This window comes from Schistocerca gregaria, chromosome 4, assembly GCF_023897955.1.
Source record: "Schistocerca gregaria isolate iqSchGreg1 chromosome 4, iqSchGreg1.2, whole genome shotgun sequence".
NCBI classification, from domain to species: domain Eukaryota; kingdom Metazoa; phylum Arthropoda; class Insecta; order Orthoptera; family Acrididae; genus Schistocerca; species Schistocerca gregaria.
Genome location: NC_064923.1, coordinates 6396264 through 6540442, shown reverse-complemented (window position 1 = coordinate 6540442; position 144179 = coordinate 6396264). Strand labels below are relative to the sequence as shown.

At 46.3% G+C, this 144179-nt stretch overlaps 1 non-coding gene across 1 annotated transcript; it reads right to left on the bottom strand.

The window, feature by feature from the left end:
- Positions 1-1959: 1959 nt before the first annotated feature.
- Positions 1960-2031, bottom strand: Trnai-aau (transfer RNA isoleucine (anticodon AAU)). The gene has a single exon. It is a non-coding gene; the product is annotated as a tRNA-Ile (tRNA).
- Between the last annotated feature and the right edge of the window lie 142148 nt (positions 2032-144179).

The window sequence follows — 144179 nt, the reverse complement described above, 5'->3', positions numbered from 1 at the left end:
AATTACTGCTTGGCTACACATCTGACACGTAACCGATGTGCTGTCCAAACAACAACACTTGCATTTCAGAACATGTCTTTCACACATGTCTACAAAATCACCTTCACCTTCAAATACAGTTTCCTTGCGACTGACAGAGACGTAGGCAAAGTTTAAAGTTGCTATTTCCATTTAATCTCGTTAATCAGAAAAACGTTAATTTACACCTGCAGCGGAACAAAATTCCGTTCCCACAGCGTCTGGCTCGAACCCACGACCCTGGGATTAAGAGTCTGACGCTCTACCGACTGAGCTAGCCGGCTACCTCGGTGAATACCTCCCGGGTAGCACGTCACACAGTACTCGTTTGGGTTGGGTGGTCCCATACAGAATCTCTCCATGATGCCTAATGTTTTCCTAACGTCACACTCGTCACGTACTTCCCTTTTATGTCATAATCATTTCTGAGAGGTAAAGAAATTGCATGACAACATGCAGAGCTAGTGGCGTCAAAATTCACACACATACTTTATGTGACTCAAAAGCCGAACGAGTTACTTTCCGACGTTGTTTTAGATGTGCAAGTGATAGTCAAAACTCGCTGTGTCGGCACTCTGCCGACCATTTCGCTAGTTAACACCGGTCTTGTTGTGTGTGTTTCAAGCTCAAGAGCATCTGCAAGCAAACAATGTTCAACAGCAACATTCAGACGGTTTCGTACTGCTCAATTGCTACATTAAAACGTTATGTTTCTTTTTCAGAACTGGAGAAACACAAGCGTGACAACATTCGAACCTGTAATCTTCAGATCCGAAGTCCGACGCCTTATCCATTAGGCCACACGGTCACTGACGACCAACGTTTACATGTATACGACTCATCTCGAAACGCTCACACCCCTGAGGATTTGTGTTTTCGTTCTACACAGCCGCTGCCCCTTGCTCTTTCCCACCCATTCGTTACATTCAACCTCTGACGTGACCGACCAAATATAGACTGAGAAACAAGACCACACACTTTGTGCATTCCGAATCGAAGGCAGGGCGTCCCTCGCCGCATTTGCTACGATTGCCATTTGCTACTTCTGCAGAAGCGGCGGCGGCGGCGGCGACGACAAATATCGCGAGAGGCTCTGAGATATGTGAGAAATACATCTATAAAATGTAAATGAACGAGTTACTTTCCGACGTTGTTTTAGATGTGCAAGTGATAGTCAAAACTCGCTGTGTCGGCACTCTGCCGACCATTTCGCTAGTTAACACCGGTCTTGTTGTGTGTGTTTCAAGCTCAAGAGCATCTCCAAGCAAAATATGGTCAACAGCAACATTCAGACGGTTTCGTACTGCTCAATTGCTACATTAAAACGTTATGTTTCTTTTTCAGAACTGGAAAAACACAAGCGTGACAGCATTCGAACCTGTAATCTTCAGATCCGACGTCCGACGCCTTATCCATTAGGCCACACGGTCACTGACGACCAACATTTACATGTATACGACTCATCTCAAACGCTCACACCCCTGAGGATTTGTGTTTTCGTTCTACACAGCCGCTGCCCCTTGCTCTTTCCCACCCATTCGTTACATTCAACCTCTGACGTGACCGACCAAATATAGACTGAGAAACAAGACCACACACTTTGTGCATTCGGAATCGAAGGCAGGGCGTCCCTCGCCGCATTTGCTACGATTGCCATTTGCTACTTCTGAAGAAGCGGCGGCGGCGGCGACGACGACGACGACGACGACGACGAATATCGCGAGAGGCTCTGAGATATGTGAGAAATACATCTATAAAATGTAATTCAGACTGCCTCGTCCCACCTTATGCTGTACCGCTTTGGCAAATGCTTTATCTGCGCCATTCGCCTTAATCGCATCTGAGAGTAATTCTTAAAAAAACGCCTGTCGCTAATTGTTCGTCATCACAGGTACTGTTTGCTATACGGCCACGACGCGCAACTGATTTCCAAAATTCATCTTTCTCCTGTGAGGATGGAACTCACGACCCCTGGTTTATTAGACCAGTGCTCTACCACTGAGCTAAAGAGGCGCGGCCTAGCGGTACTCTTGGGTACTTCGTCCTTACGGTCGTCTGCATCATCAGACTTTAGCTGACAACACTTCATATTACCGGCTAATATTTGCAGCTATGGCGACTAATTACTGCTTGGCTACACATCTGACACGTAACCGATGTGCTGTCCAAACAACAACACTTGCATTTCAGAACATGTCTTTCACACATGTCTACAAAATCACCTTCACCTTCAAATACAGTTTCCTTGCGACTGACAGAGACGTAGGCAAAGTTTAAAGTTGCTATTTCCATTTAATCTCGTTAATCAGAAAAACGTTAATTTACACCTGCAGCGGAACAAAATTCCGTTCCCACAGCGTCTGGCTCGAACCCACGACCCTGGGATTAAGAGTCTGACGCTCTACCGACTGAGCTAGCCGGCTACCTCGGTGAATACCTCCCGGGTAGCACGTCACACAGTACTCGTTTGGGTTGGGTGGTCCCATACAGAATCTCTCCATGATGCCTAATGTTTTCCTAACGTCACACTCGTCACGTACTTCACTTTTATGTCATAATCATTTCTGAGAGGTAAAGAAATTGCATGACAACATGCAGAGCTAGTGGCGTCAAAATTCACACACATACTTTATGTGACTCAAAAGCCGAACGAGTTACTTTCCGACGTTGTTTTAGATGTGCAAGTGATAGTCAAAACTCGCTGTGTCGGCACTCTGCCGACCATTTCGCTAGTTAACACCGGTCTTGTTGTGTGTGTTTCAAGCTCAAGAGCATCTGCAAGCAAAAAATGTTCAACAGCAACATTCAGACGGTTTCGTACTGCTCAATTGCTACATTAAAACGTTATGTTTCTTTTTCAGAACTGGAGAAACACAAGCGTGACAACATTCGAACCTGTCATCTTCAGATCCGAAGTCCGACGCCTTATCCATTAGGCCACACGGTCACTGACGACCAACGTTTACATGTATACGACTCATCTCGAAACGCTCACACCCCTGAGGATTTGTGTTTTCGTTCTACACAGCCGCTGCCCCTTGCTCTTTCCCACCCATTCGTTACATTCAACCTCTGACGTGACCGACCAAATATAGACTGAGAAACAAGACCACACACTTTGTGCATTCCGAATCGAAGGCAGGGCGTCCCTCGCCGCATTTGCTACGATTGCCATTTGCTACTTCTGCAGAAGCGGCGGCGGCGGCGGCGGCGGCGACGACGACGAATATCGCGAGAGGCTCTGAGATATGTGAGAAATACATCTATAAAATGTAATTCAGACTGCCTCGTCCCACCTTATGCTGTACCGCTTTGGCAAATGCTTTATCTGCGCCATTCGCCTTAATCGCATCTGAGAGTAATTCTTAAAAAAACGCCTGTCGCTAATTGTTCGTCATCACGGGTACTGTTTGCTATTCGGCCACGACGAGCAACTGATTTCCAAAATTAATCTTTCTCCTGTGAGAATGGAACTTACGACCCCTGGTTTATTAGACCAGTGCTCTACCACTGAGCTAAAGAGGCGCGGCCTAGCGATATTCTTGGGTACTTCGTCCTTACGGTTGTCTGCATCATCAGACTTTAGCTGACAACACTTCATATTACCGGCTAATATTTGCAGCTATTTCGACAAATTACTGCTTGGCTACACATCTAACACGTAACCGATGTGCTCTCCAAACAACAACACTTGCATTTCAGAACATGTCTTTCACACATGTCTACAAAATCACCTTCACCTTCAAATACAGTTTCCTTGCGACTGACAGAGACGTAGGCAAAGTTTAAAGTTGCTATTTCCATTAAATCTCGTTAATCAGAAAAACGGTAATTTACACCTGCAGCGGAACAAAATTCCGTTCCGCCCAGCGTCTGGCTCGAACCCACGACCCTGGGATTAAGAGTCTGACACTCTACCGACTGAGCTAGCCGGCTACCTCGGTGAATACCTGCCGGGTAGCACGTCACACAGTACTCGTTTGGGTTGGGTGGTCCCATACAGAATCTCTCCATGGTGCCTAATGTTTTCCTAACGTCACACTCGTCACGTACTTCACTTTTATGTCATAATCATTTCTGAGAGGTAAAGAAATTGCATGACAACATGCAGAGCTAGTGGCGTCAAAATTAACACACATACTTTATGTGACTCAAAAGCCGAACGAGTTACTTTACGACCTTGTTTTATATGTGCAAGTGCCAGTCAAAACTCGCGGTGTCGGCACTCTGCCGACCATTTCGCTAGTTAACACCGGTCTTGTTGTGTGTGTTTCAAGCTCAAGAGCATCTGCAAGCAAACAATGTTCAACAGCAACATTCAGACGGTTTCGTACTGCTCAATTGCTACATTAAAACGTTATGTTTCTTTTTCAGAACTGGAGAAACACAAGCGTGACAACATTCGAACCTGTAATCTTCAGATCCGAAGTCCGACGCCTTATCCATTAGGCCACACGGTCACTGACGACCAACGTTTACATGTATACGACTCATCTCGAAACGCTCACACCCCTGAGGATTTGTGTTTTCGTTCTACACAGCCGCTGCCCCTTGCTCTTTCCCACCCATTCGTTACATTCAACCTCTGACGTGACCGACCAAATATAGACTGAGAAACAAGACCACACACTTTGTGCATTCCGAATCGAAGGCAGGGCGTCCCTCGCCGCATTTGCTACGATTGCCATTTGCTACTTCTGCAGAAGCGGCGGCGGCGGCGGCGACGACAAATATCGCGAGAGGCTCTGAGATATGTGAGAAATACATCTATAAAATGTAAATGAACGAGTTACTTTCCGACGTTGTTTTAGATGTGCAAGTGATAGTCAAAACTCGCTGTGTCGGCACTCTGCCGACCATTTCGCTAGTTAACACCGGTCTTGTTGTGTGTGTTTCAAGCTCAAGAGCATCTCCAAGCAAAATATGGTCAACAGCAACATTCAGACGGTTTCGTACTGCTCAATTGCTACATTAAAACGTTATGTTTCTTTTTCAGAACTGGAAAAACACAAGCGTGACAGCATTCGAACCTGTAATCTTCAGATCCGACGTCCGACGCCTTATCCATTAGGCCACACGGTCACTGACGACCAACATTTACATGTATACGACTCATCTCGGAACGCTCACACCCCTGAGGATTTGTGTTTTCGTTCTACACAGCCGCTGCCCCTTGCTCTTTCCCACCCATTCGTTACATTCAACCTCTGACGTGACCGACCAAATATAGACTGAGAAACAAGACCACACACTTTGTGCATTCGGAATCGAAGGCAGGGCGTCCCTCGCCGCATTTGCTACGATTGCCATTTGCTACTTCTGAAGAAGCGGCGGCGGCGACGACGACGACGACGACGACGACGACGAATTTCGCGAGAGGCTCTGAGATATGTGAGAAATACATCTATAAAATGTAATTCAGACTGCCTCGTCCCACCTTATGCTGTACCGCTTTGGCAAATGCTTTATCTGCGCCATTCGCCTTAATCGCATCTGAGAGTAATTCTTAAAAAAACGCCTGTCGCTAATTGTTCGTCATCACAGGTACTGTTTACTATACGGCCACGACGCGCAACTGATTTCCAAAATTCATCTTTCTCCTGTGAGGATGGAACTTACGACCCCTGGTTTATTAGACCAGTGCTCTACCACTGAGCTAAAGAGGCGCGGCCTAGCGGTACTCTTGGGTACTTCGTCCTTACGGTCGTCTGCATCATCAGACTTTAGCTGACAACACTTCATATTACCGGCTAATATTTGCAGCTATGGCGACAAATTACTGCTTGGCTACACATCTAACACGTAACCGATGTGCTCTCCAAACAACAACACTTGCATTTCAGAACATGTGTTTCACACATGTCTACAAAATCACCTTCACCTTCAAATACAGTTTCCTTGCGACTGACAGAGACGTAGGCAAAGTTTAAAGTTGCTATTTCCATTAAATCTCGTTAATCAGAAAAACGTTAATTTACACCTGCAGCGGAACAAAATTCCGTTCCCACAGCGTCTGGCTCGAACCCACGACCCTGGGAATAAGAGTCTGACGCTCTACCGACTGAGCTAGCCGGCTACCTCGGTGAATACCTCCCGGGTAGCACGTCACACAGTACTCGTTTGGGTTGGGTGGTCCCATACAGAATCTCTCCATGATGCCTAATGTTTTCCTAACGTCACACTCGTCACGTACTTCACTTTTATGTCATAATCATTTCTGAGAGGTAAAGAAATTGCATGACAACATGCAGAGCTAGTGGCGTCAAAATTCACACACATACTTTATGTGACTCAAAAGCCGAACGAGTTACTTTCCGACGTTGTTTTAGATGTGCAAGTGATAGTCAAAACTCGCTGTGTCGGCACTCTGCCGACCATTTCGCTAGTTAACACCGGTCTTGTTGTGTGTGTTTCAAGCTCAAGAGCATCTGCAAGCAAAAAATGTTCAACAGCAACATTCAGACGGTTGCGTACTGCTCAATTGCTACATTAAAACGTTATGTTTCTTTTTCAGAACTGGAGAAACACAAGCGTGACAACATTCGAACCTGTCATCTTCAGATCCGAAGTCCGACGCCTTATCCATTAGGCCACACGGTCACTGACGACCAACGTTTACATGTATACGACTCATCTCGAAACGCTCACACCCCTGAGGATTTGTGTTTTCGTTCTACACAGCCGCTGCCCCTTGCTCTTTCCCACCCATTCGTTACATTCAACCTCTGACGTGACCGACCAAATATAGACTGAGAAACAAGACCACACACTTTGTGCATTCCGAATCGAAGGCAGGGCGTCCCTCGCCGCATTTGCTACGATTGCCATTTGCTACTTCTGCAGAAGCGGCGGCGGCGGCGGCGGCGGCGACGACGAATATCGCGAGAGGCTCTGAGATATGTGAGAAATACATCTATAAAATGTAATTCAGACTGCCTCGTCCCACCTTATGCTGTACCGCTTTGGCAAATGCTTTATCTGCGCCATTCGCCTTAATCGCATCTGAGAGTAATTCTTAAAAAAACGCTGTCGCTAATTGTTCGTCATCACGGGTACTGTTTGCTATTCGGCCACGACGAGCAACTGATTTCCAAAATTAATCTTTCTCCTGTGAGAATGGAACTTACGACCCCTGGTTTATTAGACCAGTGCTCTACCACTGAGCTAAAGAGGCGCGGCCTAGCGATGTTCTTGGGTACCTCGTCCTTACGGTTGTCTGCATCATCAGACTTTAGCTGACAACACTTCATATTACCGGCTAATATTTGCAGCTATGGCGACAAATTACTGCTTGGCTACACATCTAACACGTAACCGATGTGCTCTCCAAACAACAACACTTGCATTTCAGAACATGTCTTTCACACATGTCTACAAAATCACCTTCACCTTCAAATACAGTTTCCTTGCGACTGACAGAGACGTAGGCAAAGTTTAAAGTTGCTATTTCCATTAAATCTCGTTAATCAGAAAAACGGTAATTTACACCTGCAGCGGAACAAAATTCCGTTCCGCCCAGCGTCTGGCTCGAACCCACGACCCTGGGATTAAGAGTCTGACACTCTACCGACTGAGCTAGCCGGCTACCTCGGTGAATACCTGCCGGGTAGCACGTCACACAGTACTCGTTTGGGTTGGGTGGTCCCATACAGAATCTCTCCATGGTGCCTAATGTTTTCCTAACGTCACACTCGTCACGTACTTCACTTTTATGTCATAATCATTTCTGAGAGGTAAAGAAATTGCATGAAAACATGCAGAGCTAGTGGCGTCAAAATTAACACACATACTTTATGTGACTCAAAAGCCGAACGAGTTACTTTACGACCTTGTTTTATATGTGCAAGTGCCAGTCAAAACTCGCAGTGTCGGCACTCTGCCGACCATTTCGCTAGTTAACACCGGTCTTGTTGTGTGTGTTTCAAGCTCAAGAGCATCTCCAAGCAAAAAATGGTCAACAGCAACATTCAGACGGTTTCGTACTGCTCAATTGCTACATTAAAACGTTATGTTTCTTTTTCAGAACTGGAAAAACACAAGCGTGACAGCATTCGAACCTGTAATCTTCAGATCCGAAATCCGACGCCTTATCCATTAGGCCACACGGTCACTGACGACCAACATTTACATGTATACGACTCATCTCGAAACGCTCACACCCCTGAGGATTTGTGTTTTCGTTCTTCACAGCCGCTGCCCCTTGCTCTTTCCCACCCATTCGTTACATTCAACCTCTGACGAGACCGACCAAATATAGACTGAGAAACAAGACCACACACTTTGTGCATTCGGAATCGAAGGCAGGGCGTCCCTCGCCGCATTTGCTACGATTGCCATTTGCTACTTCTGCAGAAGCGGCGGCGGCGACGACGACGACGACGACGACGACGACGACGACGAATATCGCGAGAGGCTCTGTGATATGTGAGAAATACATCTATAAAATGTAATACAGACTGTCTCGTCCCACCTTATGCTGTACCGCTTTGGCAAATGCTTTATCTGCGCCATTCGCCTTAATCGCATCTGAGAGTAATTCTTAAAAAAACGCCTGTCATTAATTGTTCGTCATCACAGGTACTGTTTACTATACGGCCACGACGCGCAACTGATTTCCAAAATTCATCTTTCTCCTGTGAGGATGGAACTTACGACCCCTCGTTTATTAGACCAGTGCTCTACCACTGAGCTAAAGAGGCGTGGCCTAGCCGTACTCTTGGGTACTTCGTCCTTACGGTCGTCTGCATCATCAGACTTTAGCTGACAACACTTCGTATTACCAGCTAATATTTGCAGCTATTTCGACAAATTACTGCTTGGCTACACATCTGACACGTAACCGATGTGCTCTCCAAACAACAACACTTGCATTTCAGAACATGTCTTTCACACACATGTCTACAAAATCACCTTCACCTTCAAATACAGTTTCCTTGCGACTGACAGAGACGTAGGCAAAGTTTAAAGTTGCTATTTCCATTAAATCTCGTTAATCAGAAAAACGGTAATTTACACCTGCAGCGGAACAAAATTCCGTTCCGCCCAGCGTCTGGCTCGAACCCACGACCCTGGGATTAAGAGTCTGACACTCTACCGACTGAGCTAGCCGGCTACCTCGGTGAATACCTGCCGGGTAGCACGTCACACAGTACTCGTTTAGGTTGGGTGGTCCCATACAGAATCTCTCCATGGTGCCTAATGTTTTCCTAACGTCACACTCGTCACGTACTTCACTTTTATGTCATAATCATTTCTGAGAGGTAAAGAAATTGCATGACAACATGCAGAGCTAGTGGCGTCAAAATTAACACACATACTTTATGTGACTCAAAAGCCGAACGAGTTACTTTACGACCTTGTTTTATATGTGCAAGTGCCAGTCAAAACTCGCGGTGTCGGCACTCTGCCGACCATTTCGCTAGTTAACACCGGTCTTGTTGTGTGTGTTTCAAGCTCAAGAGCATCTCCAAGCAAAAAATGGTCAACAGCAACATTCAGACGGTTTCGTACTGCTCAATTGCTACATTAAAACGTTATGTTTCTTTTTCAGAACTAGAAAAACACAAGCGTGACAGCATTCGAACCTGTAATCTTCAGATCCGAAATCCGACGCCTTATCCATTAGGCCACACTGTCACTGACGACCAACATTTACATGTATACGACTCATCTCGAAACGCTCACACCCCCTGAGGATTTGTGTTTTCGTTCTACACAGCCGCTGCCCCTTGCTCTTTCCCACCCATTCGTTACATTCAACCTCTGACGAGACCGACCAAATATAGACTGAGAAACAAGACCACACACTTTGTGCATTCGGAATCGAAGGCAGGGCGTCCCTCGCCGCATTTGCTACGATTGCCATTTGCTACTTCTGCAGAAGCGGCGGCGGCGGCGACGACGACGACGCGACGACGACGACGACGAATATCGCGAGAGGCTTTGAGATATGTGAGAAATACATCTATAAAATGTAATTCAGACTGCCTCGTCCCACCTTATGCTGTACCGCTTTGGCAAATGCTTTATCTGCGCCATTCGCCTTAATCGCATCTGAGAGTAATTCTTAAAAAAACGCCTGTCGCTAATTGTTCGTCATCACAGATACTGTTTGCTATATGGCCACGACGCGCAAGTGATTTCCAAAATTCATCTTTCTCCTGTGAGGATGGAACTTACGACCCCTCGTTTATTAGACCAGTGCTCTACCACTGAGCTAAAGACGCGCGGCCTAGCGGTACTCTTGGGTACTTCGTCCTTACGGTCGTCTGCATCATCAGACTTTAGCTGACAACACTTCATATTACCGGCTAATATTTGCAGCTATTTCGACAAATGACTGCTTGGCTACACATCTGACACGAAACCGATGTACTCTCCAAACAACAACACTTGCATTTCAGAACATGTCTTTCACACATGTCTACAAAATCACCTTCACCTTCAAATACAGTTTCCTTGCGACTGACAGAGACGTAGGCAAAGTTTAAAGTTGCTATTTCCATTAAATCTCGTTAATCAGAAAAACGGTAATTTACACCTGCAGCGGAACAAAATTCCGTTCCGCCCAGCGTCTGGCTCGAACCCACGACCCTGGGATTAAGAGTCTGACACTCTACCGACTGAGCTAGCCGGCTACCTCGGTGAATACCTGCCGGGTAGCACGTCACACTGTACTCGTTTGGGGTGGGTGGTCCCATACAGAATCTCTCCATGATGCCTAATGTTTTCCTAACGTCACACTCGTCACGTACTTCACTTTTATGTCATAATCATTTCTGAGAGGTAAAGAAATTGCATGACAACATGCAGAGCTAGTGGCGTCAAAATTAACACACATACTTTATGTGACTCAAAAGCCGAACGAGTTACTTTCCGACGTTGTTTTAGATGTGCAAGTGATAGTCAAAACTCGCTGTGTCGGCACTCTGCCGACCATTTCGCTAGTTAACACCGGTCTTGTTGTGTGTGTTTCAAGCTCAAGAGCATCTCCAAGTAAAAAATGGTCAACAGCAACATTCAGACGGTTTCGTACTGCTCAATTGCTACATTAAAACGTTATGTTTCTTTTTCAGAACTGGAAAAACACAAGCGTGACAGCATTCGAACCTGTAATCTTCAGATCCGAAATCCGACGCCTTATCCATTAGGCCACACGGTCACTGATGACCAACATTTACATGTATACGACTCATCTCGAAACGCTCACACCCCTGAGGATTTGTGTTTTCGTTCTACACAGCCGCTGCCCCTTGCTCTTTCCCACCCATTCGTTACATTCAACCTCTGACGAGACCGACCAAATATAGACTGAGAAACAAGACCACACACTTTGTGCATTCGGAATCGAAGGCAGGGCGTCCCTCGCCGCATTTGCTACGATTGCCATTTGCTACTTCTGCAGAAGCGGCGGCGGCGGCGACGACGACGACGACGAATATCGCGAGAGGCTTTGAGATATGTGAGAAATACATCTATAAAATGTAATTCAGACTGCCTCGTCCCACCTTATGCTGTACCGCTTTGGCAAATGCTTTATCTGCGCCATTCGCCTTAATCGCATCTGAGAGTAATTCTTAAAAAAAACGCCTGTCGCTAATTGTTCGTCATCACAGATACTGTTTGCTATACGGCCACGACGCGCAACTGATTTCCAAAATTCATCTTTCTCCTGTGAGGATGGAACTTACGACCCCTCGTTTATTAGACCAGTGCTCTACTGTTTGCTATACGGCCACGACGCGCAACTGATTTCCAAAATTCATCTTTCTCCTGTGAGGATGGAACTTACGACCCCTCGTTTATTAGACCAGTGCTCTACCACTGAGCTAAAGACGCGCGGCCTAGCGGTACTCTTGGGTACTTCGTCCTTACGGTCGTCTGCATCATCAGACTTTAGCTGACAACACTTCATATTACCGGCTAATATTTGCAGCTATTTCGACAAATTACTGCTTGGCTACACATCTGACACGTAACCGATGTGCTCTCCAAACAACAACACTTGCATTTCAGAACATGTCTTTCACACATGTCTACAAAATCACCTTCACCTTCAAATACAGTTTCCTTGCGACTGACAGAGACGTAGGCAAAGTTTAAAGTTGCTATTTCCATTTAATCTCGTTAATCAGAAAAACGGTAATTTACACCTGCAGCGGAACAAAATTCCGTTCCGCCCAGCGTCTGGCTCGAACCCACGACCCTGGGATTAAAAGTCTGACACTCTACCGACTGAGCTAGCCGGCTACCTCGGTGAATACCTGCCGGGTAGCACGTCACACAGTACTCGTTTGGGTTGGGTGGTCCCATACAGAATATCTCCATGGTGCCTAATGTTTTCCTAACGTCACACTCGTCACGTACTTCACTTTTATGTCATAATCATTTCTGAGAGGTAAAGAAATTGCATGACAACATGCAGAGCTAGTGGCGTCAAAATTAACACACATACTTTATGTGACTCAAAAGCCGAACGAGTTACTTTACGACCTTGTTTTATATGTGCAAGTGCCAGTCAAAACTTGCGGTGTCGGCACTCTGCCGACCATTTCGCTAGTTAACACCGGTCTTGTTGTGTGTGTTTCAAGCTCAAGAGCATCTCCAAGCAAAAAATGGTCAACAGCAACATTCAGACGGTTTCGTACTGCTCAATTGCTACATTAAAACGTTATGTTTCTTTTTCAGAACTAGAAAAACACAAGCGTGACAGCATTCGAACCTGTAATCTTCAGATCCGATATCCGACGCCTTATCCATTAGGCCACACGGTCACTGACGACCAACATTTACATGTATACGACTCATCTCGAAACGCTCACACCCCTGAGGATTTGTGTTTTCGTTCTACACAGCCGCTGCCCCTTGCACTTTCCCACCCATTCGTTACATTCAACCTCTGACGAGACCGACCAAATATAGACTGAGAAACAAGACCACACATTTTGTGCATTCGGAATCGAAGGCAGGGCGTCCCTCGCCGCATTTGCTACGATTGCCATTTGCTACTTCTGCAGAAGCGGCGACGACGACGACGACGACGACGACGACGACGACGACGAATATCGCGAGAGGCTTTGAGATATGTGAGAAATACATCTATAAAATGTAATTCAGACTGCCTCGTCCCACCTTATGCTGTACCGCTTTGGCAAATGCTTTATCTGCGCCATTCGCCTTAATCGCATCTGAGAGTAATTCTTAAAAAAACGCCTGTCGCTAATTGTTCATCATCACAGATACTGTTTGCTATACGGCCACGACGCGGAACTGATTTCCAAAATTCATCTTTCTTCTGTGAGGATGGAACTTACGACCCCTGGTTTGTTAGACCAGTGCTCTACCACTGAGCTAAAGACGCGCGGCCTAGCGGTACTCTTGGGTACTTCGTCCTTACGGTCGTCTGCATCATCAGACTTTAGCTGACAACACTTCATATTACCGGCTAATATTTGCAGCTATTTCGACAAATTACTGCTTGGCTACACATCTGACACGTAACCGATGTGCTCTCCAAACAACAACACTTGCATTTCAGAACACGTCTTTCACACATGTCTACAAAATAACCTTCACCTTCAAATACAGTTTCCTTGCGACTGACAGAGACGTAGGCAAAGTTTAAAGTTGCTATTTCCATTAAATCTCGTTAATCAGAAAAACGGTAATTTACACCTGCAGCGGAACAAAATTCCGTTTCGCCCAGCGTCTGGCTCGAACCCACGACCTGGGATTAAGAGTCTGACACTCTACCGACTGAGCTAGCCGGCTACCTCGGTGAATACCTGCCGGGTAGCACGTCACACAGTACTCGTTTGGGTTGGGTGGTCCCATACAGAAACTTTCCATGATGCCTAATGTTTTCCTAACGTCACACTCGTCACGTACTTCACTTTTATGTCATAATCATTTCTGAGAGGTAAAGAAATTGCATGACAACATGCAGAGCTAGTGGCGTCAAAATTAACACACATACTTTATGTGACTCAAAAGCCGAACGAGTTACTTTCCGACGTTGTTTTAGATGTGCAAGTGATAGTCAAAACTCGCTGTGTCGGCACTCTGCCGACCATTTCGCTAGTTAACACCGGTCTTGTTGTGTGTGTTTCAAGCTCAAGAGCATCTCCAAGCAAAAAATGGTCAACAGCAACATTCAGACGGTTTCGTACTGCTCAATTGCTACATTAAAACGTTATGTTTCTTTTTCAGAACTAGAAAAACACAAGCGTGACAGCATTCAAACCTGTAATCTTCAGATCCGATATCCGACGCCTTATCCATTAGGCCACACGGTCACTGACGACCAACATTTACATGTATACGACTCATCTCGAAACGCTCACACCCCTGAGGATTTGTGTTTTCGTTCTACACAGCCGCTGCCCCTTGCACTTTCCCACCCATTCGTTACATTCAACCTCTGACGAGACCGACCAAATATAGACTGAGAAACAAGACCACACATTTTGTGCATTCGGAATCGAAGGCAGGGCGTCCCTCGCCGCATTTGCTACGATTGCCATTTGCTACTTCTGCAGAAGCGGCGACGACGACGACGACGACGACGACGACGACGACGACGACGAATATCGCGAGAGGCTTTGAGATATGTGAGAAATACATCTATAAAATGTAATTCAGACTGCCTCGTCCCACCTTATGCTGTACCGCTTTGGCAAATGCTTTATCTGCGCCATTCGCCTTAATCGCATCTGAGAGTAATTCTTAAAAAAACGCCTGTCGCTAATTGTTCATCATCACAGATACTGTTTGCTATACGGCCACGACGCGGAACTGATTTCCAAAATTCATCTTTCTCCTGTGAGGATGGAACTTACGACCCCTGGTTTGTTAGACCAGTGCTCTACCACTGAGCTAAAGACGCGCGGCCTAGCGGTACTCTTGGGTACTTCGTCCTTACGGTCGTCTGCATCATCAGACTTTAGCTGACAACACTTCATATTACCGGCTAATATTTGCAGCTATTTCGACAAATTACTGCTTGGCTACACATCTGACACGTAACCGATGTGCTCTCCAAACAACAACACTTGCATTTCAGAACACGTCTTTCACACATGTCTACAAAATAACCTTCACCTTCAAATACAGTTTCCTTGCGACTGACAGAGACGTAGGCAAAGTTTAAAGTTGCTATTTCCATTAAATCTCGTTAATCAGAAAAACGGTAATTTACACCTGCAGCGGAACAAAATTCCGTTCCGCCCAGCGTCTGGCTCGAACCCACGACCCTGGGATTAAAAGTCTGACACTCTACCGACTGAGGTAGCCGGCTACCTCGGTGAATACCTGCCGGGTAGCACGTCACACAGTACTCGTTTGGGTTGGGTGGTCCCATACAGAAACTCTCCATGATGCCTAATGTTTTCCTAACGTCACACTCGTCACGTACTTCACTTTTATGTCATAATCATTTCTGAGAGGTAAAGAAATTGCATGACAACATGCAGAGCTAGTGGCGTCAAAATTAACACACATACTTTATGTGACTCAAAAGCCGAACGAGTTACTTTCCGACGTTGTTTTAGATGTGCAAGTGATAGTCAAAACTCGCTGTGTCGGCACTCTGCCGACCATTTCGCTAGTTAACACCGGTCTTGTTGTGTGTGTTTCAAGCTCAAGAGCATCTCCAAGCAAAAAATGGTCAACAGCAACATTCAGACGGTTTCGTACTGCTCAATTGCTACATTAAAACGTTATGTTTCTTTTTCAGAACTGGAAAAACACAAGCGTGAAGGCATTCAAACCTGTAATCTTCAGATCCGGAATCCGACGCCTTATCCATTAGGCCACACGGTCACTGACGACCAACATTTACATGTATACGACTCATCTCGAAACGCTCACACCCCTGAGGATTTGTGTTTTCGTTCTACACAGCCGCTGCCCCTTGCTCTTTCCCACCCATTCGTTACATTCAACCTCTGACGAGACCGACCAAATATAGACTGAGAAACAAGACCACACACTTTGTGCATTCGGAATCGAAGGCAGGGCGTCCATCGCTGCATTTGCTACGATTGCCATTTGCTACTTCTGCAGAAGCGGCGGCGGCGGCGACGGCGACGACGACGACGACGACGACGACGAATATCGCGAGAGGCTTTGAGATATGTGAGAAATACATCTATAAAATGTAATTCAGACTGCCTCGTCCCACCTTATGCTGTACCGCTTTGGCAAATGCTTTATCTGCGCCATTCGCCTTAATCGCATCTGAGAGTAATTCTTAAAAAAACGCCTGTCGCTAATTGTTCGTCATCACAGATACTGTTTGCTATACGGCCACGACGCGCAACTGATTTCGAAAATTCATCTTTCTCCTGTGAGGATGGAACTTACGACCCCTCGTTTATTAGACCAGTGCTCTACCACTGAGCTAAAGACGCGCGGCCTAGCGGTACTCTTGGGTACTTCGTCCTTACGGTCGTCTGCATCATCAGACTTTAGCTGACAACACTTCATATTACCGGCTAATATTTGCAGCTATTTCGACAAATTACTGCTTGGCTACACATCTGACACGTAACCGATGTGCTCTCCAAACAACAACACTTGCATTTCAGAACATGTCTTTCACACATGTCTACAAAATCACCTTCACCTTCAAATACAGTTTCCTTGCGACTGACAGAGACGTAGGCAAAGTTTAAAGTTGCTATTTCCATTAAATCTCGTTAATCAGAAAAACGGTAATTTACACCTGCAGCGGAACAAAATTCCGTTCCGCCCAGCGTCTGGCTCGAACCCACGACCCTGGGATTAAGAGTCTGACACTCTACCGACTGAGCTAGCCGGCTACCTCGGTGAATACCTGCCGGGTAGCACGTCACACAGTACTCGTTTGGGTTGGGTGGTCCCATACAGAATCTCTCCATGGTGCCTAATGTTTTCCTAACGTCACACTCGTCACGTACTTCACTTTTATGTCATAATCATTTCTGAGAGGTAAAGAAATTGCATGACAACATGCAGAGCTAGTGGCGTCAAAATTAACACACATACTTTATGTGACTCAAAAGCCGAACGAGTTACTTTACGACCTTGTTTTATATGTGCAAGTGCCAGTCAAAACTCGCGGTGTCGGCACTCTGCCGACCATTTCGCTAGTTAACACCGGTCTTGTTGTGTGTGTTTCAAGCTCAAGAGCATCTCCAAGCAAAAAATGGTCAACAGCAACATTCAGACGGTTTCGTACTGCTCAATTGCTACATTAAAACGTTATGTTTCTTTTTCAGAACTGGAAAAACACAAGCGTGACAGCATTCAAACCTGTAATCTTCAGATCCGAAATCCGACGCCTTATCCATTTTTTTTTTTTATTTTTTTTTTCTTTTTTGGGCCTCCCTTCTCCCCACACAGCCCATCCATTCGCTCTCCTTTTATGCCTTCTTCGGCGAGCTTCTATGCTATATCGACTGATTTTCTTTTCAAATTTACTGTGACAGTTAGGGAAATGAAATGATGTTTGGCTTCTTCGCCATGTGAGGCTTCTCCTCCGTAGAACTGAAAATTGAAAAATTTAGGCTTCTTGGGAATTAATAAATTGTCACTCTTGCTTCATACTGAAAAAAATTAAACAAAAATAGAAAGATTGTAACTGAGGAACACTTGCAAGAAGCTTCCACTGCATTGTGTGCAACGAAACCACCTTCCGATATTACCGAGATCCTGGAAAATCATCATAGATGAAAGTAGTTGCTGGAGATATGGGGTTCATCCAGCAGTAAGTGTGAAGCCGCAGTGCCGTTTCGGGGTTCTGTCCGAGGCCTTCACGGCTACCGTAGCGGCCCTGGGGCACACGAAGTCCCCACCGTACTTCACCCTCAACAGCGATCCCCTACTTTGGCCTGTGACTACATTTTTCGTAGACGAGGGCTATTAAGATGTTTATCCAATCCCTTGTCTCTGAAACAGAATGTGTAACATGTTACCAAAAGTTTTTTTGTGGTCCCTGCGCGTACATATCTGATAATATTTTGCTCGTTCGTATAATTCGTATTCTAAAACACGGTCATTGCCGTGTTCAGATATAACGTAATGTACATAATTGCCAAACAACCACAACACAGCATTGGTTTTCTGGACAGGGAAGAAAACACCATCGGGGAAGAGTAATTTTTCAACATTGATCTCAGTACTAACAGTTCTGGTTATAAAGGCTACCCGCCGTTGGATTCCCCTCCATATTTCGGCGTATCCGCCACAGACAAAGCGGTGGATCAATGTGTCAACTGCGTCACATCGGGTGCACACAATCGTGTCACTAAGACCAATGGAGTGCAACTTTTCGTTAGTGGAAACTACGTTATTAACAACTCGGTACCAGGTTGCCTGAATGTCGGAAGACAGTTCACGATTACTAATATTTTTCCAAATTCTTTTCCAGTCTTTGTCGGGATATCTGCACTCCATTTTGTTGACATGTTCTTTCGTTGTTAAGAGTTCCATTAATTTCCTGCAATTCCTTGATTGTGGATTCGTGACAATACTGTCCATGTAGCTAATCTCTAAAAAGAACTGGCGAATATATTTCAATTTATAATTAATTCCGCCTATATTTATGGGTGGACGTAAATTTTCTGGCTGTAGGAGTCGATACAGCCTGGCTGTAATACTATGTGGATGTTTTTCTATAATTTGTAGGGTCCTCTTTATATATAACGCCGTAGTCTTCCGCCATATATCTGTTAAACCTAGGCCACCTTCAGCGGAAGGTAACGTAACTGTACCGACTGCTACTCTAAAAATATTCCCTGTCCATATAAATCGGCAAATGATACTCATTATACGTTTGGCAATGGGTTTCGAAACTGGCAATATTTGACCTATATATATAGCTTTTGATAAAATGGACCAATTAATTATTCTGATTCGTTGTTTAATGTTCAGATGTCTGGTCTGATTGAGTATTGTGGCTCCTCTGATTGTATCCAGTACTTTCTTCCAATTGTAGGTCATGGTCTGAAGCGGACATCGGTAAAAGGTGACACCCAGAGCGGTGTGACGATCGACGGAGCGTGCCCATTCCAAACGGACATCTTGAAGACCTTTAAGATTTAAAAACGAACTCTTCACCTCGTTCACCCTAGCGCCTGTAGCTTCACAAAAGATCTGAATATTCGTAGTTAATTTCTCTAAATCTTCGTTACTACGAATAACCACTCCAACGTCATCAGCATATGCATTGGTGACGTTGTTAACGCCAGATATCGTGATGCCCTCAAGATCGACATCGAGTCTCCTTAGTAAAGGCTCCAGTGCAACAACATACAGGAGCATTGACAAAGGACTTCCCTGCGGGACGCCATTGCGAATTTCAATGGGTGGAGTGAAATGCCCATTTACAGACACTTGTGTTTGGATGCCTTCAACAATGTTAATTAAAACTTGCACAAAATGTTGACTAAAACCCACATAGGTCAACGTTCTGAACAAAAATAAGTGGTTGACCCTGTCAAAAGCCTTTGAGAAGTCGATAAAGGCAAGGCCTCCTGGTGAGGATGACGTTGCAAAAATTGCAGAGACATCCCTATATTCACAAACAGTTTTAAAAATATTCCGCCCCGAGAGACAGGTTTGGTGGTCACCTATGATCTTCTCCATTAGAGGTCTCAGTCTTTCCTTCAGTACACGTGCAATTATTTTATAATCCGAGTTCATCAAACATATTGGTCTCAATTGATTGAGATCTCTAACTGTCGCGTTCCTTCCCTTTGGTATTAGCACAGTTACGCTTTCTTTGAACTCGCGTGGAACAGTAACACCTTGCAACACTTCATTTATCACTTCTGTGAATTGATTACCGATGAGAGGCCAAAATTTACAATAAAACTCTACAGGCAAGCCATCAGGCCCTGGGGACTTACGGGTAGGCGAATATTTAAGTATATCAAACACCTCCTCACATGTGATCGCAGTGGTAAGGGACACATTGTCCTCGTCATTGATAACGTTGTCGATACCTGTAGTTCGTAGCAAATCGTTCGCACAGTCTAGATTATACCGGGTATCAGTATATAACGTACGATAAAATCCATAAACTGCATTTAAAATGTCAGAGTGTTCCGTCAGCACCCGGTTATCGCCCACTCTAAGACAAGCAATAAACGCTCGTCTTCTATTTCTTTCATGTTCGAGTAAGTGGTACAGCGATGCGTGTTCGTCCTCCACCGTTGTCGGGACACGAGATTTAATTTTTAAACCCTCCAGCTGTTGTCGCTTGAGACTTATGAGGTGAGCCTTGATCTTCTTTATTTCAATGAAAACCTCATCAGTCATCTGCTGAGCTGATAGTTCCCTTAAGCATGTATAGTAAAATTCAACGGTATTGCGAGACCACATCGCTCGCTCCCTCCCGTAAGCTATTAGGGATGATCTCAATTTCTTTTTAGCACATGAGGTCCACCACGCAAGGCGAGAGCTGTATTTATGGCGCATACGTAGAGCAGCCTGCCATACCTCCGCAACTGTTCTTGATAGGGCACCCTCGAACAACATATGGGTATTCAGCTTCCATAAGGGGCGACCCCAATACGTTCCTTGCTTCTGAAACCGAATGCTGCATTTCACTGCGAGATGGTCCGAAAAGGTAGTGGGAATTACTTCGATACTACTGATTTTATTTTCCAGGTTTGCTGTGACGTATATTCTGTCTATTCTGCTTTGCGAGCGACTACTGATGTACGTAAATTTGACTAACGTGGGGTATTTGCTTTCCCACACGTCTGTCCACTTCATGTTTGTCACCAAAGCCGCCAGTTCCCTGGAGAAGTTAAAATTTGGTCGCTGATCCTTTTTGTGAAGTACACAATTAAAGTCACCACCGATTAAAGCTTCCGCCGGATTCCCCTTAAGTAAATAGACCATATCGTTCTTAAAAAAATTAGCCCTATCATCTCTAGCGTTGTTACCAGAGGGGACATATACATTTAAAACAGTAGTAGTAAAAATTTTACAACTGATGCCCCTCCCATTTTCTAACAGACAGATATCCTTCACATCAATACCATCTTTGACAAGGATCGCAGTCCCACATGTGGCTTCCGGTGCAATATTTAAAATCTCTTGAAAACCTGGGACATAAAAGTTGTGGACATTAAATTCCTGTAGGAGGGCTATATCAGTATCCGACTGGTAAAGGAAATCTTTTAAAGAAGCGACTTTCGTTTCACTGCGAATCCGATTTATATTGATCGTGGTCACATTATATGTCAGTTCCGTTGGCATAGGTGCAGGTAAAAGAAATTGGCTAATGAAGTATACCCCATGCAGAGTCACGTCTGTACCATTCCATTCTGTCTGTCAGAAAGAAAAATAGACATTAAAAAAAAAAAAAATTTAAATGCCACTAGCATGTGTCAGGTCCATCTCCATTCCGTGGTCGGTGCGATCTTCTTGGGCATCGGCCCAATCAAGTCCTTTTCCTGAGACAGTTCGGTCTAAATCCATAGTAGTGCCGGTCTGCAAACCTGCGACGCCAAGCGGTGCGCGAGGTTGTTGTTGAAAATCATCTGCATCGGCACGACTCATCTCCGCTTCAGTACACTCGTTAACTCGTGCTACTGGGCATTGTTCTCGTAGTCGTTCATTATCCCTTAAATGTTTTAACTTTTCCCGCAATGCAGGAGCTAAACTCTCTGCTGCTTTGTGTGCCAATCTCCTCTTCTTGCCTTTCTTCGAAGATCTCTTCGGCGATCTAGCAGGAGATGAAGTTTGCGACCTGTCAGGAGAAGTACCGGATGATACGTCTGACGTCGCCTGTTCCTTTTTTCGGACAAAAGTCCGCGAATCGCATTCCGCAACGGCAGAAGGAGGCGCATCTTTTTCCATGGCTCCCACTGGTAGCAACCCAGTCTCCAATTCTACACTATCGCTCGTTGTGGTTTCCTTGACGCAAGTGTCTTCTGTGGGCGCCAACGTGAAACCAATGTCCAGATTGCTATCTTCGTTCATAGTTCCCGCAGAGTGGATGCCTGGAGCGTCCACTCCTCGGAAGCTAGTGGCAATATCCTCACGTTGGTGGGAATCCTGACGACGCAAGGAATCCCCCGTTGCGGGTATTTGGGGATCTTCGGCCGAGTCCGCGGAAGAACGAGCAACCACAGTGGGAGAGTTGGAAAAAGTTGGCGTCGGCATAGATTCGAGGGGCGCGGAGCTGATCGGCAGACCATCCGCAAATCTAGAGCTTGAAGCCGGAGTATCATCGACAATCGCCCGCGAGGCAGCAGGCTCCCCGCGCACAGGCGGCACCGACTCGCCTCGGCTGCGGAAGTCAGCAGCGGCAGCGTATGACAACTTCATACCAACAACAGGGCCGGAATTCGGCATCTCGTCACGCGGTAACTGCGGGACACGCCTCCGTGAACATTCTGCACGAATGTGTTCCGTGGAATTGCATAAAGCGCAAGTCCGCGGTTGCCCATCATAGATAATCAAAGCACGATACCCACAAATATTAAGATAAGAGGGGACATGCTTCTGTAATTCAATCTTAATTTGCCTTACGCCGTTCAAGACAGGAAACATATGAGCTTCAGACCACCTTTCTGCCACATTGGAAATAATTCTGCCATAAGGCCGAAGGGCAACATTAAGTTCTTCGGGCGGAATTTCAAAAGGGAGCTCAAACACTCTGATCGTACGAATCCCGTACCCAGCATGACTAACAGCAACGTCACTCACATTCCCATCAGAATGATTAAACTTCACGCTACCTCCGCAACGATCCACAATGGAACTACATAATTATGGACTTTTCATCTTCAGATACACAGCATTTGTCACAAACGAGAGATAAACTCCGACAACATCATCACCGTTAATCAATACTTTTTCGATAAACCATGCTTTAATTTCAAATGCTTTAGGTCGAACGAAATTTCGATCGAAAGTAAACTTGATTGTGTCTTTCCTCAAATAATTCAACCTATTCATTCTAGAACTTCATGAATACAAGTGCAGCACGAATAGCGGCTTAGCAGCACCACTAACCTCAAACGCAGCGACTCAGCCTGTGTTTACTACAGCCAGACGTCCAGCTCCGCCACACGTCCGTCCCGCTCGGCGGCTGACTCGCAACTGATCCATTAGGCCACACGGTCACTGACGACCAACATTTACATGTATACGACTCATCTCGAAACGCTCACACCCCTGAGGATTTGTGTTTTCGTTCTACACAGCCGCTGCCCCTTGCTCTTTCCCACACATTCGTTACATTCAACCTCTGACGAGACCGACCAAATATAGACTGAGAAACAAGACCACACACTTTGTGCATTCGGAATCGAAGGCAGGGCGTCCCTCGCTGCATTTGCTACGATTGCCATTTGCTACTTCTGCAGAAGCGGCGGCGGCGACGACGACGACGACGACGACGACGAAAATCGCGAGAGGCTTTGAGATATGTGAGGAATACATCTATAAAATGTAATTCAGACTGCCTCGTCCCACCTTATGCTGTACCGCTTTGGCAAATGCTTTATCTGCGCCATTCGCCTTAATCGCGTCTGAGAGTAATTCTTAAAAAAACGCCTGTCGCTAATTGTTCGTCATCACAGATACTGTTTGCTATACGGCCACGACGCGCAACTGATTTCCAAAATTCATCTTTCTCCTGTGAGGACGGAACTTACGACCCCTCGTTTATTAGACCAGTGCTCTACCACAGAGCTAAAGACGCGCGGCCTAGCGGTACCCTTGGGTACTTCGTCCTTACGGTCGTCTGCATCATCAGACTTTAGCTGACAACACTTCATATTACCGGCTAATATTTGCAGCTATTTCGACAAATTACTGCTTGGCTACACATCTGACACGTAACCGATGTGCTCTCCAAACAACAACACTTGCATTTCAGAACACGTCTTTCACACATGTCTACAAAATCACCTTCACCTTCAAATACAGTTTCCTTGCGACTGACAGAGACGTAGGCAAAGTTTAAAGTTGCTATTTCCATTAAATCTCGTTAATCAGAAAAACGGTAATTTACACCTGCAGCGGACCAAAATTCCGTTCCGCCCAGCGTCTGGCTCGAACCCACGACCCTGGGATTAAGAGTCTGACACTCTACCGACTGAGCTAGCCGGCTACCTCGCTGAATACCTGCCGGGTAGCACGTCACACAGTACTCGTTTGGGTTGGGTGGTCCCATACAGAATCTCTCCATGGTGCCTAATGTTTTCCTAACGTCACACTCGTCACGTACTTCACTTTTATGTCATAATCATTTCTGAGAGGTAAAGAAATTGCATGAAAACATGCAGAGCTAGTGGCGTCAAAATTAACACACATACTTTATGTGACTCAAAAGCCGAACGAGTTACTTTACGACCTTGTTTTATATGTGCAAGTGCCAGTCAAAACTCGCGGTGTCGGCACTCTGCCGACCATTTCGCTAGTTAACACCGGTCTTGTTGTGTGTGTTTCAAGCTCAAGAGCATCTCCAAGCAAAAAATGGTCAACAGCAACATTCAGACGGTTTCGTACTGCTCAATTGCTACATTAAAACGTTATGTTTCTTTTTCAGAACTGGAAAAACACAAGCGTGACAGCATTCAAACCTGTTATCTTCAGATCCGAAATCCGACGCCTTATCCATTAGGCCACACGGTCACTGACGACCAACATTTACATGTATACGACTCATCTCGAAACGCTCACACCCCTGAGGATTTGTGTTTTCGTTCTACACAGCCGCTGCCCCTTGCTCTTTCCCACCCATTCGTTACATTCAACCTCTGACGAGACCGACCAAATATAGACTGAGAAACAAGACCACACACTTTGTGCATTCGGAATCGAAGGCAGGGCGTCCCTCGCTGCATTTGCTACGATTGCCATTTGCTACTTCTGCAGAAGCGGCGGCGGCGACGACAACGACGACGACCGCGAGAGGCTCTGAGATATGTGAGAAATACATCTGTAAAATGTAATTCAGACTGCCTCGTCCCACCTTATGCTGTACAGCTTTGGCAAATGCTTTATCTGCGCCATTCGCCTTAATCGCATCTGAGAGTAATTCTTAAAAAAACGCCTGTCGCTAATTGTTCGTCATCACAGATACTGTTTGCTATACGGCCACGACGCGCAACTGATTTCCAAAATTCATCTTTCTCCTGTGAGGACGGAACTTACGACCCCTCGTTTATTAGACCAGTGCTCTACCACAGAGCTAAAGACGCGCGGCCTAGCGGTAGCCTTGGGTACTTCGTCCTTACGGTCGTCTGCATCATCAGACTTTAGCTGACAACACTTCATATTACCGGCTAATATTTGCAGCTATTTCGACAAATTACTGCTTGGCTACACATCTGACACGTAACCGATGTGCTCTCCAAACAACAACACTTGCATTTCAGAACACGTCTTTCACACATGTCTACAAAATCACCTTCACCTTCAAATACAGTTTCCTTGCGACTGACAGAGACGTAGGCAAAGTTTAAAGTTGCTATTTCCATTAAATCTCGTTAATCAGAAAAACGGTAATTTACACCTGCAGCGGACCAAAATTCCGTTCCGCCCAGCGTCTGGCTCGAACCCACGACCCTGGGATTAAGAGTCTGACACTCTACCGACTGAGCTAGCCGGCTACCTCGCTGAATACCTGCCGGGTAGCACGTCACACAGTACTCGTTTGGGTTGGGTGGTCCCATACAGAATCTCTCCATGGTGCGTAATGTTTTCCTAACGTCACACTCGTCACGTACTTCACTTTTATGTCATAATCATTTCTGAGAGGTAAAGAAATTGCATGAAAACATGCAGAGCTAGTGGCGTCAAAATTAACACACATACTTTATGTGACTCAAAAGCCGAACGAGTTACTTTACGACCTTGTTTTATATGTGCAAGTGCCAGTCAAAACTCGCGGTGTCGGCACTCTGCCGACCATTTCGCTAGTTAACACCGGTCTTGTTGTGTGTGTTTCAAGCTCAAGAGCATCTCCAAGCAAAAAATGGTCAACAGCAACATTCAGACGGTTTCGTACTGCTCAATTGCTACATTAAAACGTTATGTTTCTTTTTCAGAACTGGAAAAACACAAGCGTGACAGTATTCAAACCTGTAATCTTCAGATCCGAAATCCGACGCCTTATCCATTAGGCCACACGGTCACTGACGACCAACATTTACATGTATCCGACTCATCTCGAAACGCTCACACCCCTGAGGATTTGTGTTTTCGTTCTACACAGCCGCTGCCCCTTGCTCTTTCCCACCCATTCGTTACATTCAACCTCTGACGAGACCGACCAAATATAGACTGAGAGACAAGACCACACACTTTGTGCATTCGGAATCGAAGGCAGGGCGTCCCTCGCTGCATTTGCTACGATTGCCATTTGCTACTTCTGCAGAAGCGGCGGCGGCGGCGGCGGCGGCGGCGACGACGACGACGACGACGACGAATATCGCGAGAGGCTTTGAGATATGTGAGAAATACATCTATAAAATGTAATTCAGACTGCCTCGTCCCACCTTATGCTGTACCGCTTTGGCAAATGCTTTATCTGCGCCATTCGCCTTAATCGCATCTGAGAGTAATTCTTAAAAAAACGCCTGTCGCTAATTGTTCGTCATCACAGATACTGTTTGCTATACGGCCACGACGCGCAACTGATTTCCAAAATTCATCTTTCTCCTGTGAGGACGGAACTTACGACCCCTCGTTTATTAGACCAGTGCTCTACCACAGAGCTAAAGACGCGCGGCCTAGCGGTACCCTTGGGTACTTCGTCCTTACGGTCGTCTGCATCATCAGACTTTAGCTGACAACACTTCATATTACCGGCTAATATTTGCAGCTATTTCGACAAATTACTGCTTGGCTACACATCTGACACGTAACCGATGTGCTCTCCAAACAACAACACTTGCATTTCAGAACACGTCTTTCACACATGTCTACAAAATCACCTTCACCTTCAAATACAGTTTCCTTGCGACTGACAGAGACGTAGGCAAAGTTTAAAGTTGCTATTTCCATTAAATCTCGTTAATCAGAAAAACGGTAATTTACACCTGCAGCGGACCAAAATTCCGTTCCGCCCAGCGTCTGGCTCGAACCCACGACCCTGGGATTAAGAGTCTGACACTCTACCGACTGAGCTAGCCGGCTACCTCGGTGAATACCTGCCGGGTAGCACGTCACACAGTACTCGTTTGGGTTGGGTGGTCCCATACAGAATCTCTCCATGATGCCTAATGTTTTCCTAACGTCACACTCGTCACGTACTTCACTTTTATGTCATAATCATTTCTGAGAGGTAAAGAAATTGCATGAAAACATGCAGAGCTAGTGGCGTCAAAATTAACACACATACTTTATGTGACTCAAAAGCCGAACGAGTTACTTTACGACCTTGTTTTATATGTGCAAGTGCCAGTCAAAACTCGCGGTGTCGGCACTCTGCCGACCATTTCGCTAGTTAACACCGGTCTTGTTGTGTGTGTTTCAAGCTCAAGAGCATCTCCAAGCAAAAAATGGTCAACAGCAACATTCAGACGGTTTCGTACTGCTCAATTGCTACATTAAAACGTTATGTTTCTTTTTCAGAACTGGAAAAACACAAGCGTGACAGCATTCAAACCTGTAATCTTCAGATCCGAAATCCGACGCCTTATCCATTAGGCCACACGGTCACTGACGACCAACATTTACATGTATACGACTCATCTCGAAACGCTCACACCCCTGAGGATTTGTGTTTTCGTTCTACACAGCCGCTGCCCCTTGATCTTTCCCACCCATTCGTTACATTCAACCTCTGACGAGACCGACCAAATATAGACTGAGAAACAAGACCACACACTTTGTGCATTCGGAATCGAAGGCAGGGCGTCCCTCGCTGCATTTGCTACGATTGCCATTTGCTACTTCTGCAGAAGCGGCGGCGGCGGCGGCGGCGGCGGCGACGGCGACGACGACGACGACGAATATCGCGAGAGGCTTTGAGATATGTGAGAAATACATCTATAAAATGTAATTCAGACTGCCTCGTCCCACCTTATGCTGTACCGCTTTGGCAAATGCTTTATCTGCGCCATTCGCCTTAATCGCATCTGAGAGTAATTCTTAAAAAAACGCCTGTCGCTAATTGTTCGTCATCACAGATACTGTTTGCTATACGGCCACGACGCGCAACTGATTTCCAAAATTCATCATTCTCCTGTGAGGATGGAACTTACGACCACTCGTTTATTAGACCAGTGCTCTACCACTGAGCTAAAGACGCGCGGCCTAGCGGTACTCTTAGGGTACTTCGTCCTTACGGTCGTCTGCATCATCAGACTTTAGCTGACAACACTTCATATTACCGGCTAATATTTGCAGCTATTTCGACAAATTACTGCTTGGCTACACATCTGACACGTAACCGATGTGCTCTCCAAACAACAACACTTGCATTTCAGAACACGTCTTTCACACATGTCTACAAAATCACCTTCACCTTCAAATACAGTTTCCTTGCGACTGACAGAGACGTAGGCAAAGTTTAAAGTTGCTATTTCCATTAAATCTCGTTAATCAGAAAAACGGTAATTTACACCTGCAGCGGACCAAAATTCCGTTCCACCCAGCGTCTGGCTCGAACCCACGACCCTGGGATTAAGAGTCTGACACTCTACCGACTGAGCTAGCCGGCTACCTCGCTGAATACCTGCCGGGTAGCACGTCACACAGTACTCGTTTGGGTTGGGTGGTCCCATACAGAATCTCTCCATGGTGCCTAATGTTTTCCTAACGTCACACTCGTCACGTACTTCACTTTTATGTCATAATCATTTCTGAGAGGTAAAGAAATTGCATGAAAACATGCAGAGCTAGTGGCGTCAAAATTAACACACATACTTTATGTGACTCAAAAGCCGAACGAGTTACTTTACGACCTTGTTTTATATGTGCAAGTGCCAGTCAAAACTCGCGGTGTCGGCACTCTGCCGACCATTTCGCTAGCTAACACCGGTCTTGTTGTGTGTGTTTCAAGCTCAAGAGCATCTCCAAGCAAAAAATGGTCAACAGCAACATTCAGACGGTTTCGTACTGCTCAATTGCTACATTAAAACGTTATGTTTTTTTTCAGAACTGGAAAAACACAAGCGTGACAGTATTCAAACCTGTAATCTTCAGATCCGAAATCCGACGCCTTATCCATTAGGCCACACGGTCACTGACGACCAACATTTACATGTATACGAATCATCTCGAAACGCTCACACCCCTGAGGATTTGTGTTTTCGTTCTACACAGCCGCTGCCCCTTGCTCTTTCCCACCCATTCGTTACATTCAACCTCTGACGAGACCGACCAAATATAGACTGAGAAACAAGACCACACACTTTGTGCATTCGGAATCGAAGGCAGGGCGTCCCTCGCTGCATTTGCTACGATTGCCATTTGCTACTTCTGCAGAAGCGGCGGCGGCGGCGGCGGCGGCGGCGACGGCGACGACGACGACGACGAATATCGCGAGAGGCTTTGAGATATGTGAGAAATACATCTATAAAATGTAATTCAGACTGCCTCGTCCCACCTTATGCTGTACCGCTTTGGCAAATGCTTTATCTGCGCCATTCGCCTTAATCGCATCTGAGAGTAATTCTTAAAAAAACGCCTGTCGCTAATTGTTCGTCATCACGGATACTGTTTGCTATACGGCCACGACGCGCAACTGATTTCCAAAATTCATCTTTCTCCTGTGAGGATGGAACTTACGACCCCTCGTTTATTAGACCAGTGCTCTACCACTGAGCTAAAGACGCGCGGCCTAGCGGTACTCTTAGTGTACTTCGTCCTTACGGTCGTCTGCATCATCAGACTTTAGCTGACAACACTTCATATTACCGGCTAATATTTGCAGCTATTTCGACAAATTACTGCTTGGCTACACATCTGACACGTAACCGATGTGCTCTCCAAACAACAACACTTGCATTTCAGAACACGTCTTTCACACATGTCTACAAAATCACCTTCACCTTCAAATACAGTTTCCTTGCGACTGACAGAGACGTAGGCAAAGTTTAAAGTTGCTATTTCCATTAAATCTCGTTAATCAGAAAAACGGTAATTTACACCTGCAGCGGACCAAAATTCCGTTCCGCCCAGCGTCTGGCTCGAACCCACGACCCTGGGATTAAGAGTCTGACACTGTACCGACTGAGCTAGCCGGCTACCTCGCTGAATACCTGCCGGGTAGCACGTCACACAGTACTCGTTTGGGTTGGGTGGTCCCATACAGAATCTCTCCATGGTGCGTAATGTTTTCCTAACGTCACACTCGTCACGTACTTCACTTTTATGTCATAATCATTTCTGAGAGGTAAAGAAATTGCATGAAAACATGCAGAGCTAGTGGCGTCAAAATTAACACACATACTTTATGTGACTCAAAAGCCGAACGAGTTACTTTACGACCTTGTTTTATATGTGCAAGTGCCAGTCAAAACTCGCGGTGTCGGCACTCTGCCGACCATTTCGCTAGTTAACACCGGTCTTGTTGTGTGTGTTTCAAGCTCAAGAGCATCTCCAAGCAAAAAATGGTCAACAGCAACATTCAGACGGTTTCGTACTGCTCAATTGCTACATTAAAACGTTATGTTTCTTTTTCAGAACTGGAAAAACACAAGCGTGACAGCATTCGAACCTGTAATCTTCAGATCCGAAATCCGACGCATTATCCATTAGGCCACACGGTCACTGACGACTAACATTTATATGTATACGACTCATCTCGAAACGCTCACACCCCTGAGGATTTGTGTTTTCGTTCTACACAGCCGCTGCCCCTTGCTCTTTCCCACCCATTCGTTACATTCAACCTCTGACGAGACCGACCAAATATAGACTGAGAAACAAGACCACACACTTTGTGCATTCGGAATCGAAGGCAGGGCGTCCCTCGCTGCATTTGCTACGATTGCCATTTGCTACTTCTGCAGAAGCGGCGGCGGCGGCGGCGACGACGACGACGACGACGACGACGACGAATATCGCGAGAGGCTTTGAGATATGTGAGAAATACATCTATAAAATGTAATTCAGACTGCCTCGTCCCACCTTATGCTGTACCGCTTTGGCAAATGCTTTATCTGCGCCATTCGCCTTAATCGCATCTGAGAGTAATTCTTAAAAAAACGCCTGTCGCTAATTGTTCGTCATCACAGATACTGTTTGCTATACGGCCACGACGCGCAACTGATTTCCAAAATTCATCTTTCTCCTGTGAGGATGGAACTTACGACCCCTCGTTTATTAGATCAGTGCTCTACCACTGAGCTAAAGACGCGCGGCCTAGCGGTACTCTTGGGTACTTCGTCCTTACGGTCGTCTGCATCATCAGACTTTAGCTGACAACACTTCATATTACCGGCTAATATTTGCAGCTATTTCGACAAATTACTGCTTGGCTACACATCTGACACGTAACCGATGTGCTCTCCAAACAACAACACTTGCATTTCAGAACACGTCTTTCACACATGTCTACAAAATCACCTTCACCTTCAAATACAGTTTCCTTGCGACTGACAGAGACGTAGGCAAAGTTTAAAGTTGCTATTTCCATTAAATCTCGTTAATCAGAAAAACGGTAATTTACACCTGCAGCGGAACAAAATTCCGTTCCGCCCAGCGTCTGGCTCGAACCCACGACCCTGGGATTAAGAGTCTGACACTCTACCGACTGAGCTAGCCGGCTACCTCGGTGAATACCTGCCGGGTAGCACGTCACACAGTACTCGTTTGGGTTGGGTGGTCCCATACAGAATCTCTCCATGATGCCTAATGTTTTCCTAACGTCATACTCGTCACGTACTTCACTTTTATGTCATAATCATTTCTGAGAGATAAAGAAATTGCATGACAACATGCAGAGCTAGTGGCGTCAAAATTAACACACATACTTTATGTGACTCAAAAGCCGAACGAGTTACTTTCCGACGTTGTTTTAGATGTGCAAGTGATAGTCAAAACTCGCTGTGTCGGCACTCTGCCGACCATTTCGCTAGTTAACACCGGTCTTGTTGTGTGTGTTTCAAGCTCAAGAGCATCTCCAAGCAAAAAATGGTCAACAGCAACATTCAGACGGTTTCGTACTGCTCAATTGCTACATTAAAACGTTATGTTTCTTTTTCAGAACTGGAAAAACACAAGCGTGACAGCATTCGAACCTGTAATCTTCAGATCCGAAATCCGACGCATTATCCATTAGGCCACACGGTCACTGACGACCAACATTTATATGTATACGACTCATCTCGAAACGCTCACACCCCTGAGGATTTGTGTTTTCGTTCTACACAGCCGCTGCCCCTTGCTCTTTCCCACCCATTCATTACATTCAACCTCTGACGAGACCGACCAAATATAGACTGAGAAACAAGACCACACACTTTGTGCATTCGGAATCGAAGGCAGGGCGTCCCTCGCTGCATTTGCTACGATTGCCATTTGCTACTTCTGCAGAAGCGGCGGCGGCGGCGGCGGCGGCGGCGACGGCGACGACGACGACGACGAATATCCCGAGAGGCTTTGAGATATGTGAGAAATACATCTATAAAATGTAATTCAGACTGCCTCGTCCCACCTTATGCTGTACCGCTTTGGCAAATGCTTTATCTGCGCCATTCGCCTTAATCGCATCTGAGAGTAATTCTTAAAAAAACGCCTGTCGCTAATTGTTCGTCATCACAGATACTGTTTGCTATACGGCCACGACGCGCAACTGATTTCCGAAATTCATCTTTCTCCTGTGAGGATGGAACTTACGACCCCTCGTTTATTAGATCAGTGCTCTACCACTGAGCTAAAGACGCGCGGCCTAGCGGTACTCTTGGGTACTTGGTCCTTACGGTCGTCTGCATCATCAGACTTTAGCTGACAACACTTCATATTACCGGCTAATATTTGCAGCTATTTCGACAAATTACTGCTTGGCTACACATCTGACACGTAACCGATGTGCTCTCCAAACAACAACACTTGCATTTCAGAACACGTCTTTCACACATGTCTACAAAATCACCTTCACCTTCAAATACAGTTTCCTTGCGACTGACAGAGACGTAGGCAAAGTTTAAAGTTGCTATTTCCATTAAATCTCGTTAATCAGAAAAACGGTAATTTACACCTGCAGCGGAACAAAATTCCGTTCCGCCCAGCGTCTGGCTCGAACCCACGACCCTGGGATTAAGAGTCTGACACTCTACCGACTGAGCTAGCCGGCTACCTCGCTGAATACCTGCCGGGTAGCACGTCACACAGTACTCGTTTGGGTTGGGTGGTCCCATACAGAATCTCTCCATGGTGCCTAATGTTTTCCTAACGTCACACTCGTCACGTACTTCACTTTTATGTCATAATCATTTCTGAGAGGTAAAGAAATTGCATGACAACATGCAGAGCTAGTGGCGTCAAAATTAACACACATACTTTATGTGACTCAAAAGCCGAACGAGTTACTTTACGACCTTGTTTTATATGTGCAAGTGCCAGTCAAAACTCGCGGTGTCGGCACTCTGAGGACCATTTCGCTAGTTAACACCGGTCTTGTTGTGTGTGTTTCAAGCTCAAGAGCATCTCCAAGCAAAAAATGGTCAACAGCAACATTCAGACGGTTTCCTACTGCTCAATTGCTACATTAAAACGTTATGTTTCTTTTTCAGAACTGGAAAAACACAAGCGTGACAGCATTCAAACCTGTAATCTTCAGATCCGAAATCCGACGCCTTATCCATTGGGCCACACGGTCACTGACGACCAACATTTACATGTATACGACTCATCTCGAAACGCTCACACCCCTGAGGATTTGTGTTTTCGTTCTACACAGCCGCTGCCCCTTGCTCTTTCCCACCCATTCGTTACATTCAACCTCTGACGAGACCGACCAAATATAGACTGAGAAACAAGACCACACATTTTGTGCATTCGGAATCGAAGGCAGGGCGTCCCTCGCCGCATTTGCTACGATTGCCATTTGCTACTTCTGCAGAAGCGGCGGCGACGACGACGACGACGACGACGACGACGACGACGAATATCGCGAGAGGCTTTGAGATATGTGAGAAATACATCTATAAAATGTAACTCAGACTGCCTCGTCCCACCTTATGCTGTACCGCTTTGGCAAATGCTTTATCTGCGCCATTCGCCTTAATCGCATCTGAGAGTAATTCTTAAAAAAACGCCTGTCGCTAATTGTTCGTCATCACAGATACTGTTTGCTATACGGCCACGACGAGCAACTGATTTCTAAAATTCATCTTCCTCCTGTGAGGATGGAACTTACGACCCTTCGTTTATTAGACCAGTGCTCTACCACTGAGCTAAAGACGCGCGGCCTAGCGGTACTCTTGGGTACTTCGTCCTTACGGTCGTCTGCATCATCAGACTTTAGCTGACAACACTTCATATTACCGGCTAATATTTGCAGCTATTTCGACAAATTACTGCTTGGCTACACATCTGACACGTAACCGATGTGCTCTCCAAACAACAACACTTGCATTTCAGAACACGTCTTTCACACATGTCTACAAAATCACCTTCACCTTCAAATACAGTTTCCTTGCGACTGACAGAGACGTAGGCAAAGTTTAAAGTTGCTATTTCCATTAAATCTCGTTAATCAGAAAAACGGTAATTTACACCTGCAGCGGACCAAAATTCCGTTCCGCCCAGCGTCTGGCTCGAACCCACGACCCTGGGATTAAGAGTCTGACACTCTACCGACTGAGCTAGCCGGCTACCTCGCTGAATACCTGCCGGGTAGCACGTCACACAGTACTCGTTTGGGTTGGGTGGTCCCATACAGAATCTCTCCATGGTGCCTAATGTTTTCCTAACGTCACACTCGTCACGTACTTCACTTTTATGTCATAATCATTTCTGAGAGGTAAAGAAATTGCATGAAAACATGCAGAGCTAGTGGCGTCAAAATTAACACACATACTTTATGTGACTCAAAAGCCGAACGAGTTACTTTACGACCTTGTTTTATATGTGCAAGTGCCAGTCAAAACTCGCGGTGTCGGCACTCTGCCGACCATTTCGCTAGTTAACACCGGTCTTGTTGTGTGTGTTTCAAGCTCAAGAGCATCTCCAAGCAAAAAATGGTCAACAGCAACATTCAGACGGTTTCGTACTGCTCAATTGCTACATTAAAACGTTATGTTTCTTTTTCAGAACTGGAAAAACACAAGCGTGACAGCATTCAAACCTGTAATCTTCAGATCCGAAATCCGACGCCTTATCCATTAGGCCACACGGTCACTGACGACCAACATTTTCATTTATACGACTCATCTCGAAACGCTCACACCCCTGAGGATTTGTGTTTTCGTTCTACACAGCCGCTGCCCCTTGCTCTTTCCCACCCATTCGTTACATTCAACCTCTGACGAGACCGACCAAATATAGACTGAGAAACAAGACCACACACTTTGTGCATTCGGAATCGAAGGCAGGGCGTCCCTCGCTGCATTTGCTACGATTGCCATTTGCTACTTCTGCAGAAGCGGCGGCGGCGGCGGCGACGACGACGACGACGACGACGACGACGAATATCGCGAGAGGCTTTGAGATATGTGAGAAATACATCTATAAAATGTAATTCAGACTGCCTCGTCCCACCTTATGCTGTACCGCTTTGGCAAATGCTTTATCTGCGCCATTCGCCTTAATCGCATCTGAGAGTAATTCTTAAAAAAACGCCTGTCGCTAATTGTTCGTCATCACAGATACTGTTTGCTATACGGCCACGACGCGCAACTGATTTCCAAAATTCATCTTTCTCCTGTGAGGATGGAACTTACGACCCCTCGTTTATTAGATCAGTGCTCTACCACTGAGCTAAAGACGCGCGGCCTAGCGGTACTCTTGGGTACTTCGTCCTTACGGTCGTCTGCATCATCAGACTTTAGCTGACAACACTTCATATTACCGGCTAATATTTGCAGCTATTTCGACAAATTACTGCTTGGCTACACATCTGACACGTAACCGATGTGCTCTCCAAACAACAACACTTGCATTTCAGAACACGTCTTTCACACATGTCTACAAAATCACCTTCACCTTCAAATACAGTTTCCTTGCGACTGACAGAGACGTAGGCAAAGTTTAAAGTTGCTATTTCCATTAAATCTCGTTAATCAGAAAAACGGTAATTTACACCTGCAGCGGAACAAAATTCCGTTCCGCCCAGCGTCTGGCTCGAACCCACGACCCTGGGATTAAGAGTCTGACACTCTACCGACTGAGCTAGCCGGCTACCTCGGTGAATACCTGCCGGGTAGCACGTCACACAGTACTCGTTTGGGTTGGGTGGTCCCATACAGAATCTCTCCATGATGCCTAATGTTTTCCTAACGTCACACTCGTCACGTACTTCACTTTTATGTCATAATCATTTCTGAGAGATAAAGAAATTGCATGACAACATGCAGAGCTAGTGGCGTCAAAATTAACACACATACTTTATGTGACTCAAAAGCCGAACGAGTTACTTTCCGACGTTGTTTTAGATGTGCAAGTGATAGTCAAAACTCGCTGTGTCGGCACTCTGCCGACCATTTCGCTAGTTAACACCGGTCTTGTTGTGTGTGTTTCAAGCTCAAGAGCATCTCCAAGCAAAAAATGGTCAACAGCAACATTCAGACGGTTTCGTACTGCTCAATTGCTACATTAAAACGTTATGTTTCTTTTTCAGAACTGGAAAAACACAAGCGTGACAGCATTCGAACCTGTAATCTTCAGATCCGAAATCCGACGCATTATCCATTAGGCCACACGGTCACTGACGACCAACATTTATATGTATACGACTCATCTCGAAACGCTCACACCCCTGAGGATTTGTGTTTTCGTTCTACACAGCCGCTGCCCCTTGCTCTTTCCCACCCATTCATTACATTCAACCTCTGACGAGACCGACCAAATATAGACTGAGAAACAAGACCACACACTTTGTGCATTCGGAATCGAAGGCAGGGCGTCCCTCGCTGCATTTGCTACGATTGCCATTTGCTACTTCTGCAGAAGCGGCGGCGGCGGCGGCGGCGGCGGCGACGGCGACGACGACGACGACGAATATCCCGAGAGGCTTTGAGATATGTGAGAAATACATCTATAAAATGTAATTCAGACTGCCTCGTCCCACCTTATGCTGTACCGCTTTGGCAAATGCTTTATCTGCGCCATTCGCCTTAATCGCATCTGAGAGTAATTCTTAAAAAAACGCCTGTCGCTAATTGTTCGTCATCACAGATACTGTTTGCTATACGGCCACGACGCGCAACTGATTTCCGAAATTCATCTTTCTCCTGTGAGGATGGAACTTACGACCCCTCGTTTATTAGATCAGTGCTCTACCACTGAGCTAAAGACGCGCGGCCTAGCGGTACTCTTGGGTACTTGGTCCTTACGGTCGTCTGCATCATCAGACTTTAGCTGACAACACTTCATATTACCGGCTAATATTTGCAGCTATTTCGACAAATTACTGCTTGGCTACACATCTGACACGTAACCGATGTGCTCTCCAAACAACAACACTTGCATTTCAGAACACGTCTTTCACACATGTCTACAAAATCACCTTCACCTTCAAATACAGTTTCCTTGCGACTGACAGAGACGTAGGCAAAGTTTAAAGTTGCTATTTCCATTAAATCTCGTTAATCAGAAAAACGGTAATTTACACCTGCAGCGGAACAAAATTCCGTTCCGCCCAGCGTCTGGCTCGAACCCACGACCCTGGGATTAAGAGTCTGACACTCTACCGACTGAGCTAGCCGGCTACCTCGGTGAATACCTGCCGGGTAGCACGTCACACAGTACTCGTTTGGGTTGGGTGGTCCCATACAGAATCTCTCCATGATGCCTAATGTTTTCCTAACGTCACACTCGTCACGTACTTCACTTTTATGTCATAATCATTTCTGAGAGGTAAAGAAATTGCATGACAACATGCAGAGCTAGTGGCGTCAAAATTAACACACATACTTTATGTGACTCAAAAGCCGAACGAGTTACTTTACGACCTTGTTTTATATGTGCAAGTGCCAGTCAAAACTCGCGGTGTCGGCACTCTGAGGACCATTTCGCTAGTTAACACCGGTCTTGTTGTGTGTGTTTCAAGCTCAAGAGCATCTCCAAGCAAAAAATGGTCAACAGCAACATTCAGACGGTTTCGTACTGCTCAATTGCTACATTAAAACGTTATGTTTCTTTTTCAGAACTGGAAAAACACAAGCGTGACAGCATTCAAACCTGTAATCTTCAGATCCGAAATCCGACGCCTTATCCATTGGGCCACACGGTCACTGACGACCAACATTTACATGTATACGACTCATCTCGAAACGCTCACACCCCTGAGGATTTGTGTTTTCGTTCTACACAGCCGCTGCCCCTTGCTCTTTCCCACCCATTCGTTACATTCAACCTCTGACGAGACCGACCAAATATAGACTGAGAAACAAGACCACACATTTTGTGCATTCGGAATCGAAGGCAGGGCGTCCCTCGCCGCATTTGCTACGATTGCCATTTGCTACTTCTGCAGAAGCGGCGGCGACGACGACGACGACGACGACGACGACGACGACGAATATCGCGAGAGGCTTTGAGATATGTGAGAAATACATCTATAAAATGTAACTCAGACTGCCTCGTCCCACCTTATGCTGTACCGCTTTGGCAAATGCTTTATCTGCGCCATTCGCCTTAATCGCATCTGAGAGTAATTCTTAAAAAAACGCCTGTCGCTAATTGTTCGTCATCACAGATACTGTTTGCTATACGGCCACGACGAGCAACTGATTTCTAAAATTCATCTTCCTCCTGTGAGGATGGAACTTACGACCCCTCGTTTATTAGACCAGTGCTCTACCACTGAGCTAAAGACGCGCGGCCTAGCGGTACTCTTGGGTACTTCGTCCTTACGGTCGTCTGCATCATCAGACTTTAGCTGACAACACTTCATATTACCGGCTAATATTTGCAGCTATTTCGACAAATTACTGCTTGGCTACACATCTGACACGTAACCGATGTGCTCTCCAAACAACAACACTTGCATTTCAGAACACGTCTTTCACACATGTCTACAAAATCACCTTCACCTTCAAATACAGTTTCCTTGCGACTGACAGAGACGTAGGCAAAGTTTAAAGTTGCTATTTCCATTAAATCTCGTTAATCAGAAAAACGGTAATTTACACCTGCAGCGGACCAAAATTCCGTTCCGCCCAGCGTCTGGCTCGAACCCACGACCCTGGGATTAAGAGTCTGACACTCTACCGACTGAGCTAGCCGGCTACCTCGCTGAATACCTGCCGGGTAGCACGTCACACAGTACTCGTTTGGGTTGGGTGGTCCCATACAGAATCTCTCCATGGTGCCTAATGTTTTCCTAACGTCACACTCGTCACGTACTTCACTTTTATGTCATAATCATTTCTGAGAGGTAAAGAAATTGCATGAAAACATGCAGAGCTAGTGGCGTCAAAATTAACACACATACTTTATGTGACTCAAAAGCCGAACGAGTTACTTTACGACCTTGTTTTATATGTGCAAGTGCCAGTCAAAACTCGCGGTGTCGGCACTCTGCCGACCATTTCGCTAGTTAACACCGGTCTTGTTGTGTGTGTTTCAAGCTCAAGAGCATCTCCAAGCAAAAAATGGTCAACAGCAACATTCAGACGGTTTCGTACTGCTCAATTGCTACATTAAAACGTTATGTTTCTTTTTCAGAACTGGAAAAACACAAGCGTGACAGCATTCAAACCTGTAATCTTCAGATCCGAAATCCGACGCCTTATCCATTAGGCCACACGGTCACTGACGACCAACATTTTCATTTATACGACTCATCTCGAAACGCTCACACCCCTGAGGATTTGTGTTTTCGTTCTACACAGCCGCTGCCCCTTGCTCTTTCCCACCCATTCGTTACATTCAACCTCTGACGAGACCGACCAAATATAGACTGAGAAACAAGACCACACACTTTGTGCATTCGGAATCGAAGGCAGGGCGTCCCTCGCTGCATTTGCTACGATTGCCATTTGCTACTTCTGCAGAAGCGGCGGCGGCGACGACGACGACGACGACGACGACGAATATCGCGAGAGGCTTTGAGATATGTGAGAAATACATCTATAAAATGTAATTCAGACTGCCTCGTCCCACCTTATGCTGTACCGCTTTGGCAAATGCTTTATCTGCGCCATTCGCCTTAATCGCATCTGAGAGTAATTCTTAAAAAAACGCCTGTCGCTAATTGTTCGTCATCACAGATACTGTTTGCTATACGGCCACGACGCGCAACTGATTTCCAAAATTCATCTTTCTCCTGTGAGGATGGAACTTACGACCCCTCGTTTATTAGACCAGTGCTCTACCACTGAGCTAAAGACGCGCGGCCTAGCGGTACTCTTGGGTACTTCGTCCTTACGGTCGTCTGCATCATCAGACTTTAGCTGACAACACTTCATATTACCGGCTAATATTTGCAGCTATTTCGACAAATTACTGCTTGGCTACACATCTGACACGTAACCGATGTGCTCTCCAAACAACAACACTTGCATTTCAGAACACGTCTTTCACACATGTCTACAAAATCACCTTCACCTTCAAATACAGTTTCCTTGCGACTGACAGAGACGTAGGCAAAGTTTAAAGTTGCTATTTCCATTAAATCTCGTTAATCAGAAAAACGGTAATTTACACCTGCAGCGGAACAAAATTCCGTTCCGCCCAGCGTCTGGCTCGAACCCACGACCCTGGGATTAAGAGTCTGACTCTCTACCGACTGAGCTAGCCGGCTACCTCGGTGAATACCTGCCGGGTAGCACGTCACACAGTACTCGTTTGGGTTGGGTGGTCCCATACAGAATCTCTCCATGATGCCTAATGTTTTCCTAACGTCACACTCGTCACGTACTTCACTTTTATGTCATAATCATTTCTGAGAGATAAAGAAATTGCATGACAACATGCAGAGCTAGTGGCGTCAAAATTAACACACATACTTTATGTGACTCAAAAGCCGAACGAGTTACTTTCCGACGTTGTTTTAGATGTGCAAGTGATAGTCAAAACTCGCTGTGTCGGCACTCTGCCGACCATTTCGCTAGTTAACACCGGTCTTGTTGTGTGTGTTTCAAGCTCAAGAGCATCTCCAAGCAAAAAATGGTCAACAGCAACATTCAGACGGTTTCGTACTGCTCAATTGCTACATTAAAACGTTATGTTTCTTTTTCAGAACTGGAAAAACACAAGCGTGACAGCATTCGAACCTGTAATCTTAAGATCCGAAATCCGATGCATTATCCATTAGGCCACACGGTCACTGACGACCAACATTTACATGTATACGACTCATCTCGAAACGCTCACACCCCTGAGGATTTGTGTTTTCGTTCTACACAGCCGCTGCCCCTTGCTCTTTCCCACCCATTTGTTACATTCAACCTCTGACGAGACCGACCAAATATAGACTGAGAAACAAGACCACACACTTTGTGCATTCGGAATCGAAGGCAGGGCGTCCCTCGCTGCATTTGCTACGATTGCCATTTGCTACTTCTGCAGAAGCGGCGGCGGCGGCGGCGGCGGCGGCGGCGGCGACGACGACGACGACGACGACGACGACGAATATCGCGAGAGGCTTTGAGATATGTGAGAAATACATCTATAAAATGTAACTCAGACTGCCTCGTCCCACCTTATGCTGTACCGCTTTGGCAAATGCTTTATCTGCGCCATTCGCCTTAATCGCATCTGAGAGTAATTCTTAAAAAAACGCCTGTCGCTAATTGTTCGTCATCACAGATACTGTTTGCTATACGGCCACGACGAGCAACTGATTTCTAAAATTCATCTTCCTCCTGTGAGGATGGAACTTACGACCCCTCGTTTATTAGACCAGTGCTCTACCACTGAGCTAAAGACGCGCGGCCTAGCGGTACTCTTGGGTACTTCGTCCTTACGGTCGTCTGCATCATCAGACTTTAGCTGACAACACTTCATATTACCGGCTAATATTTGCAGCTATTTCGACAAATTACTGCTTGGCTACACATCTGACACGTAACCGATGTGCTCTCCAAACAACAACACTTGCATTTCAGAACACGTCTTTCACACATGTCTACAAAATCACCTTCACCTTCAAATACAGTTTCCTTGCGACTGACAGAGACGTAGGCAAAGTTTAAAGTTGCTATTTCCATTAAATCTCGTTAATCAGAAAAACGGTAATTTACACCTGCAGCGGACCAAAATTCCGTTCCGCCCAGCGTCTGGCTCGAACCCACGACCCTGGGATTAAGAGTCTGACACTCTACCGACTGAGCTAGCCGGCTACCTCGCTGAATACCTGCCGGGTAGCACGTCACACAGTACTCGTTTGGGTTGGGTGGTCCCATACAGAATCTCTCCATGGTGCCTAATGTTTTCCTAACGTCACACTCGTCACGTACTTCACTTTTATGTCATAATCATTTCTGAGAGGTAAAGAAATTGCATGAAAACATGCAGAGCTAGTGGCGTCAAAATTAACACACATACTTTATGTGACTCAAAAGCCGAACGAGTTACTTTACGACCTTGTTTTATATGTGCAAGTGCCAGTCAAAACTCGCGGTGTCGGCACTCTGCCGACCATTTCGCTAGTTAACACCGGTCTTGTTGTGTGTGTTTCAAGCTCAAGAGCATCTCCAAGCAAAAAATGGTCAACAGCAACATTCAGACGGTTTCGTACTGCTCAATTGCTACATTAAAACGTTATGTTTCTTTTTCAGAACTGGAAAAACACAAGCGTGACAGCATTCAAACCTGTAATCTTCAGATCCGAAATCCGACGCCTTATCCATTAGGCCACACGGTCACTGACGACCAACATTTTCATTTATACGACTCATCTCGAAACGCTCACACCCCTGAGGATTTGTGTTTTCGTTCTACACAGCCGCTGCCCCTTGCTCTTTCCCACCCATTCGTTACATTCAACCTCTGACGAGACCGACCAAATATAGACTGAGAAACAAGACCACACACTTTGTGCATTCGGAATCGAAGGCAGGGCGTCCCTCGCTGCATTTGCTACGATTGCCATTTGCTACTTCTGCAGAAGCGGCGGCGGCGACGACGACGACGACGACGACGACGAATATCGCGAGAGGCTTTGAGATATGTGAGAAATACATCTATAAAATGTAATTCAGACTGCCTCGTCCCACCTTATGCTGTACCGCTTTGGCAAATGCTTTATCTGCGCCATTCGCCTTAATCGCATCTGAGAGTAATTCTTAAAAAAACGCCTGTCGCTAATTGTTCGTCATCACAGATACTGTTTGCTATACGGCCACGACGCGCAACTGATTTCCAAAATTCATCTTTCTCCTGTGAGGATGGAACTTACGACCCCTCGTTTATTAGACCAGTGCTCTACCACTGAGCTAAAGACGCGCGGCCTAGCGGTACTCTTGGGTACTTCGTCCTTACGGTCGTCTGCATCATCAGACTTTAGCTGACAACACTTCATATTACCGGCTAATATTTGCAGCTATTTCGACAAATTACTGCTTGGCTACACATCTGACACGTAACCGATGTGCTCTCCAAACAACAACACTTGCATTTCAGAACACGTCTTTCACACATGTCTACAAAATCACCTTCACCTTCAAATACAGTTTCCTTGCGACTGACAGAGACGTAGGCAAAGTTTAAAGTTGCTATTTCCATTAAATCTCGTTAATCAGAAAAACGGTAATTTACACCTGCAGCGGAACAAAATTCCGTTCCGCCCAGCGTCTGGCTCGAACCCACGACCCTGGGATTAAGAGTCTGACTCTCTACCGACTGAGCTAGCCGGCTACCTCGGTGAATACCTGCCGGGTAGCACGTCACACAGTACTCGTTTGGGTTGGGTGGTCCCATACAGAATCTCTCCATGATGCCTAATGTTTTCCTAACGTCACACTCGTCACGTACTTCACTTTTATGTCATAATCATTTCTGAGAGATAAAGAAATTGCATGACAACATGCAGAGCTAGTGGCGTCAAAATTAACACACATACTTTATGTGACTCAAAAGCCGAACGAGTTACTTTCCGACGTTGTTTTAGATGTGCAAGTGATAGTCAAAACTCGCTGTGTCGGCACTCTGCCGACCATTTCGCTAGTTAACACCGGTCTTGTTGTGTGTGTTTCAAGCTCAAGAGCATCTCCAAGCAAAAAATGGTCAACAGCAACATTCAGACGGTTTCGTACTGCTCAATTGCTACATTAAAACGTTATGTTTCTTTTTCAGAACTGGAAAAACACAAGCGTGACAGCATTCGAACCTGTAATCTTAAGATCCGAAATCCGATGCATTATCCATTAGGCCACACGGTCACTGACGACCAACATTTACATGTATACGACTCATCTCGAAACGCTCACACCCCTGAGGATTTGTGTTTTCGTTCTACACAGCCGCTGCCCCTTGCTCTTTCCCACCCATTTGTTACATTCAACCTCTGACGAGACCGACCAAATATAGACTGAGAAACAAGACCACACACTTTGTGCATTCGGAATCGAAGGCAGGGCGTCCCTCGCTGCATTTGCTACGATTGCCATTTGCTACTTCTGCAGAAGCGGCGGCGGCGGCGGCGGCGGCGGCGGCGGCGACGACGACGACGACGACGACGACGACGACGAATATCGCGAGAGGCTTTGAGATATGTGAGAAATACATCTATAAAATGTAATTCAGACTGCCTCGTCCCACCTTATGCTGTACCGCTTTGGCAAATGCTTTATCTGCGCCATTCGCCTTAATCGCATCTGAGAGTAATTCTTAAAAAAACGCCTGTCGCTAATTGTTCGTCATCACAGATACTGTTTGCTATACGGCCACGACGCGCAACTGATTTCCAAAATTCATCTTTCTCCTGTGAGGATGGAACTTACGACCCCTCGTTTATTAGACCAGTGCTCTACCACTGAGCTAAAGACGCGCGGCCTAGCGGTACTCTTGGGTACTTCGTCCTTACGGTCGTCTGCATCATCAGACTTTAGCTGACAACACTTCATATTACCGGCTAATATTTGCAGCTATTTCGACAAATTACTGCTTGGCTACACATCTGACACGTAACCGATGTGCTCTCCAAACAACAACACTTGCATTTCAGAACACGTCTTTCACACATGTCTACAAAATCACCTTCACCTTCAAATACAGTTTCCTTGCGACTGACAGAGACGTAGGCAAAGTTTAAAGTTGCTATTTCCATTAAATCTCGTTAATCAGAAAAACGGTAATTTACACCTGCAGCGGAACAAAATTCCGTTCCGCCCAGCGTCTGGCTCGAACCCACGACCCTGGGATTAAGAGTCTGACACTCTACCGACTGAGCTAGCCGGCTACCTCGGTGAATACCTGCCGGGTAGCACGTCACACAGTACTCGTTTGGGTTGGGTGGTCCCATACAGAATCTCTCCATGATGCCTAATGTTTTCCTAACGTCACACTCGTCACGTACTTCACTTTTATGTCATAATCATTTCTGAGAGATAAAGAAATTGCATGACAACATGCAGAGCTAGTGGCGTCAAAATTAACACACATACTTTATGTGACTCAAAAGCCGAACGAGTTACTTTCCGACGTTGTTTTAGATGTGCAAGTGATAGTCAAAACTCGCTGTGTCGGCACTCTGCCGACCATTTCGCTAGTTAACACCGGTCTTGTTGTGTGTGTTTCAAGCTCAAGAGCATCTCCAAGCAAAAAATGGTCAACAGCAACATTCAGACGGTTTCGTACTGCTCAATTGCTACATTAAAACGTTATGTTTCTTTTTCAGAACTGGAAAAACACAAGCGTGACAGCATTGGAACCTGTAATCTTCAGATCCGAAATTCGACGCATTATCCATTAGGCCACACGGTCACTGACGACCAACATTTATATGTATACGACTCATCTCGAAACGCTCACACCCCTGAGGATTTGTGTTTTCGTTCTACACAGCCGCTGCCCCTTGCTCTTTCCCACCCATTCGTTACATTCAACCTCTGACGAGACCGACCAAATATAGACTGAGAAACAAGACCACACACTTTGTGCATTCGGAATCGAAGGCAGGGCGTCCCTCGCTGCATTTGCTACGATTGCCATTTGCTACTTCTGCAGAAGCGGCGGCGGCGACGACGACGACGAATATCGCGAGAGGCTTTGAGATATGTGAGAAATACATCTATAAAATGTAATTCAGACTGCCTCGTCCCACCTTATGCTGTACCGCTTTGGCAAATGCTTTATCTGCGCCATTCGCCTTAATCGCATCTGAGAGTAATTCTTAAAAAAACGCCTGTCGCTAATTGTTCGTCATCACAGATACTGTTTGCTATACGGCCACGACGAGCAACTGATTTCTAAAATTCATCTTCCTCCTGTGAGGATGGAACTTACGACCCCTCGTTTATTAGACCAGTGCTCTACCACTGAGCTAAAGACGCGCGGCCTAGCGGTATTCTTGGGTACTTCGTCTTTACGGTCGTCTGCATCATCAGACTTTAGCTGACAACACTTCATATTACCGGCTAATATTTGCAGCTATTTCGACAAATTACTGCTTGGCTACACATCTGACACGTAACCGATGTGCTCTCCAAACAACAACACTTGCATTTCAGAACACGTCTTTCACACATGTCTACAAAATCACCTTCACCTTCAAATACAGTTTCCTTGCGACTGACAGAGACGTAGGCAAAGTTTAAAGTTGCTATTTCCATTAAATCTCGTTAATCAGAAAAACGGTAATTTACACCTGCAGCGGAACAAAATTCCGTTCCGCCCAGCGTCTGGCTCGAACCCACGACCCTGGGATTAAGAGTCTGACACTCTACCGACTGAGCTAGCCGGCTACCTCGGTGAATACCTGCCGGGTAGCACGTCACGCAGTACTCGTTTGGGTTGGGTGGTCCCATACAGAATCTCTCCATGGTGCCTAATGTTTTCCTAACGTCACACTCGTCACGTACTTCACTTTTATGTCATAATCATTTCTGAGAGGTAAAGAAATTGCATGACAACATGCAGAGCTAGTGGCGTCAAAATTAACACACATACTTTATGTGACTCAAAAGCCGAACGAGTTACTTTACGACCTTGTTTTATATGTGCAAGTGCCAGTCAAAACTCGCGGTGTCGGCACTCTGAGGACCATTTCGCTAGTTAACACCGGTCTTGTTGTGTGTGTTTCAAGCTCAAGAGCATCTCCAAGCAAAAAATGGTCAACAGCAACATTCAGACGGTTTCGTACTGCTCAATTGCTACATTAAAACGTTATGTTTCTTTTTCAGAACTGGAAAAACACAAGCGTGACAGCATTCAAACCTGTAATCTTCAGATCCGAAATCCGACGCCTTATCCATTGGGCCACACGGTCACTGACGACCAACATTTACATGTATACGACTCATCTCGAAACGCTCACACCCCTGAGGATTTGTGTTTTCGTTCTACACAGCCGCTGCCCCTTGCTCTTTCCCACCCATTCGTTACATTCAACCTCTGACGAGACCGACCAAATATAGACTGAGAAACAAGACCACACACTTTGTGCATTCGGAATCGAAGGCAGGGCGTCCCTCGCTGCATTTGCTACGATTGCCATTTGCTACTTCTGCAGAAGCGGCGGCGGCGGCGGCGGCGGCGGCGGCGACGACGACGACGACGACGACGACGACGAATATCGCGAGAGGCTTTGAGATATGTGAGAAATACATCTATAAAATGTAATTCAGACTGCCTCGTCCCACCTTATGCTGTACCGCTTTGGCAAATGCTTTATCTGCGCCATTCGCCTTAATCGCATCTGAGAGTAATTCTTAAAAAAACGCCTGTCGCTAATTGTTCGTCATCACAGATACTGTTTGCTATACGGCCACGACGCGCAACTGATTTCTAAAATTCATCTTTCTCCTGTGAGGATGGAACTTACGACCCCTCGTTTATTAGACCAGTGCTCTACCACTGAGCTAAAGACGCGCGGCCTAGCGGTACTCTTAGGGTACTTCGTCCTTACGGTCGTCTGCATCATCAGACTTTAGCTGACAACACTTCATATTACCGGCTAATATTTGCAGCTATTTCGACAAATTACTGCTTGGCTACACATCTGACACGTAACCGATGTGCTCTCCAAACAACAACACTTGCATTTCAGAACACGTCTTTCACACATGTCTACAAAATCACCTTCACCTTCAAATACAGTTTCCTTGCGACTGACAGAGACGTAGGCAAAGTTTAAAGTTGCTATTTCCATTAAATCTCGTTAATCAGAAAAACGGTAATTTACACCTGCAGCGGAACAAAATTCCGTTCCGCCCAGCGTCTGGCTCGAACCCACGACCCTGGGATTAAGAGTCTGACACTCTACCGACTGAGCTAGCCGGCTACCTCGGTGAATACCTGCCGGGTAGCACGTCACACAGTACTCGTTTGGGTTGGGTGGTCCCATACAGAATCTTTCCATGATGCCTAATGTTTTCCTAACGTCACACTCGTCACGTACTTCACTTTTATGTCATAATCATTTCTGAGAGATAAAGAAATTGCATGACAACATGCAGAGCTAGTGGCGTCAAAATTAATACACATACTTTATGTGACTCAAAAGCCGAACGAGTTACTTTCCGACGTTGTTTTAGATGTGCAAGTGATAGTCAAAACTCGCTGTGTCGGCACTCTGCCGACCATTTCGCTAGTTAACACCGGTCTTGTTGTGTGTGTTTCAAGCTCAAGAGCATCTCCAAGCAAAAAATGGTCAACAGCAACATTCAGACGGTTTCGTACTGCTCAATTGCTACATTAAAACGTTATGTTTCTTTTTCAGAACTGGAAAAACACAAGCGTGACAGCATTCGAACCTGTAATCTTCAGATCCGAAATCCGATGCATTATCCATTAGGCCACACAGTCACTGACGACCAACATTTACATGTATACGACTCATCTCGAAACGCTCACACCCCTGAGGATTTGTGTTTTCGTTCTACACAGCCGCTGCCCCTTGCTCTTTCCCACCCATTCGTTACATTCAACCTCTGACGAGACCGACCAAATATAGACTGAGAAACAAGACCACACACTTTGTGCATTCGGAATCGAAGGCAGGGCGTCCCTCGCCGCATTTGCTACGATTGCCATTTGCTACTTCTGCAGAAGCGGCGGCGACGACGACGACGACGACGACGACGACGACGACGACGAATATCGCGAGAGGCTTTGAGATATGTGAGAAATACATCTATAAAATGTAACTCAGACTGCCTCGTCCCACCTTATGCTGTACCGCTTTGGCAAATGCTTTATCTGCGCCATTCGCCTTAATCGCATCTGAGAGTAATTCTTAAAAAAACGCCTGTCGCTAATTGTTCGTCATCACAGATACTGTTTGCTATACGGCCACGACGAGCAACTGATTTCTAAAATTCATCTTCCTCCTGGGAGGATGGAACTTACGACCCCTCGTTTATTAGACCAGTGCTCTACCACTGAGCTAAAGACGCGCGGCCTAGCGGCACTCTTGGGTACTTCGTCCTTACGGTCGTCTGCATCATCAGACTTTAGCTGACAACACTTCATATTACCGGCTAATATTTGCAGCTATTTCGACAAATTACTGCTTGGCTACACATCTGACACGTAACCGATGTGCTCTCCAAACAACAACACTTGCATTTCAGAACACGTCTTTCACACATGTCTACAAAATCACCTTCACCTTCAAATACAGTTTCCTTGCGACTGACAGAGACGTAGGCAAAGTTTAAAGTTGCTATTTCCATTAAATCTCGTTAATCAGAAAAACGGTAATTTACACCTGCAGCGGACCAAAATTCCGTTCCGCCCAGCGTCTGGCTCGAACCCACGACCCTGGGATTAAGAGTCTGACACTCTACCGACTGAGCTAGCCGGCTACCTCGCTGAATACCTGCCGGGTAGCACGTCACACAGTACTCGTTTGGGTTGGGTGGTCCCATACAGAATCTCTCCATGGTGCCTAATGTTTTCCTAACGTCACACTCGTCACGTACTTCACTTTTATGTCATAATCATTTCTGAGAGGTAAAGAAATTGCATGAAAACATGCAGAGCTAGTGGCGTCAAAATTAACACACATACTTTATGTGACTCAAAAGCCGAACGAGTTACTTTACGACCTTGTTTTATATGTGCAAGTGCCAGTCAAAACTCGCGGTGTCGGCACTCTGCCGACCATTTCGCTAGTTAACACCGGTCTTGTTGTGTGTGTTTCAAGCTCAAGAGCATCTCCAAGCAAAAAATGGTCAACAGCAACATTCAGACGGTTTCGTACTGCTCAATTGCTACATTAAAACGTTATGTTTCTTTTTCAGAACTGGAAAAACACAAGCGTGACAGTATTCAAACCTGTAATCTTCAGATCCGAAATCCGACGCCTTATCCATTAGGCCACACGGTCACTGACGACCAACATTTACATGTATACGACTCATCTCGAAACGCTCACACCCCTGAGGATTTGTGTTTTCGTTCTACACAGCCGCTGCCCCTTGCTCTTTCCCACCCATTCGTTACATTCAACCTCTGACGAGACCGACCAAATATAGACTGAGAAACAAGACCACACACTTTGTGCATTCGGAATCGAAGGCAGGGCGTCCCTCGCTGCATTTGCTACGATTGCCATTTGCTACTTCTGCAGAAGCGGCGGCGGCGGCGGCGGCGACGACGACGACGACGACGACGACGAATATCGCGAGAGGCTTTGAGATATGTGAGAAATACATCTATAAAATGTAATTCAGACTGCCTCGTCCCACCTTATGCTGTACCGCTTTGGCAAATGCTTTATCTGCGCCATTCGCCTTAATCGCATCTGAGAGTAATTCTTAAAAAAACGCCTGTCGCTAATTGTTCGTCATCACAGATTCTGTTTGCTATACGGCCACGACGCGCAACTGATTTCCAAAATTCATCTTTCTCCTGTGAGGATGGAACTTACGACCCCTCGTTTATTAGACCAGTGCTCTACCACTGAGCTAAAGACGCGCGGCCTAGCGGTACTCTTGGGTACTTCGTCCTTACGGTCGTCTGCATCATCAGACTTTAGCTGACAACACTTCATATTACCGGCTAATATTTGCAGCTATTTCGACAAATTACTGCTTGGCTACACATCTGACACGTAACCGATGTGCTCTCCAAACAACAACACTTGCATTTCAGAACACGTCTTTCACACATGTCTACAAAATCACCTTCACCTTCAAATACAGTTTCCTTGCGACTGACAGAGACGTAGGCAAAGTTTAAAGTTGCTATTTCCATTAAATCTCGTTAATCAGAAAAACGGTAATTTACACCTGCAGCGGAACAAAATTCCGTTCCGCCCAGCGTCTGGCTCGAACCCACGACCCTGGGATTAAGAGTCTGACTCTCTACCGACTGAGCTAGCCGGCTACCTCGGTGAATACCTGCCGGGTAGCACGTCACACAGTACTCGTTTGGGTTGGGTGGTCCCATACAGAATCTCTCCATGATGCCTAATGTTTTCCTAACGTCACACTCGTCACGTACTTCACTTTTATGTCATAATCATTTCTGAGAGATAAAGAAATTGCATGACAACATGCAGAGCTAGTGGCGTCAAAATTAACACACATACTTTATGTGACTCAAAAGCCGAACGAGTTACTTTCCGACGTTGTTTTAGATGTGCAAGTGATAGTCAAAACTCGCTGTGTCGGCACTCTGCCGACCATTTCGCTAGTTAACACCGGTCTTGTTGTGTGTGTTTCAAGCTCAAGAGCATCTCCAAGCAAAAAATGGTCAACAGCAACATTCAGACGGTTTCGTACTGCTCAATTGCTACATTAAAACGTTATGTTTCTTTTTCAGAACTGGAAAAACACAAGCGTGACAGCATTCGAACCTGTAATCTTAAGATCCGAAACCCGATGCATTATCCATTAGGCCACACGGTCACTGACGACCAACATTTACATGTATACGACTCATCTCGAAACGCTCACACCCCTGAGGATTTGTGTTTTCGTTCTACACAGCCGCTGCCCCTTGCTCTTTCCCACCCATTCGTTACATTCAACCTCTGACGAGACCGACCAAATATAGACTGAGAAACAAGACCACACACTTTGTGCATTCGGAATCGAAGGCAGGGCGTCCCTCGCTGCATTTGCTACGATTGCCATTTGCTACTTCTGCAGAAGCGGCGGCGGCGGCGACGACGACGACGACGACGACGACGAATATCGCGAGAGGCTTTGAGATATGTGAGAAATACATCTATAAAATGTAATTCAGACTGCCTCGTCCCACCTTATGCTGTACCGCTTTGGCAAATGCTTTATCTGCGCCATTCGCCTTAATCGCATCTGAGAGTAATTCTTAAAAAAACGCCTGTCGCTAATTGTTCGTCATCACAGATACTGTTTGCTATACGGCCACGACGCGCAACTGATTTCCAAAATTCATCTTTCTCCTGTGAGGATGGAACTTACGACCCCTCGTTTATTAGACCAGTGCTCTACCACTGAGCTAAAGACGCGCGGCCTAGCGGTACTCTTGGGTACTTCGTCCTTACGGTCGTCTGCATCATCAGACTTTAGCTGACAACACTTCATATTACCGGCTAATATTTGCAGCTATTTCGACAAATTACTGCTTGGCTACACATCTGACACGTAACCGATGTGCTCTCCAAACAACAACACTTGCATTTCAGAACACGTCTTTCACACATGTCTACAAAATCACCTTCACCTTCAAATACAGTTTCCTTGCGACTGACAGAGACGTAGGCAAAGTTTAAAGTTGCTATTTCCATTAAATCTCGTTAATCAGAAAAACGGTAATTTACACCTGCAGCGGACCAAAATTCCGTTCCGCCCAGCGTCTGGCTCGAACCCACGACCCTGGGATTAAGAGTCTGACACTCTACCGACTGAGCTAGCCGGCTACCTCGCTGAATACCTGCCGGGTAGCACGTCACACAGTACTCGTTTGGGTTGGGTGGTCCCATACAGAATCTCTCCATGGTGCCTAATGTTTTCCTAACGTCACACTCGTCACGTACTTCACTTTTATGTCATAATCATTTCTGAGAGGTAAAGAAATTGCATGAAAACATGCAGAGCTAGTGGCGTCAAAATTAACACACATACTTTATGTGACTCAAAAGCCGAACGAGTTACTTTACGACCTTGTTTTATATGTGCAAGTGCCAGTCAAAACTCGCGGTGTCGGCACTCTGCCGACCATTTCGCTAGTTAACACCGGTCTTGTTGTGTGTGTTTCAAGCTCAAGAGCATCTCCAAGCAAAAAATGGTCAACAGCAACATTCAGACGGTTTCGTACTGCTCAATTGCTACATTAAAACGTTATGTTTCTTTTTCAGAACTGGAAAAACACAAGCGTGACAGCATTCAAACCTGTAATCTTCAGATCCGAAATCCGACGCATTATCCATTAGGCCACACGGTCACTGACGACCAACATTTACATGTATACGACTCATCTCGAAACGCTCACACCCCTGAGGATTTGTGTTTTCGTTCTACACAGCCGCTGCCCCTTGCTCTTTCCCACCCATTCGTTACATTCAACCTCTGACGAGACCGACCAAATATAGACTGAGAAACAAGACCACACACTTTGTGCATTCGGAATCGAAGGCAGGGCGTCCCTCGCCGCATTTGCTACGATTGCCATTTGCTACTTCTGCAGAAGCGGCGGCGGCGGCGGCGACGACGACGACGAATATCGCGAGAGGCTTTGAGATATGTGAGAAATACATCTATAAAATGTAATTCAGACTGCCTCGTCCCACCTTATGCTGTACCGCTTTGGCAAATGCTTTATCTGCGCCATTCGCCTTAATCGCATCTGAGAGTAATTCTTAAAAAAACGCCTGTCGCTAATTGTTCGTCATCACAGATACTGTTTGCTATACGGCCACGACGAGCAACTGATTTCTAAAATTCATCTTCCTCCTGTGAGGATGGAACTTACGACCCCTCGTTTATTAGACCACTGCTCTACCACTGAGCTAAAGACGCGCGGCCTAGCGGTACTCTTGGGTACTTCGTCCTTACGGTCGTCTGCATCATCAGACTTTAGCTGACAACACTTCATATTACCGGCTAATATTTGCAGCTATTTCGACAAATTACTGCTTGGCTACACATCTGACACGTAACCGATGTGCTCTCCAAACAACAACACTTGCATTTCAGAACACGTCTTTCACACATGTCTACAAAATCACCTTCACCTTCAAATACAGTTTCCTTGCGACTGACAGAGACGTAGGCAAAGTTTAAAGTTGCTATTTCCATTAAATCTCGTTAATCAGAAAAACGGTAATTTACACCTGCAGCGGAACAAAATTCCGTTCCGCCCAGCGTCTGGCTCGAACCCACGACCCTGGGATTAAGAGTCTGACACTCTACCGACTGAGCTAGCCGGCTACCTCGGTGAATACCTGCCAGGTAGCACGTCACACAGTACTCGTTTGGGTTGGGTGGTCCCATACAGAATCTCTCCATGATGCCTAATGTTTTCCTAACGTCACACTCGTCACGTACTTCACTTTTATGTCATAATCATTTCTGAGAGATAAAGAAATTGCATGACAACATGCAGAGCTAGTGGCGTCAAAATTAACACACATACTTTATGTGACTCAAAAGCCGAACGAGTTACTTTCCGACGTTGTTTTAGATGTGCAAGTGATAGTCAAAACTCGCTGTGTCGGCACTCTGCCGACCATTTCGCTAGTTAACACCGGTCTTGTTGTGTGTGTTTCAAGCTCAAGAGCATCTCCAAGCAAAATATGGTCAACAGCAACATTCAGACGGTTTCGTACTGCTCAATTGCTACATTAAAACGTTATGTTTCTTTTTCAGAACTGGAAAAACACAAGCGTGACAGCATTCGAACCTGTAATCTTCAGATCCGAAATCCGACGCCTTATCCATTAGGCCACACGGTCACTGACGACCAACATTTACATGTATACGACTCATCTCGAAACGCTCACACCCCTGAGGATTTGTGTTTTCGTTCTACACAGCCGCTGCCCCTTGCTCTTTCCCACCCATTCGTTACATTCAACCTCTGACGAGACCGACCAAATATAGACTGAGAAACAAGACCACACACTTTGTGCATTCGGAATCGAAGGCAGGGCGTCCCTCGCCGCATTTGCTACGATTGCCATTTGCTACTTCTGCAGAAGCGGCGGCGGCGACGACGACGACGACGACGACGACGACGACGACGACGAATATCGCGAGAGGCTTTGAGATATGTGAGAAATACATCTATAAAATGTAATTCAGACTGCCTCGTCCCACCTTATGCTGTACCGCTTTGGCAAATGCTTTATCTGCGCCATTCGCCTTAATCGCATCTGAGAGTAATTCTTAAAAAAACGCCTGTCGCTAATTGTTCGTCATCACAGATACTGTTTGCTATACGGCCACGACGAGCAACTGATTTCTAAAATTCATCTTCCTCCTGTGAGGATGGAACTTACGACCCCTCGTTTATTAGACCAGTGCTCTACCACTGAGCTAAAGACGCGCGGCCTAGCGGTACTCTTGGGTACTTCGTCCTTACGGTCGTCTGCATCATCAGACTTTAGCTGACAACACTTCATATTACCGGCTAATATTTGCAGCTATTTCGACAAATTACTGCTTGGCTACACATCTGACACGTAACCGATGTGCTCTCCAAACAACAACACTTGCATTTCAGAACACGTCTTTCACACATGTCTACAAAATCACCTTCACCTTCAAATACAGTTTCCTTGCGACTGACAGAGACGTAGGCAAAGTTTAAAGTTGCTATTTCCATTAAATCTCGTTAATCAGAAAAACGGTAATTTACACCTGCAGCGGAACAAAATTCCGTTCCGCCCAGCGTCTGGCTCGAACCCACGACCCTGGGATTAAGAGTCTGACACTCTACCGACTGAGCTAGCCGGCTACCTCGGTGAATACCTGCCAGGTAGCACGTCACACAGTACTCGTTTGGGTTGGGTGGTCCCATACAGAATCTCTCCATGATGCCTAATGTTTTCCTAACGTCACACTCGTCACGTACTTCACTTTTATGTCATAATCATTTCTGAGAGATAAAGAAATTGCATGAAAACATGCAGAGCTAGTGGCATCAAAATTAACACACATACTTTATGTGACTCAAAAGCCGAACGAGTTACTTTCCGACGTTGTTTTAGATGTGCAAGTGATAGTGAAAACTCGCTGTGTCGGCACTCTGCCGACCATTTCGCTAGTTAACACCGGTCTTGTTGTGTGTGTTTCAAGCTCAAGAGCATCTCCAAGCAAAATATGGTCAACAGCAACATTCAGACGGTTTCGTACTGCTCAATTGCTACATTAAAACGTTATGTTTCTTTTTCAGAACTGGAAAAACACAAGCGTGACAGCATTCGAACCTGTAATCTTCAGATCCGAAATCCGACGCATTATCCATTAGGCCACACGGTCACTGACGACCAACATTTACATGTATACGACTCATCTCGAAACGCTCACACCCCTGAGGATTTGTGTTTTCGTTCTACACAGCCGCTGCCCCTTGCTCTTTCCCACCCATTCGTTACATTCAACCTCTGACGAGACCGACCAAATATAGACTGAGAAACAAGACCACACACTTTGTGCATTCGGAATCGAAGGCAGGGCGTCCCTCGCCGCATTTGCTACGATTGCCATTTGCTACTTCTGCAGAAGCGGCGGCGGCGACGACGACGACGACGACGACGACGACGACGACGAATATCGCGAGAGGCTTTGAGATATGTGAGAAATACATCTATAAAATGTAATTCAGACTGCCTCGTCCCACCTTATGCTGTACCGCTTTGGCAAATGCTTTATCTGCGCCATTCGCCTTAATCGCATCTGAGAGTAATTCTTAAAAAAACGCCTGTCGCTAATTGTTCGTCAACACAGATACTGTTTGCTATACGGCCACGACGAGCAACTGGTTTCTAAAATTCATCTTCCTCCTGTGAGGTTGGAACTTACGACCCCTCGTTTATTAGACCAGTGCTCTACCACTGAGCTAAAGACGCGCGGCCTAGCGGTACTCTTGGGTACTTCGTCCTTACGGTCGTCTGCATCATCAGACTTTAGCTGACAACACTTCATATTACCGGCTAATATTTGCAGCTATTTCGACAAATTACTGCTTGGCTACACATCTGACACGTAACCGATGTGCTCTCCAAACAACAACACTTGCATTTCAGAACACGTCTTTCACACATGTCTACAAAATCACCTTCACCTTCAAATACAGTTTCCTTGCGACTGACAGAGACGTAGGCAAAGTTTAAAGTTGCTATTTCCATTAAATCTCGTTAATCAGAAAAACGGTAATTTACACCTGCAGCGGAACAAAATTCCGTTCCGCCCAGCGTCTGGCTCGAACCCACGACCCTGGGATTAAGAGTCTGACACTCTACCGACTGAGCTAGCCGGCTACCTCGGTGAATACCTGCCGGGTAGCACGTCACACAGTACTCGTTTGGGTTGGGTGGTCCCATACAGAATCTCTCCATGATGCCTAATGTTTTCCTAACGTCACACTCGTCACGTACTTCACTTTTATGTCATAATCATTTCTGAGAGATAAAGAAATTGCATGACAACATGCAGAGCTAGTGGCGTCAAAATTAACACACATACTTTATGTGACTCAAAAGCCGAACGAGTTACTTTCCGACGTTGTTTTAGATGTGCAAGTGATAGTCAAAACTCGCTGTGTCGGCACTCTGCCGACCATTTCGCTAGTTAACACCGGTCTTGTTGTGTGTGTTTCAAGCTCAAGAGCATCTCCAAGCAAAATATGGTCAACAGCAACATTCAGACGGTTTCGTACTGCTCAATTGCTACATTAAAACGTTATGTTTCTTTTTCAGAACTGGAAAAACACAAGCGGGACAGCATTCGAACCTGTAATCTTCAGATCCGAAATCCGACGCATTATCCATTAGGCCACACGGTCACTGACGACCAACATTTACATGTATACGACTCATCTCGAAACGCTCACACCCCTGAGGATTTGTGTTTTCGTTCTACACAGCCGCTGCCCCTTGCTCTTTCCCACCCATTCGTTACATTCAACCTCTGACGAGACCGACCAAATATAGACTGAGAAACAAGACCACACACTTTGTGCATTCGGAATCGAAGGCAGGGCGTCCCTCGCCGCATTTGCTACGATTGCCATTTGCTACTTCTGCAGAAGCGGCGGCGGCGACGACGACGACGACGACGACGACGACGACGACGACGACGACGACGAATATCGCGAGAGGCTTTGAGATATGTGAGAAATACATCTATAAAATGTAATTCAGACTGCCTCGTCCCACCTTATGCTGTACCGCTTTGGCAAATGCTTTATCTGCGCCATTCGCCTTAATCGCATCTGAGAGTAATTCTTAAAAAAACGCCTGTCGCTAATTGTTCGTCAACACAGATACTGTTTGCTATACGGCCACGACGAGCAACTGGTTTCTAAAATTCATCTTCCTCCTGTGAGGATGGAACTTACGACCCCTCGTTTATTAGACCAGTGCTCTACCACTGAGCTAAAGACGCGCGGCCTAGCGGTACTCTTGGGTACTTCGTCCTTACGGTCGTCTGCATCATCAGACTTTAGCTGACAACACTTCATATTACCGGCTAATATTTGCAGCTATTTCGACAAATTACTGCTTGGCTACACATCTGACACGTAACCGATGTGCTCTCCAAACAACAACACTTGCATTTCAGAACACGTCTTTCACACATGTCTACAAAATCACCTTCACCTTCAAATACAGTTTCCTTGCGACTGACAGAGACGTAGGCAAAGTTTAAAGTTGCTATTTCCATTAAATCTCGTTAATCAGAAAAACGGTAATTTACACCTGCAGCGGAACAAAATTCCGTTCCGCCCAGCGTCTGGCTCGAACCCACGACCCTGGGATTAAGAGTCTGACACTCTACCGACTGAGCTAGCCGGCTACCTCGGTGAATACCTGCCGGGTAGCACGTCACACAGTACTCGTTTGGGTTGGGTGGTCCCATACAGAATCTCTCCATGATGCCTAATGTTTTCCTAACGTCACACTCGTCACGTACTTCACTTTTATGTCATAATCATTTCTGAGAGATAAAGAAATTGCATGACAACATGCAGAGCTAGTGGCGTCAAAATTAACACACATACTTTATGTGACTCAAAAGCCGAACGAGTTACTTTCCGACGTTGTTTTAGATGTGCAAGTGATAGTCAAAACTCGCTGTGTCAGCACTCTGCCGACCATTTCGCTAGTTAACACCGGTCTTGTTGTGTGTGTTTCAAGCTCAAGAGCATCTCCAAGCAAAAAATGGTCAACAGCAACATTCAGACGGTTTCGTACTGCTCAATTGCTACATTAAAACGTTATGTTTCTTTTTCAGAACTGGAAAAACACAAGCGTGACAGCATTCGAACCTGTAATCTTCAGATCCGAAATCCGACGCCTTATCCATTAGGCCACACGGTCACTGACGACCAACATTTACATGTATACGACTCATCTCGAAACGCTCACACCCCTGAGAATTTGTGTTTTCGTTCTACACAGCCGCTGCCCCTTGCTCTTTCCCACCCATTCGTTACATTCAACCTCTGACGAGACCGACCAAATATAGACTGAGAAACAAGACCACACACTTTGTGCATTCGGAATCGAAGGCAGGGCGTCCCTCGCTGCATTTGCTACGATTGCCATTTGCTACTTCTGCAGAAGCGGCGGCGGCGGCGGCGGCGGCGGCGGCGACGACGACGACGACGACGACGAATTTCGCGAGAGGCTTTGAGATATGTGAGAAATACATCTATAAAATGTAATTCAGACTGCCTCGTCCCACCTTATGCTGTACCGCTTTGGCAAATGCTTTATCTGCGCCATTCGCCTTAATCGCATCTGAGAGTAATTCTTAAAAAAACGCCTGTCGCTAATTGTTCGTCAACACAGATACTGTTTGCTATACGGCCGCGACGAGCAACTGGTTTCTAAAATTCATCTTCCTCCTGTGAGGATGGAACTTACGACCCCTCGTTTATTAGACCAGTGCTCTACCACTGAGCTAAAGACGCGCGGCCTAGCGGTACTCTTGGGTACTTCGTCCTTACGGTCGTCTGCATCATCAGACTTTAGCTGACAACACTTCATATTACCGGCTAATATTTGCAGCTATTTCGACAAATTACTGCTTGGCTACACATCTGACACGTAACCGATGTGCTCTCCAAACAACAACACTTGCATTTCAGAACACGTCTTTCACACATGTCTACAAAATCACCTTCACCTTCAAATACAGTTTCCTTGCGACTGACAGAGACGTAGGCAAAGTTTAAAGTTGCTATTTCCATTAAATCTCGTTAATCAGAAAAACGGTAATTTACACCTGCAGCGGAACAAAATTCCGTTCCGCCCAGCGTCTGGCTCGAACCCACGACCCTGGGATTAAGAGTCTGACACTCTACCGACTGAGCTAGCCGGCTACCTCGGTGAATACCTGCCGGGTAGCACGTCACACAGTACTCGTTTGGGTTGGGTGGTCCCATACAGAATCTCTCCATGATGCCTAATGTTTTCCTAACGTCACACTCGTCACGTACTTCACTTTTATGTCATAATCATTTCTGAGAGATAAAGAAATTGCATGACAACATGCAGAGCTAGTGGCGTCAAAATTAACACACATACTTTATGTGACTCAAAAGCCGAACGAGTTACTTTCCGACGTTGTTTTAGATGTGCAAGTGATAGTCAAAACTCGCTGTGTCGGCACTCTGCCGACCATTTCGCTAGTAAACACCGGTCTTGTTGTGTGTGTTTCAAGCTCAAGAGCATCTCCAAGCAAAATATGGTCAACAGCAACATTCAGACGGTTTCGTACTGCTCAATTGCTACATTAAAACGTTATGTTTCTTTTTCAGAACTGGAAAAACACAAGCGTGACAGCATTCGAACCTGTAATCTTCAGATCCGAAATCCGACGCATTATCCATTAGGCCACACGGTCACTGACGACCAACATTTACATGTATACGACTCATCTCGAAACGCTCACACCCCTGAGGATTTGTGTTTTCGTTCTACACAGCCGCTGCCCCTTGCTCTTTCCCACCCATTCGTTACATTCAACCTCTGACGAGACCGACCAAATATAGACTGAGAAACAAGACCACACACTTTGTGCATTCGGAATCGAAGGCAGGGCGTCCCTCGCCGCATTTGCTACGATTGCCATTTGCTACTTCTGCAGAAGCGGCGGCGGCGACGACGACGACGACGACGACGACGACGACGACGACGACGACGACGACGACGAATATCGCGAGAGGCTTTGAGATATGTGAGAAATACATCTATAAAATGTAATTCAGACTGCCTCGTCCCACCTTATGCTGTACCGCTTTGGCAAATGCTTTATCTGCGCCATTCGCCTTAATCGCATCTGAGAGTAATTCTTAAAAAAACGCCTGTCGCTAATTGTTCGTCAACACAGATACTGTTTGCTATACGGCCACGACGAGCAACTGGTTTCTAAAATTCATCTTCCTCCTGTGAGGATGGAACTTACGACCCCTCGTTTATTAGACCAGTGCTCTACCACTGAGCTAAAGACGCGCGGCCTAGCGGTACTCTTGGGTACTTCGTCCTTACGGTCGTCTGCATCATCAGACTTTAGCTGACAACACTTCATATTACCGGCTAATATTTGCAGCTATTTCGACAAATTACTGCTTGGCTACACATCTGACACGTAACCGATGTGCTCTCCAAACAACAACACTTGCATTTCAGAACACGTCTTTCACACATGTCTACAAAATCACCTTCACCTTCAAATACAGTTTCCTTGCGACTGACAGAGACGTAGGCAAAGTTTAAAGTTGCTATTTCCATTAAATCTCGTTAATCAGAAAAACGGTAATTTACACCTGCAGCGGAACAAAATTCCGTTCCGCCCAGCGTCTGGCTCGAACCCACGACCCTGGGATTAAGAGTCTGACACTCTACCGACTGAGCTAGCCGGCTACCTCGGTGAATACCTGCCGGGTAGCACGTCACACAGTACTCGTTTGGGTTGGGTGGTCCCATACAGAATCTCTCCATGATGCCTAATGTTTTCCTAACGTCACACTCGTCACGTACTTCACTTTTATGTCATAATCATTTCTGAGAGATAAAGAAATTGCATGACAACATGCAGAGCTAGTGGCGTCAAAATTAACACACATACTTTATGTGACTCAAAAGCCGAACGAGTTACTTTCCGACGTTGTTTTAGATGTGCAAGTGATAGTCAAAACTCGCTGTGTCGGCACTCTGCCGACCATTTCGCTAGTTAACACCGGTCTTGTTGTGCGTGTTTCAAGCTCAAGAGCATCTCCAAGCAAAAAATGGTCAACAGCAACATTCAGACGGTTTCGTACTGCTCAATTGCTACATTAAAACGTTATGTTTCTTTTTCAGAACTGGAAAAACACAAGCGTGACAGCATTCGAACCTGTAATCTTCAGATCCGAAATCCGACGCCTTATCCATTAGGCCACACGGTCACTGACGACCAACATTTACATGTATACGACTCATCTCGAAACGCTCACACCCCTGAGGATTTGTGTTTTCGTTCTACACAGCCGCTGCCCCTTGCTCTTTCCCACCCATTCGTTACATTCAACCTCTGACGAGACCGACCAAATATAGACTGAGAAACAAGACCACACACTTTGTGCATTCGGAATCGAAGGCAGGGCGTCCCTCGCTGCATTTGCTACGATTGCCATTTGCTACTTCTGCAGAAGCGGCGGCGGCGGCGGCGGCGGCGGCGGCGGCGACGACGACGACGACGACGACGAATTTCGCGAGAGGCTTTGAGATATGTGAGAAATACATCTATAAAATGTAATTCAGACTGCCTCGCCCCACCTTATGCTGTACCGCTTTGGCAAATGCTTTATCTGCGCCATTCGCCTTAATCGCATCTGAGAGTAATTCTTAAAAAAACGCCTGTCGCTAATTGTTCGTCATCACAGATACTGTTTGCTATACGGCCACGACGCGCAACTGATTTCCAAAATTCATCTTCCTCCTGTGAGGATGGAACTTACGACCCCTAGTTTATTAGACCACTGCTCTACCACTGAGCTAAAGACGCGCGGCCTAGCGGTACTCTTGGGTACTTCGTCCTTACGGTCGTCTGCATCATCAGACTTTAGCTGACAACACTTCATATTACCGGCTAATATTTGCAGCTATTTCGACAAATTACTGCTTGGCTACACATCTGACACGTAACCGATGTGCTCTCCAAACAACAACACTTGCATTTCAGAACACGTCTTTCACACATGTCTACAAAATCATCTTCACCTTCAAATACAGTTTCCTTGCGACTGACAGAGACGTAGGCAAAGTTTAAAGTTGCTATTTCCATTAAATCTCGTTAATCAGAAAAACGGTAATTTACACCTGCAGCGGAACAAAATTCCGTTCCGCCCAGCGTCTGGCTCGAACCCACGACCCTGGGATTAAGAGTCTGACACTCTACCGACTGAGCTAGCCGGCTACCTCGGTGAATACCTGCCGGGTAGCACGTCACACAGTACTCGTTTGGGTTGGGTGGTCCCATACAGAATCTCTCCATGATGCCTAATGTTTTCCTAACGTCACACTCGTCACGTACTTCACTTTTATGTCATAATCATTTCTGAGAGATAAAGAAATTGCATGACAACATGCAGAGCTAGTGGCGTCAAAATTAACACACATACTTTATGTGACTCAAAAGCCGAACGAGTTACTTTCCGACGTTGCTTTAGATGTGCAAGTGATAGTCAAAACTCGCTGTGTCGGCACTCTGCCGACCATTTCGCTAGTTAACACCGGTCTTGTTGTGTGTGTTTCAAGCTCAAGAGCATCTCCAAGCAAAAAATGGTCAACAGCAACATTCAGACGGTTTCGTACTGCTCAATTGCTACATTAAAACGTTATGTTTCTTTTTCAGAACTGGAAAAACACAAGCGTGACAGCATTCGAACCTGTAATCTTCAGATCCGAAATCCGACGCATTATCCATTAGGCCACACGGTCACTGACGACCAACATTTACATGTATACGACTCATCTCGAAACGCTCACACCCCTGAGGATTTGTGTTTTCGTTCTACACAGCCGCTGCCCCTTGCTCTTTCCCACCCATTCGTTACATTCAACCTCTGACGAGACCGACCAAATATAGACTGAGAAACAAGACCACACAATTTGTGCATTCGGAATCGAAGGCAGGGCTTCCCTCGCCGCATTTGCTACGATTGCCATTTGCTACTTCTGCAGAAGCGGCGGCGGCGGCGACGACGACGACGACGACGACGACGACGAATATCGCGAGAGGCTTTGAGATATGTGAGAAATACATCTATAAAATGTAATTCAGACTGCCTCGTCCCACCTTATGCTGTACCGCTTTGGCAAATGCTTTATCTGCGCCATTCGCCTTAATCGCATCTGAGAGTAATTCTTAAAAAAACGCCTGTCGCTAATTGTTCGTCAACACAGATACTGTTTGCTATACGGCCACGACGAGCAACTGGTTTCTAAAATTCATCTTCCTCCTGTGAGGATGGAACTTACGACCCCTCGTTTATTAGACCAGTGCTCTACCACTGAGCTAAAGACGCGCGGCCTAGCGGTACTCTTGGGTACTTCGTCCTTACGGTCGTCTGCATCATCAGACTTTAGCTGACAACACTTCATATTACCGGCTAATATTTGCAGCTATTTCGACAAATTACTGCTTGGCTACACATCTGACACGTAACCGATGTGCTCTCCAAACAACAACACTTGCATTTCAGAACACGTCTTTCACACATGTCTACAAAATCACCTTCACCTTCAAATACAGTTTCCTTGCGACTGACAGAGACGTAGGCAAAGTTTAAAGTTGCTATTTCCATTAAATCTCGTTAATCAGAAAAACGGTAATTTACACCTGCAGCGGAACAAAATTCCGTTCCGCCCAGCGTCTGGCTCGAACCCACGACCCTGGGATTAAGAGTCTGACACTCTACCGACTGAGCTAGCCGGCTACCTCGGTGAATACCTGCCGGGTAGCACGTCACACAGTACTCGTTTGGGTTGGGTGGTCCCATACAGAATCTCTCCATGATGCCTAATGTTTTCCTAACGTCACACTCGTCACGTACTTCACTTTTATGTCATAATCATTTCTGAGAGATAAAGAAATTGCATGACAACATGCAGAGCTAGTGGCGTCAAAATTAACACACATACTTTATGTGACTCAAAAGCCGAACGAGTTACTTTCCGACGTTGTTTTAGATGTGCAAGTGATAGTCAAAACTCGCTGTGTCGGCACTCTGCCGACCATTTCGCTAGTTAACACCGGTCTTGTTGTGCGTGTTTCAAGCTCAAGAGCATCTCCAAGCAAAAAATGGTCAACAGCAACATTCAGACGGTTTCGTACTGCTCAATTGCTACATTAAAACGTTATGTTTCTTTTTCAGAACTGGAAAAACACAAGCGTGACAGCATTCGAACCTGTAATCTTCAGATCCGAAATCCGACGCCTTATCCATTAGGCCACACGGTCACTGACGACCAACATTTACATGTATACGACTCATCTCGAAACGCTCACACCCCTGAGGATTTGTGTTTTCGTTCTACACAGCCGCTGCCCCTTGCTCTTTCCCACCCATTCGTTACATTCAACCTCTGACGAGACCGACCAAATATAGACTGAGAAACAAGACCACACACTTTGTGCATTCGGAATCGAAGGCAGGGCGTCCCTCGCTGCATTTGCTACGATTGCCATTTGCTACTTCTGCAGAAGCGGCGGCGGCGGCGGCGGCGGCGGCGGCGGCGACGACGACGACGACGACGACGAATTTCGCGAGAGGCTTTGAGATATGTGAGAAATACATCTATAAAATGTAATTCAGACTGCCTCGCCCCACCTTATGCTGTACCGCTTTGGCAAATGCTTTATCTGCGCCATTCGCCTTAATCGCATCTGAGAGTAATTCTTAAAAAAACGCCTGTCGCTAATTGTTCGTCATCACAGATACTGTTTGCTATACGGCCACGACGCGCAACTGATTTCCAAAATTCATCTTCCTCCTGTGAGGATGGAACTTACGACCCCTAGTTTATTAGACCACTGCTCTACCACTGAGCTAAAGACGCGCGGCCTAGCGGTACTCTTGGGTACTTCGTCCTTACGGTCGTCTGCATCATCAGACTTTAGCTGACAACACTTCATATTACCGGCTAATATTTGCAGCTATTTCGACAAATTACTGCTTGGCTACACATCTGACACGTAACCGATGTGCTCTCCAAACAACAACACTTGCATTTCAGAACACGTCTTTCACACATGTCTACAAAATCATCTTCACCTTCAAATACAGTTTCCTTGCGACTGACAGAGACGTAGGCAAAGTTTAAAGTTGCTATTTCCATTAAATCTCGTTAATCAGAAAAACGGTAATTTACACCTGCAGCGGAACAAAATTCCGTTCCGCCCAGCGTCTGGCTCGAACCCACGACCCTGGGATTAAGAGTCTGACACTCTACCGACTGAGCTAGCCGGCTACCTCGGTGAATACCTGCCGGGTAGCACGTCACACAGTACTCGTTTGGGTTGGGTGGTCCCATACAGAATCTCTCCATGATGCGTAATGTTTTCCTAACGTCACACTCGTCACGTACTTCACTTTTATGTCATAATCATTTCTGAGAGATAAAGAAATTGCATGACAACATGCAGAGCTAGTGGCGTCAAAATTAACACACATACTTTATGTGACTCAAAAGCCGAACGAGTTACTTTCCGACGTTGCTTTAGATGTGCAAGTGATAGTCAAAACTCGCTGTGTCGGCACTCTGCCGACCATTTCGCTAGTTAACACCGGTCTTGTTGTGTGTGTTTCAAGCTCAAGAGCATCTCCAAGCAAAAAATGGTCAACAGCAACATTCAGACGGTTTCGTACTGCTCAATTGCTACATTAAAACGTTATGTTTCTTTTTCAGAACTGGAAAAACACAAGCGTGACAGCATTCGAACCTGTAATCTTCAGATCCGAAATCCGACGCATTATCCATTAGGCCACACGGTCACTGACGACCAACATTTACATGTATACGACTCATCTCGAAACGCTCACACCCCTGAGGATTTGTGTTTTCGTTCTACACAGCCGCTGCCCCTTGCTCTTTCCCACCCATTCGTTACATTCAACCTCTGACGAGACCGACCAAATATAGACTGAGAAACAAGACCACACAATTTGTGCATTCGGAATCGAAGGCAGGGCGTCCCTCGCCGCATTTGCTACGATTGCCATTTGCTACTTCTGCAGAAGCGGCGGCGGCGACGACGACGACGACGACGACGACGACGACGAATATCGCGAGAGGCTTTGAGATATGTGAGAAATACATCTATAAAATGTAATTCAGACTGCCTCGTCCCACCTTATGCTGTACCGCTTTGGCAAATGCTTTATCTGCGCCATTCGCCTTAATCGCATCTGAGAGTAATTCTTAAAAAAACGGCTGTCGCTAATTGTTCGTCATCACAGATACTGTTTGCTATACGGCCACGACGCGCAACTGATTTCCAAAATTCATCTTTCTCCTGTGAGGATGGAACTTACGACCCCTCGTTTATTAGACCAGTGCTCTACGACTGAGCTAAAGACGCGCGGCCTAGCGGTACTCTTGGGTGCTTCGTCCTTACGGTCGTCTGCATCATCAGACTTTAGCTGACAACACTTCATATTACCGGCTAATATTTGCAGCTATTTCGACAAATTACTGCTTGGCTACACATCTGACACGTAACCGATGTGCTCTCCAAACAACAACACTTGCATTTCAGAACATGTGTTTCACACATGTCTACAAAATCACCTTCACCTTCAAATACAGTTTCCTTGCGACTGACAGAGACGTAGGCAAAGTTTAAAGTTGCTATTTCCATTAAATCTCGTTAATCAGAAAAACGGTAATTTACACCTGCAGCGGAACAAAATTCCGTTCCGCCCAGCGTCTGGCTCGAACCCACGACCCTGGGATTAAGAGTCTGACACTCTACCGACTGAGCTAGCCGGCTACCTCAGTGAATACCTGCCGGGTAGCACGTCACACAGTACTCGTTTGGGTTGGGTGGTCCCATACAGAATCTCTCCATGGTGCCTAATGTTTTCCTAACATCACACTCGTCACGTACTTCACTTTTATGTCATAATCATTTCTGAGAGGTAAAGAAATTGCATGACAACATGCAGAGCTAGTGGCGTCAAAATTAACACACATACTTTATGTGACTCAAAAGCCGAACGAGTTACTTTACGACCTTGTTTTATATGTGCAAGTGCCAGTCAAAACTCGCGGTGTCGGCACTCTGCCGACCATTTCGCTAGTTAACACCGGTCTTGTTGTGTGTGTTTCAAGCTCAAGAGCATCTCCAAGCAAAAAATGGTCAACAGCAACATTCAGACGGTTTCGTACTGCTCAATTGCTACATTAAAACGTTATGTTTCTTTTTCAGAACTGGAAAAACCCAAGCGTGACAGCATTCAAACCTGTAATCTTCAGATCCGAAATCCGACGCCTTATCCATTAGGCCACACGGTCACTGACGACCAACATTTACATGTATACGACTCATCTCGAAACGCTCACACCCCTGAGGATTTGTGTTTTCGTTCTACACAGCCGCTGCCCCTTGCTCTTTCCCACCCATTCGTTACATTCAACCTCTGACGAGACCGACCAAATATAGACTGAGAAACAAGACCACACACTTTGTGCATTCGGAATCGAAGGCAGGGCGTCCCTCGCTGCATTTGCTACGATTGCCATTTGCTACTTCTGCAGAAGCGGCGGCGGCGGCGACGACGACGACGACGACGACGACGACGACGAATTTCGCGAGAGGCTTTGAGATATGTGAGAAATACATCTATAAAATGTAATTCAGACTGCCTCGTCCCACCTTATGCTGTACCGCTTTGGCAAATGCTTTATCTGCGCCATTCGCCTTAATCGCATCTGAGAGTAATTCTTAAAAAAACGCCTGTCGCTAATTGTTCGTCATCACAGATACTGTTTGCTATACGGCCACGACGAGCAACTGATTTCTAAAATTCATCTTCCTCCTGTGAGGATGGAACTTACGACACCTCGTTTATTAGACCAGTGCTCTACCACTGAGCTAAAGACGCGCGGCCTAGCGGTACTCTTGGGTACTTCGTCCTTACGGTCGTCTGCATCATCAGACTTTAGCTGACAACACTTCATATTACCGGCTAATATTTGCAGCTATTTCGACAAATTACTGCTTGGCTACACATCTGACACGTAACCGATGTGCTCTCCAAACAACAACACTTGCATTTCAGAACACGTCTTTCACACATGTCTACAAAATCACCTTCACCTTCAAATACAGTTTCCTTGCGACTGACAGAGACGTAGGCAAAGTTTAAAGTTGCTATTTCCATTAAATCTCGTTAATCAGAAAAACGGTAATTTACACCTGCAGCGGAACAAAATTCCGTTCCGCCCAGCGTCTGGCTCGAACCCACGACCCTGGGATTAAGAGTCTGACACTCTACCGACTGAGCTAGCCGGCTACCTCGGTGAATACCTGCCGGGTAGCACGTCACACAGTACTCGTTTGGGTTGGGTGGTCCCATACAGAATCTCTCCATGATGCCTAATGTTTTCCTAACGTCACACTCGTCACGTACTTCACTTTTATGTCATAATCATTTCTGAGAGATAAAGAAATTGCATGACAACATGCAGAGCTAGTGGCGTCAAAATTAACACACATACTTTATGTGACTCAAAAGCCGAACGAGTTACTTTCCGACGTTGCTTTAGATGTGCAAGTGATAGTCAAAACTCGCTGTGTCGGCACTCTGCCGACCATTTCGCTAGTTAACACCGGTCTTGTTGTGTGTGTTTCAAGCTCAAGAGCATCTCCAAGCAAAAAATGGTCAACAGCAACATTCAGACGGTTTCGTACTGCTCAATTGCTACATTAAAACGTTATGTTTCTTTTTCAGAACTGGAAAAACACAAGCGTGACAGCATTCGAACCTGTAATCTTCAGATCCGAAATCCGACGCATTATCCATTAGGCCACACGGTCACTGACGACCAACATTTACATGTATACGACTCATCTCGAAACGCTCACACCCCTGAGGATTTGTGTTTTCGTTCTACACAGCCGCTGCCCCTTGCTCTTTCCCACCCATTCGTTACATTCAACCTCTGACGAGACCGACCAAATATAGACTGAGAAACAAGACCACACACTTTGTGCATTCGGAATCGAAGGCAGGGCGTCCCTCGCCGCATTTGCTACGATTGCCATTTGCTACTTCTGCAGAAGCGGCGGCGGCGGCGACGACGACGACGACGACGACGACGACGAATATCGCGAGAGGCTTTGAGATATGTGAGAAATACATCTATAAAATGTAATTCAGACTGCCTCGTCCCACCTTATGCTGTACCGCTTTGGCAAATGCTTTATCTGCGCCATTCGCCTTAATCGCATCTGAGAGTAATTCTTAAAAAAACGCCTGTCGCTAATTGTTCGTCATCACAGATACTGTTTGCTATACGGCCACGACGCGCAACTGATTTCCAAAATTCATCTTTCTCCTGTGAGGATGGAACTTACGACCCCTCGTTTATTAGACCAGTGCTCTACCACTGAGCTAAAGACGCGCGGCCTAGCGGTACTCTTGGGTGCTTCGTCCTTACGGTCGTCTGCATCATCAGACTTCAGCTGACAACACTTCATATTACCGGCTAATATTTGCAGCTATTTCGACAAATTACTGCTTGGCTACACATCTGACACGTAACCGATGTGCTCTCCAAACAACAACACTTGCATTTCAGAACATGTGTTTCACACATGTCTACAAAATCACCTTCACCTTCAAATACAGTTTCCTTGCGACTGACAGAGACGTAGGCAAAGTTTAAAGTTGCTATTTCCATTAAATCTCGTTAATCAGAAAAACGGTAATTTACACCTGCAGCGGAACAAAATTCCGTTCCGCCCAGCGTCTGGCTCGAACCCACGACCCTGGGATTAAGAGTCTGACACTCTACCGACTGAGCTAGCCGGCTACCTCGGTGAATACCTGCCGGGTAGCACGTCACACAGTACTCGTTTGGGTTGGGTGGTCCCATACAGAATCTCTCCATGGTGCCTAATGTTTTCCTAACATCACACTCGTCACGTACTTCACTTTTATGTCATAATCATTTCTGAGAGGTAAAGAAATTGCATGACAACATGCAGAGCTAGTGGCGTCAAAATTAACACACATACTTTATGTGACTCAAAAGCCGAACGAGTTACTTTACGACCTTGTTTTATATGTGCAAGTGCCAGTCAAAACTCGCGGTGTCGGCACTCTGCCGACCATTTCGCTAGTTAACACCGGTCTTGTTGTGTGTGTTTCAAGCTCAAGAGCATCTCCAAGCAAAAAATGGTCAACAGCAACATTCAGACGGTTTCGTACTGCTCAATTGCTACATTAAAACGTTATGTTTCTTTTTCAGAACTGGAAAAACCCAAGCGTGACAGCATTCAAACCTGTAATCTTCACATCCGAAATCCGACGCCTTATCCATTAGGCCACACGGTCACTGACGACCAACATTTACATGTATACGACTCATCTCGAAACGCTCACACCCCTGAGGATTTGTGTTTTCGTTCTACACAGCCGCTGCCCCTTGCTCTTTCCCACCCATTCGTTACATTCAACCTCTGACGAGACCGACCAAATATAGACTGAGAAACAAGACCACACACTTTGTGCATTCGGAATCGAAGGCAGGGCGTCCCTCGCTGCATTTGCTACGATTGCCATTTGCTACTTCTGCAGAAGCGGCGGCGGCGGCGGCGACGACGACGACGACGACGACGACGAATTTCGCGAGAGGCTTTGAGATATGTGAGAAATACATCTATAAAATGTAATTCAGACTGCCTCGTCCCACCTTATGCTGTACCGCTTTGGCAAATGCTTTATCTGCGCCATTCGCCTTAATCGCATCTGAGAGTAATTCTTAAAAAAACGCCTGTCGCTAATTGTTCGTCATCACAGATACTGTTTGCTATACGGCCACGACGAGCAACTGATTTCTAAAATTCATCTTCCTCCTGTGAGGATGGAACTTACGACACCTCGTTTATTAGACCAGTGCTCTACCACTGAGCTAAAGACGCGCGGCCTAGCGGTACTCTTGGGTACTTCGTCCTTACGGTCGTCTGCATCATCAGACTTTAGCTGACAACACTTCATATTACCGGCTAATATTTGCAGCTATTTCGACAAATTACTGCTTGGCTACACATCTGACACGTAACCGATGTGCTCTCCAAACAACAACACTTGCATTTCAGAACACGTCTTTCACACATGTCTACAAAATCACCTTCACCTTCAAATACAGTTTCCTTGCGGCTGACAGAGACGTAGGCAAAGTTTAAAGTTGCTATTTCCATTAAATCTCGTTAATCAGAAAAACGGTAATTTACACCTGCAGCGGAACAAAATTCCGTTCCGCCCAGCGTCTGGCTCGAACCCACGACCCTGGGATTAAGAGTCTGACACTCTACCGACTGAGCTAGCCGGCTACCTCGGTGAATACCTGCCGGGTAGCACGTCACACAGTACTCGTTTGGGTTGGGTGGTCCCATACAGAATCTCTCCATGATGCGTAATGTTTTCCTAACGTCACACTCGTCACGTACTTCACTTTTATGTCATAATCATTTCTGAGAGATAAAGAAATTGCATGACAACATGCAGAGCTAGTGGCGTCAAAATTAACACACATACTTTATGTGACTCAAAAGCCGAACGAGTTACTTTCCGACGTTGCTTTAGATGTGCAAGTGATAGTCAAAACTCGCTGTGTCGGCACTCTGCCGACCATTTCGCTAGTTAACACCGGTCTTGTTGTGTGTGTTTCAAGCTCAAGAGCATCTCCAAGCAAAAAATGGTCAACAGCAACATTCAGACGGTTTCGTACTGCTCAATTGCTACATTAAAACGTTATGTTTCTTTTTCAGAACTGGAAAAACACAAGCGTGACAGCATTCGAACCTGTAATCTTCAGATCCGAAATCCGACGCATTATCCATTAGGCCACACGGTCACTGACGACCAACATTTACATGTATACGACTCATCTCGAAACGCTCACACCCCTGAGGATTTGTGTTTTCGTTCTACACAGCCGCTGCCCCTTGCTCTTTCCCACCCATTCGTTACATTCAACCTCTGACGAGACCGACCAAATATAGACTGAGAAACAAGACCACACAATTTGTGCATTCGGAATCGAAGGCAGGGCGTCCCTCGCCGCATTTGCTACGATTGCCATTTGCTACTTCTGCAGAAGCGGCGGCGGCGACGACGACGACGACGACGACGACGACGACGAATATCGCGAGAGGCTTTGAGATATGTGAGAAATACATCTATAAAATGTAATTCAGACTGCCTCGTCCCACCTTATGCTGTACCGCTTTGGCAAATGCTTTATCTCGCTGGGAAAGCGGTCTGCGTGGCGTCACCTGGGGGAGGTGTGTTGCCTTCCGAAACTGGGTTAAAACCGCCAGGAGACCCTCTGATTCCTGGAAATCCTCAGACACGTCTGAAGTGCTCTTGGCTCAGAGGAACCTGAGTGGGGCGGGGACCGCAATGTCCTATCCCGTGGCCTTGACGTGGCCCTGGCGCTCAGTAGCTCCGTCGAAAGGAGTGAAGCTAACACGGGAAGGGCCGTCCATGCATGACGTTAAAAGGCTAGCCCTTAACTGGGTGCAATCCTCACGGTCTGCACTGGCCCACCGTGAACTAGCAAAAGCGGTGGGTGAGACGTGGTCGGTCATGATCCCCCGGTACGTGTGGAGACCCCCATGGGGAACGTAACTCGGGCTTGAGTGCCGCACCGTCTCGATGATGTCGAACTCCACAATATAAGACCCAGTCATGTCTATCTCTGGGCTGTGGATTCGTGAGGGTTGTCGTGTGTCAAGGAAGGACGTTAAACTCCCGTCATGGTAGGACGTAAAACGCCCCCAACCCAGTCGAAAGCAAAGGGTGCATGGCGCAGGGGTAGCTGCGTTACGGGAGACACTCCACCTGTCTCCCTTGAGTTGAGCCCGGTGGTCGGGCGAGGGTATGAGGGTGAGCCTCACGGCTTTCCTGGGGCCCTGCAGTCCGGCTGCCGACGTTCCTCACGTCCTGGACGACGTTAAATGTCTCCCAACCCAAGGCGAAAGCAAAGGGTGCATGGCGCAGGGGAAGCTGCGCAAGAGGGACACAACATCTGTCCCTGGGGAGGGGAGGGTCGAGTGGAGCTGCTCGGGGGTGGGTGATGGCGCCTTGGCGACTCCCCACCACTGGGTAGCTTCTGCTCCCCTCCCCTCCCCTATTTTTACGCAGGGCACAGACCATCAGGTGCCCCGCATGCTGGGGACCTCTTTTGTCGGCGTGGGACCTCGGCGCGATTCGGCAAGGGTGCTTCGCCGCGCCTCTGGGTAACCGAGGCGTGGTCCGCCAAACCCAGATGGTGGTGACATCGTCTGGGCCAGGTTAGCTGGGTCCAGACCGCCGAAAGACTGGGTGACCGGCCCGCCACCTGAGTAGGAGCGGGTCCTTGGCCGAAAGGTGGAAGCTCGGGCGAGTAGGCGGCGAAGGGCGAGAAGTGCATCCGCTTCTCCGGAGTGCGGGGTGCACTTGCCGGTGATCGCTGGGTGAAATCGTCGATGAGGAGGCCGCTGAAGAGGACCAGTGCGTTGGAAACGGTGCGCTGAACCTGACAGCTCAGGAATGCTCTTGACCTAGGGGCGAGGTTGGTGAGCGAGCTGCAATCTTAGTCCCCCCCCATGCCAGAGGAACCGGTCCGGGGAAAGAGACGGGTTCCCAACCCCTTTTTTTTTTTTCGCTTGTCAAATAATGATGATGGCTACAAACGAGACAAGCGATTTGAGTGCGCCTGCGAGGCTTTCGACGCTAGCTGATCCCTCGCCACAGGAAGGCCTGGGTCAGGCAATGGTAGAATGCAGCATGGAAAGGCATCTAAGATTAAGCCAGTTCCTGGACCATAACGTAAAGAACGGTAAAATTAGTCAAACCGCGGTACAGGCATTGAAAAACGAGTTGGCGGCATGGGCAATAGCCAACGCCAAACTCGAAGGACGACTAGAGGAGCTCGAAAGAGAGAATGAAAGGCTCCGGAAACAGCCTGCTAGGACATGGGCTGGGGTCGCGGCGCAAGCTGCACCCAAGGCTCCCACAACTAGAGAAACTATCGTCAAAGTGTCCAAGCGGCCGGAAACAGCGGTCTTTTTGAGACCAATGCCTGGCCAGAACATAAAGAAGGTCCAAGAAGTCTTCGCGACTTCAGTCAACCCAGTTAAGGACAAAATTAAAATTAACAGGATTAAGGCTACAAAGAATGTAGTGATTGTCGACGTTGCCACTGAGGAGGACAAGAACAAGCTTTTGGCGAATCAACAGCTATGTAAGGCAGTCAGATGTGAACCCCCCCGTAAGAAGAACCCCTTGGTCATTCTTTATGATGTGCCAAAGTCCATAACGGACGAGGACCTGTGTAAGACGATCTATGAGCAAAACTTTGACTCAGAAGGCAACATGGAAACTTTCCTAAAAGACTTTAAACTTAGGTTTAAAACTGGGCCTAAGGATAAAGATACAGTCCACCACGTAGCAGAAGTCACAGGATCCCTATGGAGGAAATTGACAGCTATGGGCAGGGTATACATAGGTTTTCACTCTGTTAATGTCAAGGACTACCTTGTTGTCCCCCGGTGTCAGAACTGTGGGGATATTGATCACATACACAAATACTGTAGTAGGAAACCTGCTTGCTCCAGATGCGGAGAGGAGGAACATATGAGGAAGGAATGTAAGAAGTCCGTGGTGTGCATTCCCTGCACACGGAGAGGAAAGAAAACCTGTGGTATGGCAGGAAGAAACTGCCCGACCTACAAACTGCTAGAGCAGAGACTCATATCCCGAATTGACTATGGCTGATGCTGGTAACATAAGAAGGACGAACATCAAAAGGAAGTCTCCCAGCAAAAGAAAAAGGGACGCTGAAAGGGCAGAAAGGTTTAATAAATTTTTGAAGTCTCTAAAACAAATGCAAGAACGAAAAGCAACGATGATTGACTTCAGTACACAAACTGACTCTGATCCGAGATTCGAAGAGATAAGAGAAATAATGCACGAAATAAAAGAAATTGAGGTAATTGTAGACGACTTCTGGGCTGCTAGTGAGTCTCCACCCTCAACATCTCCAGCTCCTCACTCAAAATTAAACCCTGAAGCTGAAACTTTCGTCTCAAAGCTTGAATTAAAAGGGACACAGGAAGTAAAAATGGTTGATCTTTGTATTCAAACAGAACCTGAAGAAGAAAATGAGGAGCATGACGGAAAAGCAGTTAACCCAGGCTCACAGCCTCAATCTTTACCCAGAAGGAACAGCTCTGCTCCTGTCCCAGGGAGTCTTCCAACTTTTACCCTGCAAGACAGCACAGTCACAAGCACCACTACGAGCACAAGTGTGGCACAGCTGCAAGACGATAAACCGGCTGTAGGAGCGGACCCAAGACGGATCTATCCCAACTTGGAGTTCGCGATGCAGCTATCGCGTCTGGAGCAACCAGCGATCCTCACTACAGCTTTGAGGCACGTCGTACGCGTAGGTCATGAACATGGCAGAATGGTCACCTTCACGGCGATGGAGGCTGTAGATAGAATACAGCTGAAGTCAGTGAATCTTCCCACTGATTTCGGAGCCCTGCGTGACCTGGTGATGAAAGTATTTGAGAGAAGAGGTGAAGAATTCAAGCTGGACGAAATTTATGCACAGGCTGTCCTAGCTAATGGTAGAGTAGCATTCGACTTTAACAAATCATGGCCTGAATGTTACTTCCACACTTATTTTCCTTAATGACAACCCTAAATTCAATCACGGTAGGGCAGCTAAACACTCATAATAGTCGGTTGGTCATGCAGGAACTCCGAAAAGTAGTGGAGGAGAGGAGACTAGATGTACTCTGTCTACAGGAGCCATACTACTGGGCCGGGCAAATATCATTCATGTCGAAAACATGGCAAACCATCTTTACAGGAGAGGAGCCAAGGGCGTTAATAGTAATAACAAATAAGGCCCTCAGAGCCACAAAAATAGCGCAACTCTCTGATTGCCACTGTAACGTCATCGAGTTGCAGTCACCCGCCGGGATATTATATATTGTTAATATGTACTTTCAGTACGGGGGAAACTTCGAACATTTCATAGAACATCTCTCTAGGGTAATGATGGCGTTACGTGGGCGTAAGGTAATAGTCACAGCAGACATGAACGCGAAATCCCCCCTATGGCACAGCGGCACCAGGGACGAAAATGGTGAAAGGGCAGAGGAAGCAATAATGGCGTCACAGCTGGTGGTAGTAAATAAAGCAGGGAACCCCCCCACCTATGCGGGAGGAGGGGGACAAGGCACCAACATCGATGTGACGTTAGCATCACCGAATGCTATAAACCTCATCCACAGCTGGAATGTGATAGAGCACGCTACCACAAGCGATCACAACTTGATTACTTTTTGCATAGGAGATGAAGAGTGCCGCTGGGACCTGGGGTGGGAGATTCAATATAACTTTCACAAGACAAATTGGGAATGCCTGGCTCAGGAGTGTGACGTTCCTCCGTTGCCTGAGGGTGGCCTGGATGTCGACAGGTACGCCGAAGAACTGGTAGGCTCCATCGTTAGGGCGGTAAAGGTCGCCGTGCCAACCAGGAGGAGGGCCGTGGCGGCCTCACCATCACCATGGACTGCCGAACTGGAAGGTATGCGTCGGTCTGTTAGACAGGCGAGGAGGTACTACCAGCGAAGTGCCGTCTGGCAAGAGAAGCAATACTGGCTGCAGCGCTACAGAGATGAGAAAGAAAATTTTCAAAGGGAATTAAAGGAAGTAAGAACAAGGAGTTGGGAGAAGTATGTGCTAAATCAGCTCGATACCGATCCCTGGGGAATACCCTACAAACTCGTAAGGGAAAAGGTTAAATCCCCCGCGGTTCTCTCGACCATCCGAGATGGAGACCGAGTGACAGAGTCGTGGAAGGAAACTGCTGAAGTTCTCCTGCGCACTCTGCTACCGGACGATGATGAACATGATGATGATGACTCTCAAAGGCAAATCCGCAGGGAGGATTCTCTAGAATATACCAATAATACTAGAGTGTACCCTTTCTCTGAAGCAGAAGTCGCAGCACATATCAAATCATTAAAGAAGGGGAAGGCGCCAGGACCGGACGGCATTGTAGCAGAGGTGGTACAGTTCCTCGCCCCACAGCTGGTGGCTCCTCTAACGCGGCTCTTCAATGAGTGTCTCACAGCTGGGAAATTTCCGAGAGTATGGAAGACTGCAAATGTAGTAATCATACAAAAAGGAAAGGACAAGGACCCTATGGATCCCAAATCCTATAGACCTATATGCCTGTTAGACACCATGGGGAAGCTGCTGGAGAGGCTGCTGGCGGACAGACTGACCGCACATAGGATGCTGCGTGGAATGAGTGACAGGCAGTTCGGCTTTAGGCCGGGGCGATCAGCGTCTGACGCAATCGCCCTGGCGGCTGAGGTCTGTGGCTCATCCACGCACAAGTATGTCGTAGGCATCATGGTGGACATCAGTGGCGCCTTTGACAACCTCTGGTGGCCCTCGCTCTTCTCACGTTTGCGTGAGATGGAGTGTCCAGGGCCCCTGTATGGCTGTCTGAGGAGCTATTGCATGGACAGGGAGGTCTGGCTATCATCGCCTAGCGAGAGAGTAAGTGAGACCTGTACGAAGGGGTGCCCCCAGGGATCGGTCCTGGGGCCACTCTTTTGGGACGTAAACATAGAGCCCCTGTTAGTCAGGTTACAACAATGTAGAGATGTGCTAGACGTGATAGCCTACGCTGACGACCTCCTCCTGCTGGTAGGTGGCCGTAGCCGAGAAGACTTAGAGCCAAAAGTGGAACGGTCAATGCAAATTCTCCAGGAATGGTGCCGAGAGGCAAAAATGAGAATTGCACCACACAAATCAACATATCTTCTACTAAAAGGCAGTCTGATAAGAAATCCAACTGTCAGGATTGCGGGAGCCCCAGTTCTCCGGCGACGCGAAGCTAGGTATCTTGGAGTAATAATAGACGAAAAATGGAATTACGCGACGCACATAGAAATGATTGCACAGCGCGCGATAGAAATCCTTAATAACTTAATAAACATAGGACACAAAAGATTTCACTTACCCCCCCACCTAATAAAATTATATCATAATAGCATTCTGACTTCCTTAGTAGGGTATGCCAGCGGGGTCTGGGCACACAGGCTCACGAGGGTGGCGCCTGCCATGGCCGTGAGGAGGGTGCAGCGAAGTATGCTACTAAGATCTGCTGGGGCATACAGAACTACTCCTGGGGGGGCGTTGCTAGTTATTATGGGATTATGTCCCCTTGATATAAAAATTAGGGAGCAGGCAGCGTGGTATTGGGTAACAAAGGGGAAAGTTGAAAAGACTAGGGAAATCATGGGTGTGCAAGTAGGGGACAAATACGCAATCAAGAGAAGGGGGGAGGAACTATGGCAGAGTCAGTGGGAAGGGGAAGGAACTGGGAGACGAGTTTTTGAGCTACTTCCAGATGTTGCAGAAAGATTAAAAATGGGATACTTTCAGCCAAGTAGGGGTCTGCTGCACTTCCTGACAGGACATGGGCCATATCCGGCATACCTTTGCCGATTTGGTAAACAGGCGACACCAGCGTGTGACTGTGGTGCTCCGGAAGGAACTCCCGAACACGTCATCTACAACTGCACGTTGTATGATGGAGTGGCAAGTGAACTTAGAGCGCAACTTCCTAGCCAAGATACATATACCTTGCTGCGGCGTGCCGACACTTTCAGAGTCCTCAACAGTCTGGCAAATGAGATCTCGATGAAAGTCATGAGGGACTTTATTAGGGCAAGGAACTAATCAAGTACCAAACCGAACTTGACCGAGTTGCACCTGCACTACCGCCAGGCGCGGATCTGGCCAGCCATTTCATGGCTGGAATCCGCCGCGTCTTCGGACAAGGATGGCAGGTGCACTACCCGGAATTGGAATTATCGCACAACTATTTTTTGAGTAGAAAGTAGCTTAAGTAAGAACTAGAAATACTAACATACTAACAAGGTAGGGACTGCAGTGAAGTAAAAGTCATAGCCAGCCCAGTGCCAGGGGCACGCCCACTGGGGTTAGCTCGGTGGGCAGGCTAAATAACAGTAGGTTTGTATGCATAACTTCTGGCACATACTGTAACACTGCAGATCACACTAGAATAGTCATGTAAGGTAGTCTAACAAGTAACTTATTAATCATGCCCGTAGTTAGTGCCACACAAGTAAAACACTGCCAATTAGTAGTTTGTAATAAGGACCCACTAATTATTTGAGGTGGTGGGTTAATAGTATGGGAATAGTTTCTTGTATTTGACTTCTGTATCATACTTAGTTATATATTAAGATGTTGTATAATTAAATTAATGTTGTATTATTAATAAAGTTTTTTTTTTTTTTTTTTTTTTTTTTTTTTTTTTTTAAAAATGCTTTATCTGCGCCATTCGACTTAATCGCATCTGAGAGTAATTCTTAAAAAAACGCCTGTCGCTAATTGTTCGTCATCACAGATACTGTTTGCTATACGGCCACGACGCGCAACTGATTTCCAAAATTCATCTGTCTCCTGTGAGGATGGAACTTACGACCCCTCGTTTATTAGACCCGTGCTCTACCACTGAGCTAAAGACGCGCGGCCTAGCGGTACTCTTGGGTACTTCGTCCTTACGGTCGTCTGCATCATCAGACTTTAGCTGACAACACTTCATATTACCGGCTAATATTTGCAGCTATTTCGACAAATTACTGCTTGGCTACACATCTGACACGTAACCGATGTGCTCTCCAAACAACAACACTTGCATTTCAGAACACGTCTTTCACACATGTCTACAAAATCACCTTCACCTTCAAATACAGTTTCCTTGCGACTGACAGAGACGTAGGCAAAGTTTAAAGTTGCTATTTCCATTAAATCTCGTTAATCAGAAAAACGGTAATTTACACCTGCAGCGGAACAAAATTCCGTTCCGCCCAGCGTCTGGCTCGAACCCACGACCCTGGGATTAAGAGTCTGACACTCTACCGACTGAGCTAGCCGGCTACCTCGGTGAATACCTGCCGGGTAGCACGTCACACAGTACTCGTTTGGGTTGGGTGGTCCCATACAGAATCTCTCCATGATGCCTAATGTTTTCCTAACGTCACACTCGTCACGTACTTCACTTTTATGTCATAATCATTTCTGAGAGATAAAGAAATTGCATGACAACATGCAGAGCTAGTGGCGTCAAAATTAACACACATACTTTATGTGACTCAAAAGCCGAACCAGTTACTTTCCGACGTTGCTTTAGATGTGCAAGTGATAGTCAAAACTCGCTGTGTCGGCACTCTGCCGACCATTTCGCTAGTTAACACCGGTCTTGTTGTGTGTGTTTCAAGCTCAAGAGCATCTCCAAGCAAAAAATGGTCAACAGCAACATTCAGACGGTTTCGTACTGCTCAATTGCTACATTAAAACGTTATGTTTCTTTTTCAGAACTGGAAAAACACAAGCGTGACAGCATTCGAACCTGTAATCTTCAGATCCGAAATCCGACGCATTATCCATTAGGCCACACGGTCACTGACGACCAACATTTACATGTATACGACTCATCTCGAAACGCTCACACCCCTGAGGATTTGTGTTTTCGTTCTACACAGCCGCTGCCCCTTGCTCTTCCCCACCCATTCGTTACATTCAACCTCTGACGAGACCGACCAAATATAGACTGAGAAACAAGACCACACAATTTGTGCATTCGGAATCGAAGGCAGGGCGTCCCTCGCCGCATTTGCTACGATTGCCATTTGCTACTTCTGCAGAAGCGGCGGCGGCGACGACGACGACGACGACGACGACGACGACGAATATCGCGAGAGGCTTTGAGATATGTGAGAAAAACATCTATAAAATGTAATTCAGACTGCCTCGTCCCACCTTATGCTGTACCGCTTTGGCAAATGCTTTATCTGCGCCATTCGCCTTAATCGCATCTGAGAGTAATTCTTAAAAAAACGCCTGTCGCTAATTGTTCGTCATCACAGGTACTGTTTGCTATACGGCCACGACGCGCAACTGATTTCTAAAATTCATCTTTCTCCTGTGAGGACGGAACTTACGACCCCTCGTTTATTAGACCAGTGCTGTACCACTGAGCTAAAGACGCGCGGCCTAGCGGTACTCTTGGGTACTTCGTCCTTACGGTCGTCTGCATCATCAGACTTTAGCTGACAACACTTCATATTACCGGCTAATATTTGCAGCTATTTCGACAAATTACTGCTTGGCTACACATCTGACATGTAACCGATGTGCTCTCCAAACAACAACACTTGCATTTCAGAACATGTCTTTCACACATGTCTACAAAATCACCTTCACCTTCAAATACAGTTTCCTTGCGACGGACAGAGACGTAGGCAAAGTTTAAAGTTGCTATTTCCATTAAATCTCGTTAATCAGAAAAACGGTAATTTACACCTGCAGCGGAACAAAATTCCGTTCCGCCCAGCGTCTGGCTCGAACCCACGACCCTGGGATTAAGAGTCTGACACTCTACCGACTGAGCTAGCCGGCTACCTCGGTGAATACCTGCCGGGTAGCACGTCACACAGTACTCGTTTGGGTTGGGTGGTCCCATACAGAATCTCTCCATGGTGCCTAATGTTTTCCTAACGTCACACTCGTCACGTACTTCACTTTTATGTCATAATCATTTCTGAGAGGTAAAGAAATTGCATGACAACATGCAGAGCTAGTGGCGTCAAAATTAACACACATACTTTATGTGACTCAAAAGCCGAACGAATTACTTTACGACCTTGTTTTATATGTGCAAGTGCCAGTCAAAACTCGCGGTGTCGGCACTCTGCCGACCATTTCGCTAGTTAACACCGGTCTTGTTGTGTGTGTTTCAAGCTCAAGAGCATCTCCAAGCAAAAAATGGTCAACAGCAACATTCAGACGGTTTCGTACTGCTCAATTGCTACATTAAAACGTTATGTTTCTTTTTCAGAACTGGAAAAACCCAAGCGTGACAGCATTCAAACCTGTAATCTTCAGATCCGAAATCCGACGCCTTATCCATTAGGCCACACGGTCACTGACGACCAACATTTACATGTATACGACTCATCTCGAAACGCTCACACCCCTGAGGATTTGTGTTTTCGTTCTACACAGCCGCTGCCCCTTGCTCTTTCCCACCCATTCGTTACATTCAACCTCTGACGAGACCGACCAAATATAGACTGAGAAACAAGACCACACACTTTGTGCATTCGGAATCGAAGGCAGGGCGTCCCTCGCTGCATTTGCTACGATTGCCATTTGCTACTTCTGCAGAAGCGGCGGCGGCGGCGACGACGACGACGACGACGACGACGACGACGAATATCGCGAGAGGCTTTGAGATATGTGAGAAATACATCTATAAAATGTAACGCAGACTGCCTCGTCCCACCTTATGCTGTACCGCTTTGGCAAATGCTTTATCTGCGCCATTCGCCTTAATCGCATCTGAGAGTAATTCTTAAAAAAACGCCTGTCGCTAATTGTTCGTCATCACAGGTACTGTTTGCTATACGGCCACGACGCGCAACTGATTTCTAAAATTCATCTTTCTCCTGTGAGGACGGAACTTACGACCCCTCGTTTATTAGACCAGTGCTGTACCACTGAGCTAAAGACGCGCGGCCTAGCGGTACTCTTGGGTACTTCGTCCTTACGGTCGTCTGCATCATCAGACTTTAGCTGACAACACTTCATATTACCGGCTAATATTTGCAGCTATTTCGACAAATTACTGCTTGGCTACACATCTGACACGTAACCGATGTGCTCTCCAAACAACAACACTTGCATTTCAGAACATGTCTTTCACACATGTCTACAAAATCACCTTCACCTTCAAATACAGTTTCCTTGCGACGGACAGAGACGTAGGCAAAGTTTAAAGTTGCTATTTCCATTAAATCTCGTTAATCAGAAAAACGGTAATTTACACCTGCAGCGGAACAAAATTCCGTTCCGCCCAGCGTCTGGCTCGAACCCACGACCCTGGGATTAAGAGTCTGACACTCTACCGACTGAGCTAGCCGGCTACCTCGGTGAATACCTGCCGGGTAGCACGTCACACAGTACTCGTTTGGGTTGGGTGGTCCCATACAGAATCTCTCCATGGTGCCTAATGTTTTCCTAACGTCACACTCGTCACGTACTTCACTTTTATGTCATAATCATTTCTGAGAGGTAAAGAAATTGCATGACAACATGCAGAGCTAGTGGCGTCAAAATTAACACACATACTTTATGTGACTCAAAAGCCGAACGAGTTACTTTACGACCTTGTTTTATATGTGCAAGTGCCAGTCAAAACTCGCGGTGTCGGCACTCTGCCGACCATTTCGCTAGTTAACACCGGTCTTGTTGTGTGTGTTTCAAGCTCAAGAGCATCTCCAAGCAAAAAATGGTCAACAGCAACATTCAGACGGTTTCGTACTGCTCAATTGCTACATTAAAACGTTATGTTTCTTTTTCAGAACTGGAAAAACCCAAGCGTGACAGCATTCAAACCTGTAATCTTCAGATCCGAAATCCGACGCCTTATCCATTAGGCCACACGGTCACTGACGACCAACATTTACATGTATACGACTCATCTCGAAACGCTCACACCCCTGAGGATTTGTGTTTTCGTTCTACACAGCCGCTGCCCCTTGCTCTTTCCCACCCATTCGTTACATTCAACCTCTGACGAGACCGACCAAATATAGACTGAGAAACAAGACCACACACTTTGTGCATTCGGAATCGAAGGCAGGGCGTCCCTCGCTGCATTTGCTACGATTGCCATTTGCTACTTCTGCAGAAGCGGCGGCGGCGGCGACGACGACGACGACGACGACGACGACGACGACGAATATCGCGAGAGGCTTTGAGATATGTGAGAAATACATCTATAAAATGTAACGCAGACTGCCTCGTCCCACCTTATGCTGTACCGCTTTGGCAAATGCTTTATCTGCGCCATTCGCCTTAATCGCATCTGAGAGTAATTCTTAAAAAAACGCCTGTCGCTAATTGTTCGTCATCACAGGTACTGTTTGCTATACGGCCACGACGCGCAACTGATTTCTAAAATTCATCTTTCTCCTGTGAGGACGGAACTTACGACCCCTCGTTTATTAGACCAGTGCTGTACCACTGAGCTAAAGACGCGCGGCCTAGCGGTACTCTTGGGTACTTCGTCCTTACGGTCGTCTGCATAATCAGACTTTAGCTGACAACACTTCATATTACCGGCTAATATTTGCAGCTATTTCGACAAATTACTGCTTGGCTACACATCTGACACGTAACCGATGTGCTCTCCAAACAACAACACTTGCATTTCAGAACATGTCTTTCACACATGTCTACAAAATCACCTTCACCTTCAAATACAGTTTCCTTGCGACGGACAGAGACGTAGGCAAAGTTTAAAGTTGCTATTTCCATTAAATCTCGTTAATCAGAAAAACGGTAATTAACACCTGCAGCGGAACAAAATTCCGTTCCGCCCAGCGTCTGGCTCGAACCCACGACCCTGGGATTAAGAGTCTGACACTCTACCGACTGAGCTAGCCGGCTACCTCGGTGAATACCTGCCGGGTAGCACGTCACACAGTACTCGTTTGGGTTGGGTGGTCCCATACAGAATCTCTCCATGGTGCCTAATGTTTTCCTAACGTCACACTCGTCACGTACTTCACTTTTATGTCATAATCATTTCTGAGAGGTAAAGAAATTGCATGACAACATGCAGAGCTAGTGGCGTCAAAATTAACACACATACTTTATGTGACTCAAAAGCCGAACGAGTTACTTTACGACCTTGTTTTATATGTGCAAGTGCCAGTCAAAACTCGCGGTGTCGGCACTCTGCCGACCATTTCGCTAGTTAACACCGGTCTTGTTGTGTGTGTTTCAAGCTCAAGAGCATCTCCAAGCAAAAAATGGTCAACAGCAACATTCAGACGGTTTCGTACTGCTCAATTGCTACATTAAAACGTTATGTTTCTTTTTCAGAACTGGAAAAACCCAAGCGTGACAGCATTCAAACCTGTAATCTTCAGATCCGAAATCCGACGCCTTATCCATTAGGCCACACGGTCACTGACGACCAACATTTACATGTATACGACTCATCTCGAAACGCTCACACCCCTGAGGATTTGTGTTTTCGTTCTACACAGCCGCTGCCCCTTGCTCTTTCCCACCCATTCGTTACATTCAACCTCTGACGAGACCGACCAAATATAGACTGAGAAACAAGACCACACACTTTGTGCATTCGGAATCGAAGGCAGGGCGTCCCTCGCTGCATTTGCTACGATTGCCATTTGCTACTTCTGCAGAAGCGGCGGCGGCGGCGACGACGACGACGACGACGACGACGACGACGAATATCGCGAGAGGCTTTGAGATATGTGAGAAATACATCTATAAAATGTAACGCAGACTGCCTCGTCCCACCTTATGCTGTACCGCTTTGGCAAATGCTTTATCTGCGCCATTCGCCTTAATCGCATCTGAGAGTAATTCTTAAAAAAACGCCTGTCGCTAATTGTTCGTCATCACAGGTACTGTTTGCTATACGGCCACGACGCGCAACTGATTTCTAAAATTCATCTTTCTCCTGTGAGGACGGAACTTACGACCCCTCGTTTATTAGACCAGTGCTGTACCACTGAGCTAAAGACGCGCGGCCTAGCGGTACTCTTGGGTACTTCGTCCTTACGGTCGTCTGCATCATCAGACTTTAGCTGACAACACTTCATATTACCGGCTAATATTTGCAGCTATTTCGACAAATTACTGCTTGGCTACACATCTGACACGTAACCGATGTGCTCTCCAAACAACAACACTTGCATTTCAGAACATGTCTTTCACACATGTCTACAAAATCACCTTCACCTTCAAATACAGTTTCCTTGCGACGGACAGAGACGTAGGCAAAGTTTAAAGTTGCTATTTCCATTAAATCTCGTTAATCAGAAAAACGGTAATTTACACCTGCAGCGGAACAAAATTCCGTTCCGCCCAGCGTCTGGCTCGAACCCACGACCCTGGGATTAAGAGTCTGACACTCTACCGACTGAGCTAGCCGGCTACCTCGGTGAATACCTGCCGGGTAGCACGTCACACAGTACTCGTTTGGGTTGGGTGGTCCCATACAGAATCTCTCCATGGTGCCTAATGTTTTCCTAACGTCACACTCGTCACGTACTTCACTTTTATGTCATAATCATTTCTGAGAGGTAAAGAAATTGCATGACAACATGCAGAGCTAGTGGCGTCAAAATTAACACACATACTTTATGTGACTCAAAAGCCGAACGAATTACTTTACGACCTTGTTTTATATGTGCAAGTGCCAGTCAAAACTCGCGGTGTCGGCACTCTGCCGACCATTTCGCTAGTTAACACCGGTCTTGTTGTGTGTGTTTCAAGCTCAAGAGCATCTCCAAGCAAAAAATGGTCAACAGCAACATTCAGACGGTTTCGTACTGCTCAATTGCTACATTAAAACGTTATGTTTCTTTTTCAGAACTGTAAAAACACAAGCGTGACAGCATTCAAACCTGTAATCTTCAGATCCGAAATCCGACGCCTTATCCATTAGGCCACACGGTCACTGACGACCAACATTTACATGTATACGACTCATCTCGAAACGCTCACACCCCTGAGGATTTGTGTTTTCGTTCTACACAGCCGCTGCCCCTTGCTCTTTCCCACCCATTCGTTACATTCAACCTCTGACGAGACCGACCAAATATAGACTGAGAAACAAGACCACACACTTTGTGCATTCGGAATCGAAGGCAGGGCGTCCCTCGCTGCATTTGCTACGATTGCCATTTGCTACTTCTGCAGAAGCGGCGGCGGCGGCGGCGGCGGCGGCGGCGGCGGCGGCGGCGACGACGACGACGACGACGACGACGACGAATATCGCGAGAGGCTTTGAGATATGTGAGAAATACATCTATAAAATGTAACTCAGACTGCCTCGTCCCACCTTATGCTGTACCGCTTTGGCAAATGCTTTATCTGCGCCATTCGCCTTAATCGCATCTGAGAGTAATTCTTAAAAAAACGCCTGTCGCTAATTGTTCGTCATCACAGGTACTGTTTGCTATACGGCCACGACGCGCAACTGATTTCTAAAATTCATCTTTCTCCTGTGAGGACGGAACTTACGACCCCTCGTTTATTAGACCAGTGCTGTACCACTGAGCTAAAGACGCGCGGCCTAGCGGTACTCTTGGGTACTTCGTCCTTACGGTCGTCTGCATCATCAGACTTTAGCTGACAACACTTCATATTACCGGCTAATATTTGCAGCTATTTCGACAAATTACTGCTTGGCTACACATCTGACACGTAACCGATGTGCTCTCCAAACAACAACACTTGCATTTCAGAACATGTCTTTCACACATGTCTACAAAATCACCTTCACCTTCAAATACAGTTTCCTTGCGACGGACAGAGACGTAGGCAAAGTTTAAAGTTGCTATTTCCATTAAATCTCGTTAATCAGAAAAACGGTAATTTACACCTGCAGCGGAACAAAATTCCGTTCCGCCCAGCGTCTAGCTCGAACCCACGACCCTGGGATTAAGAGTCTGACACTCTACCGACTGAGCTAGCCGGCTACCTCGGTGAATACCTGCCGGGTAGCACGTCACACAGTACTCGTTTGGGTTGGGTGGTCCCATACAGAATCTCTCCATGGTGCCTAATGTTTTCCTAACGTCACACTCGTCACGTACTTCACTTTTATGTCATAATCATTTCTGAGAGGTAAAGAAATTGCATGACAACATGTAGAGTTAGTGGCGTCAAAATTAACACACATACTTTATGTGACTCAAAAGCCGAACGAGTTACTTTACGACCTTGTTTTATATGTGCAAGTGCCAGTCAAAACTCGCGGTGTCGGCACTCTGCCGACCATTTCGCTAGTTAACACCGGTCTTGTTGTGTGTGTTTCAAGCTCAAGAGCATCTCCAAGCAAAAAATGGTCAACAGCAACATTCAGACGGTTTCGTACTGCTCAATTGCTACATTAAAACGTTATGTTTCTTTTTCAGAACTGTAAAAACACAAGCGTGACAGCATTCAAACCTGTAATCTTCAGATCCGAAATCCGACGCCTTATCCATTAGGCCACACGGTCACTGACGACCAACATTTACATGTATACGACTCATCTCGAAACGCTCACACCCCTGAGGATTTGTGTTTTCGTTCTACACAGCCGCTGCCCCTTGCTCTTTCCCACCCATTCGTTACATTCAACCTCTGACGAGACCGACCAAATATAGACTGAGAAACAAGACCACACACTTTGTGCATTCGGAATCGAAGGCAGGGCGTCCCTCGCCGCATTTGCTACGAGAACACGTCTTTCACACATGTCTACAAAATCACCTTCACCTTCAAATACAGTTTCCTTGCGACTGACAGAGACGTAGGCAAAGTTTAAAGTTGCTATTTCCATTAAATCTCGTTAATCAGAAAAACGGTAATTTACACCTGCAGCGGAACAAAATTCCGTTCCGCCCAGCGTCTGGCTCGAACCCACGACCCTGGGATTAAGAGTCTGACACTCTACCGACTGAGCTAGCCGGCTACCTCGGTGAATACCTGCCGGGTAGCGCGTCACACAGTACTCGTTTGGGTTGGGTGGTCCCATACAGAATCTCTCCATGGTGCCTAATGTTTTCTTAACGTCACACTCGTCACGTACTTCACTTTTATGTCATAATCATTTCTGAGAGGTAAAGAAATTGCATGACAACATGCAGAGCTAGTGGCGTCAAAATTAACACACATACTTTATGTGACTCAAAAGCCGAACGAGTTACTTTACGACCTTGTTTTATATGTGCAAGTGCCAGTCAAAACTCGCGGTGTCGGCACTCTGCCGACCATTTCGCTAGTTAACACCGGTCTTGTTGTGTGTGTTTCAAGCTCAAGAGCATCTCCAAGCAAAAAATGGTCAACAGCAACATTCAGACGGTTTCGTACTGCTCAATTGCTACATTAAAACGTTATGTTTCTTTTTCAGAACTGGAAAAACACAAGCGTGACAGCATTCGAACCTGTAATCTTCAGATCCGAAATCCGACGCATTATCCATTAGGCCACACGGTCACTGACGACCAACATTTACATGTATACGACTCATCTCGAAACGCTCACACCCCTGAGGATTTGTGTTTTCGTTCTACACAGCCGCTGCCCCTTGCTCTTTCCCACCCATTCGTTACATTCAACCTCTGACGAGACCGACCAAATATAGACTGAGAAACAAGACCACACACTTTGTGCATTCGGAATCGAAGGCAGGGCGTCCCTCGCTGCATTTGCTACGATTGCCATTTGCTACTTCTGCAGAAGCGGCGGCGGCGGCGGCGGCGGCGGCGGCGGCGGCGGCGACGACGACGACGACGACGACGACGAATATCGCGAGAGGCTTTGAGATATGTGAGAAATACATCTATAAAATGTAACTCAGACTGCCTCGTCCCACCTTATGCTGTACCGCTTTGGCAAATGCTTTATCTGCGCCATTCGCCTTAATCGCATCTGAGAGTAATTCTTAAAAAAACGCCTGTCGCTAATTGTTCGTCATCACAGGTACTGTTTGCTATACGGCCACGACGCGCAACTGATTTCTAAAATTCATCTTTCTCCTGTGAGGACGGAACTTACGACCCCTCGTTTATTAGACCAGTGCTCTACCACTGAGCTAAAGACGCGCGGCCTAGCGGTACTCTTGGGTACTTCGTCCTTACGGTCGTCTGCATCATCAGACTTTAGCTGACAACACTTCATATTACCGGCTAATATTTGCAGCTATTTCGACAAATTACTGCTTGGCTACACATCTGACACGTAACCGATGTGCTCTCCAAACAACAACACTTGCATTTCAGAACATGTCTTTCACACATGTCTACAAAATCACCTTCACCTTCAAATACAGTTTCCTTGCGACGGACAGAGACGTAGGCAAAGTTTAAAGTTTCTATTTCCATTAAATCTCGTTAATCAGAAAAACGGTAATTTACACCTGCAGCGGAACAAAATTCCGTTCCGCCCAGCGTCTGGCTCGAACCCACGACCCTGGGATTAAGAGTCTGACACTCTACCGACTGAGCTAGCCGGCTACCTCGGTGAATACCTGCCGGGTAGCACGTCACACAGTACTCGTTTGGGTTGGGTGGTCCCATACAGAATCTCTCCATGGTGCCTAATGTTTTCCTAACGTCACACTCGTCACGTACTTCACTTTTATGTCATAATCATTTCTGAGAGGTAAAGAAATTGCATGACAACATGCAGAGCTAGTGGCGTCAAAATTAACACACATACTTTATGTGACTCAAAAGCCGAACGAGTTACTTTACGACGTTGTTTTAGATGTGCAAGTGATAGTCAAAACTCGCTGTGTCGGCACTCTGCCGACCATTTCGCTAGTTAACACCGGTCTTGTTGTGTGTGTTTCAAGCTCAAGAGCATCTCCAAGCAAAAAATGGTCAACAGCAACATTCAGACGGTTTCGTACTGCTCAATTGCTACATTAAAACGTTATGTTTCTTTTTCAGAACTGGAAAAACACAAGCGTGACAGCATTCGAACCTGTAATCTTCAGATCCGAAATCCGACGCATTATCCATTAGGCCACACGGTCACTGACGACCAACATTTACATGTATACGACTCATCCCGAAACGCTCACACCCCTGAGGATTTGTGTTTTCGTTCTACACAGCCGCTGCCCCTTGCTCTTTCCCACCCATTCGTTACATTCAACCTCTGACGAGACCGACCAAATATAGACTGAGAAACAAGACCACACACTTTGTGCATTCGGAATCGAAGGCAGGGCGTCCCTCGCCGCATTTGCTACGAGAACACGTCTTTCACACATGTCTACAAAATCACCTTCACCTTCAAATACAGTTTCCTTGCGACAGACAGAGACGTAGGCAAAGTTTAAAGTTGCTATTTCCATTAAATCTCGTTAATCAGAAAAACGGTAATTTACACCTGCAGCGGAACAAAATTCCGTTCCGCCCAGCGTCTGGCTCGAACCCACGACCCTGGGATTAAGAGTCTGACACTCTACCGACTGAGCTAGCCGGCTACCTCGGTGAATACCTGCCGGGTAGCACGTCACTCAGTACTCGTTTGGGTTGGGTGGTCCCATACAGAATCTCTCCATGGTGCCTAATGTTTTCCTAACGTCACACTCGTCACGTACTTCACTTTTATGTCATAATCATTTCTGAGAGGTAAAGAAATTGCATGACAACATGCAGAGCTAGTGGCGTCAAAATTAACACACATACTTTATGTGACTCAAAAGCCGAACGAGTTACTTTACGACCTTGTTTTATATGTGCAAGTGCCAGTCAAAACTCGCAGTGTCGGCACTCTGCCGACCATTTCGCTAGTTAACACCGGTCTTGTTGTGTGTGTTTCAAGCTCAAGAGCATCTCCAAGCAAAAAATGGTCAACAGCAACATTCAGACGGTTTCGTACTGCTCAATTGCTACATTAAAACGTTATGTTTCTTTTTCAGAACTGGAAAAACACAAGCGTGACAGCATTCAAACCTGTAATCTTCAGATCCGAAATCCGACGCCTTATCCATTAGGCCACACGGTCACTGACGACCAACATTTACATGTATACGACTCATCTCGAAACGCTCACACCCCTGAGGATTTGTGTTTTCGTTCTACACAGCCGCTGCCCCTTGCTCTTTCCCACCCATTCGTTACATTCAACCTCTGACGAGACCGACCAAATATAGACTGAGAAACAAGACCACACACTTTGTGCATTCGGAATCGAAGGCAGGGCGTCCCTCGCCGCATTTGCTACGATTGCCATTTGCTACTTCTGCAGAAGCGGCGGCGGCGGCGGCGGCGGCGGCGGCGGCGGCGGCGGCGACGACGACGACGACGACGACGACGAATATCGCGAGAGGCTTTGAGATATGTTAGAAATACATCTATAAAATGTAACTCAGACTGCCTCGTCCCACCTTATGCTGTACCGCTTTGGCAAATGCTTTATCTGCGCCATTCGCCTTAATCGCATCTGAGAGTAATTCTTAAAAAAACGCCTGTCGCTAATTGTTCGTCATCACAGGTACTGTTTGCTATACGGCCACGACGCGCAACTGATTTCTAAAATTGATCTTTCTCCTGTGAGGACGGAACTTACGACCCCTCGTTTATTAGACCAGTGCTGTACCACTGAGCTAAAGACGCGCGGCCTAGCGGTACTCTTGGGTACTTCGTCCTTACGGTCGTCTGCATCATCAGACTTTAGCTGACAACACTTCATATTACAGGCTAATATTTGCAGCTATTTCGACAAATTACTGCTTGGCTACACATCTGACACGTAACCGATGTGCTCTCCAAACAACAACACTTGCATTTCAGAACATGTCTTTCACACATGTCTACAAAATCACCTTCACCTTCAAATACAGTTTCCTTGCGACGGACAGAGACGTAGGCAAAGTTTAAAGTTGCTATTTCCATTAAATCTCGTTAATCAGAAAAACGGTAATTTACACCTGCAGCGGAACAAAATTCCGTTCCGCCCAGCGTCTGGCTCGAACCCACGACCCTGGGATTAAGAGTCTGACACTCTACCGACTGAGCTAGCCGGCTACCTCGATGAATACCTGCCGGGTAGCACGTCACACAGTACTCGTTTGGGTTGGGTGGTCCCATACAGAATCTCTCCATGGTGCCTAATGTTTTCCTAACGTCACACTCGTCACGTACTTCACTTTTATGTCATAATCATTTCTGAGAGGTAAAGAAATTGCATGACAACATGCAGAGCTAGTGGCGTCAAAATTAACACACATACTTTATGTGACTCAAAAGCCGAACGAGTTACTTTACGACCTTGTTTTATATGTGCAAGTGCCAGTCAAAACTCGCGGTGTCGGCACTCTGCCGACCATTTCGCTAGTTAACACCGGTCTTGTTGTGTGTGTTTCAAGCTCAAGAGCATCTCCAAGCAAAAAATGGTCAACAGCAACATTCAGACGGTTTCGTACTGCTCAATTGCTACATTAAAACGTTATGTTTCTTTTTCAGAACTGTAAAAACACAAGCGTGACAGCATTCAAACCTGTAATCTTCAGATCCGAAATCCGACGCCTTATCCATTAGGCCACACGGTCACTGACGACCAACATTTACATGTATACGACTCATCTCGAAACGCTCACACCCCTGAGGATTTGTGTTTTCGTTCTACACAGCCGCTGCCCCTTGCTCTTTCCCACCCATTCGTTACATTCAACCTCTGACGAGACCGACCAAATATAGACTGAGAAACAAGACCACACACTTTGTGCATTCGGAATCGAAGGCAGGGCGTCCCTCGCCGCATTTGCTACGATTGCCATTTGCTACTTCTGCAGAAGCGGCGGCGGCGACGACGACGACGACGACGACGACGACGACGACGACGACGACGACGACGAATATCGCGAGAGGCTTTGAGATATGTGAGAAATACATCTATGAAATGTAATTCAGACTGCCTCGTCCCACCTTATGCTGTACCGCTTTGGCAAATGCTTTATCTGCGCCATTCGCCTTAATCGCATCTGAGAGTAATTCTTAAAAAAACGCCTGTCGCTAATTGTTCGTCATCACAGATACTGTTTGCTATACGGCAACGACGCGCAACTGATTTCCAAAATTCATCTTTCTCCTGTGAGGATGGAACTTACGACCCCTCGTTTATTAGACCAGTGCTCTACCACTGAGCTAAAGACGCGCGGCCTAGCGGTACTCTTGGGTACTTCGTCCTTACGGTCGTCTGCATCATCAGACTTTAGCTGACAACACTTCATATTACCGGCTAATATTTGCAGCTATTTCGACAAATTACTGCTTGGCTACACATCTGACACGTAACCGATGTGCTCTCCAAACAACAACACTTGCATTTCAGAACACGTCTTTCACACATGTCTACAAAATCACCTTCACCTTCAAATACAGTTTCCTTGCGACTGACAGAGACGTAGGCAAAGTTTAAAGTTGCTATTTCCATTAAATCTCGTTAATCAGAAAAACGGTAATTTACACCTGCAGCGGAACAAAATTCCGTTCCGCCCAGCGTCTGGCTCGAACCCACGACCCTGGGATTAAGAGTCTGACACTCTACCGACTGAGCTAGCCGGCTACCTCGGTGAATACCTGCCGGGTAGCACGTCACACAGTACTCGTTTGGGTTGGGTGGTCCCATACAGAATCTCTCCATGGTGCCTAATGTTTTCTTAACGTCACACTCGTCACGTACTTCACTTTTATGTCATAATCATTTCTGAGAGGTAAAGAAATTGCATGACAACATGCAGAGCTAGTGGCGTCAAAATTAACACACATACTTTATGTGACTCAAAAGCCGAACGAGTTACTTTACGACGTTGTTTTAGATGTGCAAGTGATAGTCAAAACTCGCTGTGTCGGCACTCTGCCGACCATTTCGCTAGTTAACACCGGTCTTGTTGTGTGTGTTTCAAGCTCAAGAGCATCTCCAAGCAAAAAATGGTCAACAGCAACATTCAGACGGTTTCGTACTGCTCAATTGCTACATTAAAACGTTATGTTTCTTTTTCAGAACTGGAAAAACACAAGCGTGACAGCATTCGAACCTGTAATCTTCAGATCCGAAATCCGACGCATTATCCATTAGGCCACACGGTCACTGACGACCAACATTTACATGTATACGACTCATCTCGAAACGCTCACACCCCTGAGGATTTGTGTTTTCGTTCTACACAGCCGCTGCCCCTTGCTCTTTCCCACCCATTCGTTACATTCAACCTCTGACGAGACCGACCAAATATAGACTGAGAAACAAGACCACACACTTTGTGCATTCGGAATCGAAGGCAGGGCGTCCCTCGCCGCATTTGCTACGAGAACACGTCTTTCACACATGTCTACAAAATCACCTTCACCTTCAAATACAGTTTCCTTGCGACTGACAGAGACGTAGGCAAAGTTTAAAGTTGCTATTTCCATTAAATCTCGTTAATCAGAAAAACGGTAATTTACACCTGCAGCGGAACAAAATTCCGTTCCGCCCAGCGTCTGGCTCGAACCCACGACCCTGGGATTAAGAGTCTGACACTCTACCGACTGAGCTAGCCGGCTACCTCGGTGAATACCTGCCGGGTAGCACGTCACACAGTACTCGTTTGGGTTGGGTGGTCCCATACAGAATCTCTCCACGGTGCCTAATGTTTTCCTAACGTCACACTCGTCACGTACTTCACTTTTATGTCATAATCATTTCTGAGAGGTAAAGAAATTGCATGACAACATGCAGAGCTAGTGGCGTCAAAATTAACACACATACTTTATGTGACTCAAAAGCCGAACGAGTTACTTTACGACCTTGTTTTATATGTGCAAGTGCCAGTCAAAACTCGCGGTGTCGGCACTCTGCCGACCATTTCGCTAGTTAACACCGGTCTTGTTGTGTGTGTTTCAAGCTCAAGAGCATCTCCAAGCAAAAAATGGTCAACAGCAACATTCAGACGGTTTCGTACTGCTCAATTGCTACATTAAAACGTTATGTTTCTTTTTCAGAACTGGAAAAACACAAGCGTGACAGCATTCAAACCTGTAATCTTCAGATCCGAAATCCGACGCCTTATCCATTAGGCCACACGGTCACTGACGACCAACATTTACATGTATGCGACTCATCTCGAAACGCTCACACCCCTGAGGATTTGTGTTTTCGTTCTACACAGCCGCTGCCCCTTGCTCTTTCCCACCCATTCGTTACATTCAACCTCTGACGAGACCGACCAAATATAGACTGAGAAACAAGACCACACACTTTGTGCATTCGGAATCGAAGGCAGGGCGTCCCTCGCCGCATTTGCTACGATTGCCATTTGCTACTTCTGCAGAAGCGGCGGCGGCGGCGGCGACGACGACGACGACGACGACGACGAATATCGCGAGAGGCTTTGAGATATGTGAGAAATACATCTATAAAATGTAACTCAGACTGCCTCGTCCCACCTTATGCTGTACCGCTTTGGCAAATGCTTTATCTGCGCCATTCGCCTTAATCGCATCTGAGAGTAATTCTTAAAAAAACGCCTGTCGCTAATTGTTCGTCATCACAGGTACTGTTTGCTATACGGCCACGACGCGCAACTGATTTCTAAAATTCATCTTTCTCCTGTGAGGACGGAACTTACGACCCCTCGTTTATTAGACCAGTGCTGTACCACTGAGCTAAAGACGCGCGGCCTAGCGGTACTCTTGGGTACTTCGTCCTTACGGTCGTCTGCATCATCAGACTTTAGCTGACAACACTTCATATTACCGGCTAATATTTGCAGCTATTTCGACAAATTACTGCTTGGCTACACATCTGACACGTAACCGATGTGCTCTCCAAACAACAACACTTGCATTTCAGAACATGTCTTTCACACATGTCTACAAAATCACCTTCACCTTCAAATACAGTTTCCTTGCGACGGACAGAGACGTAGGCAAAGTTTAAAGTTGCTATTTCCATTAAATCTCGTTAATCAGAAAAACGGTAATTTACACCTGCAGCGGAACAAAATTCCGTTCCGCCCAGCGTCTGGCTCGAACCCACGACCCTGGGATTAAGAGTCTGACACTCTACCGACTGAGCTAGCCGGCTACCTCGGTGAATACCTTGCGACGGACAGAGACGTAGGCAAAGTTTAAAGTTGCTATTTCCATTAAATCTCGTTAATCAGAAAAACGGTAATTTACACCTGCAGCGGAACAAAATTCCGTTCCGCCCAGCGTCTGGCTCGAACCCACGACCCTGGGATTAAGAGTCTGACACTCTACCGACTGAGCTAGCCGGCTACCTCGGTGAATACCTGCCGGGTAGCACGTCACACAGTACTCGTTTGGGTTGGGTGGTCCCATACAGAATCTCTCCATGGTGCCTAATGTTTTCCTAACGTCACACTCGTCACGTACTTCACTTTTATGTCATAATCATTTCTGAGAGGTAAAGAAATTGCATGACAACATGCAGAGCTAGTGGCGTCAAAATTAACACACATACTTTATGTGACTCAAAAGCCGAACGAGTTACTTTACGACCTTGTTTTATATGTGCAAGTGCCAGTCAAAACTCGCGGTGTCGGCACTCTGCCGACCATTTCGCTAGTTAACACCGGTCTTGTTGTGTGTGTTTCAAGCTCAAGAGCATCTCCAAGCAAAAAATGGTCAACAGCAACATTCAGACGGTTTCGTACTGCTCAATTGCTACATTAAAACGTTATGTTTCTTTTTCAGAACTGTAAAAACACAAGCGTGACAGCATTCAAACCTGTAATCTTCAGATCCGAAATCCGACGCCTTATCCATTAGGCCACACGGTCACTGACGACCAACATTTACATGTATACGACTCATCTCGAAACGCTCACACCCCTGAGGATTTGTGTTTTCGTTCTACACAGCCGCTGCCCCTTGCTCTTTCCCACCCATTCGTTACATTCAACCTCTGACGAGACCGACCAAATATAGACTGAGAAACAAGACCACACACTTTGTGCATTCGGAATCGAAGGCAGGGCGTCCCTCGCCGCATTTGCTACGATTGCCATTTGCTACTTCTGCAGAAGCGGCGGCGGCGACGACGACGACGACGACGACGACGACGACGACGACGAATATCGCGAGAGGCTTTGAGATATGTGAGAAATACATCTATAAAATGTAATTCAGACTGCCTCGTCCCACCTTATGCTGTACCGCTTTGGCAAATGCTTTATCTGCGCCATTCGCCTTAATCGCATCTGAGAGTAATTCTTAAAAAAACGCCTGTCGCTAATTGTTCGTCATCACAGATACTGTTTGCTATACGGCCACGACGCGCAACTGATTTCCAAAATTCATCTTTCTCCTGTGAGGATGGAACTTACGACCCCTCGTTTATTAGAGCAGTGCTCTACCACTGAGCTAAAGACGCGCGGCCTAGCGGTACTCTTGGGTACTTCGTCCTTACGGTCGTCTGCATCATCAGACTTTAGCTGACAACACTTCATATTACCGGCTAATATTTGCAGCTATTTCGACAAATTACTGCTTGGCTACACATCTGACACGTAACCGATGTGCTCTCCAAACAACAACACTTGCATTTCAGAACACGTCTTTCACACATGTCTACAAAATCACCTTCACCTTCAAATACAGTTTCCTTGCGACTGACAGAGACGTAGGCAAAGTTTAAAGTTGCTATTTCCATTAAATCTCGTTAATCAGAAAAACGGTAATTTACACCTGCAGCGGAACAAAATTCCGTTCCGCCCAGCGTCTGGCTCGAACCCACGACCCTGGGATTAAGAGTCTGACACTCTACCGACTGAGCTAGCCGGCTACCTCGGTGAATACCTGCCGGGTAGCACGTCACACAGTACTCGTTTGGGTTGGGTGGTCCCATACAGAATCTCTCCATGGTGCCTAATGTTTTCTTAACGTCACACTCGTCACGTACTTCACTTTTATGTCATAATCATTTCTGAGAGGTAAAGAAATTGCATGACAACATGCAGAGCTAGTGGCGTCAAAATTAACACACATACTTTATGTGACTCAAAAGCCGAACGAGTTACTTTACGACGTTGTTTTAGATGTGCAAGTGATAGTCAAAACTCGCTGTGTCGGCACTCTGCCGACCATTTCGCTAGTTAACACCGGTCTTGTTGTGTGTGTTTCAAGCTCAAGAGCATCTCCAAGCAAAAAATGGTCAACAGCAACATTCAGACGGTTTCGTACTGCTCAATTGCTACATTAAAACGTTATGTTTCTTTTTCAGAACTGGAAAAACACAAGCGTGACAGCATTCGAACCTGTAATCTTCAGATCCGAAATCCGACGCATTATCCATTAGGCCACACGGTCACTGACGACCAACATTTACATGTATACGACTCATCTCGAAACGCTCACACCCCTGAGGATTTGTGTTTTCGTTCTACACAGCCGCTGCCCCTTGCTCTTTCCCACCCATTCGTTACATTCAACCTCTGACGAGACCGACCGAATATAGACTGAGAAACAAGACCACACACTTTGTGCATTCGGAATCGAAGGCAGGGCGTCCCTCGCCGCATTTGCTACGAGAACACGTCTTTCACACATGTCTACAAAATCACCTTCACCTTCAAATACAGTTTCCTTGCGACTGACAGAGACGTAGGCAAAGTTTAAAGTTGCTATTTCCATTAAATCTCGTTAATCAGAAAAACGGTAATTTACACCTGCAGCGGAACAAAATTCCGTTCCGCCCAGCGTCTGGCTCGAACCCACGACCCTGGGATTAAGAGTCTGACACTCTACCGACTGAGCTAGCCGGCTACCTCGGTGAATACCTGCCGGGTAGCACGTCACACAGTACTCGTTTGGGTTGGGTGGTCCCATACAGAATCTCTCCATGGTGCCTAATGTTTTCCTAACGTCACACTCGTCACGTACTTCACTTTTATGTCATAATCATTTCTGAGAGGTAAAGAAATTGCATGACAACATGCAGAGCTAGTGGCGTCAAAATTAACACACATACTTTATGTGACTCAAAAGCCGAACGAGTTACTTTACGACCTTGTTTTATATGTGCAAGTGCCAGTCAAAACTCGCGGTGTCGGCACTCTGCCGACCATTTCGCTAGTTAACACCGGTCTTGTTGTGTGTGTTTCAAGCTCAAGAGCATCTCCAAGCAAAAAATGGTCAACAGCAACATTCAGACGGTTTCGTACTGCTCAATTGCTACATTAAAACGTTATGTTTCTTTTTCAGAACTGTAAAAACACAAGCGTGACAGCATTCAAACCTGTAATCTTCAGATCCGAAATCCGACGCCTTATCCATTAGGCCACACGGTCACTGACGACCAACATTTACATGTATACGACTCATCTCGAAACGCTCACACCCCTGAGGATTTGTGTTTTCGTTCTACACAGCCGCTGCCCCTTGCTCTTTCCCACCCATTCGTTACATTCAACCTCTGACGAGACCGACCAAATATAGACTGAGAAACAAGACCACACACTATGTGCATTCGGAATCGAAGGCAGGGCGTCCCTCGCCGCATATGCTACGATTGCCATTTGCTACTTCTGCAGAAGCGGCGGCGGCGGCGGCGGCGGCGGCGGCGGCGGCGACGACGACGACGACGACGACGAATATCGCGGAGGCTTTGAGATATGTGAGAAATACATCTATAAAATGTAACTCAGACTGCCTCGTCCCACCTTATGCTGTACCGCTTTGGCAAATGCTTTATCTGCGCCATTCGCCTTAATCGCATCTGAGAGTAATTCTTAAAAAAACGCCTGTCGCTAATTGTTCGTCATCACAGGTACTGTTTGCTATACGGCCACGACGCGCAACTGATTTCTAAAATTCATCTTTCTCCTGTGAGGACGGAACTTACGACCCCTCGTTTATTAGACCAGTGCTGTACCACTGAGCTAAAGACGCGCGGCCTAGCGGTACTCTTGGGTACTTCGTCCTTACGGTCGTCTGCATCATCAGACTTTAGCTGACAACACTTCATATTACCGGCTAATATTTGCAGCTATTTCGACAAATTACTGCTTGGCTACACATCTGACACGTAACCGATGTGCTCTCCAAACAACAACACTTGCATTTCAGAACATGTCTTTCACACATGTCTACAAAATCACCTTCACCTTCAAATACAGTTTCCTTGCGACGGACAGAGACGTAGGCAAAGTTTAAAGTTGCTATTTCCATTAAATCTCGTTAATCAGAAAAACGGTAATTTACACCTGCAGCGGAACAAAATTCCGTTCCGCCCAGCGTCTGGCTCGAACCCACGACCCTGGGATTAAGAGTCTGACACTCTACCGACTGAGCTAGCCGGCTACCTCGGTGAATACCTGCCGGGTAGCACGTCACACAGTACTCGTTTGGGTTGGGTGGTCCCATACAGAATCTCTCCATGGTGCCTAATGTTTTCCTAACGTCACACTCGTCACGTACTTCACTTTTATGTCATAATCATTTCTGAGAGGTAAAGAAATTGCATGACAACATGCAGAGCTAGTGGCGTCAAAATTAACACACATACTTTATGTGACTCAAAAGCCGAACGAGTTACTTTACGACCTTGTTTTATATGTGCAAGTGCCAGTCAAAACTCGCGGTGTCGGCACTCTGCCGACCATTTCGCTAGTTAACACCGGTCTTGTTGTGTGTGTTTCAAGCTCAAGAGCATCTCCAAGCAAAAAATGGTCAACAGCAACATTCAGACGGTTTCGTACTGCTCAATTGCTACATTAAAACGTTATGTTTCTTTTTCAGAACTGTAAAAACACAAGCGTGACAGCATTCAAACCTGTAATCTTCAGATCCGAAATCCGACGCCTTATCCATTAGGCCACACGGTCACTGACGACCAACATTTACATGTATACGACTCATCTCGAAACGCTCACACCCCTGAGGATTTGTGTTTTCGTTCTACACAGCCGCTGCCCCTTGCTCTTTCCCACCCATTCGTTACATTCAACCTCTGACGAGACCGACCAAATATAGACTGAGAAACAAGACCACACACTTTGTGCATTCGGAATCGAAGGCAGGGCGTCCCTCGCCGCATTTGCTACGATTGCCATTTGCTACTTCTGCAGAAGCGGCGGCGGCGACGACGACGACGACGACGACGACGACGACGACGACGACGACGACGAATATCGCGAGAGGCTTTGAGATATGTGAGAAATACATCTATAAAATGTAATTCAGACTGCCTCGTCCCACCTTATGCTGTACCGCTTTGGCAAATGCTTTATCTGCGCCATTCGCCTTAATCGCATCTGAGAGTAATTCTTAAAAAAACGCCTGTCGCTAATTGTTCGTCATCACAGATACTGTTTGCTATACGGCCACGACGCGCAACTGATTTCCAAAATTCATCTTTCTCCTGTGAGGATGGAACTTACGACCCCTCGTTTATTAGACCAGTGCTCTACCACTGAGCTAAAGACGCGCGGCCTAGCGGTACTCTTGGGTACTTCGTCCTTACGGTCGTCTGCATCATCAGACTTTAGCTGACAACACTTCATATTACCGGCTAATATTTGCAGCTATTTCGACAAATTACTGCTTGGCTACACATCTGACACGTAACCGATGTGCTCTCCAAACAACAACACTTGCATTTCAGAACACGTCTTTCACACATGTCTACAAAATCACCTTCACCTTCAAATACAGTTTCCTTGCGACTGACAGAGACGTAGGCAAAGTTTAAAGTTGCTATTTCCATTAAATCTCGTTAATCAGAAAAACGGTAATTTACACCTGCAGCGGAACAAAATTCCGTTCCGCCCAGCGTCTGGCTCGAACCCACGACCCTGGGATTAAGAGTCTGACACTCTACCGACTGAGCTAGCCGGCTACCTCGGTGAATACCTGCCGGGTAGCACGTCACACAGTACTCGTTTGGGTTGGGTGGTCCCATACAGAATCTCTCCATGGTGCCTAATGTTTTCTTAACGTCACACTCGTCACGTACTTCACTTTTATGTCATAATCATTTCTGAGAGGTAAAGAAATTGCATGACAACATGCAGAGCTAGTGGCGTCAAAATTAACACACATACTTTATGTGACTCAAAAGCCGAACGAGTTACTTTACGACGTTGTTTTAGATGTGCAAGTGATAGTCAAAACTCGCTGTGTCGGCACTCTGCCGACCATTTCGCTAGTTAACACCGGTCTTGTTGTGTGTGTTTCAAGCTCAAGAGCATCTCCAAGCAAAAAATGGTCAACAGCAACATTCAGACGGTTTCGTACTGCTCAATTGCTACATTAAAACGTTATGTTTCTTTTTCAGAACTGGAAAAACACAAGCGTGACAGCATTCGAACCTGTAATCTTCAGATCCGAAATCCGACGCATTATCCATTAGGCCACACGGTCACTGACGACCAACATTTACATGTATACGACTCATCTCGAAACGCTCACACCCCTGAGGATTTGTGTTTTCGTTCTACACAGCCGCTGCCCCTTGCTCTTTCCCACCCATTCGTTACATTCAACCTCTGACGAGACCGACCAAATATAGACTGAGAAACAAGACCACACACTTTGTGCATTCGGAATCGAAGGCAGGGCGTCCCTCGCCGCATTTGCTACGAGAACACGTCTTTCACACATGTCTACAAAATCACCTTCACCTTCAAATACAGTTTCCTTGCGACTGACAGAGACGTAGGCAAAGTTTAAAGTTGCTATTTCCATTAAATCTCGTTAATCAGAAAAACGGTAATTTACACCTGCAGCGGAACAAAATTCCGTTCCGCCCAGCGTCTGGCTCGAACCCACGACCCTGGGATTAAGAGTCTGACACTCTACCGACTGAGCTAGCCGGCTACCTCGGTGAATACCTGCCGGGTAGCACGTCACACAGTACTCGTTTGGGTTGGGTGGTCCCATACAGAATCTCTCCACGGTGCCTAATGTTTTCCTAACGTCACACTCGTCACGTACTTCACTTTTATGTCATAATCATTTCTGAGAGGTAAAGAAATTGCATGACAACATGCAGAGCTAGTGGCGTCAAAATTAACACACATACTTTATGTGACTCAAAAGCCGAACGAGTTACTTTACGACCTTGTTTTATATGTGCAAGTGCCAGTCAAAACTCGCGGTGTCGGCACTCTGCCGACCATTTCGCTAGTTAACACCGGTCTTGTTGTGTGTGTTTCAAGCTCAAGAGCATCTCCAAGCAAAAAATGGTCAACAGCAACATTCAGACGGTTTCGTACTGCTCAATTGCTACATTAAAACGTTATGTTTCTTTTTCAGAACTGGAAAAACACAAGCGTGACAGCATTCAAACCTGTAATCTTCAGATCCGAAATCCGACGCCTTATCCATTAGGCCACACGGTCACTGACGACCAACATTTACATGTATGCGACTCATCTCGAAACGCTCACACCCCTGAGGATTTGTGTTTTCGTTCTACACAGCCGCTGCCCCTTGCTCTTTCCCACCCATTCGTTACATTCAACCTCTGACGAGACCGACCAAATATAGACTGAGAAACAAGACCACACACTTTGTGCATTCGGAATCGAAGGCAGGGCGTCCCTCGCCGCATTTGCTACGATTGCCATTTGCTACTTCTGCAGAAGCGGCGGCGGCGGCGGCGACGACGACGACGACGACGACGACGAATATCGCGAGAGGCTTTGAGATATGTGAGAAATACATCTATAAAATGTAACTCAGACTGCCTCGTCCCACCTTATGCTGTACCGCTTTGGCAAATGCTTTATCTGCGCCATTCGCCTTAATCGCATCTGAGAGTAATTCTTAAAAAAACGCCTGTCGCTAATTGTTCGTCATCACAGGTACTGTTTGCTATACGGCCACGACGCGCAACTGATTTCTAAAATTCATCTTTCTCCTGTGAGGACGGAACTTACGACCCCTCGTTTATTAGACCAGTGCTGTACCACTGAGCTAAAGACGCGCGGCCTAGCGGTACTCTTGGGTACTTCGTCCTTACGGTCGTCTGCATCATCAGACTTTAGCTGACAACACTTCATATTACCGGCTAATATTTGCAGCTATTTCGACAAATTACTGCTTGGCTACACATCTGACACGTAACCGATGTGCTCTCCAAACAACAACACTTGCATTTCAGAACATGTCTTTCACACATGTCTACAAAATCACCTTCACCTTCAAATACAGTTTCCTTGCGACGGACAGAGACGTAGGCAAAGTTTAAAGTTGCTATTTCCATTAAATCTCGTTAATCAGAAAAACGGTAATTTACACCTGCAGCGGAACAAAATTCCGTTCCGCCCAGCGTCTGGCTCGAACCCACGACCCTGGGATTAAGAGTCTGACACTCTACCGACTGAGCTAGCCGGCTACCTCGGTGAATACCTGCCGGGTAGCACGTCACACAGTACTCGTTTGGGTTGGGTGGTCCCATACAGAATCTCTCCATGGTGCCTAATGTTTTCCTAACGTCACACTCGTCACGTACTTCACTTTTATGTCATAATCATTTCTGAGAGGTAAAGAAATTGCATGACAACATGCAGAGCTAGTGGCGTCAAAATTAACACACATACTTTATGTGACTCAAAAGCCGAACGAGTTACTTTACGACCTTGTTTTATATGTGCAAGTGCCAGTCAAAACTCGCGGTGTCGGCACTCTGCCGACCATTTCGCTAGTTAACACCGGTCTTGTTGTGTGTGTTTCAAGCTCAAGAGCATCTCCAAGCAAAAAATGGTCAACAGCAACATTCAGACGGTTTCGTACTGCTCAATTGCTACATTAAAACGTTATGTTTCTTTTTCAGAACTGTAAAAACACAAGCGTGACAGCATTCAAACCTGTAATCTTCAGATCCGAAATCCGACGCCTTATCCATTAGGCCACACGGTCACTGACGACCAACATTTACATGTATACGACTCATCTCGAAACGCTCACACCCCTGAGGATTTGTGTTTTCGTTCTACACAGCCGCTGCCCCTTGCTCTTTCCCACCCATTCGTTACATTCAACCTCTGACGAGACCGACCAAATATAGACTGAGAAACAAGACCACACACTATGTGCATTCGGAATCGAAGGCAGGGCGTCCCTCGCCGCATTTGCTACGATTGCCATTTGCTACTTCTGCAGAAGCGGCGGCGGCGGCGGCGGCGGCGGCGGCGGCGGCGACGACGACGACGACGACGACGAATATCGCGGAGGCTTTGAGATATGTGAGAAATACATCTATAAAATGTAACTCAGACTGCCTCGTCCCACCTTATGCTGTACCGCTTTGGCAAATGCTTTATCTGCGCCATTCGCCTTAATCGCATCTGAGAGTAATTCTTAAAAAAACGCCTGTCGCTAATTGTTCGTCATCACAGGTACTGTTTGCTATACGGCCACGACGCGCAACTGATTTCTAAAATTCATCTTTCTCCTGTGAGGACGGAACTTACGACCCCTCGTTTATTAGACCAGTGCTGTACCACTGAGCTAAAGACGCGCGGCCTAGCGGTACTCTTGGGTACTTCGTCCTTACGGTCGTCTGCATCATCAGACTTTAGCTGACAACACTTCATATTACCGGCTAATATTTGCAGCTATTTCGACAAATTACTGCTTGGCTACACATCTGACACGTAACCGATGTGCTCTCCAAACAACAACACTTGCATTTCAGAACATGTCTTTCACACATGTCTACAAAATCACCTTCACCTTCAAATACAGTTTCCTTGCGACGGACAGAGACGTAGGCAAAGTTTAAAGTTGCTATTTCCATTAAATCTCGTTAATCAGAAAAACGGTAATTTACACCTGCAGCGGAACAAAATTCCGTTCCGCCCAGCGTCTGGCTCGAACCCACGACCCTGGGATTAAGAGTCTGACACTCTACCGACTGAGCTAGCCGGCTACCTCGGTGAATACCTGCCGGGTAGCACGTCACACAGTACTCGTTTGGGTTGGGTGGTCCCATACAGAATCTCTCCATGGTGCCTAATGTTTTCCTAACGTCACACTCGTCACGTACTTCACTTTTATGTCATAATCATTTCTGAGAGGTAAAGAAATTGCATGACAACATGCAGAGCTAGTGGCGTCAAAATTAACACACATACTTTATGTGACTCAAAAGCCGAACGAGTTACTTTACGACCTTGTTTTATATGTGCAAGTGCCAGTCAAAACTCGCGGTGTCGGCACTCTGCCGACCATTTCGCTAGTTAACACCGGTCTTGTTGTGTGTGTTTCAAGCTCAAGAGCATCTCCAAGCAAAAAATGGTCAACAGCAACATTCAGACGGTTTCGTACTGCTCAATTGCTACATTAAAACGTTATGTTTCTTTTTCAGAACTGTAAAAACACAAGCGTGACAGCATTCAAACCTGTAATCTTCAGATCCGAAATCCGACGCCTTATCCATTAGGCCACACGGTCACTGACGACCAACATTTACATGTATACGACTCATCTCGAAACGCTCACACCCCTGAGGATTTGTGTTTTCGTTCTACACAGCCGCTGCCCCTTGCTCTTTCCCACCCATTCGTTACATTCAACCTCTGACGAGACCGACCAAATATAGACTGAGAAACAAGACCACACACTTTGTGCATTCGGAATCGAAGGCAGGGCGTCCCTCGCCGCATTTGCTACGATTGCCATTTGCTACTTCTGCAGAAGCGGCGGCGGCGACGACGACGACGACGACGACGACGACGACGACGACGACGACGACGAATATCGCGAGAGGCTTTGAGATATGTGAGAAATACATCTATAAAATGTAATTCAGACTGCCTCGTCCCACCTTATGCTGTACCGCTTTGGCAAATGCTTTATCTGCGCCATTCGCCTTAATCGCATCTGAGAGTAATTCTTAAAAAAACGCCTGTCGCTAATTGTTCGTCATCACAGATACTGTTTGCTATACGGCCACGACGCGCAACTGATTTCCAAAATTCATCTTTCTCCTGTGAGGATGGAACTTACGACCCCTCGTTTATTAGACCAGTGCTCTACCACTGAGCTAAAGACGCGCGGCCTAGCGGTACTCTTGGGTACTTCGTCCTTACGGTCGTCTGCATCATCAGACTTTAGCTGACAACACTTCATATTACCGGCTAATATTTGCAGCTATTTCGACAAATTACTGCTTGGCTACACATCTGACACGTAACCGATGTGCTCTCCAAACAACAACACTTGCATTTCAGAACACGTCTTTCACACATGTCTACAAAATCACCTTCACCTTCAAATACAGTTTCCTTGCGACTGACAGAGACGTAGGCAAAGTTTAAAGTTGCTATTTCCATTAAATCTCGTTAATCAGAAAAACGGTAATTTACACCTGCAGCGGAACAAAATTCCGTTCCGCCCAGCGTCTGGCTCGAACCCACGACCCTGGGATTAAGAGTCTGACACTCTACCGACTGAGCTAGCCGGCTACCTCGGTGAATACCTGCCGGGTAGCACGTCACACAGTACTCGTTTGGGTTGGGTGGTCCCATACAGAATCTCTCCATGGTGCCTAATGTTTTCTTAACGTCACACTCGTCACGTACTTCACTTTTATGTCATAATCATTTCTGAGAGGTAAAGAAATTGCATGACAACATGCAGAGCTAGTGGCGTCAAAATTAACACACATACTTTATGTGACTCAAAAGCCGAACGAGTTACTTTACGACGTTGTTTTAGATGTGCAAGTGATAGTCAAAACTCGCTGTGTCGGCACTCTGCCGACCATTTCGCTAGTTAACACCGGTCTTGTTGTGTGTGTTTCAAGCTCAAGAGCATCTCCAAGCAAAATATGGTCAACAGCAACATTCAGACGGTTTCGTACTGCTCAATTGCTACATTAAAACGTTATGTTTCTTTTTCAGAACTGGAAAAACACAAGCGTGACAGCATTCGAACCTGTAATCTTCAGATCCGAAATCCGACGCATTATCCATTAGGCCACACGGTCACTGACGACCAACATTTACATGTATACGACTCATCTCGAAACGCTCACACCCCTGAGGATTTGTGTTTTCGTTCTACACAGCCGCTGCCCCTTGCTCTTTCCCACCCATTCGTTACATTCAACCTCTGACGAGACCGACCAAATATAGACTGAGAAACAAGACCACACACTTTGTGCATTCGGAATCGAAGGCAGGGCGTCCCTCGCCGCATTTGCTACGATTGCCATTTGCTACTTCTGCAGAAGCGGCGGCGGCGGCGGCGGCGGCGGCGGCGGCGACGACGACGACGACGACGACGAATATCGCGAGAGGCTTTGAGATATGTGAGAAATACATCTATAAAATGTAATTCAGACTGCCTCGTCCCACCTTATGCTGTACCGCTTTGGCAAATGCTTTATCTGCGCCATTCGCCTTAATCGCATCTGAGAGTAATTCTTAAAAAAACGCCTGTCGCTAATTGTTCGTCATCAGAGATACTGTTTGCTATACGGCCACGACGCGCAACTGATTTCCAAAATTCATCTTTCTCCTGTGAGGATGGAACTTACGACCCCTCGTTTATTAGACCAGTGCTCTCCCACTGAGCTAAAGACGCGCGGCCTAGCGGTACTCTTGGGTACTTCGTCCTTACGGTCGTCTGCATCATCAGACTTTAGCTGACAACACTTCATATTACCGGCTAATATTTGCAGCTATTTCGACAAATTACTGCTTGGCTACACATCTGACACGTAACCGATGTGCTCTCCAAACAACAACACTTGCATTTCAGAACACGTCTTTCACACATGTCTACAAAATCACCTTCACCTTCAAATACAGTTTCCTTGCGACTGACAGAGACGTAGGCAAAGTTTAAAGTTGCTATTTCCATTAAATCTCGTTAATCAGAAAAACGGTAATTTACACCTGCAGCGGAACAAAATTCCGTTCCGCCCAGCGTCTGGCTCGAACCCACGACCCTGGGATTAAGAGTCTGACACTCTACCGACTGAGCTAGCCGGCTACCTCGGTGAATACCTGCCGGGTAGCACGTCACACAGTACTCGTTTGGGTTGGGTGGTCCCATACAGAATCTCTCCATGATGCCTAATGTTTTCCTAACGTCACACTCGTCACGTACTTCACTTTTATGTCATAATCATTTCTGAGAGGTAAAGAAATTGCATGACAACATGCAGAGCTAGTGGCGTCAAAATTAACACACATACTTTATGTGACTCAAAAGCCGAACGAGTTACTTTACGACCTTGTTTTATATGTGCAAGTGCCAGTCAAAACTCGCGGTGTCGGCACTCTGCCGACCATTTCGCTAGTTAACACCGGTCTTGTTGTGTGTGTTTCAAGCTCAAGAGCATCTCCAAGCAAAAAATGGTCAACAGCAACATTCAGACGGTTTCGTACTGCTCAATTGCTACATTAAAACGTTATGTTTCTTTTTCAGAACTGGAAAAACACAAGCGTGACAGCATTCAAACCTGTAATCTTCAGATCCGAAATCCGACGCCTTATCCATTAGGCCACACGGTCACTGACGACCAACATTTACATGTATACGACTCATCTCGAAACGCTCACACCCCTGAGGATTTGTGTTTTCGTTCTACACAGCCGCTGCCCCTTGCTCTTTCCCACCCATTCGTTACATTCAACCTCTGACGTGACCGACCAAATATAGACTGAGAAACAAGACCACACACTTTGTGCATTCGGAATCGAAGGCAGGGCGTCCCTCGCCGCATTTGCTACGATTGCCATTTGCTACTTCTGCAGAAGCGGCGGCGGCGGCGACGACGACGACGACGACGACGACGACGACGACGACGACGAATATCGCGAGAGGCTTTGAGATATGTGAGAAATACATCTATAAAATGTAACGCAGACTGCCTCGTCCCACCTTATGCTGTACCGCTTTGGCAAATGCTTTATCTGCGCCATTCGCCTTAATCGCATCTGAGAGTAATTCTTAAAAAAACGCCTGTCGCTAATTGTTCGTCATCACAGGTACTGTTTGCTATACGGCCACGACGCGCAACTGATTTCTAAAATTCATCTTTCTCCTGTGAGGACGGAACTTACGACCCCTCGTTTATTAGACCAGTGCTGTACCACTGAGCTAAAGACGCGCGGCCTAGCGGTACTCTTGGGTACTTCGTCCTTACGGTCGTCTGCATCATCAGACTTTAGCTGACAACACTTCATATTACCGGCTAATATTTGCAGCTATTTCGACAAATTACTGCTTGGCTACACATCTGACACGTAACCGATGTGCTCTCCAAACAACAACACTTGCATTTCAGAACACGTCTTTCACACATGTCTACAAAATCACCTTCACCTTCAAATACAGTTTCCTTGCGACTGACAGAGACGTAGGCAAAGTTTAAAGTTGCTATTTCCATTAAATCTCGTTAATCAGAAAAACGGTAATTTACACCTGCAGCGGAACGAAATTCCGTTCCGCCCAGCGTCTGGCTCGAACCCACGACCCTGGGATTAAGAGTCTGACACTCTACCGACTGAGCTAGCCGGCTACCTCGGTGAATACCTGCCGGGTAGCACGTCACACAGTACTCGTTTGGGTTGGGTGGTCCCATACAGAATCTCTCCATGGTGCCTAATGTTTTCTTAACGTCACACTCGTCACGTACTTCACTTTTATGTCATAATCATTTCTGAGAGGTAAAGAAATTGCATGACAACATGCAGAGCTAGTGGCGTCAAAATTAACACACATACTTTATGTGACTCAAAAGCCGAACGAGTTACTTTACGACCTTGTTTTATATGTGCAAGTGCCAGTCAAAACTCGCTGTGTCGGCACTCTGCCGACCATTTCGCTAGTTAACACCGGTCTTGTTGTGTGTGTTTCAAGCTCAAGAGCATCTCCAAGCAAAAAATGGTCAACAGCAACATTCAGACGGTTTCGTACTGCTCAATTGCTACATTAAAACGTTATGTTTCTTTTTCAGAACTGGAAAAACCCAAGCGTGACAGCATTCAAACCTGTAATCTTCAGATATGAAATCCGACGCCTTATCCATTAGGCCACACGGTCACTGACGACCAACATTTACATGTATACGACTCATCTCGAAACGCTCACACCCCTGAGGATTTGTGTTTTCGTTCTACACAGCCGCTGCCCCTTGCTCTTTCCCACCCATTCGTTACATTCAACCTCTGACGAGACCGACCAAATATAGACTGAGAAACAAGACCACACACTTTGTGCATTCGGAATCGAAGGCAGGGCGTCCCTCGCCGCATTTGCTACGATTGCCATTTGCTACTTCTGCAGAAGCGGCGGCGGCGACGACGACGACGACGACGACGACGACGACGAATATCGCGAGAGGCTTTGAGATATGTGAGAAATACATCTATAAAATGTAATTCAGACTGCCTCGTCCCACCTTATGCTGTACCGCTTTGGCAAATGCTTTATCTGCGCCATTCGCCTTAATCGCATCTGAGAGTAATTCTTAAAAAAACGCCTGTCGCTAATTGTTCGTCATCACAGATACTGTTTGCTATACGGCCACGACGCGCAACTGATTTCCAAAATTCATCTTTCTCCTGTGAGGATGGAACTTACGACCCCTCGTTTATTAGACCAGTGCTCTACCACTGAGCTAAAGACGCGCGGCCTAGCGGTACTCTTGGGTACTTCGTCCTTACGGTCGTCTGCATCATCAGACTTTAGCTGACAACACTTCATATTACCGGCTAATATTTGCAGCTATTTCGACAAATTACTGCTTGGCTACACATCTGACACGTAACCGATGTGCTCTCCAAACAACAACACTTGCATTTCAGAACACGTCTTTCACACATGTCTACAAAATCACCTTCACCTTCAAATACAGTTTCCTTGCGACTGACAGAGACGTAGGCAAAGTTTAAAGTTGCTATTTCCATTAAATCTCGTTAATCAGAAAAACGGTAATTTACACCTGCAGCGGACCAAAATTCCGTTCCGCCCAGCGTCTGGCTCGAACCCACGACCCTGGGATTAAGAGTCTGACACTCTACCGACTGAGCTAGCCGGCTACCTCGGTGAATACCTGCCGGGTAGCACGTCACACAGTACTCGTTTGGGTTGGGTGGTCCCATACAGAATCTCTCCATGGTGCCTAATGTTTTCTTAACGTCACACTCGTCACGTACTTCACTTTCATGTCATAATCATTTCTGAGAGGTAAAGAAATTGCATGACAACATGCAGAGCTAGTGGCGTCAAAATTAACACACATACTTTATGTGACTCAAAAGCCGAACGAGTTACTTTACGACGTTGTTTTAGATGTGCAAGTGATAGTCAAAACTCGCTGTGTCGGCACTCTGCCGACCATTTCGCTAGTTAACACCGGTCTTGTTGTGTGTGTTTCAAGCTCAAGAGCATCTCCAAGCAAAAAATGGTCAACAGCAACATTCAGACGGTTTCGTACTGCTCAATTGCTACATTAAAACGTTATGTTTCTTTTTCAGAACTGGAAAAACACAAGCGTGACAGCATTCGAACCTGTAATCTTCAGATCCGAAATCCGACGCATTATCCATTAGGCCACACGGTCACTGACGACCAACATTTACATGTATACGACTCATCTCGAAACGCTCACACCCCTGAGGATTTGTGTTTTCGTTCTACACAGCCGCTGCCCCTTGCTCTTTCCCACCCATTCGTTACATTCAACCTCTGACGAGACCGACCAAATATAGACTGAGAAACAAGACCACACACTTTGTGCATTCGGAATCGAAGGCAGGGCGTCCCTCGCCGCATTTGCTACGATTGCCATTTGCTACTTCTGCAGAAGCGGCGGCGGCGACGACGACGACGACGACGACGACGACGAATATCGCGAGAGGCTTTGAGATATGTGAGAAATACATCTATAAAATGTAATTCAGACTGCCTCGTCCCACCTTATGCTGTACCGCTTTGGCAAATGCTTTATCTGCGCCATTCGCCTTAATCGCATCTGAGAGTAATTCTTAAAAAAACGCCTGTCGCTAATTGTTCGTCATCACAGATACTGTTTGCTATACGGCCACGACGCGCAACTGATTTCCAAAATTCATCTTTCTCCTGTGAGGATGGAACTTACGACCCCTCGTTTATTAGACCAGTGCTCTACCACTGAGCTAAAGACGCGCGGCCTAGCGGTACTCTTGGGTACTTCGTCCTTACGGTCGTCTGCATCATCAGACTTTAGCTGACAACACTTCATATTACCGGCTAATATTTGCAGCTATTTCGACAAATTACTGCTTGGCTACACATCTGACACGTAACCGATGTGCTCTCCAAACAACAACACTTGCATTTCAGAACACGTCTTTCACACATGTCTACAAAATCACCTTCACCTTCAAATACAGTTTCCTTGCGACTGACAGAGACGTAGGCAAAGTTTAAAGTTGCTATTTCCATTAAATCTCGTTAATCAGAAAAACGGTAATTTACACCTGCAGCGGAACGAAATTCCGTTCCGCCCAGCGTCTGGCTCGAACCCACGACCCTGGGATTAAGAGTCTGACACTCTACCGACTGAGCTAGCCGGCTACCTCGGTGAATACCTGCCGGGTAGCACGTCACACAGTACTCGTTTGGGTTGGGTGGTCCCATACAGAATCTCTCCATGGTGCCTAATGTTTTCTTAACGTCACACTCGTCACGTACTTCACTTTTATGTCATAATCATTTCTGAGAGGTAAAGAAATTGCATGACAACATGCAGAGCTAGTGGCGTCAAAATTAACACACATACTTTATGTGACTCAAAAGCCGAACGAGTTACTTTACGACCTTGTTTTATATGTGCAAGTGCCAGTCAAAACTCGCGGTGTCGGCACTCTGCCGACCATTTCGCTAGTTAACACCGGTCTTGTTGTGTGTGTTTCAAGCTCAAGAGCATCTCCAAGCAAAAAATGGTCAACAGCAACATTCAGACGGTTTCGTACTGCTCAATTGCTACATTAAAACGTTATGTTTCTTTTTCAGAACTGGAAAAACACAAGCGTGACAGCATTCAAACCTGTAATCTTCAGATCCGAAATCTGACGCCTTATCCATTAGGCCACACGGTCACTGACGACCAACATTTACATGTATACGACTCATCTCGAAACGCTCACACCCCTGAGGATTTGTGTTTTCGTTCTACACAGCCGCTGCCCCTTGCTCTTTCCCACCCATTCGTTACATTCAACCTCTGACGTGACCGACCAAATATAGACTGAGAAACAAGACCACACACTTTGTGCATTCGGAATCGAAGGCAGGGCGTCCCTCGCCGCATTTGCTACGATTGCCATTTGCTACTTCTGCAGAAGCGGCGGCGGCGACGACGACGACGACGACGACGACGACGACGACGACGACGAATATCGCGAGAGGCTTTGAGATATGTGAGAAATACATCTATAAAATGTAATTCAGACTGCCTCGTCCCACCTTATGCTGTACCGCTTTGGCAAATGCTTTATCTGCGCCATTCGCCTTAATCGCATCTGAGAGTAATTCTTAAAAAAACGCCTGTCGCTAATTGTTCGTCATCACAGATACTGTTTGCTATACGGCCACGACGCGCAACTGATTTCCAAAATTCATCTTTCTCCTGTGAGGATGGAACTTACGACCCCTCGTTTATTAGACCAGTGCTCTACCACTGAGCTAAAGACGCGCGGCCTAGCGGTACTCTTGGGTACTTCGTCCTTACGGTCGTCTGCATCATCAGACTTTAGCTGACAACACTTCATATTACCGGCTAATATTTGCAGCTATTTCGACAAATTACTGCTTGGCTACACATCTGACACGTAACCGATGTGCTCTCCAAACAACAACACTTGCATTTCAGAACACGTCTTTCACACATGTCTACAAAATCACCTTCACCTTCAAATACAGTTTCCTTGCGACTGACAGAGACGTAGGCAAAGTTTAAAGTTGCTATTTCCATTAAATCTCGTTAATCAGAAAAACGGTAATTTACACCTGCAGCGGAACAAAATTCCGTTCCGCCCAGCGTCTGGCTCGAACCCACGACCCTGGGATTAAGAGTCTGACACTCTACCGACTGAGCTAGCCGGCTACCTCGGTGAATACCTGCCGGGTAGCACGTCACACAGTACTCGTTTGGGTTGGGTGGTCCCATACAGAATCTCTCCATGGTGCCTAATGTTTTCTTAACGTCACACTCGTCACGTACTTCACTTTTATGTCATAATCATTTCTGAGAGGTAAAGAAATTGCATGACAACATGCAGAGCTAGTGGCGTCAAAATTAACACACATACTTTATGTGACTCAAAAGCCGAACGAGTTACTTTACGACCTTGTTTTATATGTGCAAGTGCCAGTCAAAACTCGCGGTGTCGGCACTCTGCCGACCATTTCGCTAGTTAACACCGGTCTTGTTGTGTGTGTTTCAAGCTCAAGAGCATCTCCAAGCAAAAAATGGTCAACAGCAACATTCATACGGTTTCGTACTGCTCAATTGCTACATTAAAACGTTATGTTTCTTTTTCAGAACTGGAAAAACACAAGCGTGACAGCATTCAAACCTGTAATCTTCAGATCCGAAATCCGACGCCTTATCCATTAGGCCACACGGTCTCTGACGACCAACATTTACATGTATACGACTCATCTCGAAACGCTCACACCCCTGAGGATTTGTGTTTTCGTTCTACACAGCCGCTGCCCCTTGCTCTTTCCCACCCATTCGTTACATTCAACCTCTGACGTGACCGACCAAATATAGACTGAGAAACAAGACCACACACTTTGTGCATTCGGAATCGAAGGCAGGGCGTCCCTCGCCGCATTTGCTACGATTGCCATTTGCTACTTCTGCAGAAGCGGCGGCGGCGACGACGACGACGACGACTGTGAGAGGCTCTGAGATATGTGAGAAATACATCTATAAAATGTAATTCAGACTGCCTCGTCCCACCTTATGCTGTACCGCTTTGGCAAATGCTTTATCTGCGCCATTCGCCTTAATCGCATCTGAGAGTAATTCTTAAAAAAACGCCTGTCGCTAATTGTTCGTCATCACAGATACTGTTTGCTATACGGCCACGACGCGCAACTGATTTCCAAAATTCATCTTTCTCCTGTGAGGATGGAACTTACGACCCCTCGTTTATTAGACCAGTGCTCTACCACTGAGCTAAAGACGCGCGGCCTAGCGGTACTCTTGGGTACTTCGTCCTTACGGTCGTCTGCATCATCAGACTTTAGCTGACAACACTTCATATTACCGGCTAATATTTGCAGCTATTTCGACAAATTACTGCTTGGCTACACATCTGACACGTAACCGATGTGCTCTCCAAACAACAACACTTGCATTTCAGAACACGTCTTTCACACATGTCTACAAAATCACCTTCACCTTCAAATACAGTTTCCTTGCGACTGACAGAGACGTAGGCAAAGTTTAAAGTTGCTATTTCCATTAAATCTCGTTAATCAGAAAAACGGTAATTTACACCTGCAGCGGAACAAAATTCCGTTCCGCCCAGCGTCTGGCTCGAACCCACGACCCTGGGATTAAGAGTCTGACACTCTACCGACTGAGCTAGCCGGCTACCTCGGTGAATACCTGCCGGGTAGCACGTCACACAGTACTCGTTTGGGTTGGGTGGTCCCATACAGAATCTCTCCATGGTGCCTAATGTTTTCTTAACGTCACACTCGTCACGTACTTCACTTTTATGTCATAATCATTTCTGAGAGGTAAAGAAATTGCATGACAACATGCAGAGCTAGTGGCGTCAAAATTAACACACATACTTTATGTGACTCAAAAGCCGAACGAGTTACTTTACGACCTTGTTTTATATGTGCAAGTGCCAGTCAAAACTCGCGGTGTCGGCACTCTGCCGACCATTTCGCTAGTTAACACCGGTCTTGTTGTGTGTGTTTCAAGCTCAAGAGCATCTCCAAGCAAAAAATGGTCAACAGCAACATTCAGACGGTTTCGTACTGCTCAATTGCTACATTAAAACGTTATGTTTCTTTTTCAGAACTGGAAAAACACAAGCGTGACAGCATTCAAACCTGTAATCTTCAGATCCGAAATCCGACGCCTTATCCATTAGGCCACACGGTCACTGACGACCAACATTTACATGTATACGACTCATCTCGAAACGCTCACACCCCTGAGGATTTGTGTTTTCGTTCTACACAGCCGCTGCCCCTTGCTCTTTCCCACCCATTCGTTACATTCAACCTCTGACGTGACCGACCAAATATAGACTGAGAAACAAGACCACACACTTTGTGCATTCGGAATCGAAGGCAGGGCGTCCCTCGCCGCATTTGCTACGATTGCCATTTGCTACTTCTGCAGAAGCGGCGGCGGCGACGACGACGACGACGACGACGACGACGACGACGACGACGAATATCGCGAGAGGCTTTGAGATATGTGAGAAATACATCTATAAAATGTAATTCAGACTGCCTCGTCCCACCTTATGCTGTACCGCTTTGGCAAATGCTTTATCTGCGCCATTCGCCTTAATCGCATCTGAGAGTAATTCTTAAAAAAACGCCTGTCGCTAATTGTTCGTCATCACAGATACTGTTTGCTATACGGCCACGACGCGCAACTGATTTCCAAAATTCATCTTTCTCCTGTGAGGATGGAACTTACGACCCCTCGTTTATTAGACCAGTGCTCTACCACTGAGCTAAAGACGCGCGTCCTAGCGGTACTCTTGGGTACTTCGTCCTTACGGTCGTCTGCATCATCAGACTTTAGCTGACAACACTTCATATTACCGGCTAATATTTGCAGCTATTTCGACAAATTACTGCTTGGCTACACATCTGACACGTAACCGATGTGCTCTCCAAACAACAACACTTGCATTTCAGAACACGTCTTTCACACATGTCTACAAAATCACCTTCACCTTCAAATACAGTTTCCTTGCGACTGACAGAGACGTAGGCAAAGTTTAAAGTTGCTATTTCCATTAAATCTCGTTAATCAGAAAAACGGTAATTTACACCTGCAGCGGACCAAAATTCCGTTCCGCCCAGCGTCTGGCTCGAACCCACGACCCTGGGATTAAGAGTCTGACACTCTACCGACTGAGCTAGCCGGCTACCTCGGTGAATACCTGCCGGGTAGCACGTCACACAGTACTCGTTTGGGTTGGGTGGTCCCATACAGAATCTCTCCATGGTGCCTAATGTTTTCTTAACGTCACACTCGTCACGTACTTCACTTTTATGTCATAATCATTTCTGAGAGGTAAAGAAATTGCATGACAACATGCAGAGCTAGTGGCGTCAAAATTAACACACATACTTTATGTGACTCAAAAGCCGAACGAGTTACTTTACGACGTTGTTTTAGATGTGCAAGTGATAGTCAAAACTCGCTGTGTCGGCACTCTGCCGACCATTTCGCTAGTTAACACCGGTCTTGTTGTGTGTGTTTCAAGCTCAAGAGCATCTCCAAGCAAAAAATGGTCAACAGCAACATTCAGACGGTTTCGTACTGCTCAATTGCTACATTAAAACGTTATGTTTCTTTTTCAGAACTGGAAAAACACAAGCGTGACAGCATTCGAACCTGTAATCTTCAGATCCGAAATCCGACGCATTATCCATTAGGCCACACGGTCACTGACGACCAACATTTACATGTATACGACTCATCTCGAAACGCTCACACCCCTGAGGATTTGTGTTTTCGTTCTACACAGCCGCTGCCCCTTGCTCTTTCCCACCCATTCGTTACATTCAACCTCTGACGAGACCGACCAAATATAGACTGAGAAACAAGACCACACACTTTGTGCATTCGGAATCGAAGGCAGGGCGTCCCTCGCCGCATTTGCTACGATTGCCATTTGCTACTTCTGCAGAAGCGGCGGCGGCGACGACGACGACGACGACGACGACGACGACGACGACGACGACGACGAATATCGCGAGAGGCTTTGAGATATGTGAGAAATACATCTATAAAATGTAATTCAGACTGCCTCGTCCCACCTTATGCTGTACCGCTTTGGCAAATGCTTTATCTGCGCCATTCGCCTTAATCGCATCTGAGAGTAATTCTTAAAAAAACGCCTGTCGCTAATTGTTCGTCATCACAGATACTGTTTGCTATACGGCCACGACGCGCAACTGATTTCCAAAATTCATCTTTCTCCTGTGAGGATGGAACTTACGACCCCTCGTTTATTAGACCAGTGCTCTACCACTGAGCTAAAGACGCGCGGCCTAGCGGTACTCTTGGGTACTTCGTCCTTACGGTCGTCTGCATCATCAGACTTTAGCTGACAACACTTCATATTACCGGCTAATATTTGCAGCTATTTCGACAAATTACTGCTTGGCTACACATCTGACACGTAACCGATGTGCTCTCCAAACAACAACACTTGCATTTCAGAACACGTCTTTCACACATGTCTACAAAATCACCTTCACCTTCAAATACAGTTTCCTTGCGACTGACAGAGACGTAGGCAAAGTTTAAAGTTGCTATTTCCATTAAATCTCGTTAATCAGAAAAACGGTAATTTACACCTGCAGCGGAACGAAATTCCGTTCCGCCCAGCGTCTGGCTCGAACCCACGACCCTGGGATTAAGAGTCTGACACTCTACCGACTGAGCTAGCCGGCTACGTCGGTGAATACCTGCCGGGTAGCACGTCACACAGTACTCGTTTGGGTTGGGTGGTCCCATACAGAATCTCTCCATGGTGCCTAATGTTTTCTTAACATCACACTCGTCACGTACTTCACTTTTATGTCATAATCATTTCTGAGAGGTAAAGAAATTGCATGACAACATGCAGAGCTAGTGGCGTCAAAATTAACACACATACTTTATGTGACTCAAAAGCCGAACGAGTTACTTTACGACCTTGTTTTATATGTGCAAGTGCCAGTCAAAACTCGCGGTGTCGGCACTCTGCCGACCATTTCGCTAGTTAACACCGGTCTTGTTGTGTGTGTTTCAAGCTCAAGAGCATCTCCAAGCAAAAAATGGTCAACAGCAACATTCAGACGGTTTCGTACTGCTCAATTGCTACATTAAAACGTTATGTTTCTTTTTCAGAACTGGAAAAACACAAGCGTGACAGCATTCAAACCTGTAATCTTCAGATCCGAAATCTGACGCCTTATCCATTAGGCCACACGGTCACTGACGACCAACATTTACATGTATACGACTCATCTCGAAACGCTCACACCCCTGAGGATTTGTGTTTTCGTTCTACACAGCCGCTGCCCCTTGCTCTTTCCCACCCATTCGTTACATTCAACCTCTGACGTGACCGACCAAATATAGACTGAGAAACAAGACCACACACTTTGTGCATTCGGAATCGAAGGCAGGGCGTCCCTCGCCGCATTTGCTACGATTGCCATTTGCTACTTCTGCAGAAGCGGCGGCGGCGGCGACGACGACGACGACGACGACGACGACGACGACGACGACGACGACGAATATCGCGAGAGGCTTTGAGATATGTGAGAAATACATCTATAAAATGTAATTCAGACTGCCTCGTCCCACCTTATGCTGTACCGCTTTGGCAAATGCTTTATCTGCGCCATTCGCCTTAATCGCATCTGAGAGTAATTCTTAAAAAAACGCCTGTCGCTAATTGTTCGTCATCACAGATACTGTTTGCTATACGGCCACGACGCGCAACTGATTTCCAAAATTCATCTTTCTCCTGTGAGGATGGAACTTACGACCCCTCGTTTATTAGAGCAGTGCTCTACCACTGAGCTAAAGACGCGCGGCCTAGCGGTACTCTTGGGTACTTCGTCCTTACGGTCGTCTGCATCATCAGACTTTAGCTGACAACACTTCATATTACCGGCTAATATTTGCAGCTATTTCGACAAATTACTGCTTGGCTACACATCTGACACGTAACCGATGTGCTCTCCAAACAACAACACTTGCATTTCAGAACACGTCTTTCACACATGTCTACAAAATCACCTTCACCTTCAAATACAGTTTCCTTGCGACTGACAGAGACGTAGGCAAAGTTTAAAGTTGCTATTTCCATTAAATCTCGTTAATCAGAAAAACGGTAATTTACACCTGCAGCGGAACAAAATTCCGTTCCGCCCAGCGTCTGGCTCGAACCCACGACCCTGGGATTAAGAGTCTGACACTCTACCGACTGAGCTAGCCGGCTACCTCGGTGAATACCTGCCGGGTAGCACGTCACACAGTACTCGTTTGGGTTGGGTGGTCCCATACAGAATCTCTCCATGGTGCCTAATGTTTTCTTAACGTCACACTCGTCACGTACTTCACTTTTATGTCATAATCATTTCTGAGAGGTAAAGAAATTGCATGACAACATGCAGAGCTAGTGGCGTCAAAATTAACACACATACTTTATGTGACTCAAAAGCCGAACGAGTTACTTTACGACCTTGTTTTATATGTGCAAGTGCCAGTCAAAACTCGCGGTGTCGGCACTCTGCCGACCATTTCGCTAGTTAACACCGGTCTTGTTGTGTGTGTTTCAAGCTCAAGAGCATCTCCAAGCAAAAAATGGTCAACAGCAACATTCATACGGTTTCGTACTGCTCAATTGCTACATTAAAACGTTATGTTTCTTTTTCAGAACTGGAAAAACACAAGCGTGACAGCATTCAAACCTGTAATCTTCAGATCCGAAATCCGACGCCTTATCCATTAGGCCACACGTTCACTGACGACCAACATTTACATGTATACGACTCATCTCGAAACGCTCACACCCCTGAGGATTTGTGTTTTCGTTCTACACAGCCGCTGCCCCTTGCTCTTTCCCACCCATTCGTTACATTCAACCTCTGACGTGACCGACCAAATATAGACTGAGAAACAAGACCACACACTTTGTGCATTCGGAATCGAAGGCAGGGCGTCCCTCGCCGCATTTGCTACGATTGCCATTTGCTACTTCTGCAGAAGCGGCGGCGGCGACGACGACGACGACGACTGTGAGAGGCTCTGAGATATGTGAGAAATACATCTATAAAATGTAATTCAGACTGCCTCGTCCCACCTTATGCTGTACCGCTTTGGCAAATGCTTTATCTGCGCCATTCGCCTTAATCGCATCTGAGAGTAATTCTTAAAAAAACGCCTGTCGCTAATTGTTCGTCATCACAGATACTGTTTGCTATACGGCCACGACGCGCAACTGATTTCCAAAATTCATCTTTCTCCTGTGAGGATGGAACTTACGACCCCTCGTTTATTAGACCAGTGCTCTACCACTGAGCTAAAGACGCGCGGCCTAGCGGTACTCTTGGGTACTTCGTCCTTACGGTCGTCTGCATCATCAGACTTTAGCTGACAACACTTCATATTACCGGCTAATATTTGCAGCTATTTCGACAAATTACTGCTTGGCTACACATCTGACACGTAACCGATGTGCTCTCCAAACAACAACACTTGCATTTCAGAACACGTCTTTCACACATGTCTACAAAATCACCTTCACCTTCAAATACAGTTTCCTTGCGACTGACAGAGACGTAGGCAAAGTTTAAAGTTGCTATTTCCATTAAATCTCGTTAATCAGAAAAACGGTAATTTACACCTGCAGCGGAACAAAATTCCGTTCCGCCCAGCGTCTGGCTCGAACCCACGACCCTGGGATTAAGAGTCTGACACTCTACCGACTGAGCTAGCCGGCTACCTCGGTGAATACCTGCCGGGTAGCACGTCACACAGTACTCGTTTGGGTTGGGTGGTCCCATACAGAATCTCTCCATGGTGCCTAATGTTTTCTTAACGTCACACTCGTCACGTACTTCACTTTTATGTCATAATCATTTCTGAGAGGTAAAGAAATTGCATGACAACATGCAGAGCTAGTGGCGTCAAAATTAACACACATACTTTATGTGACTCAAAAGCCGAACGAGTTACTTTACGACCTTGTTTTATATGTGCAAGTGCCAGTCAAAACTCGCGGTGTCGGCACTCTGCCGACCATTTCGCTAGTTAACACCGGTCTTGTTGTGTGTGTTTCAAGCTCAAGAGCATCTCCAAGCAAAAAATGGTCAACAGCAACATTCAGACGGTTTCGTACTGCTCAATTGCTACATTAAAACGTTATGTTTCTTTTTCAGAACTGGAAAAACACAAGCGTGACAGCATTCAAACCTGTAATCTTCAGATCCGAAATCCGACGCCTTATCCATTAGGCCACACGGTCACTGACGACCAACATTTACATGTATACGACTCATCTCGAAACGCTCACACCCCTGAGGATTTGTGTTTTCGTTCTACACAGCCGCTGCCCCTTGCTCTTTCCCACCCATTCGTTACATTCAACCTCTGACGTGACCGACCAAATATAGACTGAGAAACAAGACCACACACTTTGTGCATTCGGAATCGAAGGCAGGGCGTCCCTCGCCGCATTTGCTACGATTGCCATTTGCTACTTCTGCAGAAGCGGCGGCGGCGACGACGACGACGACGACGACGACGACGACGACGACGACGACGACGAATATCGCGAGAGGCTTTGAGATATGTGAGAAATACATCTATAAAATGTAATTCAGACTGCCTCGTCCCACCTTATGCTGTACCGCTTTGGCAAATGCTTTATCTGCGCCATTCGCCTTAATCGCATCTGAGAGTAATTCTTAAAAAAACGCCTGTCGCTAATTGTTCGTCATCACAGATACTGTTTGCTATACGGCCACGACGCGCAACTGATTTCCAAAATTCATCTTTCTCCTGTGAGGATGGAACTTACGACCCCTCGTTTATTAGACCAGTGCTCTACCACTGAGCTAAAGACGCGCGGCCTAGCGGTACTCTTGGGTACTTCGTCCTTACGGTCGTCTGCATCATCAGACTTTAGCTGACAACACTTCATATTACCGGCTAATATTTGCAGCTATTTCGACAAATTACTGCTTGGCTACACATCTGACACGTAACCGATGTGCTCTCCAAACAACAACACTTGCATTTCAGAACACGTCTTTCACACATGTCTACAAAATCACCTTCACCTTCAAATACAGTTTCCTTGCGACTGACAGAGACGTAGGCAAAGTTTAAAGTTGCTATTTCCATTAAATCTCGTTAATCAGAAAAACGGTAATTTACACCTGCAGCGGAACAAAATTCCGTTCCGCCCAGCGTCTGGCTCGAACCCACGACCCTGGGATTAAGAGTCTGACACTCTACCGACTGAGCTAGCCGGCTACCTCGGTGAATACCTGCCGGGTAGCACGTCACACAGTACTCGTTTGGGTTGGGTGGTCCCATACAGAATCTCTCCATGGTGCCTAATGTTTTCTTAACGTCACACTCGTCACGTACTTCACTTTTATGTCATAATCATTTCTGAGAGGTAAAGAAATTGCATGACAACATGCAGAGCTAGTGGCGTCAAAATTAACACACATACTTTATGTGACTCAAAAGCCGAACGAGTTACTTTACGACGTTGTTTTAGATGTGCAAGTGATAGTCAAAACTCGCTGTGTCGGCACTCTGCCGACCATTTCGCTAGTTAACACCGGTCTTGTTGTGTGTGTTTCAAGCTCAAGAGCATCTCCAAGCAAAAAATGGTCAACAGCAACATTCAGACGGTTTCGTACTGCTCAATTGCTACATTAAAACGTTATGTTTCTTTTTCAGAACTGGAAAAACACAAGCGTGACAGCATTCGAACCTGTAATCTTCAGATCCGAAATCCGACGCATTATCCATTAGGCCACACGGTCACTGACGACCAACATTTACATGTATACGACTCATCTCGAAACGCTCACACCCCTGAGGATTTGTGTTTTCGTTCTACACAGCCGCTGCCCCTTGCTCTTTCCCACCCATTCGTTACATTCAACCTCTGACGAGACCGACCAAATATAGACTGAGAAACAAGACCACACACTTTGTGCATTCGGAATCGAAGGCAGGGCGTCCCTCGCCGCATTTGCTACGATTGCCATTTGCTACTTCTGCAGAAGCGGCGGCGGCGACGACGACGACGACGACGACGACGACGACGACGACGACGACGACGAATATCGCGAGAGGCTTTGAGATATGTGAGAAATACATCTATAAAATGTAATTCAGACTGCCTCGTCCCACCTTATGCTGTACCGCTTTGGCAAATGCTTTATCTGCGCCATTCGCCTTAATCGCATCTGAGAGTAATTCTTAAAAAAACGCCTGTCGCTAATTGTTCGTCATCACAGATACTGTTTGCTATACGGCCACGACGCGCAACTGATTTCCAAAATTCATCTTTCTCCTGTGAGGATGGAACTTACGACCCCTCGTTTATTAGACCAGTGCTCTACCACTGAGCTAAAGACGCGCGGCCTAGCGGTACTCTTGGGTACTTCGTCCTTACGGTCGTCTGCATCATCAGACTTTAGCTGACAACACTTCATATTACCGGCTAATATTTGCAGCTATTTCGACAAATTACTGCTTGGCTACACATCTGACACGTAACCGATGTGCTCTCCAAACAACAACACTTGCATTTCAGAACACGTCTTTCACACATGTCTACAAAATCACCTTCACCTTCAAATACAGTTTCCTTGCGACTGACAGAGACGTAGGCAAAGTTTAAAGTTGCTATTTCCATTAAATCTCGTTAATCAGAAAAACGGTAATTTACACCTGCAGCGGAACAAAATTCCGTTCCGCCCAGCGTCTGGCTCGAACCCACGACCCTGGGATTAAGAGTCTGACACTCTACCGACTGAGCTAGTCGGCTACCTCGGTGAATGCCTGCCGGGTAGCACGTCACACAGTACTCGTTTGGGTTGGGTGGTCCCATACAGAATCTCTCCATGGTGCCTAATGTTTTCTTAACGTCACACTCGTCACGTACTTCACTTTTATGTCATAATCATTTCTGAGAGGTAAAGAAATTGCATGACAACATGCAGAGCTAGTGGCGTCAAAATTAACACACATACTTTATGTGACTCAAAAGCCGAACGAGTTACTTTACGACCTTGTTTTATATGTGCAAGTGCCAGTCAAAACTCGCGGTGTCGGCACTCTGCCGACCATTTCGCTAGTTAACACCGGTCTTGTTGTGTGTGTTTCAAGCTCAAGAGCATCTCCAAGCAAAAAATGGTCAACAGCAACATTCATACGGTTTCGTACTGCTCAATTGCTACATTAAAACGTTATGTTTCTTTTTCAGAACTGGAAAAACACAAGCGTGACAGCATTCAAACCTGTAATCTTCAGATCCGAAATCCGACGCCTTATCCATTAGGCCACACGGTCACTGACGACCAACATTTACATGTATACGACTCATCTCGAAACGCTCACACCCCTGAGGATTTGTGTTTTCGTTCTACACAGCCGCTGCCCCTTGCTCTTTCCCACCCATTCGTTACATTCAACCTCTGACGTGACCGACCAAATATAGACTGAGAAACAAGACCACACACTTTGTGCATTCGGAATCGAAGGCAGGGCGTCCCTCGCCGCATTTGCTACGATTGCCATTTGCTACTTCTGCAGAAGCGGCGGCGGCGACGACGACGACGACGACGACGACGACGACGACGACGACGAATATCGCGAGAGGCTTTGAGATATGTGAGAAATACATCTATAAAATGTAATTCAGACTGCCTCGTCCCACCTTATGCTGTACCGCTTTGGCAAATGCTTTATCTGCGCCATTCGCCTTAATCGCATCTGAGAGTAATTCTTAAAAAAACGCCTGTCGCTAATTGTTCGTCATCACAGATACTGTTTGCTATACGGCCACGACGCGCAACTGATTTCCAAAATTCATCTTTCTCCTGTGAGGATGGAACTTACGACCCCTCGTTTATTAGACCAGTGCTCTACCACTGAGCTAAAGACGCGCGGCCTAGCGGTACTCTTGGGTACTTCGTCCTTACGGTCGTCTGCATCATCAGACTTTAGCTGACAACACTTCATATTACCGGCTAATATTTGCAGCTATTTCGACAAATTACTGCTTGGCTACACATCTGACACGTAACCGATGTGCTCTCCAAACAACAACACTTGCATTTCAGAACACGTCTTTCACACATGTCTACAAAATCACCTTCACCTTCAAATACAGTTTCCTTGCGACTGACAGAGACGTAGGCAAAGTTTAAAGTTGCTATTTCCATTAAATCTCGTTAATCAGAAAAACGGTAATTTACACCTGCAGCGGAACAAAATTCCGTTCCGCCCAGCGTCTGGCTCGAACCCACGACCCTGGGATTAAGAGTCTGACACTCTACCGAATGAGCTAGTCGGCTACCTCGGTGAATGCCTGCCGGGTAGCACGTCACACAGTACTCGTTTGGGTTGGGTGGTCCCATACAGAATCTCTCCATGGTGCCTAATGTTTTCTTAACGTCACACTCGTCACGTACTTCACTTTTATGTCATAATCATTTCTGAGAGGTAAAGAAATTGCATGACAACATGCAGAGCTAGTGGCGTCAAAATTAACACACATACTTTATGTGACTCAAAAGCCGAACGAGTTACTTTACGACCTTGTTTTATATGTGCAAGTGCCAGTCAAAACTCGCGGTGTCGGCACTCTGCCGACCATTTCGCTAGTTAACACCGGTCTTGTTGTGTGTGTTTCAAGCTCAAGAGCATCTCCAAGCAAAAAATGGTCAACAGCAACATTCAGACGGTTTCGTACTGCTCAATTGCTACATTAAAACGTTATGTTTCTTTTTCAGAACTGGAAAAACACAAGCGTGACAGCATTCAAACCTGTAATCTTCAGATCCGAAATCCGACGCCTTATCCATTAGGCCACACGGTCACTGACGACCAACATTTACATGTATACGACTCATCTCGAAACGCTCACACCCCTGAGGATTTGTGTTTTCGTTCTACACAGCCGCTGCCCCTTGCTCTTTCCCACCCATTCGTTACATTCAACCTCTGACGTGACCGACCAAATATAGACTGAGAAACAAGACCACACACTTTGTGCATTCGGAATCGAAGGCAGGGCGTCCCTCGCCGCATTTGCTACGATTGCCATTTGCTACTTCTGCAGAAGCGGCGGCGGCGACGACGACGACGACGACGACGACGACGACGACGACGAATATCGCGAGAGGCTTTGAGATATGTGAGAAATACATCTATAAAATGTAATTCAGACTGCCTCGTCCCACCTTATGCTGTACCGCTTTGGCAAATGCTTTATCTGCACCATTCGCCTTAATCGCATCTGAGAGTAATTCTTAAAAAAACGCCTGTCGCTAATTGTTCGTCATCACAGATACTGTTTGCTATACGGCCACGACGCGCAACTGATTTCCAAAATTCATCTTTCTCCTGTGAGGATGGAACTTACGACCCCTCGTTTATTAGAGCAGTGCTCTACCACTGAGCTAAAGACGCGCGGCCTAGCGGTACTCTTGGGTACTTCGTCCTTACGGTCGTCTGCATCATCAGACTTTAGCTGACAACACTTCATATTACCGGCTAATATTTGCAGCTATTTCGACAAATTACTGCTTGGCTACACATCTGACACGTAACCGATGTGCTCTCCAAACAACAACACTTGCATTTCAGAACACGTCTTTCACACATGTCTACAAAATCACCTTCACCTTCAAATACAGTTTCCTTGCGACTGACAGAGACGTAGGCAAAGTTTAAAGTTGCTATTTCCATTAAATCTCGTTAATCAGAAAAACGGTAATTTACACCTGCAGCGGAACAAAATTCCGTTCCGCCCAGCGTCTGGCTCGAACCCACGACCCTGGGATTAAGAGTCTGACACTCTACCGACTGAGCTAGCCGGCTACCTCGGTGAATACCTGCCGGGTAGCACGTCACACAGTACTCGTTTGGGTTGGGTGGTCCCATACAGAATCTCTCCATGGTGCCTAATGTTTTCTTAACGTCACACTCGTCACGTACTTCACTTTTATGTCATAATCATTTCTGAGAGGTAAAGAAATTGCATGACAACATGCAGAGCTAGTGGCGTCAAAATTAACACACATACTTTATGTGACTCAAAAGCCGAACGAGTTACTTTACGACGTTGTTTTAGATGTGCAAGTGATAGTCAAAACTCGCTGTGTCGGCACTCTGCCGACCATTTCGCTAGTTAACACCGGTCTTGTTGTGTGTGTTTCAAGCTCAAGAGCATCTCCAAGCAAAAAATGGTCAACAGCAACATTCAGACGGTTTCGTACTGCTCAATTGCTACATTAAAACGTTATGTTTCTTTTTCAGAACTGGAAAAACACAAGCGTGACAGCATTCGAACCTGTAATCTTCAGATCCGAAATCCGACGCATTATCCATCAGGCCACACGGTCACTGATGACCAACATTTACATGTATACGACTCATCTCGAAACGCTCACACCCCTGAGGATTTGTGTTTTCGTTCTACACAGCCGCTGCCCCTTGCTCTTTCCCACCCATTCGTTACATTCAACCTCTGACGAGACCGACCAAATATAGACTGAGAAACAAGACCACACACTTTGTGCATTCGGAATCGAAGGCAGGGCGTCCCTCGCCGCATTTGCTACGATTGCCATTTGCTACTTCTGCAGAAGCGGCGGCGGCGACGACGACGACGACGACGACGACGACGACGACGAATATCGCGAGAGGCTTTGAGATATGTGAGAAATACATCTATAAAATGTAATTCAGACTGCCTCGTCCCACCTTATGCTGTACCGCTTTGGCAAATGCTTTATCTGCGCCATTCGCCTTAATCGCATCTGAGAGTAATTCTTAAAAAAACGCCTGTCGCTAATTGTTCGTCATCACAGATACTGTTTGCTATACGGCCACGACGCGCAACTGATTTCCAAAATTCATCTTTCTCCTGTGAGGATGGAACTTACGACCCCTCGTTTATTAGACCAGTGCTCTACCACTGAGCTAAAGACGCGCGGCCTAGCGGTACTCTTGGGTACTTCGTCCTTACGGTCGTCTGCATCATCAGACTTTAGCTGACAACACTTCATATTACCGGCTAATATTTGCAGCTATTTCGACAAATTACTGCTTGGCTACACATCTGACACGTAACCGATGTGCTCTCCAAACAACAACACTTGCATTTCAGAACACGTCTTTCACACATGTCTACAAAATCACCTTCACCTTCAAATACAGTTTCCTTGCGACTGACAGAGACGTAGGCAAAGTTTAAAGTTGCTATTTCCATTAAATCTCGTTAATCAGAAAAACGGTAATTTACACCTGCAGCGGAACAAAATTCCGTTCCGCCCAGCGTCTGGCTCGAACCCACGACCCTGGGATTAAGAGTCTGACACTCTACCGACTGAGCTAGCCGGCTACCTCGGTGAATGCCTGCCGGGTAGCACGTCACACAGTACTCGTTTGGGTTGGGTGGTCCCATACAGAATCTCTCCATGGTGCCTTATGTTTTCTTAACGTCACACTCGTCACGTACTTCACTTTTATGTCATAATCATTTCTGAGAGGTAAAGAAATTGCATGACAACATGCAGAGCTAGTGGCGTCAAAATTAACACACATACTTTATGTGACTCAAAAGCCGAACGAGTTACTTTACGACCTTGTTTTATATGTGCAAGTGCCAGTCAAAACTCGCGGTGTCGGCACTCTGCCGACCATTTCGCTAGTTAACACCGGTCTTGTTGTGTGTGTTTCAAGCTCAAGAGCATCTCCAAGCAAAAAATGGTCAACAGCAACATTCAGACGGTTTCGTACTGCTCAATTGCTACATTAAAACGTTATGTTTCTTTTTCAGAACTGGAAAAACACAAGCGTGACAGCATTCAAACCTGTAATCTTCAGATCCGAAATCCGACGCCTTATCCATTAGGCCACACGGTCACTGACGACCAACATTTACATGTATACGACTCATCTCGAAACGCTCACACCCCTGAGGATTTGTGTTTTCGTTCTACACAGCCGCTGCCCCTTGCTCTTTCCCACCCATTCGTTACATTCAACCTCTGACGTGACCGACCAAATATAGACTGAGAAACAAGACCACACACTTTGTGCATTCGGAATCGAAGGCAGGGCGTCCCTCGCCGCATTTGCTACGATTGCCATTTGCTACTTCTGCAGAAGCGGCGGCGGCGACGACGACGACGACGACGACGACGACGACGACGACGACGAATATCGCGAGAGGCTTTGAGATATGTGAGAAATACATCTATAAAATGTAATTCAGACTGCCTCGTCCCACCTTATGCTGTACCGCTTTGGCAAATGCTTTATCTGCGCCATTCGCCTTAATCGCATCTGAGAGTAATTCTTAAAAAAACGCCTGTCGCTAATTGTTCGTCATCACAGATACTGTTTGCTATACGGCCACGACGCGCAACTGATTTCCAAAATTCATCTTTCTCCTGTGAGGATGGAACTTACGACCCCTCGTTTATTAGAGCAGTGCTCTACCACTGAGCTAAAGACGCGCGGCCTAGCGGTACTCTTGGGTACTTCGTCCTTACGGTCGTCTGCATCATCAGACTTTAGCTGACAACACTTCATATTACCGGCTAATATTTGCAGCTATTTCGACAAATTACTGCTTGGCTACACATCTGACACGTAACCGATGTGCTCTCCAAACAACAACACTTGCATTTCAGAACACGTCTTTCACACATGTCTACAAAATCACCTTCACCTTCAAATACAGTTTCCTTGCGACTGACAGAGACGTAGGCAAAGTTTAAAGTTGCTATTTCCATTAAATCTCGTTAATCAGAAAAACGGTAATTTACACCTGCAGCGGAACAAAATTCCGTTCCGCCCAGCGTCTGGCTCGAACCCACGACCCTGGGATTAAGAGTCTGACACTCTACCGACTGAGCTAGCCGGCTACCTCGGTGAATACCTGCCGGGTAGCACGTCACACAGTACTCGTTTGGGTTGGGTGGTCCCATACAGAATCTCTCCATGGTGCCTAATGTTTTCTTAACGTCACACTCGTCACGTACTTCACTTTTATGTCATAATCATTTCTGAGAGGTAAAGAAATTGCATGACAACATGCAGAGCTAGTGGCGTCAAAATTAACACACATACTTTATGTGACTCAAAAGCCGAACGAGTTACTTTACGACGTTGTTTTAGATGTGCAAGTGATAGTCAAAACTCGCTGTGTCGGCACTCTGCCGACCATTTCGCTAGTTAACACCGGTCTTGTTGTGTGTGTTTCAAGCTCAAGAGCATCTCCAAGCAAAAAATGGTCAACAGCAACATTCAGACGGTTTCGTACTGCTCAATTGCTACATTAAAACGTTATGTTTCTTTTTCAGAACTGGAAAAACACAAGCGTGACAGCATTCGAACCTGTAATCTTCAGATCCGAAATCCGACGCATTATCCATTAGGCCACACGGTCACTGACGACCAACATTTACATGTATACGACTCATCTCGAAACGCTCACACCCCTGAGGATTTGTGTTTTCGTTCTACACAGCCGCTGCCCCTTGCTCTTTCCCACCCATTCGTTACATTCAACCTCTGACGAGACCGACCAAATATAGACTGAGAAACAAGACCACACACTTTGTGCATTCGGAATCGAAGGCAGGGCGTCCCTCGCCGCATTTGCTACGATTGCCATTTGCTACTTCTGCAGAAGCGGCGGCGGCGACGACGACGACGACGACGACGACGACGACGACGACGACGACGACGACGACGACGAATATCGCGAGAGGCTTTGAGATATGTGAGAAATACATCTATAAAATGTAATTCAGACTGCCTCGTCCCACCTTATGCTGTACCGCTTTGGCAAATGCTTTATCTGCGCCATTCGCCTTAATCGCATCTGAGAGTAATTCTTAAAAAAACGCCTGTCGCTAATTGTTCGTCATCACAGATACTGTTTGCTATACGGCCACGACGCGCAACTGATTTCCAAAATTCATCTTTCTCCTGTGAGGATGGAACTTACGACCCCTCGTTTATTAGACCAGTGCTCTACCACTGAGCTAAAGACGCGCGGCCTAGCGGTACTCTTGGGTACTTCGTCCTTACGGTCGTCTGCATCATCAGACTTTAGCTGACAACACTTCATATTACCGGCTAATATTTGCAGCTATTTCGACAAATTACTGCTTGGCTACACATCTGACACGTAACCGATGTGCTCTCCAAACAACAACACTTGCATTTCAGAACACGTCTTTCACACATGTCTACAAAATCACCTTCACCTTCAAATACAGTTTCCTTGCGACTGACAGAGACGTAGGCAAAGTTTAAAGTTGCTATTTCCATTAAATCTCGTTAATCAGAAAAACGGTAATTTACACCTGCAGCGGAACAAAATTCCGTTCCGCCCAGCGTCTGGCTCGAACCCACGACCCTGGGATTAAGAGTCTGACACTCTACCGACTGAGCTAGTCGCCTACCTCGGTGAATACCTGCCGGGTAGCACGTCACACAGTACTCGTTTGGGTTGGGTGGTCCCATACAGAATCTCTCCATGGTGCCTAATGTTTTCTTAACGTCACACTCGTCACGTACTTCACTTTTATGTCATAATCATTTCTGAGAGGTAAAGAAATTGCATGACAACATGCAGAGCTAGTGGCGTCAAAATTAACACACATACTTTATGTGACTCAAAAGCCGAACGAGTTACTTTACGACCTTGTTTTATATGTGCAAGTGCCAGTCAAAACTCGCGGTGTCGGCACTCTGCCGACCATTTCGCTAGTTAACACCGGTCTTGTTGTGTGTGTTTCAAGCTCAAGAGCATCTCCAAGCAAAAAATGGTCAACAGCAACATTCAGACGGTTTCGTACTGCTCAATTGCTACATTAAAACGTTATGTTTCTTTTTCAGAACTGGAAAAACACAAGCGTGACAGCATTCAAACCTGTAATCTTCAGATCCGAAATCCGACGCATTATCCATTAGGCCACACGGTCACTGACGACCAACATTTACATGTATACGACTCATCTCGAAACGCTCACACCCCTGAGGATTTGTGTTTTCGTTCTACACAGCCGCTGCCCCTTGCTCTTTCCCACCCATTCGTTACATTCAACCTCTGACGTGACCGACCAAATATAGACTGAGAAACAAGACCACACACTTTGTGCATTCGGAATCGAAGGCAGGGCGTCCCTCGCCGCATTTGCTACGATTGCCATTTGCTACTTCCGCAGAAGCGGCGGCGGCGACGACGACGACGACGACGACGACGAAAATCGCGAGAGGCTTTGAGATATGTGAGAAATACATCTATAAAATGTAATTCAGACTGCCTCGTCCCACCTTATGCTGTACCGCTTTGGCAAATGCTTTATCTGCGCCATTCGCCTTAATCGCATCTGAGAGTAATTCTTAAAAAAACGCCTGTCGCTAATTGTTCGTCATCACAGATACTGTTTGCTATACGGCCACGACGCGCAACTGATTTCCAAAATTCATCTTTCTCCTGTGAGGATGGAACTTACGACCCCTCGTTTATTAGACCAGTGCTCTACCACTGAGCTAAAGACGCGCGGCCTAGCGGTACTCTTGGGTACTTCGTCCTTACGGTCGTCTGCATCATCAGACTTTAGCTGACAACACTTCATATTACCGGCTAATATTTGCAGCTATTTCGACAAATTACTGCTTGGCTACACATCTGACACGTAACCGATGTGCTCTCCAAACAACAACACTTGCATTTCAGAACACGTCTTTCACACATGTCTACAAAATCACCTTCACCTTCAAATACAGTTTCCTTGCGACTGACAGAGACGTAGGCAAAGTTTAAAGTTGCTATTTCCATTAAATCTCGTTAATCAGAAAAACGGTAATTTACACCTGCAGCGGAACAAAATTCCGTTCCGCCCAGCGTCTGGCTCGAACCCACGACCCTGGGATTAAGAGTCTGACACTCTACCGACTGAGCTAGCCGGCTACCTCGGTGAATACCTGCCGGGTAGCACGTCACACAGTACTCGTTTGGGTTGGGTGGTCCCATACAGAATCTCTCCATGGTGCCTAATGTTTTCTTAACGTCACACTCGTCACGTACTTCACTTTTATGTCATAATCATTTCTGAGAGGTAAAGAAATTGCATGACAACATGCAGAGCTAGTGGCGTCAAAATTAACACACATACTTTATGTGACTCAAAAGCCGAACGAGTTACTTTACGACGTTGTTTTAGATGTGCAAGTGATAGTCAAAACTCGCTGTGTCGGCACTCTGCCGACCATTTCGCTAGTTAACACCGGTCTTGTTGTGTGTGTTTCAAGCTCAAGAGCATCTCCAAGCAAAAAATGGTCAACAGCAACATTCAGACGGTTTCGTACTGCTCAATTGCTACATTAAAACGTTATGTTTCTTTTTCAGAACTGGAAAAACACAAGCGTGACAGCATTCGAACCTGTAATCTTCAGATCCGAAATCCGACGCATTATCCATTAGGCCACACGGTCACTGACGACCAACATTTACATGTATACGACTCATCTCGAAACGCTCACACCCCTGAGGATTTGTGTTTTCGTTCTACACAGCCGCTGCCCCTTGCTCTTTCCCACCCATTCGTTACATTCAACCTCTGACGAGACCGACCAAATATAGACTGAGAAACAAGACCACACACTTTGTGCATTCGGAATCGAAGGCAGGGCGTCCCTCGCCGCATTTGCTACGATTGCCATTTGCTACTTCTGCAGAAGCGGCGGCGGCGACGACGACGACGACGACGACGAATATCGCGAGAGGCTTTGAGATATGTGAGAAATACATCTATAAAATGTAATTCAGACTGCCTCGTCCCACCTTATGCTGTACCGCTTTGGCAAATGCTTTATCTGCGCCATTCGCCTTAATCGCATCTGAGAGTAATTCTTAAAAAAACGCCTGTCGCTAATTGTTCGTCATCACAGATACTGTTTGCTATACGGCCACGACGCGCAACTGATTTCCAAAATTCATCTTTCTCCTGTGAGGATGGAACTTACGACCCCTCGTTTATTAGACCAGTGCTCTACCACTGAGCTAAAGACGCGCGGCCTAGCGGTACTCTTGGGTACTTCGTCCTTACGGTCGTCTGCATCATCAGACTTTAGCTGACAACACTTCATATTACCGGCTAATATTTGCAGCTATTTCGACAAATTACTGCTTGGCTACACATCTGACACGTAACCGATGTGCTCTCCAAACAACAACACTTGCATTTCAGAACACGTCTTTCACACATGTCTACAAAATCACCTTCACCTTCAAATACAGTTTCCTTGCGACTGACAGAGACGTAGGCAAAGTTTAAAGTTGCTATTTCCATTAAATCTCGTTAATCAGAAAAACGGTAATTTACACCTGCAGCGGAACAAAATTCCGTTCCGCCCAGCGTCTGGCTCGAACCCACGACCCTGGGATTAAGAGTCTGACACTCTACCGACTGAGCTAGCCGGCTACCTCGGTGAATACCTGCCGGGTAGCACGTCACACAGTACTCGTTTGGGTTGGGTGGTCCCATACAGAATCTCTCCATGGTGCCTAATGTTTTCTTAACGTCACACTCGTCACGTACTTCACTTTTATGTCATAATCATTTCTGAGAGGTAAAGAAATTGCATGACAACATGCAGAGCTAGTGGCGTCAAAATTAACACACATACTTTATGTGACTCAAAAGCCGAACGAGTTACTTTACGACGTTGTTTTAGATGTGCAAGTGATAGTCAAAACTCGCTGTGTCGGCACTCTGCCGACCATTTCGCTAGTTAACACCGGTCTTGTTGTGTGTGTTTCAAGCTCAAGAGCATCTCCAAGCAAAAAATGGTCAACAGCAACATTCAGACGGTTTCGTACTGCTCAATTGCTACATTAAAACGTTATGTTTCTTTTTCAGAACTGGAAAAACACAAGCGTGACAGCATTCGAACCTGTAATCTTCAGATCCGAAATCCGACGCATTATCCATTAGGCCACACGGTCACTGACGACCAACATTTACATGTATACGACTCATCTCGAAACGCTCACACCCCTGAGGATTTGTGTTTTCGTTCTACACAGCCGCTGCCCCTTGCTCTTTCCCACCCATTCGTTACATTCAACCTCTGACGAGACCGACCAAATATAGACTGAGAAACAAGACCACACACTTTGTGCATTCGGAATCGAAGGCAGGGCGTCCCTCGCCGCATTTGCTACGATTGCCATTTGCTACTTCTGCAGAAGCGGCGGCGGCGACGACGACGACGACGACGACGACGACGACGACGAATATCGCGAGAGGCTTTGAGATATGTGAGAAATACATCTATAAAATGTAATTCAGACTGCCTCGTCCCACCTTATGCTGTACCGCTTTGGCAAATGCTTTATCTGCGCCATTCGCCTTAATCGCATCTGAGAGTAATTCTTAAAAAAACGCCTGTCGCTAATTGTTCGTCATCACAGATACTGTTTGCTATACGGCCACGACGCGCAACTGATTTCCAAAATTCATCTTTCTCCTGTGAGGATGGAACTTACGACCCCTCGTTTATTAGACCAGTGCTCTACCACTGAGCTAAAGACGCGCGGCCTAGCGGTACTCTTGGGTACTTCGTCCTTACGGTCGTCTGCATCATCAGACTTTAGCTGACAACACTTCATATTACCGGCTAATATTTGCAGCTATTTCGACAAATTACTGCTTGGCTACACATCTGACACGTAACCGATGTGCTCTCCAAACAACAACACTTGCATTTCAGAACACGTCTTTCACACATGTCTACAAAATCACCTTCACCTTCAAATACAGTTTCCTTGCGACTGACAGAGACGTAGGCAAAGTTTAAAGTTGCTATTTCCATTAAATCTCGTTAATCAGAAAAACGGTAATTTACACCTGCAGCGGAACAAAATTCCGTTCCGCCCAGCGTCTGGCTCGAACCCACGACCCTGGGATTAAGAGTCTGACACTCTACCGACTGAGCTAGCCGGCTACCTCGGTGAATGCCTGCCGGGTAGCACGTCACACAGTACTCGTTTGGGTTGGGTGGTCCCATACAGAATCTCTCCATGGTGCCTAATGTTTTCTTAACGTCACACTCGTCACGTACTTCACTTTTATGTCATAATCATTTCTGAGAGGTAAAGAAATTGCATGACAACATGCAGAGCTAGTGGCGTCAAAATTAACACACATACTTTATGTGACTCAAAAGCCGAACGAGTTACTTTACGACCTTGTTTTATATGTGCAAGTGCCAGTCAAAACTCGCGGTGTCGGCACTCTGCCGACCATTTCGCTAGTTAACACCGGTCTTGTTGTGTGTGTTTCAAGCTCAAGAGCATCTCCAAGCAAAAAATGGTCAACAGCAACATTCAGACGGTTTCGTACTGCTCAATTGCTACATTAAAACGTTATGTTTCTTTTTCAGAACTGGAAAAACACAAGCGTGACAGCATTCAAACCTGTAATCTTCAGATCCGAAATCCGACGCCTTATCCATTAGGCCACACGGTCACTGACGACCAACATTTACATGTATACGACTCATCTCGAAACGCTCACACCCCTGAGGATTTGTGTTTTCGTTCTACACAGCCGCTGCCCCTTGCTCTTTCCCACCCATTCGTTACATTCAACCTCTGACGTGACCGACCAAATATAGACTGAGAAACAAGACCACACACTTTGTGCATTCGGAATCGAAGGCAGGGCGTCCCTCGCCGCATTTGCTACGATTGCCATTTGCTACTTCTGCAGAAGCGGCGGCGGCGACGACGACGACGACGACGACGACGACGACGACGACGACGACGACGACGACGACGACGAATATCGCGAGAGGCTTTGAGATATGTGAGAAATACATCTATAAAATGTAATTCAGACTGCCTCGTCCCACCTTATGCTGTACCGCTTTGGCAAATGCTTTATCAGCGCCATTCGCCTTAATCGCATCTGAGAGTAATTCTTAAAAAAACGCCTGTCGCTAATTGTTCGTCATCACAGATACTGTTTGCTATACGGCCACGACGCGCAACTGATTTCCAAAATTCATCTTTCTCCTGTGAGGATGGAACTTACGACCCCTCGTTTATTAGACCAGTGCTCTACCACTGAGCTAAAGACGCGCGGCCTAGCGGTACTCTTGGGTACTTCGTCCTTACGGTCGTCTGCATCATCAGACTTTAGCTGACAACACTTCATATTACCGGCTAATATTTGCAGCTATTTCGACAAATTACTGCTTGGCTACACATCTGACACGTAACCGATGTGCTCTCCAAACAACAACACTTGCATTTCAGAACACGTCTTTCACACATGTCTACAAAATCACCTTCACCTTCAAATACAGTTTCCTTGCGACTGACAGAGACGTAGGCAAAGTTTAAAGTTGCTATTTCCATTAAATCTCGTTAATCAGAAAAACGGTAATTTACACCTGCAGCGGAACAAAATTCCGTTCCGCCCAGCGTCTGGCTCGAACCCACGACCCTGGGATTAAGAGTCTGACACTCTACCGACTGAGCTAGCCGGCTACCTCGGTGAATACCTGCCGGGTAGCACGTCACACAGTACTCGTTTGGGTTGGGTGGTCCCATACAGAATCTCTCCATGGTGCCTAATGTTTTCTTAACGTCACACTCGTCACGTACTTCACTTTTATGTCATAATCATTTCTGAGAGGTAAAGAAATTGCATGACAACATGCAGAGCTAGTGGCGTCAAAATTAACACACATACTTTATGTGACTCAAAAGCCGAACGAGTTACTTTACGACCTTGTTTTATATGTGCAAGTGCCAGTCAAAACTCGCGGTGTCGGCACTCTGCCGACCATTTCGCTAGTTAACACCGGTCTTGTTGTGTGTGTTTCAAGCTCAAGAGCATCTCCAAGCAAAAAATGGTCAACAGCAACATTCAGACGGTTTCGTACTGCTCAATTGCTACATTAAAACGTTATGTTTCTTTTTCAGAACTGGAAAAACACAAGCGTGACAGCATTCAAACCTGTAATCTTCAGATCCGAAATCCGACGCATTATCCATTAGGCCACACGGTCACTGACGACCAACATTTACATGTATACGACTCATCTCGAAACGCTCACACCCCTGAGGATTTGTGTTTTCGTTCTACACAGCCGCTGCCCCTTGCTCTTTCCCACCCATTCGTTACATTCAACCTCTGACGTGACCGACCAAATATAGACTGAGAAACAAGACCACACACTTTGTGCATTCGGAATCGAAGGCAGGGCGTCCCTCGCCGCATTTGCTACGATTGCCATTTGCTACTTCTGCAGAAGCGGCGGCGGCGACGACGACGACGACGACGACGACGACGACGACGACGAATATCGCGAGAGGCTTTGAGATATGTGAGAAATACATCTATAAAATGTAATTCAGACTGCCTCGTCCCACCTTATGCTGTACCGCTTTGGCAAATGCTTTATCTGCACCATTCGCCTTAATCGCATCTGAGAGTAATTCTTAAAAAAACGCCTGTCGCTAATTGTTCGTCATCACAGATACTGTTTGCTATACGGCCACGACGCGCAACTGATTTCCAAAATTCATCTTTCTCCTGTGAGGATGGAACTTACGACCCCTCGTTTATTAGAGCAGTGCTCTACCACTGAGCTAAAGACGCGCGGCCTAGCGGTACTCTTGGGTACTTCGTCCTTACGGTCGTCTGCATCATCAGACTTTAGCTGACAACACTTCATATTACCGGCTAATATTTGCAGCTATTTCGACAAATTACTGCTTGGCTACACATCTGACACGTAACCGATGTGCTCTCCAAACAACAACACTTGCATTTCAGAACACGTCTTTCACACATGTCTACAAAATCACCTTCACCTTCAAATACAGTTTCCTTGCGACTGACAGAGACGTAGGCAAAGTTTAAAGTTGCTATTTCCATTAAATCTCGTTAATCAGAAAAACGGTAATTTACACCTGCAGCGGAACAAAATTCCGTTCCGCCCAGCGTCTGGCTCGAACCCACGACCCTGGGATTAAGAGTCTGACACTCTACCGACTGAGCTAGCCGGCTACCTCGGTGAATACCTGCCGGGTAGCACGTCACACAGTACTCGTTTGGGTTGGGTGGTCCCATACAGAATCTCTCCATGGTGCCTAATGTTTTCTTAACGTCACACTCGTCACGTACTTCACTTTTATGTCATAATCATTTCTGAGAGGTAAAGAAATTGCATGACAACATGCAGAGCTAGTGGCGTCAAAATTAACACACATACTTTATGTGACTCAAAAGCCGAACGAGTTACTTTACGACGTTGTTTTAGATGTGCAAGTGATAGTCAAAACTCGCTGTGTCGGCACTCTGCCGACCATTTCGCTAGTTAACACCGGTCTTGTTGTGTGTGTTTCAAGCTCAAGAGCATCTCCAAGCAAAAAATGGTCAACAGCAACATTCAGACGGTTTCGTACTGCTCAATTGCTACATTAAAACGTTATGTTTCTTTTTCAGAACTGGAAAAACACAAGCGTGACAGCATTCGAACCTGTAATCTTCAGATCCGAAATCCGACGCATTATCCATCAGGCCACACGGTCACTGACGACCAACATTTACATGTATACGACTCATCTCGAAACGCTCACACCCCTGAGGATTTGTGTTTTCGTTCTACACAGCCGCTGCCCCTTGCTCTTTCCCACCCATTCGTTACATTCAACCTCTGACGAGACCGACCAAATATAGACTGAGAAACAAGACCACACACTTTGTGCATTCGGAATCGAAGGCAGGGCGTCCCTCGCCGCATTTGCTACGATTGCCATTTGCTACTTCTGCAGAAGCGGCGGCGGCGACGACGACGACGACGACGACGACGACGACGAATATCGCGAGAGGCTTTGAGATATGTGAGAAATACATCTATAAAATGTA